General features: G+C 45.0%; 1 protein-coding gene across 1 annotated transcript; it reads left to right on the top strand.

The window, feature by feature from the left end:
* Positions 1 to 27120: 27120 nt before the first annotated feature.
* Positions 27121 to 90602, top strand: IWS1 (interacts with SUPT6H, CTD assembly factor 1). The gene is made up of 14 exons (XM_073625780.1): positions 27121 to 27304; positions 47524 to 47627; positions 57970 to 59569; positions 70852 to 71047; positions 75412 to 75469; positions 79467 to 79567; positions 81274 to 81424; positions 82938 to 83020; positions 83115 to 83244; positions 83366 to 83483; positions 84428 to 84539; positions 84694 to 84750; positions 87188 to 87299; positions 90171 to 90602. The coding sequence occupies exons 1-14, from the start codon at positions 27271 to 27273 to the stop codon at positions 90294 to 90296; spliced, it is 2982 nt and encodes a 993-aa protein (XP_073481881.1). The 5' UTR covers positions 27121 to 27270; the 3' UTR covers positions 90297 to 90602.
* The last annotated feature ends 39350 nt before the right edge of the window (positions 90603 to 129952 follow it).

The raw sequence follows: 129952 nt of genomic DNA, 5'->3' as shown, positions 1-129952 counted from the left end.
TTTACAATATTTCTAACACATAGCATGTACATGGCAAAAATTACACCCCAAAATAGATTCTCCTACTCTTCCCGAGTATAACAATACCACATGTGTGAGACTTTTACACAGCCTGGCCACATACAACATGCAGGGAGCACCAGCAAGCGTTGTAGGGGCATAAATTTCAAATCTAATTTAAATCTAATTTCTAACTACCTATTACACTTTGAGGCACTGTAGTGGCATGGTTGAGCCATGAATGTGGATGGCTGGTTATGGCTGAGTATGGATGGGATGGCTGAGTATGGCTGAGTGGGTATGACTGAGTATGGCTGGGTGGGTATGGATGGGACAGCTGGATATGGCTGAGTATGGCTGGGTGGGTATGGATGGGATGGCTGGGTATGGCTGAGTATGGCTGGGTCGGGTATGGCTGGGTGGGTATGGCTGAGTGTGGATGGGATGGCTGAGTATGGATGGGATGGCTGGGTCGGGTATGACTGAGTATGGCTGGGTCGGGTATTGCTGAGGCTGGGTATGGCTGAGTGTGGATGGGATGGCTGGGTATGGCTGAGTTTGGATGGATGGATGAGTATTGCTGAGTATGGATGGATGGATGAGTATTGCTGAGTATGGATGGATGGCTGAGTATTGCTGAGCATGGATGGATGAGTATTGCTGTGCATGGATGAGTAGATGTTTGGCTGAGCAAGGATGGATGGATGAGTATTGCTGAGCATGGATGAGTATGGATGGCTGAGCATGGATGGATGGATGAGTATTGCTGAGCATGGATGGATGGATTAGTATTACTGATTATGGATGGATGAGTATTGCTGTGTATGGATGGATGGATGAGTATTGCTGGGATGGATGGATGAGTATTGCTGGGATGGATGAGTATTGATGTGTATTGCTGGGATGGATGGATGAGTATTGCTGGGATGAATGAATGAGTATTGATGGGATGGATGAGTATTGCTGGGATGGATGAGTATTGCTGAGATGGATGAGTATTGATGGGATGGATGAGTATTGATTGGATGGATGAGTATTGCTGGGATGGGCATATATCAGCGCTGTGGGCAGTACACATCCAGCCCACATCACTGCATCACTTGATCTCTCCCCTCACACTGTACCGATTGGTACAGAGAGGGGAGAGAGGAACCGTGATGCCGGTTTGTTTACAAGTGATCGCTCGGTCATTTGAAGGAGTGATCACGTGGTAAAAGCCCGCTATCAGCAGCCATTTACCGTAATCCGTGATGTGCCGGGTCCAGTCATGGATATTCCCGGGTGCGCGCGGGAGCAAGATTCTGGGAGGACGTCCATGGACGCCCTGTCAGAATAAGCCGACCTTGCTGTAGCCGTCTTTCGGCTATGGCCCGGTCGGCATGTGTTTAAAGCGGTTGTATATTTAATTTTTAAACTTTTACCTACAGGTAAGCCTATAATAAGGCTTACCTGTAGGTAAAAAAAACTATCTCCTAAACCTGTACGGTTTAGGAGATATTACCCTCGCAATGAGTCACTGACTGCAGCAGCGCATGCGCGCAGGGGATTCTCGGCTGAAATCCCGGCAGATGCCGGACCTTGCCGGAAAGAAGTCTCCCACGCGCATGCGGGGAAGTGACAACATCGCGGCTCCGCCCACTCACAGCGCCGGAGCCGCGATACCCGGAAAACACGCCGAGGGGAAATGTCAGCTCCCTCGGCGTGGACCGGGTGAGATGCCGGCGCCTCGTTCTAAGGTAAGTAGCTCATAATGAGCTAGTATGCGGTGCATACTAGCTCATTATGCCTTTTCCCTTACAGGTGTAGGGGAAAAAAAAAAAAGTCAGCGGGTTTACTACCGCTTTAAATTGGCCTACCTCTTCGCAGGCTATCCCCTCTTCAGTCTATCATGAATGCCACTGCCAGACTCATGCACCTGGACAACCGTTCAGTGTCTGCTACCCCTCTCTGTCAATCATTCCACTGGCTTCCCATTGCCCAACGAATAAAATTCAAAACACTAACAATAACATACAAAGCCATTTACAACTCTGCCCCAAGCTACATCACCAATCTTGTCTCCAAATATCACCCAAACCGTCCTCTCCACTTCTCTCAAGACCTCCTAATCTCTAGCTCCCTTGTCTCCTCCTCCCATGCTTGTCTCCAGGACTTCTATAGAGCCTCTCCCATACTCTAAGTCTCACTACACTAATCTGTCCAGCTATCTCCCACTCTGTCCACTTTTAGGCGATCCCTGAAATCTCATCACTTCAGGGAAGACCACCCTGCCTTCTAGGCTTGCACCAATACCACTTTTTGTAAAACCGAGTACAAGTACTGATACTTTTTTCAAGTACTCACTGATACTTCTTTTTAATGTCATGTGACAGTGGCACTAATATACAGCACTGATGGGCACTGATAAGGCATGGACTGTGTCAGTAGTTTCTTTTTTTTTTTTTTTTTAACAATGGGTGGAGTGTACGGTATCAAAAATTCACTTTTTTGAATAAAAAAATTAGACAACGGTAAAGTTAGCCCAATTTTTTTTTATATTGTGAAATATAATGTTACACCAAGTAAATTGATACCCAACATGTCACGCTTCAAAATTGCGCCCGCTCGTGGAATGGTGTCAAACTTTTACCTTTAAAAATCTCCATAGGCGACGTTTAAAAAATTCTACAGGTTGCACGATCGCGGCGACACCTCACATGTGTGGTTTTACCACTGTTTTCATATGCGGGCGCTACTCACATATGCGTTCGCTTCTGCGCGCGAGCTCGTCGGGACACGGCGCTTTAAAATTTATTCATTTATTTTACTTTATTTTATTTCTTTTTTCACTGTTTTTAAAAAAAAAAAAAATTGGATCACTTTTATTTCTATTACAAGGAATGAAAAAAACATGACAGGTCCTCTTAAATATGAGAACTGGGGTCAAAAAGTCCTCAGATCTCATATTTGGATTTTAATGAAAAAAAAAAAAAAAGTCGTTTAAAAAAAATGAAAAAAAAAATGTGCCTTTAAGACAAATGGGCGGAGCTGACGTCATGACGTCGCTTCCGCCCTCCTATGGTATGGAGACAGGTGGGGGCCATCTTAGCCTCATTCGTCTCCATACCTAGGAAGTGAGAGGACCCGATCGCCTCCGCCGCTACCGACGGCTCCGGTAAGCGGCGGAGGGCGCGGGAGAGCGGCGGGAGGGGGGTGGGCACCTCTCCCACCGCCGATAACGATGATCTTGCGGCGAACCCACCGCAGAGACCACCATTATTGTGTACAGGACCACCGGCCCTAAAGATGGATACCTCGGTTGTGGCAGCAGTTGCTGCCGTTACCGAGATATCCATCTTCAAAGTAATGATGCATATATACAGTGGCCGGTCGGTAAATTTATTACAATCCTTTCTTTTTTTTTAATTATTATTTTGTTTTATCAGCCTTGTTTGGGGGGCTTTGGCGAGATATCAGGGGTCTAAACATCTCCCTTTTGAGACAGGGAAAAGGAGTGAGGACACAGATTCCCCAGTCCCTTTCTTTGCAGCCTCAGCTGCACTGAAGATGAATGGACAGGAGACAGCGGCTCCTGTTCATTCATAAATTGAAGCATCGTACACACAATTTACGATGCTCAGTTATGAATGGTCAGAGTCAGTTATCACTGACTCTGTTGGGCTTCTTCCTCCGCTCTCCATCCTGACAGATCTGGGACAGGGGGGCCGGAGGACACGGAGGACCCGGGGAGCCAGAGAAGGACAATTATAAGCACTGATCTCCCTGTATAGCTTGCAATAAAGCAGCTGAAAGTTGCCAGAGGGAGAGGAGGAGTAGCGTCTGTCAGCTGCTCTACTGAAAGCTATACAAGGAGATCAGTGATTGTAACTTCCCCCCACCGCCGCACCGATCACCTGTGAGGCTGTCCAGGTATCAGATTTAGCATCAGAGAATTTGCACGAGTACAAGTACTCGTACAAATGCTTGGTATCGGCATTGATACCAGTATTGATGCAACCCTACTGTCTTCAGCTGATAACCAAATCTATTTCTCCCATCAGTCCATCCCTCACAGTTATGACTTTTTGTTCCACCAGTCCCACCTATTAGATTGTAAGCTCAAAGGAGCAGAGGCCCTACTAACCCACTTGTATTAAATTGTATTGTTGCTGTATTGTCTCACTTCATATTGTAAAGCGCTGCACAAACTGTTGGTAGTAGTAAACTCTTTAAACAAATAAAATCGTTTCCTCCTGTATGTCAAAGGCATAATGGTATGTCAATACCATTTTCCATATCCCTGTTTATTATGTTTGCTAAGATGTCTAGCTAATTTTTTTTTTTTTTTAATATTATCAACACTTCCTGCTTACACCACCAATGGTGGAAGGGAGGTCCACATCCTTACCACTCTGACTGTAAAGAACCCCCTACGCAGTTTAAGGTTAAATCGCTTCACCTCCAACTTCATTGAATGGCCACGTGTCTTTTTAACCACTTAAGCCCCGGAAGGATTTACCCCCTTAATGACCATGCCATTTTTTCGCTTTAACAATTGTCGTCCGACGCTGTATCCAAACAAAATTGACGTCCCTTTTTTTCCCACAAATAGAGCTTTCTTTTGGTGGTATTTGATCACCTCTGCGGTTTTTATTTTTTGCACTATAAACAAAAAAAAGAGCAACAATTTTGAAAAAAGAAACAATATTTTTTACTTCCTCTTAGAATACATATCCAAAAAAATATATATAAAAAAACAAATTTATTCATCAGTTTAGGCCAATATATATTCTGCTACATATTTTTGGTAAAAAAAATTGCAATAGGCATATATTGATAGGTTTGCGCAAAAGTTATAGTGTTTACAAAACAGCGGAAAGGGACTTTTTTTGTTTTATTGTTTTTAATAGTAGTGGTGGCCATCTGCGATTTTTAGCAGGATTGGGGTGGACAAATTTGACCCTAAGTGACACATTTTGGTGACAAGTGACACCAATATAGTGATCGGTTATATAGTGGTGCTAAAAAAGAAATGCACGGATCACTGTATAAATGGCACTGGCAGGGAAGGGGTTAACACTGGGGGGTGATCAAGGGGTTAAGTGTTCCCTAGGGAGGTCTTGCTAACTGTATGGGGGATGGACTGACAGAGAAGAGAGATTGCTGTTCCTGATCACTAGGAACAGCTGATCTCTCTCTCCTCCCGCCAGAACGGGGATCCGCCTTGTTTACACTGGCAGATCCCCGTTCTGCCTCTTTCTCTCTCCCGCGATCACAGGTGGCCGGACATTGAGTATAACTGCGGCGGCTGGTCGGGAACTGGTTAAAGTGGAAGTAAACCCTCCTATCATTTTCAGCCAAGGCTACAGACCTCTTTCTACCCCAGCAGCCCGTGGATGCAGTTTGGAAGATGCCAGGAGAGACCAAAGTGACACTATACACCAGATGAGCACCTTTGAACTCCAATCCTACGGTCCACTCCTCCACAGTGGACCAGATTCCGGCGGCACCTGCATGACACAGGAGCCTCAGCTGATATCCTGAAAGATGTGAAAGGCGATTTACCCTGTTTTTATCCTGCGAGTGCTTTTATTCTTTTATATTAAAATCCCTCTGTGATACTGCACTTAGTGGCACTTCCCTTCCTTCTCCCTTCTTGTACTCAACAGAGCTGGCTATACTCTGAGGACAGCAGCCTGAAGTGTTTTTCACACACAGCCTTTTATTCCACCTCATTCCAAGGACTACCTAACTCCCAGTGCTGCAATTCCACCTGAATTAGCTCTTGTTGCTGGCATGCACTCCTTGCAACTGAATTTTTAAACTTTAATCAGTAACACCAGCCATTGGATGGTTTGACAGATTAGTGCACAACCAATGTGACGGTTACATTCATAGCATGTGTCGCAAATGTAACTGTTTTTTTAAACTGTTAAATCGATTGAGGTTTACTTACGCTTTACGCACTCTGCAACTGAATATTTTTTTCCTTATGCTAGAATCAGCATTGAGATATTTGTATATTGCTAACATATCATCCTCTTAAGCGTCTCTTATCCAGGGGGAATACGTTTAATAGTTGTAGTCATCCTTGTAAATTAAGTCCTCTAGTCCCCTTATTACCTCTGTTGTCCTTCTCTGGACTCTCTCCAGCTTCAGCACATCCGTCCTGATGTGGTAGTATGTGTAGGAGAGAAGTGCACAGGGTATGAAAGTAGAAGAGGAGTGTGGAGAGAAACAGTGGAGACATTGTTTGGGATGTGTGAGATATAGTAGGGCTTTGTTGGCAGGGAATGTTAAAACGAAACTGTAGGGATCAATATTCACCTTTCCAACAGTGGCTTGCTGATATATGTGTATCCGTTTTCGGCCATCTTTATTGGCCAGCATGGGATGACATCACTCCTGCGCATGCAAAGGAGCTAGTCACTGTGGCACACAGGAATCGGGATGGCTGCTGCAAGCTAAGCTGAGCACACACAGTGTCATGGTTATGCAATAGAGTTTACCTGTCTCCATGTGTTCATCTCTAAAGACCAGCTGCCTCTCACCTGACTGGTTTTATAACCTCTCCTCTAAGCATGGCCCTACCCCAGGCCCTATCAGGGAACCCTATATTAATCTGTGCACTGGAAGCCAGCAGTGCTGATCAACCATTGTGTGTTAGCCTCTGTGTGTACTTGCTGTGTTTCCTACATCTGATTCCTGTTACCGACTTTGGCCTGTTCTCGACTCTCGCTGTCTGCTTGTTACCCTGACCTTTGGCGTGTTATGTTTATCCTTGTCTGCTAGTTGCCCTGACCTTTGGCTAACCCCTTACTTCCCTGTCGTTCCAGCCTTCTGCCTCCTTCCTCTTCTCCTGTAGTCTACGGTGAGCGTGAGCTGTGAGACCCTGGGGGCTGCGACCTGGAGCCAGACTACAGCGCAGTCCATCCTCACCACTAGAGGCTCTGGTGAACACCCGCTGGCTCTTAGACTCCGCACCCTGGGGAACCTATGCTCTAGCTCCCACTAGGATCCATGTTAGTTATCCTGTAGACCTGCTTCCTGAACCTTCTAGGGTTCAATCCACAACAGTCAGTCCTAGGGTCCACTACCTTAGCGGTGCACTTCTCACTCCTACAGAGTGCATCTGTCACCTGGTCCCAGGTGACCTGACACACAGCTTAGTGTACATGCTGGGAATCACTGTGTGCAGGCAGGTTGGTGTAGTTTATTGCAAAAAAGACATTGCAGGTCACAATAAAAAGCCTGCCTGATCACAGCATGTAACAAAAGAACTTTGGTTCCGCTTTAATACAGGAAATGGGAGTGTCAGTGAAGCTAAGACAATTATTTTGATTAGTGCACCAATATAACCATGTATAAAATATCCATATCTAACATTTGTTTTCCAAACTGGTTGGAGATTAAATCCCAAATGAACCTCAGATTACTGTAATATCAATGTTGCCAATGCTCTTATAAACAAATTAAATGAAACTTAGTTAGACACTTTACCACAGCAGCCCATTCTGTGATAGCCAGGTGTTGGCGACAGGCCGAAGCGCCATGAATGGCTGAATGGGCTTGTGAAACGGTCAAGATTGACCAAGACATGGAATGTATGATCGCATGGGATGAGAACAAAGCTGACTCGTACAAATTTATGTGGATGGTGTGGTCTCATTTCGGATATTCTTCTGACTTTGACTCCTTTATCTCTACTAATGTCTGAAGTCCCTATAGTGTGCAGGCACCTCCCCTGGTCCCCTTTCCTTATCCCCCCTCTTTTTATTTTTTTTTTCTCTTCCTTCTTTCATATTTTGTATGCTTTCTTTGCTAGCATTACCGTGTAGATAGTTGAGCTTGAAGTTTCTGTTCGGTATACCAAATGATGCATACCTGTTTTCTTTCGTAGTACATCTGCGCTTCTTCAATATAATCCACTGGCTTCTGATATCCCAAAGGCTTTATTATTACACTTGTTATATATGTTTCATAACCGTTGTTTAACACAATTTTCTTTCATTATATCTTATATTTTCAACATCATACTTGGGTTTTACAAGTCTGGATGCGTTTATTTAGACACAACTTGTATTTATACTGCAAGTCTGTATTGTTTGTTTACCTAGTATGTGATCTGAAACTCCCAGGTCTGAGGCTTGCGCGTGCCACCAGCGACCCGCTCCTGCTGTGATTGGATTTTTTAATCACATTTATTTTAAAAAATGCTTTTGGAGAAAAAATCCATCTAGAGATAGTTTTCTATTTAAGATACATTAACTGCTTCAGCCCCAGAAAATTTTAACCCCTTCCTGACCAGAGCACTTTTTACAATTTGGAATAGAGCTTTCTTTTGGTGCTATTTGATCACCTCTGCGGTTTTTATTTTTTTGCGCTATAAACAAAAAAAGAGCGTCAATTTTGAAAAAAAACAAAATAATATTTTTTACTTTTTGCTATAATAAATATCCCCCAAATTGTTTTAAACAAAATTAGAGTTACTTACTGGTAACGTCTTTTCCAGGAGTCTTTCAGGACAGCCACCTATGAGAGGCCTAACTCCTCCCTTCTGCGGAAACACTGCCCAGCCTAGATTTAAAAGGCATGCTTCCTCACCGGGTCCTGAGTTCTTCAAGAGCAACTCCGGCCAGCTGGGGAGACACAAGAACACATCATACACCATAAATTACTTTTTGATGGTTCCTGAGACAGGAACCCAAAAGGAAACCAACAAGGGTGGGTACACGGCGCTGTGGGACTACGGCTTACAGGACTCTGTATCCAAAGAGCCTGATCCCTTTGCTGACAACAGGATCAGTCTCTAGTGGCAGGTAAAAGGTGGGAGAGCTGAATCACATTGCTGCTGCACAGATCTGGCGCGGAGTAGCATCAGCTTCTCTGAGATCTCCCTACATATAGGCTTGTCCGATTGTTAGCTAATGCCATCTTGCCCAGGTACTGCTAGAGATTTTAACCCTTACTTTAGTCCCTGCAAAGCAACAAGGAAGGAAAACCCTTATTGACACATGAACCAAAGTTCAAAGATCCCAGGAGGGCCTACAATAAGTAAAGTTTGGTCCTACTTGGGAGACTGCAGACCTAAAACTGGTCCAGCTGCCGTAACACCTCCAAATCTCAGGTAAGTGGAGCATAAAATATAATCCTGAGGGATCCCTCTTAGTAGCCAGACCACCAGGTTCCCAGAGCCCTCAGGACAGAGAACCGTGGTCCTTTATACCAGTGTGATACAATGAGAATGACCGTAGTATTTTATTCCCACCGGTAAGACTGCAGGTGGGCGAGATGGCATAGGACCTGTGGAAGCGCCAGCTATAAGCGACGGCATCTACCCAAGAGCGGCAACCCTATAGGGCAGCGGTTCTCAACCAGGGGGTCGCGACCCTCTGGGGGTCGATTGCCGATTTGCCAGGGGGTTGTGAATGCTGGCCGAGACGGACCCGAAGTTACTGTGTTATGCCGGAGTCTGTCCGTCTCGGCCAGCGAAATGTCACTTCCGGGAGAGGAGAGACTGCACAGAAGTGACGTTCCGTCGCCGTCATCTGGGTACTCTCGTCCGCAGTAAGGCTACACTTAGAAGTTGGCAAGCGGACATCTTTTTACACCCACCGAAGTCTGCTTGCTGCGGACGAGTGTACCAAGAGGGCGGCAACGAAACCTCACTTGCTGAATCTTATGGAACACCTGTATCTTTTGGTAAGTCAGAGACAGTGCTAAAAGCATTTTGTACTGTGTGTCACCAGGGCAATCAAGACATGGATTTTTTATAAATATATGCTGACGTGACAAAATTTTTTTTATTATGGAACAATACATATCATTTATATATAAACGTCCCAGTTGGTTCCTCAAAAGTGGTTAGATACATGTTTGAGTGCTATACACTTTGTATATCTAGCACTGGCATGGAATAACCACTTTTGAGGAACCAACCAGGACGTTTATATATAAAATCAGTGGCGGGGGCGCAAACAAACTGAAAAAATCTGAACAAAAACCCCATTAAAACGCAGCCACTGTGCCATCAAACGCAGCCACTGTGCCCATCAATTGCCACCACTGTGCCATCAAATGCAGCCACTGTGCCCATCAATTGTTGCCACTGTGCCAGCAAACGCCGCCACTGTGCCATCAAATGCACCCACTGTGCCCATCAATTGTCGCCACTGTGCCAGCAAACGCCGCCACTGTGCCATCAAATGCAGCCACTGTGCACATCAATTGCTGCCACTGTGCCATCAAACGCAGCCACTGTGCCCATCAATTGTTGCCACTGTGCCAAACGCAGCCACTGTGCCCATCAATTGTCACCACTGTGCCAGCAAACGCCACTACTGTACCATGAAACGCAGCCACTGTGCCCATCAATTGTCGCCACTTTGCCATCAACCAAATGCAGCCACTCTGCCCATCAATTGTCGCCACTGTGCCATCCAATGCCACCACTGTGCCCCCCGCCCGCCCGGCAGCCCAGTACCACTACTTCAGGCACTGCCAGCCCTCCTGGCTGCAGCTGCCCCTTTCTCCTGCCCACTCCACAGTCCTCCTGACTGACCTTCCATCCATCCCAGACTGCTCCCAGTTCCATCATGCATGCTCTTCAGGCCTCTGACTTTACTCCCCAGACCACATGGCTGCTTCCTCCGTGGAGACTCCCAGGCAGTGTTCTCCTGCTGTCCTCAGCCTTGCTCCCGATGCCTTCAGGTGGAACTCTAGGGAAGATAACACTGCCATCTATGATGTGATCTGTCACTAACATCACACTGCAATGTTTGGTATCTCCAAATCCCCTGTAGCAGTTTTATCACCTGTTGGCCCTGCCAGTACAGCTATTTTTCCTGTTCCTGTAGGATAGTGACAACGCTCCATGTTCTGCAGTGAAATCACACAGCGGCGGTAAGATGTTAAATTTGTATGAATGAAAATACATCCTGCATATCAGATATTTATATTTCGATTCATAACAGTTGCAAAATTACAGCAATGAAGGACAAACGAAAATAATTTTACTGTTAGGGGTCCCTACAACTTGGGAAATTTTATCAAGGGGTCACGGCACTAGATAGGTTGAGAACCACTGCTATAGGGGAAGATTTATGGGAGGAAACCAGAGTTCCCGGAGGAAACTCGAGATCCCAGGGTTAACCACCCTATAGACCCTATAGACCCTATAGACGGTCCAGATGGAAGTCTGGACCGGCCTGCAACTGTAAGATGAGGTCTCCACTGAGTTTTAGTCATAACTTCTGTCATTCCTACCTGGGTCACCCTTGTATTTCATAGGAAGGGCTCTCTTCCTGTCTGCTATGCGATTCAAGAATCTCCTCCGGCCCAGGACAAAGAACAGGTCCCCTATGGGAGGGATATTGCATAGTCTTAGACATGCTGTTTGTCACCCACCACTTGGGGGGCTGCCCGTCCCCTTACTGATCGTGCATCAATGTGTGTCTGCAATTGTGTCAGACAATATTCTGAGATGCGCGACACCAGTATGCCAGAGTAGTTAATTTTCCTACGATGAAAACAATCACAGGTCCCTTTCAGAAGAGAGTTCATTCTCCTGAGCATGGAATCCCAATATACCCCTCCGTCTCCCAAGACTAGGCCGGTAAGTCTGGATCTGTGGAAAAAACTGCGTCTGGTGGGAGCAGAGGATACTGAACCAAAGCCTTCTGAGAAGCTGGACCCTAGTCTTCCATCAGACCTAATGGACAGGAACACCCTTTCCCACTGCTCTGGCCTTGGTCATGGAGCAAGAGTGTTTTTCTTGTCCTACTGCAACCACTTCCTCCAGAGAAATTTTGTGTCCTACTGGATTCACCATCCAGGTCTTCTCTCACTTCTTAACAAGTGTTCTAGAAACCTTTGTATCTTACTAGGGTCTGGTCACCTGAAGGCCTTTAACCCTCCGTGATGTCATCCAGGGGGCCACCCCCTGATATCGGGCCCTGGTCACCAGAGATCCCCTGTTTAGTTTCCTATATCAGGTGCATACAGGTGATGTGGCCACCAGGCACCATCCTGCCGGCAACCCTGTAGCATCAAAACTAGTGAAACATGCAGGGTGCTAACTTGGTTGGGATTCGAACTCATGACCTCATTGTTTAAGGCACAGTTTAGGTGCAACACCTTCAATGTGAGCTCTTTTTCTACACTGTGTGGGTTGACCCAGAGAACCTGAAGACCCTTGTCTGAAGATTTTAGGTGAGCTGGTTTGCTGGTCCTACACAGGCAAAATTTTCACTGCAGTGCCTATAGTGCAGTCTCTGTGTGAGCTGACCCCTCTGGTCATAAATGCACGCTACCCAGCCAATTTGCCAATATCAAATGCCAGCCTGTGTTTGGGGCATGAACGATACCTCACACAAACACAGGGAGAACCCACAACTTGATGCAAGTACTGGAATGTTGGGGGATCTGAACTAATCACCTCAGTGTTGCCAGGCAGAAGTGTCAGCCACCCAGGCCTTTGCCCCTGGAGAGATACGCCAGTCATCAGGAGACCCCTCGGGGAACTGACTCAGCCCCATCAAATCAGTGACCCCAGAGCTGAAGCGTTAACCGCTAAGCCACTGCATAAAGTGACTTGTCAAAGGTCAGAAGGGGCTGACATGAGAATACATTCCTATGTCTCCAGGCAGACTCCCATGGCTGCACTGGTTGTGAGCCATGACTGCCTCACCATTGTTGCTTTTCGGCGGCCAGCCCGAAAAGCAACAAGTACAAACATTTCAGGCTTACCTGTGAGGTGCTGGGGCCTGCTTCCGCTGCCTGTGCAAGTGTCGCAGAGGAGTCCATCCCACCCCTATAGTGGTCCGCAGCCGCTGCTTGGTCTTCCCCTTTTGAACACCAGACCCGCAGGGATGCCAAGCAGAAGTCCTCACTTCTAAGCCACGGAGCTTCCACATGTCCAGCAGAAGGTGCAGGTGCTGTGCAGTACCTAGGACACGAACGGCTTTCCCTCATTGGGATTTGAACTCTGGTCCCCAGCAGACCAGTCAGAGCTCTTAGCCTCTGAGCTACCATCCACGCTCCCTGTTTGCAACGTATGGAGACTGTAACCAGTGTCTCCGTCGCCCACTGATGACGTCATATGCCCCGGAAGTGACCACACTGGATGCTTCCTGTGGGCCAGCTTGGAGCACAATAGCTCTGCCCCCTCACGCGCTGTGGCTTCCTCTTTTCCCTACATATACTAGCTATGCTGTCAGCGGGGAAAGCAGGCTGCCATGCCGCATTTGCGACCCGCGCTTATGGGGCCGACATCACCATGGTTCTGGCTTTCCCCAAGAGCTGAGGACGGAGAACAGCAGTACTCACCCACTCCCCCAGTGAAGGCTCTGGTACCTTTGTACCTTTAAACTAAACATGGAAACCTCTGGTCCCCCATTTCCCCGGAGGGGGTGACCGGCAGGAAAAGGTATGGTACCCTACTATCGCTGGTGAGGCACAGTCTGGGGCTGTGGGATTTACCACCCGCCCATCTGGCAGGCAACCCTGTTTGTGAGGTAGTCTGAGCCCTGGGACCCCCCCCCCCCCAACAGCCAGACCCGTAGGGACCCCTCCCCGGGAAAGCACATAGAACCACCAGCCCCCAGGTCCCACATCCCCTCCGACCACCAAGAGGAAATCCCACCTGTGGAGCTACAGGTGACAGAGAGGTAAGGAATGCAACCCGCCTGGGTCCCCCTTACCTTATAATGGCTGATGTCGGCAACGCCAGAAGCTGACAGGATGGCCCCTGCCTCTAACATGCTCCCGTCGTGAAAAGGATGGTCTTGCCTCTGGGACCTCCAGCCGCCTGTGCGACCTTTCCGGGACCCCGTCAGCCAAAGCCCGGCCCGCCTTCAGCATCCGCGGAACAAGAAGAGGTGCACCCTTACCCCGCCAGAAGTGACGTCACCTGCCACATGGCCCTGCTGTGAGCTCCACCGTGGCTCGCTACCAGAATGCAAGGGGGGGGGGAACAGCACCTCCTCCTGAGCCTTCACTGAGAACCTAAAAGTGGGCCCCTGGAGTGTCCCACGACACAACTTTCGGAGAGCTGGGGTGGCAACAGAAAAACAGTGTGGCTGCCAGGTAACCTCTCTCAGAGGCATAGCACCACTAGTCCCCAGACACCTCTGTCTCCTTCCCGGACATACAGGCTTCAGCCTCCCTGGCTGTCTTTAGCCACGGCTCCTCGCAGTGTCTGCTGCTGGAGGAAACACCAAAACCGAGGAGCCCGCGGGGAAGCGTGCCTTTTAAATCTAGGCTGGGCGGCGTTTCCTCAGAAGGGAGGAGCCGAGGTCTCTCATAGGTAGCTGTCCTAAAAGACGATATGGGAAAACACCTTTCTTCATCAGTTTAGGCCAATATACAGTGGGGACGATATATATCATACTGTAGAGTATAAGATTTCCTATCATTTGAGCCCAGTCTTGCCACACAAAGTTAATCCATCTCTGAGCAATCCTCTTTTATTGTTCAGTGAGATAAATCTTGACAAACTGAGAAAAACTTTGTCAAATCCTCCCCCTTGCTGTGAGTGACAGTCTAAGACACAGGCATTATTTTTTAATTCCCTCCCCCACTCCTTTCTTCAGCAGCTCTGCAAGGATTGGCTGTTCCACACCTCAGCATGATTTGGCATGTTGAAGTCATGTGGTTACTTTCCTGTCTTTTCACTGGATGTTAGACATCATAGCAGAAGTTCAGTGTTAGAAATACACAGGAGAAAATGCATATTGACAAGGGGAGTGTAGAGGTGGGCGGGGAGTATACTGACATCACGACTCCACCCACCGAGCTCCAGACAACAGACCCACCCACAGAATGTGCAGTTTTTCGGGTCTAATAACAGACAGAGGGGAGACATTTGACAGGTAAAGATACATGCAGGAGGCATGTATATCCTTATAGATAACCCCTATGGCAGTAGTTTAAAAAGGATGACACTGGGTTTACATCCACTTTAAATTTTTCACTCTTTGTTATATTGCAGCCATTTGCTAAAACCATTTAAGCTCATTTTTTTCCTCATTAATGTACACACAGCACCACATATTGACAGAAAAACACAGAATTGTTGACATTTTTGCAGATTTATTAAAAAAGAAAAACTGAAATATCACATGGTCCTAAGTATTCAGATCCTTTGCTCAGTATTTAGTAGAAGCACCCTTTTGATCTAATACAGCCATGCGTCCTTTTGGGAAAGATGCAACAAGTTTTTCACACCTGGATTTGGAGATCCTCTGCCATTCCTCCTTGCAGATCCTCTCCAGTTCTGTCAGGTTGGATGGTAAACGTTGGTGGACAGCCATTTTTAGGTCTCTCCAGAGATGCTCAATTGGGGTTAAGTCAGGGCTCTGGCTGGGCCATTCAAAAACAGTCACGGAGTTGTTGTGAAGCCACTCCTTCATTATTCTAGCTGTGTGCTTAGGGTCATTGTCTTGTTGCAAGGTAAATCTTCGGCCCAGTCTGAGGTCCTAAGCACTCTGGAAAAGGCTTTCGTCCAGGATATCCCTGTACTTGGCCGCATTCATCTTTCCCTCGATTGCAACCAGTCGTCCTGTCCCTGTAGCCGAAAAACACCCCCACAGCATGATGCTGCCACCACCATGCTTCACTGTTGGGACTGTATTGGACAGGTGATGAGCAGTGCCTGTTTTTTTCCCACACATACTGCTTAGAATTAAGGCCAAAAAGTACTATCATGGTCTCATCAGACCAAAGAATCTTATTTCTCACCATCTTGGAGTCCTTCAGGTGTTTTTTAGTTTTCCATGTGGGCTTTAATGTGTCTTGCACTGAGGAGAGGCTTCCGTCGGGCCACTCTGCCATAAAGCCCCGACTGGTGGAGAGATGCAGTGATGGTTGACTTTCTACAACTTTCTCCCATCTCCCAACTGCATCTCTGGAGCTCAGCCACAGTGATCTTTGGGTTCTTCTTTACCTCTCTCACCAAGGCTCTTCTCCCCCGATAGCTTAGTTTGGCCGGACGGCCACATCTAGGAAGGGTTCTGGTCGTCCCAAACGTCTTCCATTTAAGGATTATGGAGGCCACTGTGCTCTTAGGAACCTTAAGTGCAGCAGAATTTTTTTTTTAACCTTGGCCAGATCTGTGCCTTACCACAATTCTGTCTCTGAACTCTTCAGGCAGTTCCTTTGACCTCATGGTTCTCATTTGCTCTGACATGCACTGTGAGCTGTAAGGTCTTATATAGACAGGTGTGTGGCTTTCCTAATCAAGTTCAATCAGTATAATCAAACACAGCTGGACTCAAATGAAGGTGTAGAACCATCTCAAGGATGATCAGAAGAAATGGACAGCACCTGAGTTAAATATATGAGTGTCACAGCAAAGGGTCTGAATACTTAGGAGCATGTCATATTTCAGTTTTTCTTTTTTAATAAACCTACAAAAATGTCAACAATTCTGTGTTTTTCTGTCAATATGGGGTGCTGTGTGTACATTAATGAGAAAAAAAAAAAAACTTAAATGATTTTAGCAAATGGCTGCAATATAACAAAGAGTGAAAAATGTAAGGGGGTCTGAATACTTTCCGTTCCCACTGTATATTCCTCTACTTATTTTTGGTAAAAAAAAAAAAAAAAAAAAAAGGCAATAAGCGTATATTGATTGGTTTGCACAAAAGTTATTGCATCTACAAACTATGGGAAAGATTTATGGCATTTTTATAATTTTTTTTTTTTTTTTACTAGTAATGGCGGTGATCTGCGATTTTTAGCAGTACTGCGACATTGCAACGGACAGTTCGGACACTTTTTTGGGACAATTAACAATTATACAGCAATCAGTGCTATAAAAATACACTAATTACTGTGTAAACATCATTGGCAGGGAAGGGGTTAACACTAGGGGGCGATCAAGGGGTTAACTGTGTGTTCCCTCAGTGTGTTCTAACTGTGTGACTATGGGAGTGACTAGGAGAGGAGACGTATCATTTTTCCTACTTAGGAACAAACAATATGTTTCCACTTCCCTGACAGCACAGGGATGTGTGTGTTTACACACACAAATCCTCATGCTGGCGCTCATGCACGTCATTGGGTCCCCCGCCGTGCAGCGGCAGGCCCCCTCCGGTGGCCGAAGAGCGGAAGGACGTACCTGTATGGGTTTCACCCAGGGGAGCCATTCTGCCGCAGTATATCTGTGTGAGCCGGTCGGGAACTGTTTAATAATAAAGTTTATACAGCATGAAATGGAGCTTAGTTATATAGCATAAGGCTGTATATTCTGCAATATTTACATTTTTGGTAAACTCATTCAGTGAATCCAATCTGGCTCTGCAAACTGAGATAACATGCACTGCATTGATGCATTCACACAATGTCACAGTAACCATGAGATAAAACAAAGTCCTTACATTTAAAGAGCACCCGTCATTTCAGGTCCATCACGGCAGCGACCTGTTAGTGGGCATCCACTCACCTGCTGCCGCCACGTCCCTCCCTTTTTACCAAAAATATGAAGGAGAATAAATATTGGCCTAAATTGATGAATAAATTAGATTTTTTAATTTTTTTATTGGGTATGTTTTATAGCAGGAAGTAAAAAATATTGTTTTTTTTTTCAAAATAGTCTGTCTTTTTTTGTTTATAGCGCAACAAATAAAAACTGAAGAGGTGATCAAATAAAACCAAAAGAAAACTATTTGTGGGGAAAAAAAAGGACAAAAAAAAACTTATTTGGGTACAGCGTCGCACAATTGTCAAAGTAACGCAGTACCATATTGCAAAAAATTGGATTTTTATAACAGCTTACCTGGTAAATCCTTTTCTTGGAGTACATCACGGGACACAGAGCACCATAGTAATTACTATGTGGGTTATAGGCCACCTTCAGGTGATGGACACTGGCACACCCTAAACAGGAAGTTGCCTCCCTATATAACCCCTCCCATACCGAGAACACCTCCGTTTTTGTAGCAAAGCAATATACATATACCTATACCCCAGAAGAAGAGGGGCGTGACCTCTGTGTCCCGTGATGTACTCCAAGAAAAGGATTTTACAGGTAAACTGTTATAAAAATCCTATTTTCACGGGACACAGAGCACTATAGTAATTACTATGTGGGACGTCCCATAGCAATGCTATTTGAGAGGAGGGAGACACAACCCGTAGGGCGCCAACAGACTTGAGGACCTATACTGCTGCCTGCAGCACACTGCGCCCAAAGGCGATATCCTCATGCCCTTTTTTACATCCACTTGATAAAATCTGGTGAATGTATGGACTGCAGACCAAGTTGCGGCCTTGCAGATCTGAGCCATGGAGGCTTGCGATGCACTGCCCCAGAAGCACTAACTGCTCTAGTAGAGTGTACTTTGACATGAAAAGGTGAAATCTTACCTTTTAACCATTAGGCCTGAATTATAACTTGCTGAATCCACTTAGCAATAGTGGATTTTGACACTGCCTGTCCCTTCCTTGGACCCTCTGGCACCATAAGAAAACATCAGTCTTTCAGACCTGAGCAGTGCTCTTTAAATAGATCTTGACTGCTCTCACTACATCAAGACAATGTAGTGAGTTCTCTACCCTAGAACCTAGTTTTGGAAAAAATGATGGTAGAACAATATCTTGGTTTAGGTGAAAACCTAAAACCACCATAATTACATAGTTACATAACAGGTGAGGTTGAAAAAATACACAAGTCCAACCTATGTGTGATTATGTGTCAGTATTACATTGTATATCCCTGTATGTTGCGGTCATTCAGGTGCTTATCTAATAGTTTCTTGAAGCTATCGATGCTCCCCGCTGAGACCACCGCCTGTGGAAGGGAATTCCACATCCTTGCCACTCTTACAGTAAAGAACCCTCTATGTAGTTTAAGGTTAAACCTCTTTTCTTCTAATTTTAATGAGTGGTCACGAGTCTTGTTAAACTCTCTTCTGCGAAAAAGTTTTATTCCTAATGTGGGGTCACCAGTACGGTATTTGTATATTGAAATCATATCCCCTCTCAAGCGTCTCTTCTCCAGGGAGAATAAGTTCAGTGCTCGCAACCTTTCCTCATAACTAAGAACCTCCAGACCCTCTATTAGCTTTGTTGCCCTTCTTTGTACTCGCTCCATTTCCAGTAAATCCTTCCTGAGGACTGGTGCCCAGAACTGGACAGCATACTCTAGGTGCGGCTGGACCAGAGTCTTGTAGAATGGGAGAATTATCGTTTTATCCCTGGAGTTGATCCCCTTTTTAATGCATGCCAATATTCTGTTTGCTTTGTTAGTAGCAACTTGGCATTGCATGCCATTGCTGAGCCTATCATCTACTAGGACCCTCAGGTCCTTTTTCCATCCTAGATTCCCCCAGAGGTTCTCCCCTCAGTGTATAGATTGCATTCACATTTTTGCCACCCAAATGCATTATTTTACATTTTTCTACATTGAACCTCATTTGCCATGTAGTTGCCCACCCCATTAATTTGTTCAGATCTTTTTGCAAGGTTTCCACATCCTGCGGAGAAGTTATTACCTGCGGAGAAGTTATTAAATAGGACTTCTTTACAGGAAAGAGCGGCCAATTCGTATACCCTTTTGCAGAGGGTATAGCAACCCGAAACACTATTTCCCTTGTCAGAAGGACCAAGGGAGTATGCTGTAATGGTTCAAAGGGCTGTGTTTGCAATACCGACAAAAAACAAAGTTCAAGTCCCAAAGGTTTAAGGGTGGTCTAACTGGCGAAATAAACCGCATTACCCCTTGTATAAAAAAACCCAGACCAAAGAATGCGAAGCAAGCGGTCTTTGAAATAAGACCAATAAAGCCGAGACTTGGCCCTTCATAGTACTCAAGGCCAGCTTCATTTGTACTTGTTGAAAAAACAAGAATTCTACCAATGTTATATTTCCGAGGGTGGCAACCCTTGGATTCACACCAGGAAACATAAGCCCTCCAGAGTCTATAATATCTAACTCTGGAAGCTGCCTTCATTAATGTAGGTAGAAATCACTAACCCGGACAGACTACGTCTCTTCAGAATGTGGTCTTCAATAACCAAACCGTTAACTAATGCCGTGTACACACGGTCGGACTTTTCAGCAACAAAAGTCCGACAGCCTGTCCGACAGACTTCTGACGGACTTTCTAACGAACGGACTTGCCTACAAACGATCACACAAAAGTCTGACAGATTCGTACGTGATGACGTACACCAGACTAAAATAAGGAAGTTCATAGCCAGTAGCCAATAGCTGCCCTAGCGTCGGTTTTTGTCCGTCGGATTTCTGGGTCCGGCAGAGTTACGACGTAAAGATTTGAGGCATGTTCCAAATCTAAAGTCTGTCAGATTTGCGACTGGAAAAGTCCGCTTAAGGTCTGGTGAAGCCCACACACGATCGGATTGTTCGCCGGATTTGCCTCATCTAACCGACTAGGTCGCCTATGTGTCCCATCCCGGCATATCATAAAGAACAAGATTCCTCAAGGTTTGGGACTTTAAATGGAAGCAAGGGAGTAGCATTAAAAAATGTATTGGACAAACAATAAATAAATCAACAAATGTCATACAATGTAAGTATGAATATAAACAGATGACTGATGATAAAAAACATTTATATAAGGGGAAAAAAAAGCTTAAAAAGAGGGGGGAGCTCACAAAGGAATAGTCCGACGCATTTCAAATGCACTCTGAAGTGTGGATCTTCCTCAGGGAATTTAACAGTTTGCACCACTCCCAATGCTGTAGTTCCCAAATACACAGTTATTTCACCAGCAGCTGAAGAGACACACTCAAATAGTGAGCATGGAACATTCATCCGTGCCAGACCAAGAAGCGCCATCCACAGGACATTCTGAATTCACCCATACTCCAAGAAGTTGCTATTAGTCGCTTTTGGAGAGTTGTGTTTAAACAGTGTCAGGATAATGTCTAACTTAATATTAAGAGCTTAGTTCATATATGTATTTTTCTTGGAAGGTGTATCACATCCAGAAAGGATTTTCGTATCAAGCGGTGGAAAGATATACCACCTGCCACTATATACAATGAGATCCTGAAGTCCACATCCTTGAGGACAATTGCTTGTAGAGTGGCAATTGTTAGCACCTTAATGGATGGAGCAGAGGTGTGTGGTCCGTCAGCTGCAGGGTCAAAAGAGCAATTCCGGAGCAGCAAATATCCCCCCTTTTACCGCCCAGCCAGGTGTCCAGGTGAACACCGATGATTTTGTCATGCTTGATTTTTTTCATTTGATTTTCACTGAAGACTTACTATCGTCCATTGTGGCCCAGTGCAACCTCTATGCACAGTAGGACATAGTAAGCAACCCTGGCTCTAGTTATGCCCGTCCCTTTGAGTGGAGGGAACTTACCGTAGAGGAATTCAAAATTTTCTTAGGCCTAACTTTTACTATGGGAAAAAAAAAAGAATTGTACTCCTATTGGTCTACCAACTCCATCCACCACATCCCACTCTTCTCATCGATTATGCCAAGATCAAGATACCTTATGATTTTGCTGTTCCTCCACTATAATGACAGCACCCAGTGCCCTCCCCAAAATGACCCAGCTTTTGACAAATTAATTAAAATTTGGCCACTCCTAAATTATTTCTCTGAAAAATTCCCCCAGTTATAAACCCCCAAACAGAATATATCCGTAGATGAGTACCTTGTAAAATTCTCAGGCAGGCTGGACATCAAACAGTTTATTCCCAGCAAAAGGGCCCGATATGGGGTAAAAATGTACAAACTTTGTGACAGAGCCACGGGGTACATTTACGCCTTCCGGATGTACGAAGGGAAGGACTCCAAACTGCATCCCCCTGAAAGTCCAGAGTATATTGGAGCCAGTGGCAAAGTTGTCTGGGAGCTTGTCTATCCACTCCTTGGAAAGGGATACCATCTTTATGTGGATAACTTTTATACAAGCTTGCCCCTCTTCCGCAATCTTCACCAGAGAGACACTCTAGCATGTGGTACAGTAAGAGCCAATAGAAAGGGCTTCCCGTAAAAACTCGCCAATAAAAGGCTACGACGAGGGGAGACTGCGTCTGTGCAGAACCAGGGCTATTGGCTGTCAAGTGGAGGGACAGACGAAACGTTCACATGCTCATGACAATCCATAATGACACCTACGTGGAAGTCTCCAGAAGAGACGGCCCAATCCAGAAACCAGCTTGTATCTATGACTATAATTTGTTTATGGGGGGAGTGGACTTCAATGATCAGATGATTGAACCTTACTTTCCCACAAGAAAATCCCGTCATTGGTATAAAAAAAGTGTCAATTTATTTTTTCAGTTTGGCCATGTATAACACTTATGTTATTTACCAAAAATCTACTGAGACCCCCGTATCCTATCTGCACTACCAGGAACAAGTAATCTCAACCCTTCTGTACCCTGAAAGCCCACCAGAAAATATTCGCTCTGATTCCATGAGCAGACTCCACGAACGCCACTTTCCTGAGAAAATCCCCCTGTGAAACTGAGCAACAGATGTCAGAAGAAATGCCGGGTGTGCTCCAGAGGAGGAGTTAGACGAGACACCACGTATTTTTGTCCCCAATGTCCTTCCCAGCCAGGCCTCTGTATAGGTGAATGTTTCTGGCTTTACCATACTGCTCTACATTATTAGGGAAGTATGGTAAACATAATTCTCATTTCCTGTCATTTTCCTCCACACCCCTTATGCCACTGCACTGAACTGTATACATACCTCTGCCTTCTCTGGAACCGACCCTGGCCTGTTATACGACCAAGCTTCTGCCTAACGATAAACATACCTCTGCCTTCTCTGGAACTGATGGCCTGTTATACGACCAAGCTTCTGCCTAACGCTAAACTGTACCTACCCCTGCCTGCTCTGGAACTGACCCTGGACTGTTTGACGTTTTTTTGTCTACCTCTTGGACTGATCATTTACCCTGCTATGCTAGTGGGAACACAGGGGTCTCACATGTGTGAGGGGCTCCAGAAATGTTTTTCTGGATGAAGAAAACTAATTTTTTAGTTTTCTCATTCCCAGATTAGGGTCTGGAGACTCGGAGGCTTCAAAGAGATTTGGGTGGGAGAAGCCTCTACCCCTGTCCCCATTCTTTCCTGGCCTGCTACTTGGACCATGTTCCTGCTTAATACCAGGACCAGTATTTTGGCACTGCTGGCAATGTCTCTACTTGCACTGACCCTGGACTGTATGTAGACAGTATCCCTGCCTGTACTGACTATGGACAATATTTCTCCCTGCTGCCTGGACAATTCCATTCACTGTTGCTGACCACGTCCCTGTCTGCTTCCTGGATCAGGGCTCTCCTCCTGTGGACAACTGCACTACTAAAACCACAGGTAATCTTTTGTTTACCCTTTGCTCAGCAGAATGTATTTTAGGGTGCAGTTCTTGGTATGTTCATGCTATGTGTTAGAAATATGGAGGGCCTTCAAAAATGTGATAGATTGTAAGGAAATTAGATGTGTAATTTATGCTCCTAGAACGCCTGAATGTGCTACTTCAATGTTGGGCCTCTCTATGTGGCCGGGTTGTGTAAAAGTCTCACACATGTGGTATCGCCATACTCAGGAGTAGCAGAATATATTTTGGGGTGTAATTTTTGCTATGTGTTGTAAATATCTTAGAAATGGACAACTTTGTGTAAAAAAAAGCGTTTTCATATTTTTTCCCACATTTTCCAAAAACTTCTGGAAAAAAATGAACCATTCAAAACACTCATTAGGCCTCATAGATTATACGTTGGGGTGTTTGCTTTCCAAAATGGGGTTACTTTGTGGGAGTTTCCATTGTCCTGGTGCTCCAGGGCCTTCAAAAGTGTAATAGGTGGTTGAGAGATTAGATGTGTAATTTCCAAAAAGGGGTCATTTTGTGGGTATTTGTACTTTCCTGGCTTGTTAGGGTCTCAAGAAATGAGTTAGGGCTCTTTCACACAACAATCCGTTCAGTTCCGCCTGTCAGTTTTTTTGGGCGGACCTGAACGGACCCTCCATAGACCTCTATAGAGCGTCGGATGTCAGCGGTGACATGTCCGCTGCCATCCGACCCGCTCCCATTCGAAAAAGTATAACGGAGGAAAAACCTACTTTTCCATCTGTTTGCAGATCGGATCGGTTGATGACGGACTCTACTGTCCATCATCATCCGATCCCCCATAGGGGAGGGCGGCTCTCTGACAAGTCCGTCGCTGCACACTGTGTCATCTGCCTGCTCAGCGGGGATCGACGGAGTGATCCCCCGCTGAGCAGAGCGGGCTCTGTACACTGACACGTCCATGTGAAAGAGCCCATAGGCCTCAGTACATCAGGTGTGATCAGATGTGATCAATTTTCAGTGATTGGCACCATAGCTTGTAAATAATAAAAAAGTTGCGCTAATAATGTGATGAAGGCAACAAATATATGCCTCATGAAGGAATAAAATAAATGTATAAACAAGTAATATTCAATGTGCAAAATGAATTATAAACAAGTGATGTTCAATGTACACAAACCAATCTTAAAGGGCGCAAAAAATGTCCATATGATCTGTGCGCAATGTACAGTGAATAATAAAAACGTAATAGTCCCAAAAAAGGAAGTCCATATATTAAAAAAGTGTTAAGCAAAAAACAAAAAAAAAACAAAAAACAATATCCCCAAGTGACAGGTGAAAAAAAATTCTTGCTGCAGTGAATGGGGTGCGTAGATGAAACCTCCACCTTCAAAAATGCTGCCGCTTACCAGAGGATGTTGGTCCCTTAATTATAGGAGACCTCACTAGGCAGACGGCTGTAACCCCAGCCCGGGATCTCAGAGACTGGCACTGGATATCATCATGTCCATAGGAACCCTCTCCACAGACCGCAACAGGTTGGGGCGTCAGCGTGAAAAACATAAATTGCTCCACATAGCATAAAATCTTCACATTTATTAAATAAAACAAAGCCAAAGGTAAACTTACAAACAGCAGTTGTAAATCAGCATAAGAAAAAAGCCGGCCAGCTCCAGAACAGCCCGTAACTTCCGGGACTCGAATAGCGGTGTCGTCAGGACGTAGCTCCTCCTCCCTATGTCGTTTCGTCGCTACAGGACGTGGTCACGGGATGCGAGCAACGTCCTTTCCCACCGCTTATATACAGAGAAAAAACACCGCCTCATTGCGGCAGGAAAAATAAAGCGCCATCCCATCTAAGGGAAACACTAAGGGCAAATGCATATAGTTATGTCGCTGATAGACATACCAAGACATAGTGACAATATGTGATTCAGCACAGCCAAAACTGACAAACAGACGGCAAAAACCTACGGGCTAAGAAGGTACCAGCCCGTAGGTTTGAAGATGGGATGGCGCTTTATTTTTCCTGCCGCAATGAGGCGGTGTTTTTTCTCTGTATATAAGCGGTGGGTCAGGACGTTGCTCGCATCCCGTGACCACGTCCTGTAGCGACGAAACGACATAGGGAGGAGGAACTACATCCTGAAGACACCGCTATTCGAGTCCCGGAAGTTACGGGCTGTTCTGAGCCGGCCGGCATTTTTTCTTATGCTGATTTACAACTGCTGTTTGTAAGTTTACCTTTGGCTTTGTTTTATTCAATAAATGTGAAGATTTTATGCTATGTGGAGCAATTTATGTTTTTCACGCTGACACACCAATCCTGTTGCGGTCTGTGGAGAGAGTTCCTATGGACATGATGATATTCAGTGCCTGTCTCTGAGATCCCGGGCTGGGGTTTCAGCCGTCTGCCTAGTGAGGTCTCCTATAATTAAGGGACCAACGTCCTCTGGTAAGCGGCAGCATTTTTGAAGGTGGAGGTTTCATCTACGCACCCCATTCACTGCAAGAATTTTTTTCACCTGTCACTTGGGGATATTGTTTTTTCTGGTTTTTGTTTTTTGCTTAACACTTTTTTAATATATGGACTTCCTTTTTTGGGACTATTACGTTTTTATTATTCACTGTACATTGCACACAGATCATATGGACATTTTTTGCGCCCTTTAAGATTGGTTTGTGTACATTGAACATCACTTGTTTATAATTCATTTTGCACATTGAATATTACTTGTTTATACATTTATTTTATTCCTTCATGCGGTCTTGAGGCATATATTTGTTGCCTTCATCACATTATTAGCGCAACTTTTTTATTATTTATCTGATTGTGCTGTATAACACTCTAGTCGCTGCTTACACATTTTTGATTGTTAGCGCAGTATTATATTTTTTCCATTTACCATAGCTTGTAGACTCTATAACTTTCACACAGACTAAATAATATCCACTAATTTGGGTTATTTTTACCAAAGATATGTAGCAGTATACATTTTGGCCCAAATTTATGAAGAAAAATTACTTATTTGCAAAATTTTATAATAGAAATGAAGAAAAATTAATTTTTTAATCAAAATTTTCGGTATTTTTTTCATTTATAGCACAGAAAATAAAAAAAAACGCAGAGGTGATCAAATACCACCAAAAGAAAGCTCTATTTGTGTGAAAAAAAGGACGAAAATTTCATATGGGTACAGTGTTGCATGACTGAATAATTGTCATTTAAAACGTGAGCGCGCTAAAAGCTGAAAATTGGTCTGGTTAGGAAGGGGGCTTAAGTGCCCAGTGGGTAAATGGTTAAAGTGTATTTTTTAAAAAAAAATAGCATTTGAAAGACCGCTGCGCAAATACAGTGTGACATAACATATTGCAACGACTGCTATTTTATTCTCTAAGGTCTCTACTGATTTTAACATTTAAGCAACAAAGTGTCTGAAATAGGCCTGGTCTTGAAGTGGTTAATACTATAAATGGAAATGTTACTAATTCCAATGCAATCTTCTCTCATGAAAACCCAGTGCTGAGAAAAACCAGGAGGCCGCCATGTCCTTCCTTCTGAAAAACTTGGTAGCTTGTCGGTATCGGATTTGTGTAACCAGAGCCCAATGACACCGAACAAGTGCCTGTGTTTTACGTTACACAACCACTGGAGGTGTTTTAGCCTTCTATACCTACCGTAGGAACTAACATTACAAAAGAAAACAATGAATGGCGGCCCACGTCTCTACTTTCTGCTGCGACCAAAGAAGAACGTCTGCTCACAATCTCCACACACTGTACACACGACGCCTCTCCCATTCCCGCCACCATGTAAGGGGTCACGTGACAGCCGTGTTACGCAGCGAGTCGGCTTCTTCCTCTCTGGTGACCCTGGCGTTGTGGATTCTAGTGCGCATGCGTAACCCGGTGAGTTGCGGCCTGGTGGTTTGTCTGCGGGGCCGCGCTGCCGGTAAGGGGGGGAAGTGCGGAGGCCCATTGTAAGTGGCGTTTGGAATTGTGAGAAGCCGAGCCATGGAAGCGGACTATTACAGCCCCGAACACTCAGGTAAGGGGGAGGCGGGACCATGAAGCACCATAGTGCAGCGTGTTGTCTGCTCTGGGTCCCATATGTAACCAGGCCTGTGAGGCTGATACCGGCTCTCCCCCTATAGAGGTGAAAGCTGTGCTCCTCTGTTTATCCCCCGCACAGTGCTGGGGCCAGGTGTAGTCAGTACACAGGTAGGTGAGTATGTGATCTCTACACTCATTGTGTTAAATGGCAGAGCTGACCATTACATGGGACTTGGCTGGACCTTTAAGGGCCCATTTACATCAGATGTATTTAAATCAAACACGTATGCAAGGGAAAAAAAAATTCTGCATTGCACATGAACACGCACAAAAACAACCTAAAGAAAAAGAAAATGTTCTGAAAACGTGTGAATGCAGAGATTGTGTTGTAAAGGAGTCCCATTGTACAAGCCTGGAGTGTGGAATCCCCCCTTATCTCAGACCGTCCTTATCTCAGAGGAGCCCTGTGCTTCATCTGGGGAATGATTGGCCAGTTGTGTGTGTGCTACCTTTTTTTTTTTTTTTTTTTTTTTTTACCCAGCTATGATTTCTGTGATTGTGTGTTTTTTTTTTTTTTTTTTTTTTTTTTTTTTTTTTTTTGTTCTTTAGAATTGTAGATTGTGGCTTTATCTGCCTGCCTCTCCTCCCCAGCCAATCAGAGGAAGCCTTGTGTTCATAAAAATACAAGGCTTCATGTGAACGGCTGAGCAGCACTCGGCCTGACTCCGTTTTGTTCCAGGAATGGAATGGGAAGTTCCCCTACCGCTGCCTGAACACAGCACTGTATATAGCAGATGCTATATCTAGTTTATACAGCGCTGACAGCAGCCGCATCATTCAGTAAAAGTAATAGTTTGTTTTGGGTCAGCTTGGTCTAAACTTATAGAAGTGGAGTTTGGCCTTAAAGCAGTAGTAAGCCACTAGGTGTGTCGTGTTTTTTTTTTTTTTTTTTTTTTGGGGGGGGGGGGTGGGTCCTGAAAGGTAATGTCATAATGCGCTAGTATGCATCACTTACTAGCACATTATGTGAAACTTACCTGAACACACTTACCTGTCACTGCTTCAGGCGGCTTCTATCTTCACCCGGTCTTGCTTCTGGGTCCGCGGACTCCGGCTGTGTGAAAGGCCAGAGCCGCGATGACGTCACTCCCGCACGTGCGGGCAACCATTCCTTCAGAGCGACAGTGATGTCAGCTGCTTATACAGTAAATGTCTCCTAAATGGTGCACGTTTAGGAGATATTTACAGTACCTATAGGTAAGCCTTGTTAGAGACTTACCTATAGGTACAAGTCAGAGATGGGAGTTTACTCCCACTTTACAGGGTTAGCTCACCTTTACAGAATAAATGTAAAGGTGAACGAACACGGGATACCCTCAGCACCACTCCCGGTCTCCGCTGTACTTCCATGGTTGCCGAGCAGTCAGCAGTTATGTCATCTCTCGCTGCCCGCCCACATGTGGAAGTTTACCCGCTTGGACGCAGCTGGGGAGAGGCTGCCAGAAGTAGTTTAAGTAGTGACAAGCTGCATATGGGTAACAGTGGCAAGTGACGTGCTGAATCTGGTGGAATGGTGGCATGCTGCACCTGGTGGCAGTTGATGGTGATGTACAGAATTTTGGCACCCAATATTAGCTATCAGATTTAAAGGCGGCCGAAAAATCAGTATTAGTCCTGAAAAAATGTATATTGATCGACCCCCTAATTGATATGTTTATATATTGTGCTCTAAAAGCATATAAATGCAGGGTTGACATCCCCCCCCCCCCCAATTACTTACCCAAACCTGATCACGAGCCAGCGATGTGCACAAGAGCAGCTGCTCTCCCTGGTTTCTGCCTCCTCATTGGCTCTCGCTGCTGTCAATCACAGCCAGGATGCAAGACTGAGCCATGCACTGTGTCCCAAGCAGCCTGCTATGGGGGCACTCAGCAGGGGGGAGGTGCCCAGGGTGCCAGCGAGGGATCAGAGAAAAGGAAAAACCATTACACAGAGCAGGTAAGTATAACATGTTTTTTATTTTTAAAGTATAAAAATTGTAGGTTTAATATCACTTTGCACACCTTTTTGTGTTTGTGGACATGGAATATATTCATCTTATTTAACCTCTTGCTGACCAGTCGCTGCCGATATACGGCAACAGGGTGGCTCTATTGCGTGAATCGCCGTACCGGTGCGGTGGTTCGTTTAAGAGATATATAACAGGCGCGCGATCAGGAACAGCGATCTCTCTGTACCGACTGTCAGTTCCCCACAGTTAGAAACGCCTCCTTAGGAAACACTTAACCCCTTGAATGCCCCCTAGTGTTAACCCTTTCCCTGCCAGTGTCATTTATACAGTAATCAGCGCATTTTAATGGCACTGATCGCTGTATAAATGTCACTGGTCCCAAAAAAGTGTCTGAACTGTGCCGCAATCCCGCTAAAAAATCGATGCTCACCGCTATTACTAGTAAAAAAATAATAATAAAAATGCCATAAATCTTTCCCCTATTTTGTAGACGTTATAACTTTTGCGCAAACCAATCAATATACACTTATTGCAATTTATTTATTTTTCTACCAAAAATATGTAGTAGAATACATATTAGCCTAAACTGATGAAGACTTTTTTTCTTTTATAAATATATATATATTATAGCAAAAAGTAAAACATTATTTTTTTTCACAATTGTCGGTTTTTTTTTTTTTTTGTTTATAGCGCAAAAATAAAAACCGCAGAGGTGATACCCCCAAAAGAAAGCTCTATTTGTGGGGGAAAAAAGGACATTTTGTTTGGGTACAGCGTCGCACAACTGCACAATTGTCAGTTAAAGTGACGCAGTGCCGTATTGCAAAAAATGGCCTGGTCATTAAGGGGGTAAATCCACCTTTTGCAAAAGATAAATGCACCCATATTTGCAGAAAAAAAAGATCATTTCAGAACTTTTTTCACCTTCAATGTGCATACAAAAACACACACTGGTCAGAGGTTCAGTACATAACTGTAGGTGCTTGCCACCACTAATAGCACATGTATGAAGAAAGGGAATGGCCGCACACTGCAATAAGATGAATGCTTGTCAAATTCTTTATTGTCACCGTGTGTCAGACAGATATAACAGGAACAGAGTTGAAGTGTTTCACACGAAAATACCGTGTGAACAAGCACAGTATGTTTGTGTGAAACGCGTCAACTCTGTTCCTTTTTATATTTGTCTGGCATGGTGACAATAAGGAATTTTCGACAAGCATTCATCTTATTGTGGTGTGCGGCCGTTCCCTTTCCCTGTACAACTCAGTTGAAAACTGAAATCTTTTAGGGGAGGGAGTAAAAATAAAAAACTAAAATAATGTGGCTAAATAAAGTGTGCACACCCTCTTATAACTGGGGATGTAGCTGTGTTCAGAATTAAGCAATCACACTCAAACTCATGTTAAATAGGAGTCAGTACACACCTGCCATCATTTAAAGTGCCTCTGATTAACCCCAAATAAAGTTCAACTGTTCTAGTAGGTCTTTCCTGACATTTTCTTAGTCACATCCTACAGCAAAAGCCATGGTCCACAGAGAGCTTCCAAAGCATCAGAGGTATCTTATTGTTAAAAAGTATCAGTCAAGAGAAGGGTACAAAACAATTTCCAAGGCCATGGAACACAGTGAAGACAGTCATCATCAAGTGGAGAAAATACGGCACAACAGTGACATTACCAAGAACTAGACGTCCCTCTAAAATTAATGAATAGACGAGAAGAAAACTGGTCAGGGAGGCTGCCAAGAGGCCTACAGCAACATTAAAGGAGCTTCAGGAATATCTGGCAAGTTCTGGCTTAGTGGTACATGTGACAACATTCTCCTGTATTTTTCATATGTCTGAGCTATGGGGTAGAGTGGCAAGACGGAAGCCTTTTCTTACAAAGAAAAACATCCAAGCCTGGCAAAGTTTAGCAAAAACGCATCTGAAGTCTCCCAAAAGCATGTGTTATGGTCTGATGAAACCAAGGTTGAACTTTTTGGCCATAATTCCAAAAGATATGTTTGGCGCAAAAACACTGCACATCACCAAAAGAATACCATAGTGAAGCATGGTGGTGGTAGCATCATACTTCGGGACTGTTTTTCTTCAGCTGGAACAGGGGCCTTAGTCAAGGTAGAGGGAATTATGAACAGTTCCAAACACCAGTCAATACTGGCACAAAACCTTCTGGCTTCTACTAGAAAGCTGACAATGAAGAGGAACTTCATCTTTTCAGCATGATGACCCAAAGCATATATCCAAATCAACAAAGGAATGGCTTCACCAGAAGAACATTAAAGTTTTGAAATGGACCAGCCCGACCCCAGACCTGAATCCGATTGAAAATCTCAGGTGATCTGAAGAGGGCTGTGCACAAAAGATGCCCTCGCAATCTGACTGATTTGACGTGTTTTTTTTTTTTTGTAAAGAGTGAGCAAATATTGGCAAGTCGAGATAGTTTTAAGGGTGTGCACGCTTATGCAACCATATTATTTTAGTGTTTTTTTTTTTTTTTTTTTTTACTTCCCTTCACCTAAGACCCCTTTCACACTGGGGCAGTTTTCAGACGCTTTTGCGCTGAAAAAAAGCTTTCGCTCAGCACCTGAAAACAGCTTCCCATTCATTCCAGTGCGACTTTTCACACTCGGGCTGTGCGCTTGCGGGACGTCCTGCAAGCAGCATTTTTGAGTCGGGATGGGAGCGCTATATTTAGCGCTCCCAAAACGTCCTGCCCATTGGAATGAATGGGCAGCGGCAGAAAATCGTTTTGAAAGCGCAGCAAAATGGGAGTTTTTAACCCTTTTTTTGGGGTTAAAACCGCCCTGCTAGCAGCTGAAAAGCCGACCAGATCAACGTGGCCTTGTGTTTTGGATCGTTGTCATGTTGGAATGTCCAAGTACGTCTCGTGTAGCTTCCTGGCTGATGAATGCAAATGTTTCTCCAGTATTTTTTGATAACGTACTGCATTCATCTTGCCATCAATTTTGACAATTTCCTGTGCCCTTTGTAGCTCACACATCCCCAGAACATCAGCGATCCACCTCCGTGTTTCACAGTAGGAATGGTTTACCTTTCATCATAGGCCTTGTTGACTTCTCTCCAAATGTAGCGTTTATGGTTGTGGGCTGCAGGCTGTGGTCACAATTGGGATCTATACCAATATCGTTATGGCCTATGTGGGGAACGTGTGCCAATATGAGAGGAAAGTTGGGGAGGCACTCTCCCGGGGGGGTTACCTTGTGGGCGCGCTCCCGAGTCCGGCATTCGGCGTCCAGGCCGAGTCATTGGATTTGATTGACAGCAGTGGGAGCCAATGGCTGCTCTATCAATCTATCCCATCAGTAGCCGAGAACCCCCTAGCAGAAAGACGACGCATCCCCGTGGGACAAGATTTACAACATCCCTACCCGCCTATAATCATATGACGTCCACAGATGGGATCTCCCATCCTGGGTGGACGTCATGACGACCTCGGGTTCCCGGCCGCCGTGTTGCTCGGGACACGGTGCGTGTGCTCGGCGGCCGCGATTGCCCGTTGGCCGGACCGTGTATCTGTGTGTGTAAACACACAGATCCACGTCCTGTCAGTTCAGAGGAGAGCGATCTGTGTTCCCAGAACAGCGGAACACTGATCGGTCTCCTCCCCTTGTGCGTCCTCTCCCACTACAGTTAGAAGCATTCCCTAGGAAACACATTTAACCCCTCCCCGCCCCCTAGTGGTTAACCCCTTCACTGCCTGTCACATTTACACAGTAATCAATGCAATTTTATAGCATTGATCACTGTATAATTGTGAATGGTCCCAAAAATGTTTTATAGACGCTATAACTTTTGCGCAAACCAATCAATATACGCTTATTGCGATTTTTTTTTTTTTTTTTTTTTTTTTTTACCAAAAATATGTAGAAGAATACGTATCGGCCTAAACTGAGGAAAAAATTAGTTTTTTTTTTTTTTTTTTAAATTGGGATATTTATTATAGCAAAAAGTAAAAAATATTGTGTGGTTTTTTTTTTTTTTTTTTTTTTTTTCAAAATTGTCGCTCTTCTTTTATTTATAGCGCAAAAAATAAAAACCGCAGAAAAGAAAGCTCTATTTCTGGGGAAAAAAAGGATGTCAATTTTGTTTGGGTACAACGCCGCACGACTGCGCAATTGTCGTTTAAAGTGCGACAGCGCTGAAAACTAAAAATTGGTCTGGGAAGGAAGGGGGTGAAAATGCCCGGTATTGAACCGGTTAAGGGTTCAGATAAGTGAAACGGGGGGGGGGCTGGTCACTGACAGGTGTTTTTTCACCTTAATGCATAGGATGCATTAAGGTGAAAAAACACAAACCTTTACAACCCCCCTTAAAGCAACACCAACAGGAAATAGTCAGATTATGTTCTGCCTGCCATGCGTAGCCGTGAGCTCCATCAGGAGTAGTCCCAGCCACGCACAGCATGCATGAGTCCAGCTGTGACCCCAATCAAGGGGACGAAGCAGGGATTCAAAGTCATCTCTTAACGAAGAGAGGGGGCTGCAAGAGTGTATCCTGCCAGTCTCTTGGGGTAGGTGGGCATGGAGACGAACCAGAAGGAGAACGTTCACATTTTCTTTTGCGTCTAGCGGGCAACCAGGGTTGGGGGAGCTGAATGATGGGGGATTCCGGAGATCCTCGCCAGTCCAAGAAAGTCAACTGGATCCAGCCCAAGAGTAGACAAAAATTGCAGAAGGTCATCTTTAGTGCGTAGCGTAACCTGTCTGCCATCTTTGGTCACCTGAAGATAACAGGTAAAACCCCTATGGAAGGTCAGGCCTGCCTCTTGGACGGTGGCCAGCAGGGGGCGAAGTGCCCTGCGCTGCATAAGAGTGTGCCTGGATATATCCTGGTAAAAGACAAGGCGTGCCCCATCAAAATCAAAGTGAGGATTTCCACGCATTTTCTGCATAATGCGATCTTTAAGCGTATATTTGTATAGCTTATAGATGACATCTCTAGGATTATCCACATCTTGAGAAGAAGGTCTGAGTGCCCTGTGGGCATGATCTATCTCAATGGAAGCTGTTGCAGGTAACTTGAACATTTCTCAGAATAGGCCCACTAGCGTAGGGATGATATCTCTAGGAGCCGTGGCTTCTGGCAGGCCATGAATGCAAATATTCACCAGCCGGTTGCGGTTCTCAAAATCATTTAGCTAAAGCAGTAAAGCCTCAATTTTCTGATCCTGGGTAATGCATCTAGTCTGAAGCATAGAAATGGCAAGCAATACCTCATCAAATCATTGTTCAAGTGTTTCCAGCCTAGTCCCCAATCGAGTGGTGAGCTGTGCTAAGTCCTCCTTAAAAGCTTTTTCCACCCTGGTATTAAACCTCTCAAGGTCCTCCTGGGTGGGGAGAGACCAGATGTGGCGCTTACTGTCTCCAACCTGCAAGAGGTCTGCTATGTCGGGGCCCCTGTTATGTGGAGCCAGGGGTGGCTGGGGGGACAGTCACTCGCCGACCTTGGGGATGGTATTGGGGATGCCGCAATCCTCTGGAGCTGGGCCACGGTGTGTTGTGGGGCCTTCGCTGCCTTTGAGACCTCCGGCGCCATCTTGGAGGCCTCATGTCCCGACCTGTGGGACCTGGGGAAGAAAGTCTCCAGCTGTCCCTGCCGAGATCGGTCAGCCTTCAGTGGCTGGGAGGATGTCTGCTGCCTCTAGGACATGGTAGGTGCTGTTTGGGAGTGAAATCTCCCCTGGATGCTGAAAGTTAAGCAGTGGTGGACACGGAGCTGAGGAGATGCACATCCTCACGCCTCCGTAGCCAGGACACACCCTTCCCACACTACTCTTCGTCAAACAGAAGCCATGTGTACAAGGCTTAAAGCGGAGTTCCACACAAAAATGGAACTTCCGCTTTTCGGAACCCTCCCCCCCTCCGGTGTCACATTTGGCACCTTTCAGGGGGGAGGGGGGGTGCAGATACCTGTCTAAGACAGGTATTTGCACCCACTTCCGGCATAGACTTCCATGGGAGTCTACGCCTCTTCCCGTCCCCACCGCGCTGTCTCCTGGGAACACACAGCTCCCAGGAGAGAGCGGGGACCATTTGGGACGCTCAGCGCGACTCGCGCATGCGCAGTAGGGAAGTGAAGCCGCAACGCTTCACTTCCTGATTCCCTCACCTAGGATGACGGCGGCAGCTGCCGAGAACCGAGCGGGTTCTCGGCGTCCCCTGCTGACATCGCTGGACCCTGGGACAGAAAAGTGACCATGTATTAAAAGTCAGCAGCTGCAGTATTTGTAGCTGCTGGCTTTTAATATTTTTTTTTTTTGGCGGTGTGGGTGGACCCCCGCTTTAAGAGCAAAACCTAACATTATATATTTTCATTTGAATATATTTTTGAAGATTTGGGAGAGATTACTTCTGCATATGCATTTTTCCTTTTAATATGCTTGGTTTGAGTTGTGAAACGTTTATTTTTAACAGCAGTTGCTAATTCTTGAACTAATTGTATAGCAGCTTTACTTATTTGGGTGTTGGCTTAGTGGGATTTGCTTCTTGGGTCTACCACTTAATATCAGTGTGAGCATATATGCCATTTGGGGTGCACTCTTGTTTTGTTTAAATGTCACACTGAAGTGTGATGTAGCACAGCTTTATCTGAGGGAGGTTTGGTGATAGTGGATTTCTCTGACTCAGGGTGGATAAAAATCAACAAATACTGCAGCTGCTGACTTTTAACCACCTCAATACAGTGCACTTACACCCCCTTCCTGCCCAGACCAATTTTCAGCTTTCAGCGCTCTCACATTTTGAATGACAATTACTCAGTCGTGCAACACTGTACCCATATGAAATTTGCGTCCTTTTTTTCACACAAATAGAGCTTTCTTTTGGTGGTATTTAATCACTAGTGGGTTTTTTATTTTTTGTGCTATAAATTAAAAAAGACCGTAAATTTTGTGAAAAAAATGCCTTTTTCTTTGTTTCTGTCATAAAATTTTGCAAATTAGTAATTTTTCTTCATAAATTTTGGCCAAAATTTATACTGCTACATAGCTTTGGTAAAAATAACCCAAATTAGTGTAAATTATTTGATCTTTGTGAAAGTTATAGAGTCTACAAACTATGGTGCCAATCACTGAAAATTGATCACATCTGATCACACAGATGTAGTGATGGTCTATCTCAGGGGTGTCCAATCTTTTTTCCAAGAGGGCCAGATTTGATGAATAGAACATGCTTGAGGGCCGACCATTTTGCCTGACATTCTTAAACCATTAAAATTTGGTCTAAGTGTGTCCATCCGAGCACTAATACACGGCCCAACAAGAATTCTCTTGCCTTTGTGCTGTGTGTGGTGAATAGATGAGCTTGGGCGTGTTATTTGGATATACCGGATTTAATCTGCTTATAACATGCACCTTCACTTTAAAAATGAAGTTTCAGGAAAAAAAATCTTAAATTTTAAATAAAGAACTGTGAAGCAAAATAAGGGTCAGTGCCCATCAATGCAGCCTAATCAGTGCCCATCTGCGGCCCCCACTCCATTGCCATGAATGTGGCCCCCACTGTATTGACATGAATGCAGCCCCCACCGTATTGACATGAATGCAGCCCCCACCGTATTGACATGAATGCAGCCCCCACCGTATTGACATGAATGCAGCCCCCACCACATTCACATGAATGCAGCCCCCACCGTATTGACATGAATGCAGCCCCCACCGTATTGACATGAATGCAGCCCCCACCACATTCACATGAATGCAGCCCCCACCGTATTGACATGAATGCAGCCCCCACCGTATTGACATGAATGCAGCCCCCACCGTATTGACATGAATGCAGCCCCCACCGTATTGACATGAATGCAGCCCCCACCGTATTGACATGAATGCAGCCCCCACCACATTCACATGAATGCAGCCCCCACCGTATTGACATGAATGCAGCCCCCACCGTATTGACATGAATGCAGCCCCCACCGTATTGACATGAATGCAGCCCCCACCGTATTGACATGAATGCAGCCCCCACCACATTCACATGAATGCAGCCCCCACCACATTCACATGAATGCAGCCCCCACATTGACATGAATGCAGCCCCCACCACATTCACATGAATGCAGCCCCCACCGTATTGACATGAATGCAGCCCCCACCGTATTGACATGAATGCAGCCCCCACCGTATTGACATGAATGCAGCCCCCACCGTATTGACATGAATGCAGCCCCCACCACATTCACATGAATGCAGCCCCCACCACATTGACATAAATACGGCAGCCCCCACCACATTGACATGAATGCAGACTCACCATTGCTGTCAGTGCAGCCTGATTCATGTCCATCTGCAGCCTTGAAGGAGACAGGGAGGGGGCGGGACGAGCGCCAACAGATATACAGGAGAAATTCCTGTTTACACGGCGGCCTCTTTAATTGAAAGTCCCGCCTCCTATGATGGACAAAACAATTGTCCAATGGCAGCGCAGGAGACGGGACTTCCTTTTACACAGGACGCCGTGTAAACAGGAAATTCTCCTGTATCCTGTACGGCGCTTGTCCCGCCCCCTCCAAGGCAGCCAGCATATCTATCTTTTATGGCCCCCGGCGCTCGGGGATTCGTTGGGGGCCACAAAAGATATATATGTCAAAATTACCAGGCGGGCCGTCCGAAACCGGTCCGCGGGCCGCGATTGGCCCGCGGGCCGGACTTTGGACATGCCTGGTCTATCTCATTTCTTGGTACACTAACAAGTCAGAAAAGTACAAATACCCCCTAAATGACCCCTTTTTAGAAAGTAGACATTCCAAGGTATTAAGTAAGTAGCATGGTGAATTTTTTTAAGTTGTAATTTTTTCCCACAATTCTTTGCAAAATGAAGATTTTTTTATTTTTTTATTTTTTTTAATTGTTTTACAAAATTGTCATATTAACAGGTTATTTCTCTCTCAGAGCATATGCATACAACAAATTACACCCCAAAATACATTCTGCTACTCTTCCTGAGTATGGCGATACCACATGTGTGAGACTTTTACACAGCCTGGCCACATACAAAGGCCGAACATTGAAGTAGCATCTTCATGCGTTCTACGAGCCTAAATGACACATCTCATTTCTCAACCACCATTTACACTTTTGAAGGCCCTGGAGCACCAGGACAATAGAATTGCCCCCAAACTGACCCCATTTTGGAAAGCAAACACCCCAACGTATAATCTATGAGGCATAATGAGTCTTTTGAACGGTTCATTTTTTTCCAGAAGTTTTTGGAAAATGTGGAAAAAAATGAAAACACATTTTTTTTTTTTTACACAAAGTTGTCCATTTATCAGATATTTCCAACACATAGCATGTACGTAGCAAAGATGACACCCCAAAATACATTCTGCTGCTACTCCTGAGTATGGCAATACCACATGTGTGAGACTTTTACACAGCCTGGCCACATACAGAGGCCCAACATCAAAGTAGCACCATCAGGCGTTCTAGGAGCATAAATGACATATATAATTTCCTGGCAACCTATCATTTTTGAAAACCCTTCATATTTCTAACACATAGCATGCACATACCAAGAATTACAATCCAAAATAAATTCTATTGCAGAAAGGGTAAAAAAAAAAGCATTACCTGTGCTTTTAGTAGTATCCACAGAGGAGAGCACTGGTCCAGGCAGCAGGCAGGGAGGTGCTTAGCGGCAGCAATATTAACTATCCAGGCAGCAGGCAGGAATATTGTCTATAGTCGGCACAGCACAGTCCATAGAAATTGTCCAGGCAGAGACAGCCAGCACAGCCATAATATTGGTCCTGGTACACTATTAACTGCAGACACTCATTATTGTACCGCGACAGGCATGGGCATGGTGGCAGTAAGTCAGCAGCAGGCTGAGGGCCACAATCAGGTAAGACCTGGGCACAGGGGCACAGGGGTAGAGGCTTCGACCCACCCAAATCTCTATGAAGACTCCAGACCCTAATTCCGAAACCCGGAGAAAACAAAAATAATTGTTTTCTCCAACCGGAAAAACAATTCTGGAGCCCCTCACATATGTGAGACCCCTGTGTACTACAGTAGCAGGTCAACAGATCAGTCCAAGCGGTAGGCAAAAGCATAGTCCATAAAACAGGCCAGGGTCGGTTCACATGTAAGCAGTCCAAGCGGTAGGCAGTAGAGTAGTTGATAAAACAGGCCAGGGTCAGTTCACGTGGAGGCAGTCCAAACGGTAGGCAGAGGCATAGTCACAAAACAGGCCAGGGTCAGTTCACATGGAAGGCAGTGGCATGGTTATTTGGGAAAGAATGGAAAATGGTCAGCACAGATGATGAAAATGGGGAAATGGTTAAAAATATGGGCTAATATTTTATGGATGTGTGATAAATTTGGAAGCATTCACCAATGCAAAGGCCAGGTTGGGAGGGACACTGGGGACAATGGTAGCTGGTATCTCTTCTAAATCCTCTTTTGGTGCACATGCGACATTTTTTTTGCCGTCTTCGGCCTGAAGATGGTGGAATGCTGAAGAGGAAGTGGCGCTCATGGAGTCGGCAAACAGCCTCAGAGCGAAGGTCTTCTTGGGGGGGTCTTTGGTGATAGATGAGGGACGTGACAACTTCTATGAATTTTAGGAAGGGGGCGGGGCTTTCAATGGATTTGGTGTAGACTACGTAGGAATTGTAAATGGCCAAATGGATGAGATAAATTGCTACCTTCTTATACCAGAATCGGGACCTCCTGATTGACAAATAGGGCTGAATCATTTGATCGTTAAAATCTACCCCCCCCCCCCCATGTAGAGATTATAATCTTGGACACATGTTGGCTTTTCAATGGGACCTTGTCTTCTTTGTACCACAATTGCAGTGTCTTCATGGATGGTGGACATCATGTGCACGTCCCTCTTATCCTTCCACCTCAAGGCCAGCACTTCGTTGCATCTCAATGATGCTCTTTCCCCCCTTCGCAGCTTTTTGTTCACTAAAGATTGTGGGAAGCCCTTTCTATTTTTTCTGGAGGTTCCACAGGCCAGGGTTTTTGCGATGTATAAGTGTTTGAAAAGGGGCAGGCTGGTGTAAAAGTTGTCAACGTAAATGTGATATCCTTTGTTTAGAAGTGGGTATGCCAGGTCCCATACAATCTTTCCAGTTGTGCCCATGTAGGCCGGGGGGGCTGGAGCTGGGAATCTTTTCCTTCATATATGCGGAATGCATACAAATATCCCGTGGCTCTCTCACATAGCTTGTATAACTTTACTCCGTATCTGGCCCTTTTGCTAGGAATATACCACTTTATTCCTAGCCGGCCTGAAAAGGGTACCAGGGACTCATCGACACAAATTTTCTGATCGGGGACATAGAGTTCTGCAAATTGTTGAGAAAAGAAATTTATCAGTGGGCGAATCTTGTATAACTTGTCGTAATTTGGATGATTGTGGGGAGGGCACTGGGTGTTGTCGCTGAAGTGAAGAAAGCGCATTATCATCTTGTATCGGGACCTGGACAATTAGGGCAGAATAAATGGGCATATTGTGGATGGGGTGGGTGGACCAATAGGCATGTCCTTCATTTTTTTTTGTAATCCCCATGTTTAGGGTGAGGCCCATAAACATTTTGAACTCCTCCAAATTCAGATCTCTCCACTCAAAAGGACGGGCATAGGATGATTGGGGGTTGTTGGGAATATATTGCTGGGCATACAAATTTGTCTGGTCCACAATAAATTGCAGCATAGTGTCTGGCAAATACATATGAAAGAAATCAATCTCTGAGAAATTTTGGGTGTTGGTCTGCACACCTGGCAGTGCTGTGAACGGGAGAATAATTGGCGATGCCGAGTTGGAAGGCAGCCATATTGGGTTGGCAAGACCATCTGGCATGTATGTAGAGGCCCTGGCTCTTGGGGGGTGTGACACTCCAGTAGTTGGATTGGAATTTCCTGTGCTGGTACTCAGGCGTGATGTGGCTGGACTGGTACTGGGTCTGGGCATTTGTTCCTGGGGCCTATCGCCGGCGGCAGCGCTGGTACTGGGCAATTGTTCCCGGGGCCTAACGCTGGTGGCAGCGCTGGTACTGGGCCTGGGAATTTGTTCCTGGGGCCTATTGGTGTTGGCAGCGCTGGTACTGGGCATTTGTTTCTGGGGCCTAACGCTTGCGGCAGCGCTGGTACTGGGCCTGGGAATTTGTTCCTGGGGCCTATTGGTGGTGGCAGCGCTGGTACTGGGCCTGGGAATATAATCCTGGTTTCCAGAGTGCCGTGCCCTTTTGGGAGGGACCCATTCTTCCTCCGAATCATTTGTCGATTCACTATTTGGTTCAAATGCCGAACTTGAATCAGGATCCAAATTGGAATCTGATGAGAACTCCCCGTTGCTCTCATCGGTCATGGAGAGGATCTGGAACGCCTCCTCACTGCTGAATACTCTTTTGGACATGACGCGGTGTGACAGGTGGCAGGTGACGGTCACTGATGGGCTGTGCGATAGGTGGCAGCTGACGTTCACTGATCGGTGATGACAGTGTGACAGGCGATGGTCACTGATGGGTGACAGGCCACGGACACTTTCTGGTGATGGGTGACGGTCACTAAAAGGTGACAGGTGATGGCTGACGGTCACTGATGGGTGACAGGTGATGGGTAACGGGTGATGGCTGGCGGTCACTGATGGGTGACGGCTGGCGGTCACTGATGGGTGACGGGTGATGGCTGGCGGTCACTGACGGGTGACAGGTGCACCGCTGATGGTCACTGATTTGTGACGGGTGACAGGAGCACCGCTGGCGGTCGCTGACAGGTGACGGCTGGCGGTCGCTGACGGGTGACGGCTGGCGGTCGCTGACGGCTGGCGGTCGCTGACGGGTGACGGCTGGCGGTCGCTGACGGGTGACGGCTGGCGGTCGCTGTCGGGTGACGGCTGGCGGTCGCTGTCGGGTGACGGCTGGCGGTCGCTGTCGGGTGACGGCTGGCGGTCGCTGACGGGTGACGGCTGACGGGTGACGGCTGGCGGTCGCTGACGGGTGACGGCTGCACCGCTGATGGTCACTGATTTGTGACGGGTGACAGGAGCACCGCTGGCGGTCACTGATGGGTGACGGGTGATGGCTGGCGGTCACTGATGGGTGGCGGCTGGCGGTCACTGATGGGTGGCGGCTGGCGGTCACTGATGGGTGGCGGCTGGCGGTCACTGATGGGTGGCGGCTGGCGGTCACTGATGGGTGGCGGCTGGCGGTCACTGATGGGTGGCGGCTGGCGGTCACTGATGGGTGGCGGCTGGCGGTCGGTGACGGCTGGCGGTCACTGATGGGTGATGGCTGACGGGTGACAGGTGCCCCGCTGATGGTCACTGATTTGTGACGGGTGACAGGTGCACTGCTGACGGTCACTGATGGCAGTCCCTTATGTGACAGGTGCACTTTATTGGGTGACACTGGTGACTGTTGGGTGACAGATGACAATTGGGGGGGCGATGGGACAGGTGTGGTGTTGGTGCAGACACTACAGAACACAGATTGGTAACTCACTGCTTCTGGCTCTTCTCTCCTCACACTGGAAACGGTGTGTGAGGAGAGAAGAGCTGGTAACAGCTAGTTACCGCTCTGTGTTTACATTTATGATCGGCTGTGAATGGATCACAGCCGATCACGTGGGTAAACAGCCAGCCAACGGCTGTTTACCGGCGTCGGTGACGAGTAGTGTTTCCGGGAACACTCCGTCACCGACGTGCACAATGGGATGGACCTATCTGTGATGAAGTCACGGCCGATCACGTGGTAAACAGCCATGTCCAATGGCTGTTCACCCCCCTCGGTGGCGAGCGGTGTCTCCGTGACACGCCGCCACCGAAGGAACAGGGATGCGCGCGCACGATCGCGCGCATTCCCTGTTTAAATAGGAGGACGTCATATGACGCCCACCCGCAACGAGAGCCGCGACGCCTGGCCAACAATTGACGGCCGGCAGGCGGTTAATATATGGACACTTACCTGTCCAGGGAGCCCGCAATGTCGGTAGCCGAAGCCAATCTGTTCGTCGGCTCTCTTCTGCCGCCGTCGCCATCCTCTGTAAGGGAACCAGGAGGTGAAGCCGCCTGGTTCCCTACTGCGCATGTGCGAGTCACGCTGCGCGTCCTCACTGGTCCCTGCTGTCTTCTGGGACCTGTGTGTCTCCCAGAAGACAGCGGTATTAGACAGGTATCTGCTCCCTCCTCCCCCCTGAAAGGTGCCAAATGTGACACTGGAGGAGGGGGAGGATTCCAAAAAGTGGAAGTTCCATTTTTGGGTGGAACTCTACTTTAAGGACCGAGCCTCTTTCTGAGTTTTGTTGTTTACAAGTTAAAAACAGTTTTTTTTTTTTTTTACAATGTTTATACTTAAGTTCCACTGCTAAAGAATGTTGTGATTCTTGGCAGACTGGCTCTTTTTTTTTTCCTTTCTTTTGATAGCTGTCAGCTTCAGCAGAGCAGAGAGAACTCTATGCATAGAAAGAATCAGGAAATACTTTGTCAAGATCGCAAGGGGGGGAAAAAAATTGCGATAACGATTCATCGTGCAGCTCTACTCAGAACCCCCAAACATATATATATATATATATATATATATATATATATATATATATATATATATATATATATATATATATATATATATATATATAATTTTTTTTTTTTTTTTTTTTTTTTTTTTTTTTCTAACAACCTAGAGAATAAAATGGCAGTTGTTGCAATACTTTCACACCATATTTGCACAGCGGTCTTACAAGAGCACTTTTTTGGAAAAAATACTTTTTTTTAATTAAAAAATAAGACCACAGTAAAGTTAGCCCATTTTTTTTTATATTGTGAGAGATGTTATGCCGAGCAAATTGATACCCAACATGTCGCACTTCAAAATTGCGCCTGCTCGTGGAATGGCAACAAGCTTTTACCCTTAATCTCCATAGGTGACATTTAAAAAAATTCTACAGGTTGCATGTTTTGAGTTACAGAGGAGGTCTAGGGCTAGAATTATTGCTCTCACTCTACCGATCATGCCAATACCTCACATGTGTGGTTTGAACACAGTTTTCATATGCGGGTGCTACTCACGTATGCGTTTGCTTCTGCACGCAAGGAAAATATTTGCCAGCACACCATGGAACGGCGTAGATAGCGTCCAAACGTGTAATTTATTGCATGATCACAACACAAGGAGAGTGCAACGTTTCGGAGTCACGCAGGACCCCTTCGTCAGGCATGTGAGTCACATGCCTGACGAAGGGGTCCTGCGTGACTCCGAAACGTTGCACTATCCTTGTGTTGTGATCATGCAATAAATTACATTTGGACGCTATCTAGGCCGTTCCATGGTGTGCTGGCAAATATTTTCATTGTGACTTGAACCAGTATCCAGCTGGTTGTTGCTGCAGCACCCATATCCGTGAGCTCATCCAGGAATGTGTGCGATGGGAATATGAAGTATTGCTTCTGCACGCAAGCTCGGCGGGACGGGGCGTGTTTAAAAAATATTTTTTTTTATTTTTACTTGTGTAAACATCCCTTGTAATAGAAAAAAAAGCATACCAGGACCTCTTAAATATAAGATCTGGGGTCAAAAAGACCTCAGATCTCATTTTTACACTGTAATGCAAAAAAAAACAAAAAAAACAAACAAAAAAAAGCCCTTTTAAGAGCTATGGGCGAAAGGGACGTTTTGACGTCTCTTCCGCCCTGCAATGATATGGAGACAGGTGGGGGCCATCTTCCCCTCACTCGTTTCTAGGGGTGCAACGGATCAAAAAACTCATGGATCGGATCGTTCCTCGGATCAGAGTCACGGATCGGATCATTTTTCGGATCAGCAAATAATAATTGAATTTGCAAAAACCTGTGAAAATTCCACCACCATTTAGGCCCCACTGTAATATCCACGTCATCTCCCCCACTGTAATGTCCACGTCATCTCCCCCACTGTAATATTGGCCGATTATGGCTGGGTATCGCCAGGGTATTGCAGTGTATGGCGGGATGGCTGAGCATGGATGTGACTGCAATTGTCACAGAGCAGCTCTGTGAGCACTACAGATCCAGCCCACAGCGCTGCTGCCATCCGATCTCTCCCCTCCACTGTACAGATCAGTACACAGAGGGGAGAGAGGAACCGGCGTCATGACATGATGCCGGTTTGTTTACAAGTGATCACGTGATAAACGGCCGCCGGGTGTACCAATAGGACCGCTGCTCCGGAGCTAGGCCAAAGCCGCGGCCTTTCCTAAGGCCGAGGCCTTTCCTAAGACCGAGGCAGCAGATCACTCCGCGCATTGCGTGGTGTGCCGATCTGAATAGGTTGACCCGTTCAGATCACAGATCAGTGACGATCCGTTGCACCCCTACTCGTCTCCATGTCAAGCCAGGAGAAGGATCCGATAGCCTCTGCCGTTGCTGACGGCTCCGGTAAGCAGCGGAGGCCACCGTAGCACAGCGGCGGGGGGCCCTCTCCTGCCGCTGATTAAGTGATCTCGTGGCGAATCTGCCGCAGAGACCACTTTTATCTGAGAGCGGACCGCCCACTGAAGAAGATATGGGGGTTATGGCAGCTAGCTGCTGCCATAACAATATTCCTCTTCAAAGTACCAACATAAAACTGCGGCGTGCGGTCCGTAAGTGGTTAACCACTTCAGCCCCGAAAGGGTTTGCCCCCTTAATGACCAGGCCATTCTTTGCGATATGGCACTGCGTCGCTTTAAATGACAATTGCATGGTCCTCCAACTCTGTACCCAAACAAAATTTACGTCCCTTTTTTTCCCCCCCCACAAATGAAGCTTTCTTTTGGTGGTATTTGATCACCTCTGTGTTGTTTATTTTTTATAAAAAAAAAAAAAAAAAACAGCGACAATTTTGAAAAAAATTTTTTTTTTTTTTTTTTTTTTTACTTTTTGCTGTAATAAATCTCTTAAAAAATAAACACATTTATTGATCAGTTTAGGCCAATATATATTTTTCTACATATTTTTGGTAAAAAAAAGAATCCCAATAGGCGTATATTGATTGGTTTGTGCAAAAGTTTATCGCGTCTACAAACTGTGGGATAGATTTAGGGACTTTTATTTTATTTTTTAGTTGTTTTGTTAGTAATGGCGGTGATCTGCGAGTTTTGGCGGGATTACGGCGGACCAATCTGACCCCAAATGATACTTTTTGGGCACCAGAGACATTATTACATTGATCAGTGCTACAAAAATGCACTGATCAATGTAAAAATGGTACTGACAGGGAAGTGGTTAACACAAGGGGGTGATCAAGGGGTTAGGTGTGTTCTAACTGTAGGGGGATGGGCTGCCAGGGACATGACAGAGATCACTGTTCCTAATGACTGGGAACAGTAGATCTGTCATGTCCCCTGTTAGAACGGGGATTCGCCGCCTTTACAAAGGCAGATCCCCGTTCTGCCTCTGTACTAGACGATCGTGGGTCGCTGGAGAACATTGAGTCCGCTTGACCTGTGGGCACCCTCCCGCAGTTGCCCCTGTGTGAGCCGACATACAGCTACGGCGATTCACACAGGAGAGACCACTTGCCGCCCTGGTATGAAGGCGGCTGGTCTGCAAGCAGTTAAATCCTATGTTTTTTTATTTTAATAAAATGCTTTTTGGAGTAAAAATCTATTTAAAGATAGTTTTCTATTTAAGATACATTAATAATTTAGTTTATTCAGCATGTAATGGAGCTTAGTTATGTAGCATGAGGCTTTATATTCTGCAATATTAAAATTTTTGGTAACCTCGTTCAATGAATGCAAGCTGAGATAACATGCACTGCATTGATGCATTCACACAATTTCACAGTAACCATGAGATAATACAAAGTTCAGGAATATCCCTTTATCCTGTTGTTTTGCAAATCTAAGTACACTACAAACTGTATGATTGAATCGGTACCTACCAGCAAGAAAAAGTCCTTACATTTAAAGAGCACCTGTCATTTAAGATCCATTATGGCAGCGCCGGTGAGCTTTAGGCATCCACTCGCCTTGTTGTGTCACTGCCGCATCACCAGATGTCCCATTAAAGTGACTGAGACTGTCAGTAAATCAACAGCGGGTCAGAGGAGGAGCCACTGCGGGACAGAGATGACAGTTGCTCTTGCAATATTATGATTTAAATCAAGCCTTTTTTACTAGTGATTTAAATCGACTTGATTTAAATCAAAGCCACCCTGCTTCTAATTATTTCTTGTATTATCTAGTAACTTCTGTATCTTGTTGCAGATGATGGTGGTGCAACCCCAGTTCAAGATGAGCGTGACTCTGATGATGAGGGAAATAACAGACAACATGGATCAGATGTTGAAAGTCCAGTGCATCGATATGAGGTAGTGAAGCACAAGTAATTTTTAGTATGAACCTAAAGTGATTGTAAAGCTGTTGGTTTTTAGCTTTTTTTTTTTTTTTTAATAAAATAACATTTTATACTTACTTGCTCTGTTGTGCAGAGCGGTCGCTTATCTTCACTTCTGGGGTCCCCCACTGGCAATCTTGGCTCATCTGTGTCTGCCCCCATTGCAAGCTGCTTGCTTGACCGCATTGACACAGCCCAGCTTGACCGCACCCCTGCTTATGGCTCCTGCTGCTCTCAGACAAGCCCATGAATGCAGGTAGAGAACAGAGCGGGGCTGCCTGTGACGACAGTGCTGGATCGAGGGGGTTGTCAGATAAGTATTTAGAGATTTGGGGGAGGGTGTGGAGACAAACGGTGGAAGGGTTTTTTGTTTTTTTTTTACCTTAAGAGGATAATCAACCCCAGATTGAACTAGTATAGTGTGAATGCTAGACAAAGGAGTCAAAGAAAACTTCTAAAGAAACAAGCTGAAGGTACATCAGTTTATGGGGAGTGAGTTTATTTACAGTGCCCAGGTGTTATGGAAATGATTAAGAGCTCCAATCGAGCCCAAGGTTATCTGCTGCTGTCTCTAATTGGAAAGTGTGGATATGCATGCATATAAAAGTAAACACTCTGAGACACGCTCAGCTCCGTTTACTTTTTACACTTCTGATTTATTCAAGGCGGTGCTAATGTTTTATACACAAAAATACGTCATTGCTATGTTAGTCTAATAGGTACATCTCATTGGTTAAGATAGAAAAGAAGATGGAGAATCTTCATAACGAGGTTTGGCTGTCCTTGGTTTTATCTTCAGTTCCGCGTTCTTCTGATGTGTGGGATGTAGGGGGTACCCGCCATTTTGAGAAAAATATAGGAACAGAGCTAATCTGTATACTTATATAATGAGTAAGGAGAAAAATATGTATGCACATAAGAAAATAGACATTTTCAGATTATTATTATTATTATTATTATTTACATCACATTCCTTCACAATCCCCCCTAAAATGACTATTTTCTCTTTTCTGTCCCTAATACTAAAGGTCCCACTTTGGCCTGGCCCTTCTCCTCAGCAACTCTTTTAGGCTGTATATAGAATTGGGCAGCAACTGTTCACTTCCCTCCTTGATACAGCTGGAGAGATGCAGTCAGGCGCTATCTATCCCTAAAACCCTATAGGATTGTGAGGTTATGGACAGGGAGTGACTGTAGAGGAGTGAAGGGTTTGTCATCTTCCATCATAAGGAGGTCCTCTTCTTCTTGGTGGAGAAATGTAGGTGTGCTATTGTCTACAGCTTTGCTCATTAACTTTTTTTTCAAAAGGTAGAATACAGCATACAATCAGGGCTAAAAGGACCAGGATTATTAATACCCTTACCCCTATCTGGGCGAGCACCTTCTGCCACCCACTCATCCAGCTAAAATATTGGTCCCATGGGTCTGTGATACCTGAGTTCTTCTTCAACTCCAATGACAGATCTTCTAATTTCTTTATAGCTAAAGTAACCTTACCATTTGGGCCAGTATTATCAGAAATGTATGGACATCAGGTTCCCGTTCTTTCCTATGATTTTACAAAACCTCCTTTCCCAGCTAGCACCATGTCTAAGGCCATCCGGTCCTGGAATGTCATGTAGGAAGTGGGGGCTAACTGGTCAGCAATTCCCTGGAGGGCATCTTTAGAGTAATTTACAAATCTCTGTTGGTTATAATATGTGTAGTGTCAGGTCACCTAGAGGCTGGGTGACAAATGCACACCGTTGGGATCAGGAGTGCACCGCAAGGTAGTGGACCCTACGGGTGACTGCTGCGGATTGATCCCTGGGAGGTTCAGGAAGCAGGTCTACTGGATCACTGACACAGATCCCACTGGGAGCTAGAGCATAGATTCCCCAGGACGCGGAGTCTAAGAGCCAGCAGGTGTTCACCAGAGCCTTTAATGGTAAGGATGGACTGCGCTGCAGTCTGGCTCCAGGTCGCGGCCCCCAGGGTCTCACAGCTCACGCTCACGGTAGACTACAGGAGAAGAGGAAGGAGGCAGCAGGCTAGAACAACAAGGAAAGTAAGGGACAAGCCAAGGTTCAGGGTCACAGGCAAACAGGGATGGTCGGGAACACGCCAAAGTCGGTAAGAGGAATCAGATGTATGAAACACAGCAAGTACACACAGAGGCTAACACACAATGGTTGATCAGCACTGCTGGCTTGCGGTGCACAGGTTAATATAGGGTTCCCTGATAGGGCCTGGGGTGGGGCCATGCTTAGAGGAGAGGTTACAAAAGCATTCAGGTGAGGGTCAGCTGGTCTCTAGAGATGAACACATGGAGACAGGTATGCTGATCGACAAACTCTATTGCATAACCATGACATGTAATTAATCCAATCTACATTCTTGCTGACAGTTGTTATGGGGATCAAAGACTCAAAACCAGCTTTTACCTGATCCCTGGCTTTAAACTCATCAGGGACCCCCCTTGTAACCCTTATGACATGTATGTATACATGAGGATCAAAGCTTCCGGAGAGAGCTGCTCGCTTCCTCCTCTGACTGTGTGCTGGGTCAGTGTATGTATCAGGGGTATCTTCGGTTAGAATATGGGGCTTTCTATTTCCATCTTTCTTGTCTAATGCACTCTGTGGTCGCCCAGTCTGGCCCTGTGTTCCAACCCATTGGCCCCCACAGGAACCGCAACTCTGTGCCCAGTAGCTGTCTGTGTGGCATACATATATATCCTTACCGTCAGGGATATCACTGTAACAATCGCATCACCATGAAGGGTCAAACGGACAAGGTACTATGTCACAGTAATCTAAAGTAAAGGTGGTCACATGTGTACCTGAAGAGTTACACCAAAACGTAATTATGTTATCATTTTTGTGATGGCCACCTCCTGGGCCCCTCCCCCCTAGATCAAACAGAAAAAGGATATGCAGCACCCGAAAACACGCTCTCCTGCAGTGATAAGCGTGCATTCAGGTGTTCTTCCTGGCCAACTTGACAGAGGTGGCTGTGGTCAGCAAAACTTGGAATGGACCATCATAACTTGGCTCAAGGATCTCCAGACAGTAGTTGGTGTGTTCCTGTATCTAATTCAGGATCTGGAATGGAAGAAAACACCTGGACATGCATTCAGGTTAATTCTCATGATAATGTGGTTACATAATTAGTCAACACATCAGACTGCAACTGTAACTGTTGTGGAAAGTAACAACCAAGTCTGGGAGCTGAACCAAACAAAATTTCATTAGGGGATAGGGCATGTTTCCCCTGGGGGTATGTCTGACACTGAACAGGGCAATGGGCTAACTGTCTGGTCAACTCATGTTAGTCTCTTGGACCATCTTTAACATCCTGTTTTTTTTAGTGTCCCATTCATCCTTTCTACCTTCCCGCTACTTTGAGGGTGGTATGGGATGTGTAGTGCCACCTGAACCCCCAGTGCTGCCCAAATCTCTTTTGTAAGGGTTGCTGTTAAGGCTGGTCCCTGATCTCTCAATATCACCTCTGGGACCCCAAATCTACATACTATCTCACTCAGTAATTTCTTAGCTGTGGTCCTGGCAGTCATGACCACTTCCACTAGGGCGTTTTTGAATCTGCCACTTCTTGGCACTTGAGAATGACCAATTTGCATCCTCTGGAATGGGGTATAGGGCTTTTGCCAGGTGCTTCTTCTGTGTTTTTTTTCTGTGCGTCCTGGGTTACATTTGGTGCAGATAATACATTATCTGCAGAAGTTGTCGGTCAGTGGAGTAACTCTTGGTGCAACACTTGTTGATAAGAGAGTTCATAAAAGTCTTTGTCAAGTGGGCAGCTCCATGTGCCCATTGCACCACGGCTGGGTACATACTCCTGGGTAGACAAGGCTTCTTGTTGCACTCGAATAGTCCATTTCTGAGAGTTGCTCCTCTCCGTTTCCAGCCTTCCTTCTTATCCGGACTTGTTGTTTCCTGTAGTTCTTTTAGATAAACTCTGTCCACTGGGAGAGTTTGTAAAGTAAGCACAGGGTGGTCTTCTTCTACCACCCTGCTGTCCACTTCCCGTGGACTACCAGCTGTCTGTTTGGCAGCTGAATTGGCTAGATGATTGCCTCGAGCTTCCTTTGAGTTCATTTTGTCGTGTGCTTTTACTCAGAATAGTCACTTGGGTTGGGAGAAGCAAGGCATCAATTTTTCACAGGTGTTCCTGCAGCCGTCAGGAATCCTCTGTCCTAGATAACACCATAATCATGGGCAATGCTGAAAGCATATCTTGAGTCCATATGAATGTTGGCTCTTTTTCCCTCTGCCCATTTACATGCTGTAGTAAGTGGTTACAGCTCTGCCTCCTGTGCAGACATCATCGGTGGTAAGGCTTCAGCTTGTAGAACAGTGTTTTCAGTGGTGACCGCGTGTCCTGTGTGGTCATGGGGTGACAAGTCAAGACTCTACTCCTCCTCCCTTTCCCCCTCGAGAAGTGGAAGAAGGGTGGTAGGGTTCAGTGTTTGACAACTTAATAGAGTAATGCTGTCCAGTAGGAGGGAACACAGGAGTCTCAAGTGTCTGGTAGTGGACAAGTGTTTCGGCTGGATCTTGGTTGAATATGGCAACAATGTCATGGGGAGTAAGCAGAACGAGGCAGTGTCCGAGGACCAAGTTCAAAGTTTTGTCAAGCAAGGCTTGTATAGCAAAGCCAGCTCGCAGACACAATAGGCCTCCTCTTGCTACCGCATCCAGCCGACAGGAATAATATCCTACGGGGCATAGGCTGATGCCATGTGATTGGGTGAGTACACCTGCAGCATGTCCCAGACGTTTGGATACAAAGAGCTTGAGCGTTTTGTCGTAGTCTGGGAGCCCTAGCGCCTGAGATGGCACACTTGAGGGCCTCAAACTTAGATATTTCTTCAGGAGACATCTGGAAGGGTCTGATTGCAGAGCATCAGTAGGAAGGCTTCTGGAATCCATGCTCCACACTAGGAAATTAGTCCAAGGAAGGCATGAAGGGATTTCTGGCCTTGTGGCAGTGAGATATCAGAGATTACTTGCACCCTGTCTTCAGTGGGATGTCTTGTCCCATGGGACAAACAGTGTCCAAGGAAAATGACAGGTGTTGAGCACCACTGCAATTTGGGCTTTGAGACTTTGCACCCCTGGTTGGCAAGATAGCACAACAGGCTTTCTGAGGTGACTTCAACAGGGGGTAAGTCAGCTGCACAAAGGAGAAGGTCATCAACATGTTGGAAGAGAATCACTTCCGGGTGTTCCTCTTGTCATGTGTCAAGGATGATAGCCATAGCTTTTGCAAACTGGCTTGGAAAGTTCTGTGCCCCTTGTGGCACAACTGTTTAGGTATGTTGCCGTTTCTTTCCGTGGATGAATGCGAAAAGGTACCAGCAGGAGGGGTGAGGGTGGACACTGAAGAAAACAGTTGTAAGGTCCACCTCTGTGTGGTATTTTGCAGTCAAAGGCATCCACAGCAGGTACCTGGTTCTTCTTTAGGGGTACTCTTCTTGGGGTTATTGTGGTTTCCGGGGCAATGAAGCGCCCTCTTTTAGCTTGACTGAAACTGGTGGCACCTTTAAGTGACCGTTGTCTTCCGGTCCTGTGGACCATAGGCACGCAGGGATTCTGTCAAGTACTTCCTGCAGTATTGAACTTGAAGTTTTTGCTTCATTAAGTGTCATCAGGAGAGGCAGAGAACACAAAGCAGATTAGTCTTCTAAAGATAGGGGAGTATGTAACTTCATCCCCCCTTCAGGCGTGTCCTGATTGAGGCCTGTAGTCCGGACAACACATCAGCTCCTAGTAGATTCAAGGGACATGTAGAGGACGCCACAAATCTGGCAAGCAAATCAGGAAATGTCCCCACTTGGAGTGGCTCTACAAATGGACTGGAGCGGGGCAACCCATCCACTCCCACGCAGGAAACATGTGTGTCTCTTTTCATAGTGGGAGAAACTCAGATCATCAAAGGCCTGTACGAGTCTAGCATGATACTTCTTCACAGACTCCACTTTATCTTGGGTAATATCTTGGATTGTGGTGATCTGATCCGTCAACTTCTCCTTTGCCCAGTCGTGGAGTTGTGCACAGAACTCCACGCCTGAGGTGTAGGAAGTGGCACTTGTCAGGCAGGCATCATTGAAGGCTGTCTGCATAACTGGCCAAAAGACATATCCTGCTTTGATTTGGCATAGGCTGATCAAGTCTCTCCAGGCAGCTTCTAAGTTTCTTGTATCTGCAGTATCCTGTGGTAGAAGGGAATTGGCTGCTTCTCTGGGTCAGGCAGACTTGTCACTAAGGCCGCTGCTTGTGATGGAGTAAAAGCGACATACATCACTGGTGCCCCTTCTGGTAACCGAGACTGTTGTTGGGGCGGGGGCTGGCAAGGGGCACTGTTCTTTACGGTTGCCAGCACGTGTTTGAGATCCTCTCGGAACTGTGAGTCCGGAGCCGGATTGGGGGTTAAATCAGTGGGTGGCCTTGCTGCCTGCTGTTGGGCTTCCCACTCAGACGCTTCTTCATTATTAACATATCCGGCCTGGGAATGTGATGCTTCCGTATTGGGGAAGACAGGTGTGTGGTATGAACCATCCTGGTTTAAAACAGGGAGGGCTGGGTACAGGCTGTTTAAGCTCACTGGGTGTACCAAGATGGCCGCTGGCAGGAAGTGCACTGGGCTGGGTAGAAAGTGAAGGCATGGGTGCACTAAGATGGCCGCCGGGCTGAGTTGTCACAGTGGGTTGTGCTTGGGTGGTAAGAAAGGAGTGGTTGTTAGACGGAGGGCAGTGCCGTCCCTCCCCTCCTTTTGTTTCAAGTTCCAACATAGCGTGGTAATTTCACATACTGTATCCTCAACTCTGTGATACACATACAGAATACAATCGCCATCTTTCTTAACTTCCTTTTATCCAATTTTCTTTATCACACAGGATTTTTCTCCCTGTTTCTTTAGCAGCATAACTTTCGCCACTTCTTTCAACTTTGTTAACTATTTCAACATCTTCTTCTCTTCACAATATCACTTTCTTTACAATATCACATTCTTTTCTCTCTCTGTTTCTCGGCTAACGGCTTGAGAGGAGAATACGTACAACCAAGGCGTTGATATTCTTTCTCACTGCTCTTTATCAACAAATTCCTTGGGTGGGGGCACATAAGACTGCGCTCCTAGCTGCTACTGTCTGCTATAACCCTGTAATGTACGGTTAATCTCAGAACAAGAACAAACACGTCAGGGGTAGTGAGGAGCAACGGCCCGCGACCCAACAGATCCCCCGGGCAGCCCCCCCCTCCGACCTTAACCATTCCCCAACCCCTCTCGTGTATAGCAAACAGTAAACCACAAATACACTCACAACAGGACATTACACCTGCCACTCTTCGAACTGCAAAATTTCAGCAGGCTAAGATAACCTCAGGGGCAGACAACTCCCCTTAAACCCAGTTAAAGGCCGTCATTACAGTTACTCCCAGAGGCCGACAGCTCATCTGGGGGTGAGACATCTGTAACACTTTCAGACTGCGGGGGGCTCCAGCAGCTGAGATTTCCCTCAAAGGTCCGACAAACCCATGAGTAACCCGTCCTATAACCGACTGCCACAATAACCCATCTCACTCCAGAGGCCGACAGCTCATCTGGAGATGAGAACACACATGTAGCACTTTTAGACTGCTGAGTTTCGTAGCCCAAAGAATGGCAGACAGTGAACAACTACAGACAGCAGAAACCCATTGGCAGGTTAGTTAAAACAACCTCAGGCGAGGAAATACCTTCCTCTAAGACAGTCTCAGCATACCGACAGAATCCAGCCGTCAACCGAAAGATAAGAAAGTCGTACAGTGGTAAGAATATAAAGAAGACTTACCGGTACTGTTAGGGCTGCGCAAACCCCCGTCTCATCTTTCAATTAACGCTCGAATGCTTATCGCGGTATGGCTTCGACTGTAGCCTGAGGTCCCGGGTTTCGGCACCATCTGTTATGGAAATGATTAAGAGCTCCAATCGAGCCCAAGGTTATCTGCTGCTGTCTCTAATTGGAAAGTGTGGATATGCATGCATATAAAAGTAAACACTCTGAGACACGCTCAGCTCCGTTACTTTTTACACTTCTGATTTATTCAAGGCGGTGCTAATGTTTTATACACAAAAATACGTCATTGCTATGTTAGTCTAATAGGTACATCTCATTGGTTAAGATAGAAAAGAAGATGGAGAATCTTCATAACGAGGTTTGGCTGTCCTTGGTTTTATCTTCAGTTCCGCGTTCTTCTGATGTGTGGGATGTAGGGGGTACCCGCCATTTTGAGAAAAATATAGGAACAGAGCTAATCTGTATACTTATATAATGAGTAAGGAGAAAAATATGTATGCACATAAGAAAATAGACATTTTCAGATTATTATTATTATTATTATTATTATTATTATTATTATTTACATCACATTCCTTCACACAGGTTCCACTAATTCCCCTGATTATATTGTTTGAGCACTTACCCTAATGTTAAGGGATAAGAACATTTCTTTGTCTATGGAACCCATTTTTTTAATTTTTTTTTTATTATTGTATACACCCACACATCTATAAGTACTGTATACAAACAAGGTATATCAGTGTCTGATCGTACCATTCGTTGCTTCTTAAGCGATAGTGGGATCAAAGGAAGAAGACCTAGGAAGACTCCACTATTGACAGAACAACATTTAAAAAAATAAAAAGGAAACTGGAATTTGTTAAAATGCATTTTGACAAGCTACAATGCTTCTAAGAGAATGCCCTTTGAACAGATGACAACTGGTTGACAACTCATATCAGCTTTATGTTCACAGACAAAAAATGGAGCTTTCAAAGAAAAGGACGTTTTAAGACCTCTTTGCTACGTTTTGCAGTGCCTTGAATTTGTGCAGGGCACAATGAAATCTCACGACTATATAGGAATTTTGGAGTAAAATTTAGTGCCAGATGCTGTCTGTTGTAGGTCTTGGGTCCTAACAGGATAATGACCCAAAATACAGTTGAAAGCACCCAAGAATGCATAAGAACAAAACATTGGACCATTATGAAGTGGCCTTCTATGAGCTGCAGTCTGATAGCCTTTTCTCAAGAGGAATGGCCCAAACTACATGTTGGTATGTGCATAAGTCTCATTGAGAGCTACAGAAATCACTTGTTTGCACAGATTGCCTCCAAAGTTTGTGCTACAGAATATTAGGTTAAGAGACCCATCGTTTTTGTCCATGCCATTTTCATTTGTTTAATTTATAATAATCTGCTAGTTCAAGAAAAAAAGCCTATCATTTTTTTAAATACAGAATTAACAATGATGGATGACAATTACTTATGTCTATTTCAACTTTCAGAGAAATTTGTGGCTTCTTTTTCCTTGGAAGCCAACAGATTTGTCCATGTCTGTAAACCCTCACATTTGTAGGGTTTGCATATACTTTAACCACTTCCACACCAGGCCTATTCTGGCACTCTACTCCTACATGAGAAATTATAGTTGTTTTGCTAGAAAATTGTTTATTTTAACTTTTTTTATTTATTTATTTTTTTACACTTTCTCTTTACAGGTCCTCCTTTATGAAGAGATGTGGGGTATATAAAACCCCACATCTCTCCTCCAAAGTGGAAAGATTGAGATAAAAAAAAAATGATGGTCATAGAGATGACTGGTGACCATCTGGTCACCAGTCATCTCTATGATCAACTTCCGGCAGTGGCGGATTCCTTCACCGGCTTGCCGATCATGTGGGAGAGCCTGGAGAAGCACCGGAGGAAGGGGGATGTCCCCTCCCGCCGCCTTTAAGAGCGATCAAGCGGCTGAACTGTGCGGTGCACAGAATCGCCGGCCGAAAAAGATGATATATGAATGATGCCTGTAGCTGCAAGCATCATTCAGTTATCCCCACTCAAAGTCCAGGACGTCATATGATCAGCCAGGTATTTCAGCTGATACAGGGGTCCAAATGACCCAGCACAAGCACTGTGCTGTATAACATGCTTTAAGGGAGGCAGTGGGTAGGTTTATATCAGCATTAAATGGGGATGGTCCTAGCTAGTTTTTGCCAGCATTCAATCATGTGACGACAGCCTGCATAAAACCATGGTCTATGAATACAAACCTTGTGTCTTGTACTGTACTCCAATATGAGGAAGTTATATTTCCGGCACATCAACGGGTATTTTTCTGTATTTGGAGCATGTTTAAATGGTAAAACATGGGGGGAAATGTGCATGTGTTGCAAATATGTATATATATTTTTTTTCTTTTTTCTTTCTTTACCTTGATATTTGATTTAATAATTGCAAGTTTAAATACTTATGACACTTTTTTTTTATTTTAGAATGACAACAGCGATGAAGACATGAAAGGAGGCAGCGGATCTGAGAATGAAGCAAATGATTCAGAAGATGATGAACCTAGGGAGCGAACCTCCAGCGATGTAGAGAATGGTAGCAATAATCGTAATGCTAGTGACTCTGAAAATGAAGATGCTCAAAATCACGTTGCCAGTGATTCGGATGATGAGCCAACCAGACAAAAAAACAGTGGTGATGATGATACTCCTGTAAAAGGAGGAGCCAGTGACTCAGAGGAGGAAGTAAGATCTAGACATTCTGGAAGTGATTCTGATGAGGACACACCCAGTAAAATGCGCATTAATGATTCTGATGATGAAGGGCAAGGTAAAACTGCAGCTAGTGATTCTGAAGGTGACTCTCAAGCCAAGCATGAGGATAGCGACTCGGAAGATGAGGCTCCTGTCAAGCGGGCAGCTAGTGACTCAGAAGATGAGACTCCTGCCAAGCAGGCAGCTAGCGACTCGGAAGATGAGGCTCCTGCCAGGCGGGCAGCTAGCGACTCGGAAGATGAGGCTCCTGCCAGGCGGGGAGCTAGCGACTCGGAAGATGAGGCTCCTGCCATGAGGGCAGCTAGCGACTCGGAAGATGAGGCTCCTGGCAAGCGGCCTGCTAGCGACTCGGAAGATGAGGCTCCTGCCAATCGGCCTGCTAGCGACTCAGAAGATGAGGCTCCTGCCAATCGGCCTGCTAGCGACTCGGAAGATGAGGCTCCTGCCAAGCGAGCAGCTAGCGATTCGGAAGATGAGGCTCCTGCCAAGCGAGCAGCTAGCGATTCGGAAGATGAGGCTCCTGCCAAGCGAGAAGCTAGCGATTCGGAAGATGAGGCTCCTGCCAAGCGAGCAGCTAGCGATTCGGAAGATGAGGCTCCTGCCAAGCGAGCAGCTAGCGATTCGGAAGATGAGGCTCCTGCCAAGCGAGCAGCTAGCGATTCGGAAGATGAGGCTCCTGCCAAGAGGGCAGCTAGCGACTCGGAAGATGAGGCTACTGCCAAGCAAGCAACTAGTGATTTAGAAGATGAGGCTCCTTCAAAACAAACAGCTAGCGACACGGAAGATGAAGCTCCTGCAAAGCGAGTTATTAGTGACTCTGAAGACGAGGCTCCTGTTAAACGTGTAGCTAAACGTCGCAAGAAGCCAGCACGTGGTTCTAAGAGTAAAACTTCCAAAAAAGCAGGAAGTGGCTCAGAGGATGAGCCGCCATCTCAACGAGCAGCTGTTGACTCAGATGATGAAGCACCTGTGAAACGTGTAAATAGTGATTCTGAAGACGGACGCCGTTCCAAACCAGCACATAGTGACTCAGAAGATGATACACCTGCTAAGCAAGCTGACAATAATTCAGAAGATGAGTTTCCAAGGATGAAAAGAAAAATAGTTTCATCGGATGACAGTGATGAAGAAGAGGAAAGAAAACGAACAAAGAACAGAAAGAAAAGGTCACCACGCCGCAGTTCTGGAAGTGATGATAGCGAGAGTGAAAAAGCAAAGAAAAAGAAGATATCTGACAGTGAAGAAGAAAAGGTTTCAAAAAGAAAAAACATTATTTCTGACAGTGAAGATGATGAGGCTGCAGATAAGCCAGGTATTATATATTATTTATATAGTGTGTGTGTGTAATATACACTATATTACCAAAATTATTGGTACGTCTGCCTTTACACGCACATGAATTTTAATGGCATCCCAGTCTTAGTCCGTAGGGTTCAATATTGAGTTGACCCATCCTTTACAGCTATAACAGCTTCAACTCTTTCCCGGGAAGGCTGTCCACAATGTTTAGGAGTGTGTCTGTGGGAATATTTGACCATTCTTCCAGAAGCACATTCATAAGTTCAGGCACTGATGCTGAACAAAAAGGCCTGGCTTGCAGTCTCCGTTCTAATTCATCCCAAAGGTGTTCTATCAGGTTGAGGTCAGGATTCTCTGCAGGGCAGTCAAATTCCTTTACCCCAAACTCTCTCATCTATGTCTTTATGGACCTTGCTTTGTGCACTGGTGCGCAGTCATATTGGAACAGGAAAGGGCCATCCCCAAACTGTTCCCACAAAGTTGGGAGCATGAAATTGTACAAAATGTCTTGGTATGCTTACGCCTTAAGAGTTCCCTTCACTGGAACTAAGGGGCCAAGCCCGATCCCTGAAAAACAACCCCACACCATAATCCCCACTTCCCCATCCACCAAATGATGGGCCAGTGCATGAAAGCAAGGTCCTTAAAGACATGGATGAGCGAGTTTGGGGTGGAGGGGACTGGCTTGCACAGAGTCCTGACCTCAACCAGATTGCACATCTTTGGGATGAGTTAGACCGGAGACTGCGAGCCAGGCCTTCTCATCCACATCAGTGCCTGACCTCACAAATTTGCTTCTGGAAGAATGGGCAAACATTCCCATAGACATACTCCTAAACCTTGTGGACAGCCTTCCTAGAAGAGTTGAAGCTGTTATAGCTGCAAAGGGTGGACCAACTCAATATTGAACCCTACAGATTTAGATTGGGATGCCATTAAAGTGTGTGTGTGTGTGTGTGTGTGTGTGTATGTGTATATATATATATATATATATATATATATATATATTAGTCCCAATACTTTTGGTAATATAGTGTGTGTGTATACTAAGCGGCCACTTTATTTGGTACACCTTGCCAACATCGGGTCGGACCCCTTTTGCCTTAATTCTTCGTGGCATAGATTTAACAAGGTGTTGGAAAACATTCCTCAGATTTTGGTTCATGTTGACCTGATCGCATCACGCAGTTGCTGCAGATTTGAATCTCCCGGTGCTCTATTGGATTGAGATCTGGTGACTGTGAAGACCATTGGAGTACAGTGAACTCATTGTAATGTTCAAGAAACCAGTTTAAGATATGAACTTTGTGACTTGGTGCATTATCCTGCTGGAAGTTGCCATGAGAAGATGGATACACTATAGTCATAAAGGGATTGATATGGTCAGCAACAGTACCTAGGTAGGGCGTAGTGTTTAAACGTTGCTCAGTTGGTACTAAGGGGCCCAAAGTGTGCCAAGAAAATATCCCCCACACCATTACACCACCACCAGCCTGAACTGTTAAAATAAAAAAACAATGTGTCTGCGCTAGAAAAAATCGCTGCACTCAAAGTGCAGTACCCCTAGGTGCTAAAGTATAAAGTGCACAGTGCTATGTGAAACACAGCAAGTGAGTGATCAAACAAAACAACATATCCATTAAAATATCAAAATAAAATACAAGAGGATATAACAAACAGTGAATAAATGAAGTCCAAAAACGTGTATATCCAATGATATAAAAGTGCCCAAATAAATTAGTCCAAAAATTTGGTGAATTTCACATATCCTATCTTCCAAACTGTGCCACCAAAAAACATGCTGTGGTGTCTTCCAGCCGCCCCCACAGGTGTATATGCTCACCTTCCTGTGTGTGACACAGCGATTAGACTATGTCAAACAAAGCCTTGGAGCCACTCCTGTGCTCATTAGGAACCAGCTGTGCAGACTTCCAATGTTCTCAAGTGGAGATGGTTTATGCAAGAGAAAAAAACTCCATAGCGCAATATGTAGGTATAAAGGATTTTAAAATAATCAGCTCCCCTCACATATATGTGCATGCGTAAAACTACCCCTAAGTGCTAAAGTATAAAGTGCACAGTGCTATGTGAAACACAGCAAGTGAGTGATCAAACAAAACAACATATCAATTAAAATATCAAAATAAAATACAAGAGGATATAACAAACAGTGAATAAATGAAGTCCAAAAACGTGTATATCCAATGATATAAAAGTGCCCAAATAAATTAGTCCAAAAATTTGGTGAATTTCACATATCCTATCTTCCAAACTGTGCCACCAAAAAACATGCTGTGGTGTCTTCCAGCCGCCCCCACAGGTGTATATGCTCACCTTCCTGTGTGTGACACAGCGATTAGACTATGTCAAACAAAGCCTTGGAGCCACTCCTGTGCTCATTAGGAACCAGCTGTGCAGACTTCCAATGTTCTCAAGTGGAGATGGTTTATGCAAGAGAAAAAAACTCCATAGCGCAATATGTAGGTATAAAGGATTTTAATCAAATAATCAGCTCCCCTCACTGGGGTACTCACATATTGTGGGTGCGTGAGTGCACCATCCTTAACAAGCATAAAACGGTCAATCTCTCGGTGTGGTGTGCGGTGCGGCGTGTGTAACGAAAATCTCCTGCTCTCTCTCTGCTGACAGCTCCGTTCAGGCCCCTCCCCTACGCGTGAACGGAGCTGTCAGCAGAGAGAGAGCAGGAGATTTTCGTTACACACGCCGCACCGCACACCACACCGAGAGATTGACCGTTTTATGCTTGTTAAGGATGGTGCACTCACGCACCCACAATATGTGAGTACCCCAGTGAGGGGAGCTGATTATTTGATTAAAATCCTTTATACCTACATATTGCGCTATGGAGTTTTTTTCTCTTGCATAAACCATCTCCACTTGAGAACATTGGAAGTCTGCACAGCTGGTTCCTAATGAGCACAGGAGTGGCTCCAAGGCTTTGTTTGACATAGTCTAATCGCTGTGTCACACACAGGAAGGTGAGCATATACACCTGTGGGGGCGGCTGGAAGACACCACAGCATGTTTTTTGGTGGCACAGTTTGGAAGATAGGATATGTGAAATTCACCAAATTTTTGGACTAATTTATTTGGGCACTTTTATATCATTGGATATACACGTTTTTGGACTTCATTTATTCACTGTTTGTTATATCCTCTTGTATTTTATTTTGATATTTTAATTGATATGTTGTTTTGTTTGATCACTCACTTGCTGTGTTTCACATAGCACTGTGCACTTTATACTTTAGCACTTAGGGGTAGTTTTACGCATGCACATATATGTGAGGGGAGCTGATTATTTTAAAATCCTTTATACCTACATATTGCGCTATGGAGTTTTTTTCTCTTGCATAAACCATCTCCACTTGAGAACATTGGAAGTCTGCACAGCTGGTTCCTAATGAGCACAGGAGTGGCTCCAAGGCTTTGTTTGACATAGTCTAATCGCTGTGTCACACACAGGAAGGTGAGCATATACACCTGTGGGGGCGGCTGGAAGACACCACAGCATGTTTTTTGGTGGCACAGTTTGGAAGATAGGATATGTGAAATTCACCAAATTTTTGGACTAATTTATTTGGGCACTTTTATATCATTGGATATACACGTTTTTGGACTTCATTTATTCACTGTTTGTTATATCCTCTTGTATTTTATTTTGATATTTTAATGGATATGTTGTTTTGTTTGATCACTCACTTGCTGTGTTTCACATAGCACTGTGCACTTTATACTTTAGCACCTAGGGGTACTGCACTTTGAGTGCAGCGATTTTTTCTAGCGCAGACACATTGTTTTTTTATTTTAATACTTTGCACGAATATGGAACGTGACTGAGTGTTTGCAGCTGGTCTCCACTGTTCACTTATTATTTTGTAGGCATTTATCCGTAAGTGGCTCGCAGGGTTTCATATATATTTTGTTTACCAGCCTGAACTGTTGATACAAAGCAGGATGGATCCATGCTTTGATGATGTTCACGCAAATTCTGACCCTACCATCTGAATGTTGCAGCTGAAATCAAGACTCTTCAGCCAGGCAAGGTTTTTCTGATCTTCTATTGTCCAATTTTGGTGAGCCTGTGTGCATTGTAGCCTCTGTGTTTCTGTTCTTAACTGACAGGAGTGGCACCTGGTGTGGTCTTCTGCTGCTGTAGCCCATCTTCAAGGTTCGATGTGCTGTGCGTTCAGAGATGGTATTCTGCATACCTTGGTTGTAACAAATGGTTATTTTGAGGTATTGTTGCCTTTCTATCATCTCAAACCAGGATGCCCATTCTCCTCTGACAGTTAGACATTTTCATCCGCACAACTGCCGCTCGCTGGATTTTTTTTCTTTTTCAGACCATTCCCTGTTAAACCCTAGAGATGGTTGTACATGAAAATCCCAGTAGATCAGCAGATTTTGAAATACTCAGACCAGCCCATCCAGCACCAACAACCATCTCACATTCAAAGTCGCTTAAATCCCCTTTCCTTTATTTCCCCATTCTGATGCTCAGTTTGAACCTCAGCAAGTCGTATTCACCACGTCTAAATGCATTGAGGTGCTGCCATGTGATTGGCTGATTAGCAATTTGTGTTACTAAGCGATTGAGCAGGTGTATCTAAAGTGGCTGGTGAGTGTGTGTATATACAGCGTGTGGAAAAAAAAAAAAAAAAAAAAAAAAAAAAAAAATATATATATATATATATATATATATATATATATATATATATATCCTTAGGAATGGGCTCAAAACAAAGGAGTTTTAATTATCTTATGCCTGTAATTCCTTATACTTGGCTATCCCTGTTCTGCTGAGACCTTCTCCAGTTGAGTACAAACTGTGTGGCAGCATTCACTTTTTATGACTAAACAACATTTCTTTATCGTACATCATGGGACACAGAGCCTTAAGTAATTAATGGGTTATAATTGGGTAAACCCAATCAAATTACTCCCTATATAACCCCTCCTTCTTCCAGGAGCACATCATTTTTTTTGCCAGTGTCTAAGGTGTCTGTCACGGGTGAAGAAGTGCTCTGAGGAGCTCCAGGAGGGATCAATGCTGGATTTAAATTCCTCCATAAAAAGAAGCCATAAAAAGAAGCCAGATCCGTCCAGGAGTGCCACTGAGGCCTAAAGTGGATGGTACCTGGGACCTCGTATCCGAAGCACAAGGTTTTGCCTGTAATGCCTCTCTTTGTAGGGCTGGACCCCAGGAACCCAGGGCTTAGGTCTTGTTACATTGCCTCAAGCTTCCTGATGGGGTGCTTATACAAGCCCCAAGGCAGTTGGACCCTGTTCTTACGGACCGAGTCCTTGAAGGTTTACTAAACGTAACCCGCCGTGATGGGTGAAAGTTGGATTTTCTGTTAATTCAGCAAAATGCTGCGGCGAGGACAAGGTAAGGGAAGAAAGCTTGGATATTAAAAACATCTATGCATTTTCTTTCATTATAAAGGAAAAGATGTTGTCATGCCTTAAAATCTCTACTAGATGGAGCCTATGCACATACCTTACTCTGTTTTCACTCTTTGCTCAGTTCTGTGTCTGGCCGCTCAGCGCATGCAAGAAGATTTTTTTGCAAGGTAAAAAATGTATAAAAAAGTATTTTTTCTTCCCCCTGATGGAGCCAGAGGGTTAGGGGGACAGCAGCGCTGCACCCCCCTTACATTATTTCACATGTCTGTGCCTCACTGCCTCACCTCACATGTCTGAGGCTCTGCTGCCTCCCCCCCCCCCCCCCCCCCATCATTTTGGGTCTGGGACCCGAAAAATGCCGCGCTTAGGCGCTGGAAACATTTTAAATAAAAACGGGGGCGGAATTTTTTCTGAGGGGCGGGGGCCTAACACAGGTGCCATGAAACGTCCATGAGGACGCACGGCAGGCTAAATAGCGGATAAATACAGCTGTGTCAGTCTCTCCTCTGCCGATGAGGAAACAAGCCGCCTGCACACAGGGACACACAAGCTGTGGGACACGTATGGGTTGCAAAACTGGAATTCTTAATTCAGGAAGGACACTTTCCAGCACTAGGCTGAACTTTTATAGCAGCTTTAAAAAAGTCATGACTATTTTCAGCGATTTAGTGCAATGTGTATAGCGCCTCTGTTTTTGTACTTAGGAATATGCCTGCCAAAAAAGACACCACAAAAACCAAAAGAGTAAAGGTTTCACCCCCAGGCATTGGGATTTCAAGCTGTATTTCCACGCTGTCTTCCTCGCCTGAATTACCAATTATGGCAACTCAGGGTGAGCCATTGGAGCAAATTGATGGTGCATTTGCCTCTCATCTCAGCACATGTATACGTGACTGAAGATGCCCTTTCCTCCTCCCTCCAGGGTCTGGAAGAAAGATTAGCAAACGATGAGATTTTACCTTCAATCGATCAGGAAGAAAAACAAACCGATGATTCTTGAATAAACAACGGTAGATGAACCTTTTTCAGCTTCTCGATCTGAAAGATTGCTGATACAAACTCTTGCAGAGATGGTTCGTTCCACTTTCATGCTGCCTCCAACAGAGTCCCCTGAAAACTTGGCCTCTTCCTTAGGTTCTTTAAAACCTTCCCATCCTTTGCATGCGTTTCCTGCACATGCATTACTTGAACAGCTTATCTTTTCGGAATGGGATAAATCGGATAAACATTTTCTCCCTCCTAAGAGGTTTTCAATTCTCTATCCTCTGGAGGAGAAATTCTCCAAAAAATGGAAAGTGCCAGCAATTGACGCTGCGATTTCCAATGTGAACAATAACTTAACTTGTCCTGTAGACAATGCACAGATGCTTAAGGATCCAACAGATAAAAAGTTGGCATCCCTGCTAAAATTTTGCTTTTTCCATAGCAGGTGCCGTCACTCAGCCCGCAGCCACCGCGATAGGTGTCTGCCAATCCCTAAAGGGCCAATTTAAACAGGCCCTTAGAGAGCTTCCTACACAACAAGCTTGGGATTTGGCTTAACTACCTAAGGCATTATGTTTTGCCATAGATGCCATTAAAGACTCTATTCACCAGGCATCCCGCCTTACGCTTATACATATGCGCAGAATCCTGTGGTTGAAAAATTGGTCAGTTGAAACACCATGTAAAAACCTCCTAACTGGGTTCCCCTTTCATGGGGAGTCATTATTTGGAGAAGACTTTGATAAATATATCAAGACAATTTCTGCTGGGAAAAGTACCTTTTTACCAGTCAAATAAAAATATAAATGCCCTGCATTTAAACTAACTCTTTCCCCTGTGCCAGGGGCTTCCGACTCTAGGCAGTGGCGACGGCGTCTGCCGTCAGACCCAGGCTGAAAAGAAGCCCTGGGGTAGGAAATCTGCAAAACAGAATCCTAAAGCCTCATCATGAAGAGGCAACCCCTCTCACCAAGGTGGGGGGAAGACTTCTGCAATTTTCAGAAGTCTGGAAAAAGAAAATTCAGGACAGATGGGTCATTTCCACGGTAACGCTGTGGTACAAGCTGGAATTTCGGGACTTTCCACCGTCTCGCTTCCTGAGGTCAAGCGTTCCCAAAGATCCAGAGAAAAAACTGTCTGTTTCAGGCACTAGACCGATTAGATTAATATCTCAAGGGGTGATTATACAGATACCCACAAAAGAGCAAGGTCTGGGATTTTATTCAAACCTTTTTATGGTACCAAAACCTAATGGAAATGTCAGTCCCATTCTAGATCTAAGAAAGCTAAATCAATTCCTGAAGATCTGCTCCTTTCGTATGGAGACAATCAGGTTGGTAGTTTCTATCCTTTTAAGAGAACTTCTGGCGTCAATCGACATCAGGGATGCATATCTGCATGTCCCTATATTTCCTGCTCATCAAAAGTTTCTGCGGTTCGAGTTAGAACAGCAGCATTTTCAATTTGTAGCCTTGCCCTTCAGGCTAGCCACAGCACACTGGGTGTTCACCAAAGTGCTGGCCCCACCTCTAGCCAGGTTAAGGGCACAGGGCTTAACAATCGTAGCGTACCTAGACCTATTACTTCTAGATCGATCAGTGATTCGTTTGGAGCAAAGCGTACGCACTACAACCAACTATCTGAAAAGTTTGGGTTGGACTCTCAACCTAGAGAAATCTTCTTTAATACCGCTAAGTCTGGAGTACTTGGGTCTGATCATAGATACAGCCCAGGAAAGGGTGTTCTTGCCTCAAGCAAAAATCAACTCCATAGGAGAGCTGGTGCGGAGGGTCAGGTCAAATGGCAATCCCTCCATTCGCCTCTGCATGAGGTTGCTAGGAACCATGGTAGCTTCATTTGAAGCAGTTCCTTATGCCCAGTTCCATTCAAGACTGTTGAAAAACAGTATCATGTCTGCTTGGAACAAAACAATTCAAGCTTTAGACTTGCCAATGCGGCTGTCCCCAAGAGTGGCCCAAAGCCTTACTTGGGTTCTTCTGGGCCTCACAGAATCTGCTGAAAGGAAAATCCTTCAGACCAGTCATCTGGAAAGTGGTAACAACGGATGCCAGCCTCTCAGGCTGGGGAGCAGTATTAGAAAAGACAACTGTCCAGGGACAGTGGTCAAGAACCGAAAGAGTCTTGCCCATCAATATCCTAGAGATTCGGGCAGTACGCTTGGCTCTAAAGGCCTGGACTTTCAGGTTACGGGATTGTCCTGTCAGGATTCAATCCGACAATGCCACAGCTGTGACCTATATCAGTCACCAAGGGGGCACCAAAAGTCTCCCAGGGCAGAGCGAGGTGAATCATGTTCTAACTTGGGCAGAAAGGAATATTCCATGCCTTTCTGCGATCTTCATTCCGGGAGTAGAGAATTGGCAGGCGGACTACTAAGTCGCCAGCAGTTATTCCCAGGGGAATGGTCTCTTCACCCCGACATATTTCGGGGTGTTTGTCAAAGATGGGGGACTCCGGACGTGGATCTTCTAGCATCCAGGTTTAACACGAAGTTGGTCAGCTTTGTGGTCAGAACTAGGGATCCATTTGCATGCGGAACGGATGCGTTAGTGACCCCATGGAATCAGTTCTCACTGATCAATGCATTCCCCTCTATTCAGTTGCTGCCTCAACTTCTGTGCAGGATCAAGCTGGAAAGCCGATTAATTCTGGTGGCACCAGCATGGCCCAGAAGGTCATGGTACGCAGAAATCGTAAAGCTGGCAGTGGAGGGCCCATGGTCCCTCCCACTACGGCCAGATCTGCTCTCTCAGGGACCGATATTCCATCCTTCCTTACGGTCTCTTAATTTAACCGCATGGCTATTGAAACCCACATTCTAAAGAAACGTGGGCTTTCCGGGTTAGTTATCTCTACCCTGATTAATGCTAGGAAGCCATCTTCCAGAACTATATATTTTAGAGTCTGGAAGGCTGTTTTCCTGGTGTGAATCCAAGGGTTGGCACCCTCGGAGATGTATCCATAGGCAGAATTCTTGCCTTTCTACAATTGGGGGTAGAAATGAAACTGGCCTTATGTACTATTAAAGGCCAAGTCTTAGCTTTATCGGTCTTATTTCAAAGACCATTTGCTACTCATTCTCTAGTCCAGGGCTTTATACAAGGGGTGACGCGGCTTAATCTGCCCGTCAAACCTGCCTTGAACCCTTGGGACCTAAACTTAGTTTTGTCTGTGTTACAAAAACAGCCATTTGAACCAATACAAGAGATTCCCCTAGTCCAGTGATGGTGAACCTTTGCACCCCAGATGTTTTGGAACTACATTTCCCATGATGCTCATGCACTCTTCAGTGTGAATGAGCATCATGGGAAATGTACAGTGGGGCAAAAAGTATTTAGTCAGCCACCAATTGTGCAAGTTCTCCCACTTAAAAAGATGAGAGGCCTGTAATTGTCATCATAGGTATACCTCAACTATGAGAGACAAAATGTAGAAACAAATCCAGACAATCACATGTGATTTGTCTGGATTTGTTTCCACATTTTGACTCTCGTAGTTGAGGTATACCTATGATGACAATTACAGGTCTCTCTCATCTTTTTAAGTGGGAGAACTTGCACAATTGGTGGCTGACTAAATACTTTTTTGCCCCACTGTAGTTCCAAAACATCTGGGGTGCCAAGGTTCGCCACCACTGCCCTAGTCCTTCTGACAGGGAAGTTGGTATTTTTGGATGCTATATCCTCAGCAAGGAGGGTTTCAGAATTGGCTGATCTTTCTTGTAAAGAGCCATATTTGATTTTTCATGAGGACAGAGTGGTGGTACGCCCTCGTCCAGGCTTTTTGCCAAAGGTAATTTCAGGTTTTCACCTGAACCAAGATATTGTCCTGCCATTGTTTTTTCCAAAACCATGTTCCAGGGAAGAAAAGTCACTACATCGTCTTGATGGGATGAGAGCAGTGAAAATCTATTTAAAGAAAACTGCTCAGATTCGTAAGACTGATGTCTTATTTATTCTGCCGGAGGGTCCTAAAAGGACAGGCAGCGTTGAAATCCACTGTCGCTAAGTGATAATTCAAACTTATGACATAAGGGGTAAGATTCCCCTGTTTCAAATTAAGGTGCATTCCACCTGGTCGGTTAGTGCTTCTTAGGCAGTGCGTCATCAGGCCTCCATGGCTCAGATCTGTAAGGCCGCAACTTGGTCTTCAGTGAATACATTCACAAAATTTTATCAGGTGGATGTAAGGAGGTATGAGGATATCTCCTTCAGGCGCAGTGTGCTGCAAGCAACAGTATAAGATCCTCAAGTCTGGGTGTTTTCTCCCACCCCTCATGTGGCATTGCTATGGGACATCCCATTAAGTAATTAAGGCCCTGTGTCCCATGATGTACGATAAAGAAAATAGGATTTTTATTACAGCTTACCTGTAAAATCCTTTACTTGGAGTACATCATGGGACACGGAGGTCCCTCCCCTCTTTTTTGAGATACAAGTATATTGCTTTGCTACAAAAACTGATGTCCTGGAAGGATGGAGGGTTATATAGGGAGTGAACTTCCTTTGATTGGGTTTACCAGTGTCAACACCTGAAGGTGGCCTATAACCCATTAAGTAATTACTTAAGGCTATGTGTCCCATGATGTACTCCAAGAAAAGAATTTTACGGGTAAGCTGTAATAAAAATTCTATTTTTACACGATCTGCTAGTGTATGTAGTCAGCTCCAAACCACTTTACTATGACAGTAGATGCCAACAACAAAATGGTCACAGTAAGTATACATTTTCAAAAGAACAAATTTGGTCCTAGTTGTGCATATGATTGTATGACTTTGTTAGACGTGTTATGTTTATTTTATATAGAATGTGTAGTAACTGAGCATTAACAGCCTGCACTCATTCTCATGTCTAATACAGCCAGTAAAAAGAGCCGTATTCTCTCCGATGGGGAAGATTCTGACAGCGAATCGGACTCCAAGAAAACTCCTCAGAAGAAGAAGGCAATGTCTTCTGACAGCGAGGATGAAGACCGGGATAAATCTAAGGAGGAGCCAAAGGGTGCAGACAAGAAACTGTTTGGCAGTGACAGTGAATCTGGGAATGAGAAGGAAGAGTAAGTACTACCTGTTTATAAAAGTGTTTTTTGGTTTGTTTGTTTTTTTTTTCTTAGACCCAGTCCAACATAGATCTGCATCATTTGTACGTGGTTCGAGGGCAATATTAGCATTATTATAATAGCGCATCATTTTTCTTTCTTTAAATTGCTTGTTATCTGTTATATTTTAGATCTGCGATTTAATATTGCAAACATTGAAATCGGTGAAAACTGTGTCGTGTAAAGAATTATGTCAGGATTACTTTGTCACAAGTCTTACATATAGTTACATAATAGGTGAGGTTGAAAAAAGACACAAGTCCATCAAGTCCAACCTATGTATGTTATTATATCTCAGTATTACATTGTATATCCCTCTGTGTTGTGGTCGTTCGGGTGCTTATCTAATAGTTTTTTGAAGCTATCAATGCTCCCCGCAGAGACCACTGCCATGTGGAGGGGAATTCCACATCTTTACCGCTCTTACAGTAAAGAACCCTCTATGTAGTTTAAGGTTATGTGGGATAAATGTGTAGCGCCAGTGGAGTGTATTAATTACAGAAGCCTGACCAAAGTGTAAGTCTGGGGGCTATATGTTCTGAAAATACAGTAATATGTCGCTCAGGAGAAGGAGTGCATACAGTAAAACAAAACTGGACAAGTGAATGTATAAATACATATAAAAAAACATAAGCGATCAAGTAATCGCAAAATATTGCATTGACTTTGTGTATGTGTGTATAGATGGATAGATAGATATATCAAAGAAATGTGAAGAATAAAAGAACAAACTTCTATGCTAAATATAGACCACGTGAGTATAATCTAAAGTATAAAGTTGTAAGGCGCTACGTAAACTGTTGGCGCTATATAAATACTGTATAATAATAATAATAATAAAGTTCATATTACAAACATAATTAGTGCATATAATCAGGAATGACTGAAGGTTGTTAATCAACAGTACCAGTACACCACACACAGGTAAAAGCAACTAAGTGAGTCCATGATGTTAAAACGCCATAGCAGACATGCAAAATGATATAAGAAAGTGGTGTTTTCTATTTCGAACAAATGTCTGATGATCTCTACAATATTCACACACGATCAATGGTTGTAGTAACACCCGGGATAGTGCCTCCTTCTGGGGATAATGGGGATGGTGTACTCTTACCCTAAATGGTGGACCCACACGTCAGCGGCGGTGAATCAATCAGGCATAGACAGGAATAGAGTAAGTGTGGATAGGCTCCAAGGGCGAGGTGTTCAATCTTCCCCTTTGTTGGCCAATGGGAAATCCAAGATACAACTCACAACTCACCACCGGGATGTAATGAGCATGAATCCGACTCCAAGAAACAAAGTGCTCAGTCTTCTCCTTTGTTGACCAATAGGCAATTCAAGACACAGATCATCAGCCACGATCCTCCAGATAATGATGGTAGTTTAAGGTATAGAAACAGAAAAAACCTCCACATAGTGTAAATCCGAAATGGTGGAATTTATTGTAGTAAAAGGTCCAACATCCAGACAGATTAGTACTATAAACAAATGGTTCAATTGAACAGATAAAAATGCGCAGTAAAAGGTGGCTTAGCAAGCATAATAACCCCACGCATTACGTCTACAAAGACTTCAACTGGTAGTTTAAGGTTAAACCTCTTTTCTTCTAATTTTAATGAGTGGCCACATATCTTGTTAACCACTTCAATACCAGGCCAATTCTGACACTTTGCTCCTACATGTAAAAATCATCATTTTTTTGCTAGAAAATTACATAGAACCCCCAAACATTATATATGTTTTTTTTAGCAAAGACCCTAGAGAATACAATGGTGGTTGTTGCAACTTTTTATCTCACACAGTATTTGCGCAGGAATTTTTCGAACGCGTTTTTTTGGGGAAAAAAACTGTTTTGTGTTTAAAAAAAAAAAAAAACAAAACAGTAAAGTTAGCCCAATGTTTTTGCATTTTGTGAAAGATGAAGTTACGCCGAGCAAATAGATACCTAACATGTCACGCTTCAAAATTGCACACCCTCGTGGAATGGCGCCAATGTTCGGTACTTAAAAATCCCCATAGGCGACGCTTGAAATTTTTTTACTGGTTACATGTTTTGAGTTACAGAGGAGGTCTAGGGCCAAAATTATTGCTCTCACTCCAACGTTCGCGGCGATACCTCACATGTATGGTTTGAACACCGTTTTCATATGTGGGCGGGACTTACGTATGCGTTCGCTTCTGCGTGCGAGCACACGGGGACAGCGGCGCTTTAAAATTTTTTTTTTTTTATTGTTAGTTATATTTTATTTTTTTTATTTTGACACTTTTTTGAAAAAAAAAATTGATCACTTTTATTCCTATTACAAGGAATGTAAACATCCTTTGTAATAGCAATATGACATGTCAGGTGCTCTTAATAGTGAGATATGGGGTCAATAAGACCCCATATCTCACCACTAGGCTGGGAAGCCTGAAATAAAAAAAATAAAACGATCGCCGCTTCCCAGACGAAGCGGCGCCGTTTTTTTGAATGGAGAGGACGGGCGTGATGTCATAACATCGCGCCTGGCCTCCGACGATCATAGAGACTCCGGGGACCATCTGGTCCGCCGGTAATCTCTATGATCTACATCCGTCGCCGGCGGATCCACTCTCCACCTCACCGATCGTAACGGTGAGTCGGAGCAGGCACCGGCGGGAGGGGGGAGGGACGTCCCCTCTCGCCTCCCATAGGAACGATCAAGCGGCGGAACAGCCGCTATGATCGTTCCTATGGTGTAGAGATTCGCCGGCTGAAACCGGCAATATCTGAATGATGTCTAACTACAGGCATCATTCAGATATACCCGCTCAAAGCCCAGGACGTCATATGACGTCCGTGGGCTGGAAGTGGTTAAACTCCCTTCCGCGAAAACGTTTTATACCTATTGTGGGGTCACCAGTACGGTATTTATAAATTGAAATCATATCCCCTCTCAAGTGTCTCTTCTCCAGAAAGAATAAGTTCAGTGCTCGCAACCTTTCCTCATAACTAATATCCTCCAGACCCTTTATTAGCTTGCCCTTTTTTGTACTCGCTCCATTTCCAGTACATACTTACTGAGGACTGGTGCCCAGAACTGGACAGCATACCCTAGGTGCGGCCGGACCAGAGTCTTGTAGAGCAGGAGAATTATTGTTTTATCTCTGGAGTTGATCCCCTTTTTAATGCATGCCAATATTCTGCTTGCTTTGTTAGCAGCAGCTAGGCATTGCATGCCATTGCCTATCATCTATTAGGACCCCAAGGTCCTTTTCCATCCTAGGTTCCCCCAGAGGTTCTTGCCCCCATGTCCTCCCCTCAGTGTATAGATTGCATTCATATGTTTGCCTCCCAAATGCATTATTTTACATTTCTCTACATTAAACCTCATTTGCCATGTAATTGCCCACCCCATCACAAAGGATGGTTAGAACTGTACTAGGCTGTAATGTAGGTTTAACCACTTATGGACCGCCTGCTGTCATTATACTTCGCTACTTTGAAGAGGAATACCGTTGTTATGGCAACAGCTAGCTGCCATAACCCCGGTATCTTCTTCTTCAGTGGGCAGTCCGCTTTCAGATAAAAGTGGTCTCTGCGGCGGTAAAAGTGATCTTGCGGCGGGAGGGAGGGCCCTCCTGCCACGCTCCAGTGCCCTTTTACTGGAGGTGGCGGTGGAGGTGATCGGATCCTTCTCAATGATATGGAGACGGCCCCCACCCGTCTCCATATCATTGCAGGGCAGAATCAACGTCAAAACGTCACTTCCGCCCCTAGGCTCTTAAAGGGACATTTTTTTTTTTTTTTTTTTTTTTTTTTCAAATGACAATTTTTTTTATTTTATTTTTTTTTTAATTGCATTTTAGTGTAAATATGAGATCTGAGGTCTTTTTTAAGAGGTCCTGTCATGCTTTTTTTTTCTATTACAAGGGATGTTTACATTCCTTGTAATAAGAATTAAAGTGAAAAAAAAAAAAAGTGTAAAAATAAAAACAAGGTGAAATAAATAATAAAAAAAAAAATACATTTTTAAACACGCCCCGTCCCACTAAGCTCCCGTGCAGAAGCGAACGCATATGTGAGTAGCGCCCACATATGAAAACGGTGTTCAAATCACATGTGAGGTATCGCTGTGATCAGTAGAGCGAGAGCAATAATTCCCTAGACCTCCTCTGTAACTCAAACCATGCAACCTATACAATTTTCTAAACGTCGCCTATGGAGATTTTTAAGGGCAAAAGTTTGTTGCCATTCCACGAGCGGGCGCAATTTTGAAGCGTGACATGGGTATTTTTTTCCAAGAAAAAGTGCGCTTGTAAAACCGCTGACTTACTCGGGTTTATATCTTATTCTGCAGGAACCTAATTGCAGATATTTTTGGAGAATCTGGAGATGAAGAGGAAGAAGAGTTTACAGTAAGTCTCATTTATTTTATTGTAGAAATCAACAGGGTCTAGACCAGTGATGGCGAACCTTGGCACCCCAGATGTTTTGGAACTACATATCCCATGATGCTCATGCACTCTTCAGTGTAGTTGAGCATCATGGGAAATGTAGTTCCAAAACATCTGGGGTGCCAAGGTTCGCCATCACTGGTCTAGACTTAGCCATGTTGTCCAAGTGATTTGAATTTGATTTTGGGTCGCTTGTTTTTATTTATTTTTCTAACTGATATATGTATTACATCTTTGTCGGTCATGAAGGCCCAGCTTTAGCTTTTAATTTTCAGACTGGTATTGTAATCTGTTCTGTGATTTATCAGCTGGCAGGTCACACTGCAGGTGCAAGTTGCATTTTGCAGTGTAAAGACTTCTCAAACCGTGTATTACTTGCTGCATCATGAATTTTATTATAAAACCGTATGGCAAGAATTTTTAGGGCATTGCCTGCCATTATATAGTCCATTCTTGTACTATTTGGGGGAAAAAAGAAAAGGTGTTGCATAAGTACAGAACACACACGAAAATTCTACAATACAATGATGTATAGCACTTTGTTCGAATGGGGAGAGCTGGTCGTAAGTCCGAGTGGTCATTAAACAGGTAAGTGATTAAACGAGTCGTATCTGTATAGGATTTAAACTAGAATCCATGTGAAAAAACATGTGTGCAACACAATCCAGTCCAGTGCCCAAAATCAATAATTCACCACTTGCAAAGATGTGCTGCTTTTTTTCTTTTTCAGTGTTGCTCCACGCTACCCTGAAAAAGCCCTCACCAGATCTAGCGACCCCTTAAATTTTGGTCTTAAAGGCTAGTTCACCCTTTTTCACCTTTTTTCACCCTTTTTTTTTTTTTTTTCCTAAATTCTAGCTTCCCTATGTACCAATATAGCATCAATGTGTCTGTGTCATGGCTTAAAGTCTGTCCAGGAAGTAAGGCAGAAGTAATGGATAAGTGTTTTTAAACCGCCATTAAGAGAGTGAGGTAAGCGTGTGTAGAATAAATAGAAAGCTGTTTTATTTTTGCAAACGTACATTAATGCTATATTGGGTACATAGGGAATCTGGAATTTAGAATAAAAAATGTGCACAAATGTAACTTAGCCTTTAATGCACTTAAAATAAGGTCTTAATGCACTTTAGCTCCTCCTCCTCCTCTCCACCTTCTCAGATTATCTCCTCCTTCCTCCCGGTAACATTGGTACTGTACTGAAGCTAAGAAAGCAACAAAAAGTACATTGGGACCTTCCTCATAATTTTACAGCATAGCTACACACTCCCCGATGCTCCATCCCTGTGCTCCCTGTCTGGCCGCTAACCTCTTTGTTTGTTTTTTCTGTTTTTTTGAGAATTGTCTGTTTTTTTAGTTTTATAGTGCAAAAAAATAATGCAGAGGTGATCAAATACCACCAAAGCAAATCTCTATTTGTGTGGCAAAAAAGGGACATAAATTTACAGTGTCGCACAATTGTTAAAGTAATGCAGTGTTATATCACAAAAAATGGCCTGGTCATGTGGGGAGGGGTTAAACTTTCCGGAGCTGAAGTGGTTAAGGGGTCCCGATGGATTATTTGTTTTGGGCACTAGATTGAATTGTTTTGCGCAAATGTTTTTTTTTTTCAACATGGATTCCTGTTTAACGACTTATAGCAGAATGACGGCAGTGCAGTGGTTCAGTTATCCTGACTGGGCGTCGTATGATGCCCTGCAGGATAACGGCCGCTGCACGCCCGTGCGGGCACGCATAACGGCGATCGGTGGTGCGGTGTGTCAGTCTGACACACCGCTACACCGATCTCGGTAAAGAGCCTCCGGCGGAGGCTCTTTACCACGTGATCAGCCGTGTCCAGACGCAAGTAGATCAGACGCAAGTAGACGAGAGCCGATCGGCGGCTCTCCTGATGGGGGGGGGGGGGGGGTCTGCGCTGATTGTTTCAGTGCAACCCCCCCTCAGATATCCACACTAGACCACCAGGGAAGCCCCCAGGACCACCAGGGAAGCCCCCAGCATGTGGATGGCCAGGTACATCCCCCATGGCCATCCACATGTAAAAAATATGCCCAAAATATGCCAATCAGTGCCCACAAATGGGCACTGACTGGCACCTCTGTGGCAAGTTACAAAACAGGGATACCCAGCAATGCCACCCATCAGTGCCGCCTATGAGTGCCCATCTGTGCCGCCTATCAATGCCCATCATCAGTGCCACCTTGTCAGTGCAGCCATATCAATGCCTGTCATTGAAGAAAACGTACTTATTTACAAAAAAATGTAACAGAAACAAAGAAAAACTTGGGGTTTTTTTCCAAAATTTTCGGTCTTTTTTTCTTTGCGCAAAAAATAAAAATTGCAGAGGTGAACAAATACCACCAAAAGAAAGCTCTATTTGTGGGAACAAAATGGAAAAAATTTGTTTGGGTACAGTGTAGCATGACTGCGCAATTGTCGTTCAAATTGCGAAAGCGCTGAAAGCTGAAAATTGGCCTGGGCAGGAAGGTGCATAAGTGCCTGGTATTGAAGTGGTTAAAATATGTTTTCTCAACACTTTCTAAGCACTTTATTAACCACTTCCGGACCGCCGCACGCCGATGTATGTCCAGACTTTGGAGGGAGATATCGTTGTTATGGCAGCAGCTAGCTGCCATAACCCCGGTATCCCCTTTTTCGTGCGGCGGTCCACATTCTGATAAAAGTGGTCCCTGCGGCGGATTCACTTTTATCGGTGGCGGGAGAGGGCCCACCTCCGGTGCCCTCCACCGCTTACCAGAGCTGTCGGTAGCGGCAGAGGCGATCGCGTCCGTCTCCCTCCTGTGCCTGGAGACGAGTGAGGCTAAGATGGCGCCCACTCGTCTCCATGACACTGCTGGGCGGAAGCGACGTCAAAACGTCACTTCCGCCCACGCCTCTTAAAGGCATATTTTTTTCAATGTCATTGTTTTAAATGACTTTTTTTTTTTTATATTGCATTTTAGTGTAAATATGAGATCTGAGGTTTTTTTGACCCCAGATCTCATATTTAAGAGGTCCTGTCATGCTTTTTTCTATTACAAGGGATGTTTTTTTTTTTTTTTTTTCTAAACAGTGTAAAAATAAATAAAATAATGTCACCCACACCCCCCCCCCGTCCCGACAAGCTCGCGCACAGAAGCGAACGCATACGCGAGTAGCGCCCGCATATGAAAACGGTGGTCAAACCACACATGTTAGGTATCGCAGCGACCGGTAGAGCAAGAGCAATAATTCTAGCCCTAGACCTCATTTGTAACGCAAAACATGCAACCTGTAGAATTTTTTAAACGTCACCTATGGAGATTTTTGAGGGTAAAAGTTTGACGCCATTCCACTAACGGGTGCAATTTAGAAGCGTGACATGTTGGGTATCAATTTACTTGGCGTAACATTACATTTCACAATATAAAAAAAATTGGGCTAACTTTACTGTTGTCTTATTTTTTTTATTCAAAAAAGTGAATTTTTTCCAAAAAAAAGTGCGCAAATACGGTGCAAAAAAAAAGTATTGCAACGACCGCCATTTTATTCTCTAGGGTGTTAGAAAAAAAAACATATATAATATTTGGGGGTTCTAAGTAATTTTCTAGCAAAAAAAAAAACTGTTTTAAACATGTAAACACCTAAAATCCAAAACGAGGCTGGTCCTTAAGTGGTTAATTAGAACGGCATAAGAATTGGTATATATTACGTATGTTACACTTTATGGTATAAATTTTTAGTCACTTTTATGTTACCAAAGCGCTGCACATCTCTTCTTTTTTCACTGTTCTCTGTACGGATTATAGTTAGGTGTTCATCAGCCGATTTAAGCAATTGAAAAGGTTCCCCCTTCTTTTTTTCTTTTCTTTTTTTTTTTTTTTCTTCCTATAAGCGCAGAGAAGAAAACTGTGATCATTTAGTTAGGAGTTTCTTGTACATTTTTATGCAGCACTCAACGGTTTTCTCAATAATTTCGTAGGGATTTAACCTAGAGGATCTGGATGGGGAGAAGCCAGTGGCTCCAAAACAACAAGCAGAAGAAGATTCGGACTCTGATGTTGATATGAAATCTGGTAAAATGTAAGCAGTGAATATAGACCAATGCATCTCATGATGTATTTGATTAAAAGATGTCTGTGGGGCAGGATATGTTAAGCAGGGCTGGATAAACCCCCTGTAAATGTTTGTGGGCTGTATATGGAGGCTTGTGGGAGCAGGGGAGAAGATAGCACTTTTATATAGGGTCACTGTAAAATGGAGGACGACAGGTGGTTTGTTATATGCTCTAAGGGCTTTTTCGCATCTGCTTTGCTCTCTGAAAAGTAATCCTTTGAACAGCTGGTGAAGATGCGGCATATCACCTCTTCACACCTGCTTTAACTCTCTAAATACTGCATAACCGTGCACGTTGTGTGCTTTTGCAGCATGGCCCCATTCTCAGGGGTATAATTCTAGCCATGGCCGTGGCATGTGTACACCCCTGCCATCTGCCTCTGCGGCAAAAGGGGAGCAGTTGGGGGTTTTTATCATGCTGCCCCCCCCCCAAGTGTAAACTAAGCCCTAACTTCATATTGACATGTTAGTTTTAATGCAGACATCATGAGTGGCTTAGCCTTATTTACTGAGACTTTCAGATGCTTTTCCTGGAAAAAGATTGAAAGGGGGAATACTTTGTACTTGTTTTTAAGTTTTTTTTTTTTTTTTTTTTTTTTTTTTTTTTTTTTTATATAAAGTCGATAAATGCAGCCATCACTGATAATGTACCACGACTTTCTCCTTTATTGGAAGACTTAATAGATGCTTGAGATATATGCCACATCTACAGAAAGCGGCAACCTACCTTTCTCCAACCGTCTTCCAGGACAGCCCAGGAGACCTAGGGCTCCTCCTACCAGGACAGGAAACACGTTAACCCCCACCGGATTAAAGGGCGGTCCTCCAGGCCCCATGTCAGTATTGGCGTTTCCTCCGGACAGGGAGGTTTCCTGGAACCCAGGTCTCCCTAAGGTCTCATGAGCGTGGCTTCTGTGGCGATTGGGGTAGTATTCCTACCTTCTCTTCTGACCCAGAGCGACACCTCCACCGGGGGAGTAGGTCTGGTTGCTGCTGTCCCTGGTTCTCAGTGTTCTGGGGAAGGCCCCCCCACCCACCCCTAATACTTAGCTGAGCCCCATCTCAATCCAGCAATGTGCACGAGAGCCTTGGCTCTCCTGGGACTCTCCCTCCTCCTCATTGGCTGTGAGCAAGTTAGAGGTGGGGGCGCCAAGCCGGGGCTCTGTGTGTGAATGGGGACACAGATCCGCAGCTTGGAAACAAGCCTGCTTAGGTGCCCCATTGCAAGCTGCTTGCTCTGGAGGCTCTTGGCAGGAGGGAGGCGTCCTGAGAAGGAGGATCGGGGCTGCTCTGTGCAAAACAATTACAAAGAGCAGGTGAGTGTGACATGTTTGTTATTTTAAAAACAAAAAATGAAAGCCTTTAATATCCCTTTAACACTAACTCTGTTGTTTGAGGTCCTTTGTTGAGTTTTACTTTTAATAGCTGTGTTTTCAGAATAGTTTTTGCATTTCTTTCTGACTCTTCACTTGATTTCTTACCGCATTCCCACAGAGAGGAACATAGGAGAACTATTTGTTGGGGAGGAATATGTTGCTGTCTAACCTCCATGTAGACAGAATATTGATGCCAAGTGTTTACTGTGTCCGCTGATAAAGTCAATACAAATAGGATTTTTACACTGTGTATTTGTGAATCTTGTTAATTATAGCCATGTCTTCTATTTTCCACAGAGGTGATTTCAAATCTGACTTTGAAATGATGTTAGAGAGGAAGAAGAGCATGAGTGGTAAGCGTCGGAGAAACCGTGATGGCGGCACTTTTATAAGCGATGCGGACGATGTAGTGAATGCTATGATTATGAAAATGAATGAGGCAGCAGAGGTGAGTTACCTTTTTAGAAACTAAACTCTCAAGGCATAGTAATAATACTACAGGGTATACTGCACATGTCCTATGTCCACAATTTTAAGAGCGACTCAATTTTGTAAATTTCCCTCATTAAATAGTTAACACTATGCTCTCGCTCTCTCTGATTTTCATTGCTCACTTTTGTCTAGTAAATGAAACGTGCAGTAACATTACCTGTTGTAATTCCAGCATGAAGAGCCAACCCCCATGCATTTCTGATTGCAGAGCTGTACAAAGCTGATCTATTAGACCCTGATTCCTTAGTGGGCTGGAAGGTTTTACCCCCTTAATGACCAGGCCATTTACAGCACTGCGTTACTTTAACTGACAATTGCACGGTCGTGGTATGCTGTATCCAAATAAAATCTTTTTTTTTTCCCCCCACAAATAGGGCTTTTTTTTTTTTTTTTTTTTTTTTTTTTTGGTATTTGATCACCTCTGCGGTTTTTATTTTTTTCGCTATAAACAAAAAAGAGCAACAATTTTTTTACTTTCTGCTATAAAACGCATCCAATAAAAAAATCTAATTTCTTCATCAATTTAGGCAAGTATGTATTTTCCCACATATTTTTGGTAAAAAATCCCAACAAGCGTATATTGGGTTGCGCAAAAGTTATTGCGTCTACAAACCATGGGATATTTTTATTTCTTTATTTTTTTTTTTTTTACTAGTAATGGCGGCAATCCATCGATTTTTAGTGGGATTGCGACATTGCATCAGACACCTGACATTTTTGACACTTTTTTTGGGAACCAGTGACATTATTACAGTGATCAGTGCTAAAAATATGCACTGTTACTGTACTAATGACACTGGCAGGGAAGGGATTAACATCAGGGGAGATCAAATGATTGAGTCTGTCCCTAGGGGGTGCTTTCTAACTGTGTAGGGCAGGGATATGCAATTAGCGGACCTCCAGCTGTTCCAGAACTACAACTCCCATAAGGCATGCAAGCAAGACTCTGACAGCCAAAAGCATGACACCCAGAGGCAGAGGCATGATGGGACTTGTAGTTTTACAACAGCTGGAGGTCCACTAATTGCATATCCCTGGTGTAGGGGATAGTCTGACTGGATGAAGACAGAGATCGGTGTTCCTGCTTAGCAGGAACACAAGATCTCTCTCATCTTCCCTGTCAGAACGGCAATCGCGGGTAACCGTCGGACATCGGGTTCGCCGGACCCGCTGATTGTCTCCCCTTCTGTCCAATCGGCGCACGTGCCTCCAGTGTCTATTGCACGAAATGACGTACAGGTACGTCATTTCGCACATTATAGCCAACCTGCTGCAGTAGGTAGGAAGTGGTCAATAACTAATATTTCTGTTATTGGATGCTACACTATTATAGCTGCATTAGAGTATTGCACAGAAAACGGCAAGGAATATGAAATGTGTGCAAGTATTGTTGTCTGTTTTTTCTTTTTTTTTTTTTTTTTCGTTTGTGATCATAATGTGTGATTTGCTTTAATTATTGTGTTTTGCAGGAGGACAGAAACCTGAACACCAACAAGAAGCCAGCACTAAAGAAGCTAACCTTGCTTCCCACAGTAGTAATGCACCTTAAAAAGTAAGAATACCATTTTATATACCTGTTCTGCAAATGCTATAACTTTTTAATGTTTGTGTTCTTCCACATATATTGTTTATCTATTTTCCTTTAGACAAGACTTGAAAGAAACCTTTATTGACAGTGGTGTTATGTCTGCAATTAAAGAGTGGCTCACACCCCTTCCTGATCGAAGCTTGCCGGCTCTAAAGATCCGGGAGGAACTGCTGAAGATCTTGCAAGAGGTGAGGTTACTGTCTGTTTTTATGTTGTCACCTGCATTCATTTCACTCTTGTGGCTACAGCCAAGCTCTGATTTTGTTTTCCTTTTAATATCCCTCATCCTTCTTTTTTTTTTCTCCCCAGCTCCCTAGTGTAAGCCAGGAAACTTTAAAACACAGTGGCATTGGAAGATCTGTTATGTATTTGTACAAGCATCCAAAAGAGTCGAGACCGAACAAGGATATTGCTGGAAAGCTGATAAGTATGTAGGATAAATCTTTAGCACGTGTACTGCTATAATTGATTTAATTGGAGTATGCGTTTCTCTTAGAATTAGAGAACCATGGGCTTGTTAGCTCATAGTTCATTTAAATATATTGTAATGTCCTGGAATAGTACATCAGCTATAGGATAATATGAGTATTTGAAGTTTTATTATTCACAGTAAAGGAATATTGTGTGAAATGTAACAGGATTACAAATGCTTTCAAATATTAAAACCTTTTATGTTTTTTATTTATTTTTGTTTTTTATTAAAATAAAGCAGTTATACTTACCTGCTCTGTGCAGTGGTATTGAACAGAGCAGTCCCTTACCTCCTCTTCTGGAGTCCCCCGCCCACGTTGTCTGCCCTTCCTTTCTGCTTCCAGGCCGGACTGTGTGCATCCATGGCCACACCCCTGCTCCCTCCTCGCAGGATTTTACTGACCACAGCAGGATCCTATGTCTTTTGCTGCTGCCTGTGTCTCCTGTGAAACAGAGAAGTGAAGGGGGGAGGACTGCAGCTGTGACAGCACTAGATTGGTGAGAGGACAAGGGAGGGTAAAGGAACAGTGGGGAGTTTAAACCTTAATGCAGAGAATGCATTGAGGTAAAACAAAAAAGAAAACTTTAGAACCACTTTAAGAAAATGACAGTTGCAAATTTAGATAGATGGAATGTAAAATGGATAGAATGTGCTTTTTTTTTTTTTTTTTTTTTTTTAACTTTTCTGTACAGCAGTACAGTGGTAGACATCTGGTTATTATGTCCAGTTACAGCATCTGAATATGTTTTTACAAACCTAATTGCTGGCTTTGAATGACCTGCTGCAAAAATGTGTGTTGCCAAGTTTTCCTGAAGGCACCATATGAGTATACCAGCAGTAACAGATCTGTGCAATATTTTAATATGAATAGCTGTTTTATATATTCCTGATATGTTCAGATGAATGGTCACGGCCTATCTTCGGGCTGAGTTCCAACTATAAAGGGATGACTAGAGAGGAGAGAGAGCAGAGAGACCTGGAGCAAATGCCACAGCGCAGAAGAATGAGTAGGTAAATTGCCTTTTTGACTGTGTGTGTATATGTGTGTGTTTTTTATATATATACACACACACTCTTCTAACTACAGATCTTGTTGGGTAACATATTGGCAGTGTTTGAATCAATGTTCATTTTTTTTTTTTTTTTTTTTTACTTTTCTCTGCAGTTCAGGTGGCCAGACACCTCGGAGAGACCTGGAAAAGGTGTTAACAGGAGAAGAAAAGTGAGTGTTTGTTTTTTACTGAATTCATTGTTCTTTCAACTCTTTAAATGTGTATTCTGTGTAACATGTGATGTTGGCAATTTAGATGTAAAGTTCTTGATTAAAACATATAAAAATGTTATGTGATAATTTACTGTGGAGTAATTCACAGTTTTGCTGCTTGGCAATGGAAGTTGTAGTCAGCTTCTTCAAAGCACAATGGTCTAATAAAAGCAGAATGTTTTAGAATTTGTTTAAATGCTTTTGAATTGCTATATATACCAAGTTTAAGTAAATGTGTGACTAGCTAATAGAAGCAATCTATGTGCCTTCTAATATGTCTGTGGCTTCTTAGTTTTTTGTTTTTTTTTTCTGCTTTTATTGGACTGATCAAGCCAAGTATGCAGATTTCATCTTGAGCTTCATTCTAGAGCTTTAAGCATACACGTACACACGCTTAGATTTTCGGATGACCGAACGTCTATTTTTTGTGGCATGCTAGTCTCATGTCGAAAGTGAAGAGGTTACTCACAATGCGAAAATTTTCGTACGACAGTGTACAACGTCAGAAGTGATGTAATGTGTTGAACAGTTTTGTATGTATTCTTTCGTTTTTGAGCATGCGTAGTCTTGCTCTTACGATTTTGTTTTCGTACTAATGAAGCGAAAATCGAATGTTGAGTTCACATCCGACAAAAATTTTATAGTCTGCGCATCCAGCTTTTGTCTGCCGAAAAAGCGAAATCGGCTGTCGAAAGCACCGTACTAACGATCCGAAAATCGTCGGACAGCTCTTCGTACTCATTTTTCCATCCGATTTTCTATCCTGTGTGTGTGTACGGGCCTTTAGCTTACCACTCTAGCCTATGCTGGTTGACCACTTTATAGGAGCTGAGTTTTTCTTTCCCTAGTTTAAATCTCTGGAAGGTTGCTGGGCAGGTCCAGCCCTTTGGGCATTCCCACTGTGATGGGTGAAAAATGGGCTTTGGAGAAGCCAGCCTAGATTGATGAGTTCCTCTATGTGGGGTAAGCATCTTCTTGTGTGGCAGTGCCCCTTTTGGCTGTGTTTAGCCACTTCAGCCCCGAAGATTTGGCTGCTCAATGACCAGGCCATTTTTTGCGATTCAGCACTGCGTCGCTTTAACTGACAATTGCGCGGTCGTGCAACACTGTACACAAACTAAATTGACATCTTTTTTCCCACAAATAGAGCTTTCATTTGGTGGTATTTGATCATCTCTGCGGTTTTTATTTTTTGTGCTATAAACAAAAAAAGACACAAAAACACAATATTTTGTACTTTTTTGCTATAATAAATATCCCCAATTTTTTTTTTTTTTTTAAAAAGCAAATTTTTTTCCTCAGTTTAGGCTGATATGTATTTTTCTACATATTTTTGATAATAAAAATCACAATAAGCATAAATTGATTGATTTGCCTAAAAGTTATAGCGTCTACAAAATAGGGGATAGATTTATGGCGTTTTTATTTTTTTTTTACTAGTAATGGCGGCGATCTGCGATTTTTATCGAGACTGCGACATTATGGCGGACACATCGGAGACTTTTGACACATTTTTGAAATCATTAACAATTATACAGTGATCAGTGCTACAAAAATGCACTGATTACTGTGTAAATGTCACTGGCAGGGAAGGGGTTAACACTAGGGGGTGATCAAGGGGTTAACTGGGGGGAGGGGCCTGATCGTGGTTCCTAGCTATTGTCCTCACAGAACAGGGATTTGTGTTTTTACACACACACACACGTTCAAACATGAAGGCTTCCATTGCTTACTACTTGTTGAGAGTAAAAGGGCTGTGTTTCTTTTTACTGCATTTTGATGACTCGCTGTGGCATGCAGCACACTGGTGCATGTCAGGTGTGTAGACGAACATGCGCATTCTTTCTCCAGCCTGGTCACTGGCCATCAATTAGAAATGAGAAGTAAAAGGATGGTGTCAGCAAAGGAAGTTACCATAGTCCTATTTGGGATCCTTCGCTTTCTCAGGATCTCGACGGACGAAAGGTAAATTTCATTGAATTGTACATTTCTTCTTCCTTTTTTTTTTTTTTTTTTTTTTTACATGGCAGGAAGGGTCTGAAGTATAAGTGACCTTGCCAATAAGGAAAAGCCTAATGGGGACACATTCCCATGGCAACTGCCTAAGAGAGGATTTCCTTCACATTGGAAAGATCTTTTTAACATGTTGAGTCAACAGGATAGGGAGTAACGGAAAATCTTCCTAATGAGACAGAGATGGCAAAGAAAAAAAAAACCCTACTCTATCCAAAATAGGAACAATAGTATATAGTGATTTTTATTTTACTATGGTTGGTTTGTTGCAATTTCAAGGTGTAATATAAAGCAGTTTAACTACAGAAATAAATTTTATTTTATAGGGGGTTTGTATAACAGGGAGAGCTTGTCTAACATTGGCCTTTTCAATTTTGTTCAGAGCGTTACGACCCGGTGACCCAGGTTTCTGTGCTCGTGCCCGTGTTCCAATGCCTTCCAACAAGGATTATGTAGTCCGACCAAAGTGGAATGTGGAAATGGAAGGTTCTCGGGTAAGTTAGTAGCCCATGTTTAACGACCATAAACTTGAAAAAAGAACTTGAACCACTTTTCTCTTTACTGTTCTTACTTTGAGTGGCCTTTTAATAGAACTTCTCTCTAAGGAAGTGTCTTACTACTGAACTTTTTCCGCTACTCCCCTGTGCCCTTCCTTTTCCTCCTTTTCTTTGTTCTTTCACTTATGATGGAATCCTGAGTCAGTTTGGAGGGGCTCGGAAAGGTATTAGTCGTCTGGAGAAGCACAAAAGGCGTTTTGCTGAACAGAAAAGGCTCACTAAAACCACTCGTGCCATCAAATTCAGCATAGAGGGGAACAGGATGCCCCTGTGATACTGGGCCAAGAACCTCCTTGAGACTCCATTAGAGGTAGCATCACTTACCACCTCCTCCGGTGTAAGAAGATAAGGGTGTGCTGTGCATGCACCTTTTAAACTGCTGCTGAGACATTCCCACTAACATCACTTGGCTGATTTGTGAAAACTAAAGCAATCAAAAACTAGGGTTCTTGCCCATAGCAACTGTTCAGCTTTCATTTTATGTTAGAGAAAAAAGATTATTTCTGGTAGCTGCTCCACTTTTCTTTGCTCTAGTTAATATTAATGTGCCCCACTAAGTCAGATCATCAGCATTGCTTAATAGGCATGGGTTCCCTTTTAGGAGAAAAATATTGCGGTAATTTAGTTTGTCTTGACGTATGCGTGTGTCATCAGTTTGGCCATATCTCGATTTACTAGTTGTTCTAAACAATCTTTGAACTTTCTACATTACAGTAGATTACTTGTCGGTTAACCTTTTAGCCTGTATAGATACCTAGCATTTTATAGCGCTTTCCTTTTTTTATTTATATATTTTAGCAGTTTGTATTATATCATCAAGTGTTCAGATAGTTGTGCACAGCGCCAAGACCATAACACCATTATAACAAAGACAATTTAGACTTATAATAGCAAAAAGCGCCAAAGCATTAGTGTATCCATAAACATTTGAGGTCATTTGCAAGAAAACAAATAATTTGGAACTGAAATATTCTTATAATGAACTTTTATGCGCATTAATGTGTTAAATATTGAGCTGTACAGGATGTTTCTTAGAATCTTGGAACTGGTTTTAAAATGTGTGCAACTTGCCTGATATTTCAGTATAAGGCTTTTAATAAAACATTTAATATTACATTTAATAACACAAAATGATCACTGCACAACACCATTAAATTGATTAACACAACTTCAGGATAGATGATAAAATGGGAATGTCTTGATTTTATTTTGAATTTTTTTTACTAAAATTCCTTGATAGTCATATATACTTGCGTGTATCATTTGCTTTCATGCAACATGCATGCACTGCAGGCTGTTGTGATAAGCCGGTTACTTGCATGTGTGTGCTCATACTAAGAAATGGTATATGCCATAGGCATCAGTGTTGGAAATAACTCCTTAACCACTTCAGCCCCAGAAGATTTGGCTGCTCAATGACCATGCCTTTTTTTGCGCTACGGCACTGAGTCGCTTTAACTGACAATTGCGCGGTCATGCGACGTTGTACCCTAACAAATTTGACGTCCTTTTTTTCCCACAAATAGAGCTTTCTTTTGGGGATATTTGATCATCTCTGCGTTTTTTATTTTTTGCGCTATAAACAAAAAAGAGCGACAGTTTTGAAAAAAAACACTACTTTTTGCTATAATAAATATCCCCAATTTCCTCAGTTTAGGCCAATATGTATTCTTCTACATATTTTTGGTAGTAAAAATCGCAATAAGCGTATATTTGGTTTGCGCAAAAGTTATAGCGTCTACTAAATAGGGGATAGATTTATGGCATTTTTATTATATATTTTTTTTTTTACTAGCAATGGCAGTGATCTGCGATTTTTATCGGGACTGTGATATTGCGGCGGACAAATTGGACACTTCTATCACATTTTTGGGACCATTGACAATTATACAGCAATCAGTGCTATAAAAATGCACTGATTACTGTATAAATGTCACTGGCAATGAAGGGGCTAACACTAGGGGGCGATCAAGGGGTTAACTGTGTTCCCTAGGTGTGTTCTAACTGTAGGGAGGTGGGACTGTCTAGGAGGAGAGAGAGATCGGTGTTCATACTTAGTATTAACACATGATCTGTCTCTACTCCCCTGAAAGAACCGGGATTTGTGTGTTTACACAGATCCCAGTTCTCGCTCTGTCACGAGCGATCGTGGCTGCCCCGGCAGTCATGAGTTGTGGGTGCACTCGCCCCTACTGGCCAAAAGGCGAAGTGACGTAAGGTAATGTCGTTTCGCCCAGCCTTGCCATTCTGCCGCGCTAAAACTGCGGCGGTTGGTCGGCAAGCAGTTCAAGTAAACTTTTCCATGTAAAAATGTAAACCTGCATCGTCCGTGAAGGCTGATGCCATCTAGTGCCTATATAGACTCTCAGCCATTGGTCTGAGCTGGTCAGCTGCTTGTTTTCCAGCATGCTCATCCGACAGAAGCCAGCCGAACAGCCATCTTCTTTCGGACCAGCTGCCGTACACACGGCTGGCTTTATTGAACAGACCGATATTACCTGGCATTAGGCCCATGTGTATGGGACTTTACTGTCGGTTTTAAGAGGATTAGACTTAATAGCCAGTAATCTGGTAAGGGAGGAGTAGATCACACCTCAAGGTTGCTTCTCAAAGATGCCTATCCAAATGCATTGGGGTTTCAGATCCTGGGGGGTTTTTTTTATTAGATATTAAAAGGCATATGGAGGCAGCAGTGAGTGCCTGATTTTCAGTCATGTTGCAGGCCTACATTGCTTTAGGGGAAGGTTTAATTTGACACCCTTTGTTTTATGAATCTGATGTGTACAAAAATTTTTATTTTTTTATCAGGGAGGTCCAAAGAAAGGAGTGAGTCGATTGGACAAACAGATGAGGAAGTTCACAGACATCCGTAAGAAGAGCCAATCTGCCCATGCTGTGAAGATCAGTGTAGAGGGGAACAAGATGCCATTGTGACACCTGCTGTTCTCTTGTGTGTCAAGGATAGTGATGGGCCTCTGTATGAACTTTGTTGGTCCCATTATACTATCGCTAAACTGGACTCTGTGGAGCCTTTTGCAATATTTTTAATGCATTTTCCCTCCTCTATGTAAATGTGTTCTATGCCTTTCAGGAGACCTGGCTTCTTCTGTGCTTTCCCAGTCATGGCGAGAACTAGGCCCCTGTTTTTGGGCCATATTTAATGCTGTTTGTACAGATTAATTTCTCTTCGTACCTCAGTGTCTGGATTTCGGACAATAAAATTCTATCTTGTTTTTCTAACGCTTGCTTGTTCTTTCTAAAACTATCGTAAGACTAAGTTCTAGAGAATGTGTGGTTCTAGTGCAAATAGAAAATGATTTCTTCATAGGTTTATTTTTGGGGGGGGGTTCTTTTTTACATGTAAGATTAAAACCTTTTTGAATGAGGGGACATTTTTTAAATTAAGATTTTGGGTCTGTATATTCCCAGTTCACTTAGATGGACAGAAATTAACATGGCAGATTCTGTAGAAAATAATGTGCATGCTTTTATTGCAGAGAATGAGAGATGTTGGTACTAAAGGACCACAAAAAATGGAAAAAAAAGGGACTATAATTCTCACGCATTTAAAACTTTTTTTTTTCTTTATACAAAAACCTCTGTGTAATTACCCCAGCCTTTAGGAGGATTGATAGTAAATATATTAATATATACAGTATCTCACAAAAGTGAATACACCCCTCACGTTTTTGTAAATATTTTGTTATATCTTTTCATGTGATAACACTGAAGAAATGACACTTTGCTACCATGTAAAGTAGTGAGTGTACAGCTTTTATTACAGTGTAAATTTGCTGTCCCCTCAAAATAACTCAACACACAGCCATTGATGTCTAAACCGCTGACAACAAAAGTGAGTACACCCCTAAGTGAAAAGTTTAACAGGACAGGTTCCACTCAGAACAGGCCTCGCCATGTTCGACCAAAGAAGTTGAGTGCACGTGCTCAGCGTCATATCCAGAGGTTGTCTTTGGGAAATAGACATATGAGTGCTGCCAGCATTGCTGCAAAGGTTGAAGGGCTGGTGGGGTCAGCCTGTCAGTGCTCAGACCATACGCCGCACGCTGCATCAAATTGGTCTGCATGGCTGTCATCCCAGAAGGAAGCCTCTTCTAAAGATGATGCACAAGAAAGCCTGCAAACAGTTTGCTGAAGACAAAGGACATGATCTACTGGAACCTGTGGTCTGATGAGACCAAGATAAACAAATTTGGTTCAGATGGTGTCAAGCATGTGTGGCGGCAAACCAGGTGAGGAGAAAACACATAGCCAAGTATTATTCTACACAATTTTTTTATTGTGCATTAAAAAAAGAAAACAAAAGTAGACATGCTATCTGCCAATAGAATTTAACCAAAAAGTGCATTCTATGTGTCCAAAAATATAGAAAATATACCAAATCAAATCATTATTCAACCAAAAAAATGTCAAAGCAATAACTCCAAGGCCAATAAAATAACACCACGTTATCTCCTCCAATTCTGCAACATGTCTGGTTGACGACCGGCCGTTCAGAAACTGAAAAGCGCTAAAAGAAAAGCATGAATCAACACTCGCCAAACTTCTACTAATATGAAATTAGCAGAAGGAGCCCAAAGGGTGGCGCTAAAGACCTGAAAAAAATCAAGTAGTACGTCACTACGTTCGTAATTTTTTCCCTTTTCGTCATTCAGGACAGCCACTATTGAGAGATTAGTCTCCTCCTCTTCCTTTAGGAAACACTGTGCCAGCCCATAAATTCTCACCTCTCCTGCCAGACCTCAGTTATTAGTGTTTCCTCTGGTGGGGAGACACTGTGCATGGAACCAGGCTGTTGCAGTCGGGGAGATTGTGGCCTCATGTAAACATCCCTAAGGAAGCAGGGGCTTCCAGGATAGAATGGCGGTACATACCCGCAACAGAAGCCACCCCTTCCTTGTTGAGCGCGGCATTGGGTTGCGGGGGACCCCTATCGCGTCCATAGGGCCACAGCAAGGAGACAGTCCGCTCTCCCTGTACGCTGTACAGGCCGCAATTTTTTTTTAAACCAGCGGGCGACGGGTGACGGAGCTGATAGGGGGCCGGGCACAGGCTGGAGAGAGTTGGAAACGCGCGCAGGCAGCGTGAGACTCAACACAGGCAACCACCTGCAGTCATGTCGGAAGCAGATGCTGCGACTCATGCGGACACTATCTCCAGCCTTCCGAAGGTAAGAGTTCCCTGGGGAGGGGTCCTCTCTATCTAGGATTGTCCCCCCTCATGTATGGTTCCTTGCTTAGAGAGGGGCAGACCCCCTGGGTGTTCAGGGGGTGGGGGTGGGCTCAGATCCCTAAGAGGTTGGTCTGGTGAAGTCTCAGGGTTGTTTCTGTTAAAGATGCTGAATGTAATATGTTTTCTGTATGTAATTTCAGAAATCTACAGAAAAGACAAAGTCCACTCATGTCTCGAAAAGGAAGTGTGCCTCTTGTAGAGACAGTTTAGGGGAAGCATGGACCAAGGTTTTGTGTAAACAGTGCATAGACTCCCTGGTTAAGGAAAGGGAATTTGAGCAGCAGTCCGGATTGGCAGCTTCTGTGAAAGAGCTGTCATCCACCTTTTCATCTTTTAAAATGCTTTTTGAAACATTTCAGCTTCCCTCCAAACCCATTCAGCAGGACACAACCCCGCCTCATGCTCAGGGCTCTGCACCTGCCAGATCTACTAATATAGTTATGGCAGAGGAAATTTCAGGCCCTTCCGGGGTGGACAAAAGGCAACCGGACAGTGGCACTTCTGACTCCCACGAGGAATCGGAGGGGGAGGACCAGGACGGGGAGTCCAGGAAAATCTTTAGGTATAAATTGTCCTTGGATGAGGTGGAAGAGCTCCTGGGGGCAATATATACAACCCTCGGTATACACGAGGATAAAAAACCCCTATCACTCCATGACCTTATGTACAAGGGCTTGGGAGATCAAAAGAGAAAAGTTTTCCCAGTACATGAAGTTCTGGTGGAAACGATTAAAAAAAAGTGGCAGGATCCTGAAAGGAAGCCCTTTTTCTCTAGCTCTCTTAAGAGAAGGTTCCCGTTTTCAGAGGATCCAGCATCCATTTGGAATAAAAATCCTAAGTTGGACACCGCCTTCTCTCAGGTCTCTAGGCACACAGACCTGGCATTCGAGGATATGGGGGCCTTATCGGATGTCATGAACAAAAGGATAGACTCACTACTAAAAAAGACGTGGGACTCAACAGTAGGTAACTTAAAGCCAGAAATGGCTGTAACTGTTGTAGCTCGCAATTTAGAACACTGGCTTTTCCAGATTCAGGAGCACATTGAAGCTGGCACGGCCAAGGAAACTATCCTAGCTTCTTTCCCCGCGATTCTGCGAGGAATCGCATACATTGCAGACGCCTCGGCAGAGTCAGTCCGTATGTCGGCCAGATCAGCATCTCTGGCTAACTCAGCTAGAAGAGCCCTCTGGCTGAAGACTTGGCCGGGCGACACCGCCTCTAAGGTCAAATTGTGCGGGATACCCCTGACAGGTGATCTACTCTTTGGCCTAGGGTTAGATACAGTCTTAGACCGTACAGCGGACAAAAAGAAGTCCTTCCCACTCAAACGGAAAACCCCAGCACAAAGAAGGGGTTTTGTCCACAAAAGCGCAGGGAAGCTCCAAAGCAAGGGGGGCAGAAGAAAACTTGGGGCCAAAGAGGCACTGAAAAAGCCCGTAAAGATCAATGACTCTTTAAGTACGGTGGGAGGAAGACTGGGGGCCTTCCTTCCACAGTGGGAGACCATCTCCCCCAATCGATTCATCCTAGGGATCATAAGAAAGGGGGTATCTCCTGGAATTCACAAGGCCCCCCCCGCAAAGGTTTCCTGTCACGCAGCTTTCCAGCTGCACGGCAAAGGCCATGGCTTTGTTAGACGCCCTGAAGGATATAGAGATTCAGAACGTAGTTCGCAGGGTACCAAAGGGGCAGGAAGGAGAGGGGGTTTATTCCCACGTATTTATGGTAAAAAAACCCTCCGGGAAATTCAGATTGATTCTGAATTTAAAGCCCTTAAACAGGTCAATCTGCTACAAAAAATTCCGCATGGAGTCAATCTTTACGGTCAGGGCCCTGTTACCACACAATTGTTTCATGGTGTCTCTGGACCTCAGAGACGCGTATTTACACGTCCCTATCGCAGAAACCTCTCAAAAGTTTCTCCGTTTAGCAATAGACCTGGATGGTGCAATACTGCATCTACAGTTTCAAGCACTGCCTTTCGGGCTATCCTCCTCGCCCCGCATATTTACCAAGGTCCTGGCAAAGGCTATGGCCTTCCTGCGACTCCAGGGAGTGTCAGTTATAGCCTATCTGGACGACCTGCTCCTATTTGCAGTATCCCCAGAACAATTAATCAAGGATCTCGATCTAACAAAGAAGGTACTAACAGGATTGGGGTGGCTGCTGAACTTAGAAAAGGCCAGTCTCATTCCTTCACAGCGCATTATGTACCTGGGATACCTGCTGGACACTACGCTTTTGAGAGTTTTTCTTCCAGGGGAAAAAATTTGAAAGCTGGACAGAGCAGTTTTCTCCCTCCAGTGCAACCATCTGGTTTCCAAAAGGTCCATAATGTGAACGCTAGGCCTTCTAACCATTACTCTCCCAGCATTGCAGTGGGCAGGATTACATTTTCGTCCCCTGCAATCATATGTACTAAGGGTATGGGACCACAGTCAGAGGGATCTAGACACCTTAGTACAGGTTTCCCATCAGATAAAGATCTCTTTGGTGGTGGAGGAAGAAAGCGAACTTGTCGCAAGGACGTCTGTGGCTTATCCCAGTTCCGCAGATAGTAACCACGGATGCAAGCGGCAAAGGCTGTGGGGCACATCTGGGATCCCTTCTCGTGCAGGGCATATGGAAGGGCGACGAACTAAAAAGATCGTCCAATTGGAAAGAGCTGAGGGCAGTTGGCCTAGCCCTCAGTTTTTTCAAAAAAGAAATTCAGGGCCACCATATACAGGTACAGTCAGACAACTCATCTACCGTGGCCTATATAAACAGACAAGGAGGCACCAGAAGCGGAAGTCTGCTGGCCCTAGCAACAGACATTGCAACAGCCGAGACCAACACTCTCTCACTCTCAGCGGTTTTTCTGAGAGGGGAGAGGAATGTAATCGCAGACTTTCTCAGCCGGAGGAGACTTAGAGAAGGAGATTGGGCCCTCAACCAGGAGGTTTTCGATCTCATATCCAAAAAATGGGGACCCCCGGAAGTGGATCTTTTCTCTTCAAGAGACAACGCAAAAACACCCTGTTTTTTCTCCCTAAACGCAGGAGAAGGGGCACTGGGGGTGGATGCATTAACCCAGAATTGGCATTTCAAGACATGCTATGCCTTCCCTCCTCCGGTGCTATTACCGGCGGTTCTGAGTAAGTTTCAACTAGAGAGCACCTCTTTCATTCTAGTAGCTCCACATTGGCCGAAAAGGGCACGGTTTTCAATTCTCAGTCAGTTAGCAGCGGAGCCACCCCTATTCCTTCCACCTCAGGAGGATCTTCTCTCACAAGGTCCAGTCCTCTGTCCACAAGTGCATCAGTGGAAATTAGCGGCCTGGCTACTGAGGAGGGTATATTAAAATCTAAGGGATTTTCACAGAGATTAATCTCCACCCTCCTCAACAGTAGAAGAAAGGAGACGCGTCAGATTTATAAAAAAGGTCTGGCTCCTTTTCAACTAATGGTGCATAGAAAACTCCTTCTCGGCGCAGAGCCCCATAGCTGTTTTGGAGTTTCTGCAGTTTGGAGCAGACGGGGTTATCCGTAGGTACCCTTAAAAGTCAGGTTTCAGCACTCAGTGCTTATTTGGAGAAATCTCTGGCCACCAATCCATGGGTAGTCAGATTCTTTAGGGTACTGTCCAGACAGAGACCTACCCGAGGTCCACCCTTTCCCGGGTGGGACCTTTCTGTAGTATTACAGAGCCTAACAGGAATACCCTTTGAGCCTTTGGACAAATGCTTGTTAAAGGAACTAATTTTAAAAACAGTATTTTTAGTAGCAGTGACAACTGCCAGGAGAGTCGGCGAAATTGAGGCGTTATCAATTAGACCTCCTTTTTGCATTATTTTGCCAGACAGGATAGTTCTTAAGACTGATCCAGCATTTTTGCCTAAAGTGGCGTCAGGCTTTCACAGAAGCCAGGAAATAGTCCTACCTTCATTTTGTCCCAACCCTTCAGGAGAAAGGGAACTGAAATTTAATTTTTTAGATGTAAGGAGGTGTATCCTACAATAACTGGAGATGACTAAAACAATAAGAGTCTGATTCTCTATTTATTTTGTTTTCCGGGACCAGAAAAGGACTCAGAGCGTCTCGACGCACGATTGCCAGATGGCTTAGATTAGCTATTGGGCAGGCATATTCTTTAGCAGGGAAGGAGATCCCTATAGGTACAAAGGCACACTCTACCAGAGCCGTGGCAACTTCCCAGGCAGAGAAGGCTGGAGCAACGCCAGAGCAAATATGCAAGGCAGCGACATGGTCCAGCTACTCCACTTTCGTTAAGCATTAGAGTGGACCTGGTGGCGGCAGGTGAGCAGGCTTTTGGGCGAAAAGTTCTGCAAGCTGTAGTCCCACCCTAATTGGTAAGTGCTCGATTATCCTCTCAATAGTGGCTGTCCTGAATGACGAAAAGGGAAAATTAAAGTTACATACCGGTAACGTCTTTTCCTGTAGTTTTTCAGGACAGCCCTAGTTACCCACCCTAAACTTTGGGGGGTCTTATAAAAGTCCAGAACGCAGCATGATAATGATATTAGATGGTATGTTATTAATGTGTTCTTGTGTCTCCCAAGCTGGCCGGAGGTGATCTTGAAAAAACTGACGTCCGGCAGGGGAGGTGAGGATTTGGCGCAGTGTTTCCTACAGGAAGAGGAGGAGACTATCTCTCAATAGTGGCTGTCCTGAAAGACTACAGGAAAAGACGTTACCGGTATGTAACTTTAATTTTTGTCCAACATTTGTGTGACCGTGTGTATGCAAGACAAGTTTGAGCCAACACCCTTCGGACAAAATTCCACGGTTTTGTTGGCGGAAAGTCCGATCGTGTGTACGAGGCAAAAGCGTTCAGGGGTCAGTAGTGAGTAAGTAAGAGTGTTCAGGGGTCAGAATTGGGTAACAGAGATTTCAAGGGTCACAAGTCCTCACAATGGAGAGTGTCCCGGGTAAAGGGAACAAATGGCAACCTTAAGTTAGATCTTTCTGGATGCAGGTTAGAAAATGGTAGTTAAATTGTTCTCTGTAATGCAGATAGTTGAGCTGTCAGGAATAGGTAACCCACGGAGTTCAGGGATCAGGTCAGCAGCAAGTTATTCACAGATTTCAGCCTGAGTCAGTCATTCCCAGGGTCTAGCATTGTTCCTGGGAACCGGGTAGTGTAAACTTTGAATGCACAGGCTGTAATTCATCACACTGTGCAAACATCAATCTAAAACGGCACAATTGGAGCAGTCAGCAAGTATGCAGCAGCTTGAATCTCCATAAATGCACATAGTTTTCTAGCCATGCAATCTTTGAATTGACACTTTCACTGTGTAACAAGTTAGAGCCTATGCACCTAAAATTTTACAATACCCAGCTCCCAGGGATGCTTGTTTCCTGGAGATAGACATCTCACAATAGAGATTGTCCCTGGAAAATGGGGAAGAATATCAACCTTAACCACATGCTGACCGCCCGCTGTCGTTTGACAGCGGCAGAATGGCTCCCCTGAGCGTGAATCGGTGTAGCTGTACGGCGGCTGCTTTAAGGGGTATAAGGGGTGCGCCCTCCCCATCACTGAAGAGCCAATGCATGTGCCCAGCAGCCATGATGTCCACCGGGCACCCGCGATCGCTCGTGACAGAGCAGGAACGTGGACCTGTGTGTGTGTGTAAACACAAATCCACTTCCTGTCAGGAGAGGAGACAGATTGTGTGTTCTAGTATATAGGAACAACGATTGGTCTCCTCCCCCAGTCAGTCCCATCCCCTCCACAGTTAGAACACACAGTGAGGGAACACATTTAACCCCTTGATCTCCCCCTAGTGTTAACCCCTTCCCTGCCAGGGACATTTATACGGTAATCAGTGGCTATTTATAGCAGTGATCGCTGTATAAATGTCAATGGTTTCCAAAAAGTGTCCGATCTGTCCGCTGCAATGTTGCAGTCCTGATAAAAATCACAGATCGCCGCCATTACTAGTAAAGAATAAAAATGTCATAAAGCAATAATCTATTTTGTAGGCGCTATAACTTTGCGCAAACCAATCGGTATATGCTTATTGCGATTTTAATTTTTTTTTATTACCAAAAATATGTAGAAGATTACATATCTGCCTAAACTGAAGAAAAAAAAATGTTTTTAAAAAAAATTTAAATTTTTATTATAGAAAAAAGTTTTAAAAAAATCCGCAGAGGTGATCAGATACCACCAAAAAGTTCTATTTGTGGGGAAAAAAAAGGACCATCAATTTTGTTTGAGTACAACGTCGCACGACCGCGCAAATGTCAGTTAAAGCGACGCAGTGCCGTATCGCAAAAAATGGCCCTGTCAGGAAGGGGGTAAATTCTTCCAGGGCTGAAGTGGTTAAAGTAGTATTAAGGGAAAAAAAGAAACATTTATTTTATTGCTGCTCACCAATTCTTGGATGTGAAGACTTCATTTAGTTTTCTTTTTTAGGCTTTATTTTTTGCACCTGGTGTTCTGGACAATAAGTCAAAAGAACAGGTTCTCCTGCAGATGTAACAGTTACAGGGATTAGACAAACCGTTCAACACTGACAGTGGTGTCTACAATGATCAGCTTTTGTTTAATACTGTAAAACCTTTATCCCACAAGGAAAAAAAACTGCTATTCCTGCTTATAAACTGTTAGCTGAAGTTCAGCTTCAGTTTGTTAGTCTATCCAAATTTGCTAGCACATATAACACTACCCACCCTGAGACTGACAATACTGCTTGCCAAATGTGTACCCTGTGCTACTTCATCAGGGGGGGGGGGGCACTCAAATACAGGAGGTATGTTACTGGCTAGATCACCAGGTGAAAACAGGTAAAAACAAAAAAAAAAAGCCTAAAAGAAAACAAATGCAGCCACCACATCTAATGATTGGTAAGCTGCAATATATTAAATATTTTTGTTTTGGGTTTAATACTGCTTTAAGCTAGATCTTTTTCTGGATGTAGGCTAGAAGATGGTAGTGAAATTGTTCTTATAGTGGTGTGTGCTTGTGTTGCATAATTTGCAGTGCCTTGAAAGTGTTCATACCCTTCAAAACTTTCCACATTTTGTCATGTTACAACCAAAAACGTAAATGTATTGGGATTTTATGTGATAGACCAACACAAAGTGACATATACAATATGTTACCAAAAGTATTGGGATGTCTGCCTTTACATGAGCTTTAATGGCTTTCCAGTCTTGTCCATAGGGTACAATATTGAGTTGGCCCATTCTTTGCAGCTATAACAGCTTAAAAACTTCTGGGAAGGCTGTCCACAAGGTTTAGGAGTCTATGGGAATGTTTGACCATTCTTTCAGAAGTGCATTTGTGTGGTCAGGCACTGATGTGGACAAGAAGGCCTGGCTCGCAGTCGCTGCTCTAATTCATCCCAAAGGCGTTCTATTGGGTTGAGGTCAGGACTCGAGTTGCTCCACCCCAAATTCACTCATCCATGTCTTTATGGACCTTGCTTTGTGCACGGGATTATGGTTTAGGTTTGTTTATCAGGGGTTTGGGCTTGGCACCTTAGTTCCTGTGGCGGGATGGCCCCTTCCTGTTCCACCATAACTGTGCACCAGTGTACAAAGCAAGGTCCATAAAGACATGGATGAGTGAGTTTTGAGGTCAGGACTCGAGTTGCTCCACCCCAAATTCACTCATCCATGTCTTTATGGACCTTGCTTTGTGCACGGGATTATGGTTTAGGTTTGTTTATCAGGGGTTTGGGCTTGGCACCTTAGTTCCTGTGGCGGGATGGCCCCTTCCTGTTACACCATAACTGTGCACCAGTGTACAAAGCAAGGTCCATAAAGACATGGATGAGTGAGTTTGGAGTGGAGGAACTCAACTGGTCTACACAGAATCCTGGCACATAATTGAAAAGTGGAAGGAAAATGATAAATGGTTTTCATTTTTTTTTCCAAATATCTGAAAAGTGTGGTGTGCATTTTGTATTCAGTCCCCTTAAGACTGGATTCACACCTATGCATTTTTAATGCTTTTTGCATTTTGCAGATTTGCACTACAGAACATGTTCCATGGGAAACCATGTTAAATGGACTGTAGTGCAAATCTGCAAAATGTAAAAAGCAACAAAACTGCATAGGCGTGAATCCAGCCTTACTCTGATACCCCTAACTAAAATCTAGCGGAACCAATTGCCTTCAGAAGTCACCTAATTAGTAAATAGAGTCCACCCGTGTGTAACTTAATCTCAGTATAAATACAGCTGTTCTGTGAAGCCTGCAGTGGTTTGTTAGAGAACCTAAGTGAACAAACAGCATCATGAAGGCCAAGGAACACACCAGACAGGTCAGGGATAAAGTTGTGGAAAAGTTTAACCACTTACAGACCGCCCACCATGGATATATGTTGCTACTTCGAGGTTAAATATGGGCTATACCTTTGGAGACGTTGCATCTTATAGGAGTATTCTGCTCCTATGCACACACACAAGACCCTTTTGATAGTCCTCATTTCCGCTCATCACTTCTGATACACCGTGGGGATTGGCAATCTGTGTTCTGGGGACACTACATATGCGCCTTGTTGGTATGGGTCTCTAGACTACCTCATCTCCCGGGACAGACGACCTCTCTGGCCCTGGCCCCACAAATACTACATACCATCGTACTCCATTTTATATATCCTTGAGCATCTGCCCCTGAGGAAGTGTTTTCACACGAAACACATCAGACATTTAGGATGTAGCTATAAGCATTCAATGGGATCCAATTCAGATTTACTATCTCCAATCAATTATAATTTTATACAATACTGCGATGTGCTGTCAAGATGACATGGGTGTGTGTGTGTATATATATATATATATATATATATATATATATATATTTTTTTTTTTTTTTTTTTTTTTTCAAACTTTGTGTGGGTTACTGCCTTTTCTTTATCCTGGTTGTTAAGCTGGAACAGTATCAAGGTGGACTCCCTATCCTCCACCAATATCCATCAAAACATAACAAAAGGACACGTTCTCCAATGCAAATATACTTTACTGAATCTTCAGGTCATCAAAATCGTCAGATCATATACATCAATAGCAGCTACTGTATACAGTTGTGAGCATCCCTGCTCTTTCTCAGGCTGTATGACTTTGTGTGAACATTCTACAAACACCTCCCTCTTTTATTCAAGATCTCAACACAGGTGGATGTTACCCCACAGGTGTATCCCGTGCTTCCAAAATGGAAAGCACATGGAGAAAATTAACCCCATATCATTCACACTTGTTTCCTACCTATTACCGCAAAAGTGGTTCTGACACAAAAAAAATCAAAGTAATCATTGTTAAACGGCAACATTGTGTCAAGAAAATATATATAGGCAACAAATGCCTACACAAGCCAAATGGATGAGAAAGAGATAAGTACAATATTTTAACTCATAATGAGCTCAGCGAAGCTGGCCCCCCTACAATCCGCACAAATAAAAACTCAAGTGTGTTTCTTTAGTGCTACGTTTGTGCTGTTTTGTGCTGTAAAAATTTACATTTGTGCTGCTTTTATTTTTAAGATATTAGCAATTGTTTTTTCCAGACTATGACATCACCTAGCCCCCCTACAATGCCCAAATGGCACGGAACTGGTCTTGTTGGTTAGTGCTACGTTTGTGCTGTTTTGTGCTGCTAAAATTTCTGTTCTATCTTTTATCGTTTTTGCATTATTAAGGATTTATTAAAGGTCACCAAAGGTCACTTAGCCCCCCCCTACAATGCCCAAATGACACAAAACTGGTTTCGTTGGTTAGTGCTAAGTTTGTGCTGCTAACATTTTTATTTGTGCTGTTGTGGTTTTTAAGTTATAACAGTTTTTTTTGTTTTTATTCAAACCCCACTCACTTTGCCCCCTCTACAATCAACACAAATAAAAACTCAAGTGTGTTTCTTTAGTGCTACATTTGTGCTGTTTTGTGCTGCTAAAATTTCCGTTCTATCTTTTATCGTTTTTGCATTATTAAGGATTTATTAAAGGTCACCAAAGGTCACTTAGCCCCCCCTACAATGCCCAAATGACACAAAACTGGTCTCGTTGGTTAGTGCTAAGTTTGTGCTGCTAACATTTTTATTTGTGCTGTTGTGGTTTTTAAGTTATAACAGTTTTTTTTGTTTTTATTCAAACCCCACTCACTTTGCCCCCTCTACAATCAACACAAATAAAAACTCAAGTGTGTTTCTTTAGTGCTACATTTGTGCTGTTTTGTGCTGCTAAAATTTCCATTTTATCTTCGTTTTTGCGTTATTAATGATTTATTAAAGGTCACTGAGCCCCCCCTACAACATCCAAAAGACACGAAATCTGGCTGGTTGGTTAGTGCTTCATTTGTGCTGTTTTGTGCTGCTAACATTTTTATTTGTGCTGTTATGTTTTTTTAAGTTATAAAAGCTGGTTTATATATGATAACACCCCTCCGATTTTGCACCCCGTGTTATTAAATCTTAAAAACAAACATACTATTTTTTAGTGCTGCCTTTGTGCTTTTTTTATGTCATAAAAATTAAAATTTGTGCTGTTTTTATTTTTAAGATAATAGCAATTTGTTTTTTCCAGACGATGACATCACCCCGCCCTCCTGCCACGTACCTGGTTAGTGAGCTCCTGGTTAGACAGCAGCCATGGGAGCACAGCGAGGTATGAGTGCCTGTGATCAGTCCAGTAGACTGCGTGGTGGCAGCAGTCAGCAGGTGGATGTGGCAGCAGAACCGGCTGGTGGCAGATGAGCTGGCACTAGCTGTGTGAAGTTGGCCCCCCATGTTTGTAAAACCTGAATAAAAATATACTATTCGTTTGTGCCGCGTTTATGCTGATTTGTGCCGCAAAAATGAGCATTTTGTGGCGGTTCAGTTTCTGAGATATTAGATATTCAATTTAATGTAAGCCCCGCCCACTTAGCACCCCATGTTACTGAATTTTAAAAACAAACACTCCATTCATTTGTGCTGGTTTGTGCCGCAAAAATAAACTTTTGTGCCGCTGTCATGAGAGGGTTTACCCGTTGGTGGCGCTATCGGTCTCTTGGATCGCAGTACCAGTGTCCACCAGCGGGTGTCTTCCAACGCCTGGGACCTGTAGTAAGAGGTCTCTCCTGCTGGTGGCACTGCTGCATCCTTGGGCCATAGTACCGGTGTCCACCAGCGGGTGCACTCCGGCAGTGTGGAGCAAACAGCACCCTCTGCGCTCAGCTGTAACATGAGGTCAATTACTACAGCCTTATAAATACCCGGCAAGCCCTCACAGGCTTGCCTTGGTATCTTTCTCCCTGTGCCCTGACCTTGCTGCCTGTATCCTGACCGGGAACCTGTTTCTGTCCTGTCCTGTCCTGTCCTGATCCGATCCCTATCCCATCCTGTTCTTGTCCCTCCTGATTCCCTTAGATCCCTGCCCTGCAGCCTAACCATCCATCCTCTCCTTGTCCTGCTGGTTTCCCATCCTTGCCCATCTGCTGACCTCCCTGTGTATAACCTTAGCCTGGCTTTGTTTACGATTCTGGTATCTCCATTTACTTGTATATACTATTTGTTGTTTGTGGGTCTGTGGTTGGTTTTGCACTGTTTATATTCCTCTTACTTGTCACTTATTTAATAAACACCATTATTTTTTCACTTACATGCGTTTCTGGTTTCCTCTGTGCAGTCCACGGGGTCTGGTCAATTAAATCCTGTCAGCCGCTTTGGTTTCAGAGATATTGTGCGTTACATGTTGCCAAACCACACTGACTTTACACCTCGTTATTAAATCTTACATACAGAACTTACAGAACCTATACTCAGCTTGGGTTTCCTTAATGTAATGCTCCTCCCACTGTAACGGGCACTGCACTTCATACTGTACCCTGGAAAAGGCATGACCATTGTAAAACAGATGTTCCATCCTTAGCCAATAACTGCCAGACCAACCCCATACTTCATCCCACCCATACCATTAAATCCCATTAATGGAGACCACACCATAAATGGAGTAAAAAATTGGCTGTAGGAGCCTCTTTATTAACAAATAAACTTAAATGAACATAAAACATTTATTAAACCAAAAACCCATCAGTCACTAATCGCGTTGGTCTTTGCAGGAACCCCAAACTATCGTATATGTTCAAGAATGCACTGCGGTACCTTTTACTATACCAGGCCTCCAGCTGACATACTGGATAACCCACTAACTGCAGTGCACCCATTAACCAATTCCAGCTAAACCACATTACCCGGAATACACCAGAGCGACCTATACCACCAATGGGTCCAGAATCCTTCCTTATCTGAGGTTTCTTCATTCGCCAGCAAAGACCAACCTCCGCCAGACCGCCACAGTGCATAAGGGGAAGACCTTACCCTTGAGTGCCCCTCCACACCCTCAAAGCTCTCTGAATACCATCCTGCAACCCCCAGGGCCCACAAATCATTTACCACCACATTGAGGTGTACCCCATCACCCCAAAGGTATCCCCAAGTATCCGTTTCCAGTTCCAAATGCCAGATAATCAGGCCCCCATTACTACAAATCTGCCTACCTCGCTGTTGACCTTCCTGTGGGCCTTATTGAGCCGCTCCACCGAATGCCAAATGCCAAGTTGTCTGAGCAATGATGTCGGACCACACGACAAGCATATCTGGGAAGGCCATGCGGTGCCGCAGGAAATCAAACTTGACATCACAAATGATGTCCAACGTGGACCTCAGTCCTAAATCATTGCCGCCGACACGTAGCACCAGAACGTTCGGTGGTCTATCCAGTAGTGCAAAGCGATGCACTTCGGTCACCATTCTGCCCAAACCCCAACCAGCGGACACAAGCTTCCTGCCTAGAAATGCCTAGTTGCCTACCATTGGGTCTAACGTCTGCTCGCCCGGCCCCCCAAAACACATAGGCGTGGCCCAGTATCCAGACAAGGCCCATCACACCACCTGAAAGAGAAGAAACAACACCACAAATAACACCAAACAAGCACGCAAACACAGGCTTACCAACACAGAACACTCACAAAATGACCTACCCAAATCAGACACCCCCCCCAATCAGACAACAGATGAGGATGAACAAATAGCTGGAACCTTTTCCATTCCTACCTACCAATACGCTTGGCCGCTTCGTCATCCAACCCACACCTGGCGGCTTCCGTGGCCACCCCAATTCGGAATGAGTGCAAGATGAATTCTTTCTCCTCCAAACCCAATGCCCTTAAACATTTACGGAAAATGGATATGAATTGAAATCTGAACAAGGGAGACCCATCTGCATGTAACAAAAACGACCCAGCCAAATCCGGGCGCACTGTGAGAAACTCTCTGACAGCACCCACCGGACACAAGGGCAAAGCCGGAACAGCAAAAATCTGAACCCTTCTGCCCCTGCCAGCCTGATCCGTTTTGGACCATCGCAAAAGCAGGGATACCCTGTCCTCCCCACAGGTGACCTCCTGATCCAACATACCCCCATGGACCCTCTTGGAAGGGCTGACGATCTCGCAGGACAGATGAGAGCTGCTCCTGCAGCCACTCCGCTCCTCTGGATGCTGCCTCCGCCCTGAGCTGGGAAAGCAGCCTGTCCACGTCTGGCATCTCGTCCAGCAACCGCAGGGGATCCAAGTTGCTACCCATGCTGTGAGATCAACTATAACGCACAATATCTCCGAAACCAAAGCGGCACTAAAGTTTATTTTGCGGCACAAACCAGCAGAAACACGACACAAACGAATGGCGTGTTTGTTTTTCAAATTCAGCAACATGGGGTGCAAAGTGGGCAGGATTTCAACAACTATAACGCACAATATCTCTGAAACCAAAGCAGCACAAACGTATATGTTTGCGGCACAAACCAGCACAAATGCGGCACAAACGAATGGCGTGTGTTTTTAAAATTCAGCAACATGGGGTGCAAAGTGGGCGGAGCTTACATTAAATTGAATGTTTAATATCTCAGAAACCGAACCTGCACAAACGCTCATTTTTGCGGCACAAATCAGCATAAGCGCGGCACAAATGAATGGTATATTATTATTCAGGTTTTACAAACATGGCAACTTCACACAGCTATAACACACAATATCTCTGAAACCAAAGCAGCACAAAAGTTTATTTTTGCAGCACAAACCAGCAGAAACGTGGCACAAACGAATGGCGTGTTTGTTTGTAAAATTCAGCAACATGGGGTGCAAAGTGGGCAGGGTTTCAGCAAATATAACGCACAATATCTCTGAAAACAAAGCGGCACAAATGCTCATTTTTGCGGTACAAATCAGCACAAACGAATAGTACATTTTTATTCAGGTTTTACAAACATGGAGTGCCAACTTCACACAGCTAGTGCCAGCTCATCTGCCACCAGTCGGTTCTGCTGCCACATCCACTTGCTGACTGCTGCCACTACACAGTCTACTGGACTGATCACAGGCACTCATACTGCGCTGTGCTCCCATGGCTGCTTTCTAACCAGGAGCTCATTAACCAGGTACGTGACAGGAGGAGGGGGGGGGGGGGGGGTGATGTCATCGTCTGGAAAAAACAAATTGCTGTTATCTTAAAAATAAAAGCAGCACAACTTTTTATTTTTATGACACAAAAAAGCACAAAGGTAGCACTAAAAAATAGTATGTTTGTTTTAAAGATTTAATAACATGGGGTGCAAAGTGGGTGGGGTGTTATCAAATATAAACAAGTTGTTATAACTAAAAAACCATAACAGCACAAATACAAATTTTAGCAGCACAAATGAGGCACTAACCAACCAGCCCAATTTTGTGTCTTTTGGGTGTTGTAGGGGGGCTCAGTGACCTTTAATAAATTATTAATAACGCAAAAACGATAAAAGATAGAACGAAAATTTAAACAGCACAAACGTAGCACTAAAGAAACACACTTGAGTTTTCATTTATGCTGATTGTAGGGGCGGGGCAAAGTGGGTGGGGTTAAAAAAACAGTTATAACTTAAAAACCATAACAGCACAAATAAAAATTTAAGCAGCACAAACGTAGCACTAACCAACAAGACCAGTTTTGTGTCATTTGGGCGTTGTAGGGGGGCTGAGTGACCTTTAGTGACCTTTAATAAATCATTAATAACGCAAAAACGATAAAAGATAGAACGGAAAATTTTAGCAGCACAAAACAGCACAAATGTAGCACTAAAGAAAGACACTTGAGTTTTTATTTGTGCTGATTGTAGAGGAGGCAGAGTAAGTGGGGTTTGAAAAAAATAAACTGTTATAACTTAAAAACCACAACAGCACAAATAAAAATTTTAGCAGCACAAACGTAGCACTAACCAACGAGACCAGTTTTGTGTCATTTGGGCATTGTAGGGGGGCTAAGTGACCTTTGGTGACCTTTAATAAATCATTAATAACGCAAAAACGATAATAGATAGAACGGAAATGTTAGCAGCACAAAACAGCACAAACGTAGCACTAACCAACGAGACCAGTTTTGTATCATTTGGGCGTTGTAGGGGGGCTGAGTGACCTTTGGTGACCTTTAATAAATCATTAATAACGCAAAAACGATAAAAGATAGAATGGAATTTTTAGCAGCACAAAACAGCACAAACGTAGCACTAACCAACTAGACCAGTTTTGTGTCATTTGGGCGTTGTAGGGGGACTAGGTGATGTCATGGTCTGGAAAAAACAATTGCTAATATCTTAAAAATAAAAGCAGCACAAATGTAATTTTTTACGGCACAAAACAGCACAAACGTAGCACTAAAGAAACACACTTGAGTTTTTATTTGTGCTGATTGTAGGGGGGCCAGCTTCGCTGATCTCTCATAATGTCATAATCATGATGAATAATATATACAACAAATTTTCATTATTCACCCAGATAAACGTATCTTATGCATGAAGATGCAATCAACATATAGTCCACAAATTCTAATTGTGACTCCATGACATTTTTATCCTTCTTTTGATGATCAAATCCCACGTTTCCCATGTGTCAAGATGCGACTCTATCTGAAAATAGAAAATGCAATAAAATCGCTAACCAAATCATCATAAAAATAGGTACAAATCATAGTCCCTATTATTTACATCTGGATACAGGGATCGTAACCTATTGATCCACCAAACCTCTCGCTGTTTAAGTCTCAGTATTCTATCACCCCCTCTTTTATCTCGTGGAACCTCCTCAAGCACCATAAATCTTAGGTCTGAGTCCTGGTGTCCTTTCTCTAAAAAATGCCTTGATGCTGGCAACCCTGGTTGTTTCAATCTTATGGTGCTGCGATGCTGTGCGATTCGATCTTTTATCCTTTGAGTGGTTTCACCGACATACAGCATTTTACATGGGCAGGTCAGAATATAGATCACGTAGGAGGATTGGCATGTAAAAAATCCCTTAATCGCAACCTTATCCCCATTTTCAGAATGGACATAATGGTAATCTTTTAGTATGAATTTACACTAAATGCAATTCAAGCAGGGAAAGCACCCTTTCCATTTCTTACCAAGAAATGTCAATATCTCAATGTTCAATGAGATATTCTGATCTCATCAGTGCGTCTCGCAGCGTTTTATTCCTTCTAAAGGCTTTAAATGGTGTTTGTTGGAAGACCTCAATCTGTGGATAAGAACGTTTTAAAAGGGGCCAATGCTTCTTGATGACTCTAAAAACCTGCTCGCTGTAACTATGAAATTGCATCAGAAAGGGTAATCGTCTCGTCTGTGGTCTATGTCTCACTGGAGATATACCCATCTCCTCCCGTTCTATCTTCTTTATTTCTTGTGAGATAATATAGCTGGGATATCCTCGTTCCTGAAACTTAGAACACATTTCCTTCATTCTTTTATTCCTCACTATTTCATTACCGAGTATTCTGCTGACCCGTAACAGTTGACTTCTTATAATAGAGCTAAAGACATGAGGGGGATGAAAACTATCATACATTAGTGGAGCAATAATTCTAGAACTTGACCTCCTCTAACTCAAAACTGGTAACCTATAGACATTTTTAAACATTTGATTATGGAGATTTTTAAGTGCGAAAGTTTGTCACCATTTCACGATCGGGCGCAATTTTGAAGCATGACATGTTGGGTATCAATTTACTCGGCGTAAAGTTATCTTTCACAATATAGAAAAAAATGGGCTAACTTTACTGTTTTCTTATTTTTTAATTCAAAAAAGCATATTTTTCCCCCAAAAATTTAGTTTGAAGACCACTGCGCAAATACAGTGTGACATAAAGTATTGCAAGGGCAGCCAATTTATTCTCTAGGGTGTCTGAAAAAAATTATATAATGTTTGGGGGTTCTAAGTAATTTTCTAGCAAAAAAAAAAGATTAACTTGTAAACATCAAGTGTGAAAAATAGGCTTGGTCCTAAAGCAGGGTTAGTTTATAAAAAAAATATCCCAAGCTTTGAACATCTCAAGGAGCACAGTTCAATCCATCATCCAAAAATGGAAATAGTATCGCACAACTGCAAACCTACCAAGACATGGCCGTCCACCTAAACTGACAGGCCGGGCAAGAAGAGAATTAATCAGAGAAGCAGCCAAGTGGCTCATAGTAACTCTGGAGGAGCTGTAGAGATCCACAGCTCAGGTGGGAGAATGTCCTCAGGACAACTATTAGTCATGAACCCCACAAATCTGGCTTTTATGGAAGAGTGGCAAGAAGAAAGCCATAAGAAGTTGCATTTGCAGTTTGTAAGAAGCCATGTGGAGGACACAGCAAACATTTGGAAGAAGGTGTTCTGGTCAGATGAGATGAAAATTGAACCTTTTGGTCTAAAAGCAAAACGCTATGTGTGATGGAAAACTAACACTGCACATCACCCTGAATACACCATCCCCACTGTGAACATGTTGGCAGCATCATGTTGTGGGGATGCTTTTCTTTAGCAGGGACAGGGAAGCTGGTCGGAGTTGATGGGAAGATGGATGGAGCCAAATACAGGGCAATCTTAGAAGAAAACCTGTTAGTCTGCAAAAGACTTGAGACTGGAGGCTCACCTTTCAGCAGGACAACAACCCTAAACATACAACCAGAGCTCCAATGGAATGGTTTAAATGAAAGCATATTCATGTGATAGAATGGCCCAGTCAAAATTCTGACCTAAATCCAATTGAGAATCTAGGGCAAGATATGAAAATTGCTGTTTACAGACGCTCTCTATCCAATCTGACAGAGCTTGAGCTATTTTGCAAAGAATGGGAAAAAATGTTACCATCTAGTTGTGCAAAGCTGGTAGAGACCTACATACCCAAAAAGACTTGTGGCTGTAATTGCAGCAAAAGGTGATTCTACAAAGTATTGACTCAGGGAGGCTGAATACACACGCCACACTTTCCACATATCTATTTGTAAAAAATTTTGAAAACCATTTATAATGTTCCTTCCACTTCACAATTATGTGCCACTTTGTGTTGGTCTATTGCATAAAACCCCAATGAAATACACTTACGTTTTTGGTTGTAACATGGCAAAATGTGGAAAATTTCAAGGGGTATGAACACTTTTTCAAGGCACTGTACACATCAGTTTGAGATCAGTTAGCCAAACTATGTTCAAAAGCTGCCCTTACATCTTGAAGTGCCTAAAGACAAATATCACAAGTATAGGAAAACATAAAATAAATGAAAAGCTAAAACAGTTATACACAATCAATATTAATGCATTAAAATGTATGTGTCTGGATTATTTAAAGTGAGAGTAAAGACTAATAAACGTCTTGTTAAAAACTTTGCTTCTCCCCTCCTCATACCCATTCTGCAGGAGCTTTGATGCTGTCACATGATCACTAAGCTGCAGTTTAGTGTTATGCTTCAGTATAAAGCATTAACCAACCTCTATATTACTGCATTTCTTATTTTAGAAAAATGGAGGTTAAAAAAAGCACTTGTGTGGCTTAACCAATCATTTTCTGCAAATTATAATTTTGTGGGCCATGTAACTGGAGCCGTGGCAAAGATGTGTCCTACATACTGCGGGGTTTATTTACTAAAGGTAAATCCACTTTGCACAACAAGTGCATTGAAAGTGCAGTCGCTGTAAATCTGAGGGGGACCGTCAGGTCACCTTGAGGATGGGTGACAGATGCACACTGTTGGGATCAGGAGTGCACCGCAAGGTAGTGGACCCTACGGCTGACTGCTGCGGATTGAACCCTGGGAGGTTCAGGAAGCAGGTCTACTGGATCACTGACACAGATCCCATTGGGAGCTAGAGCATAGATTCCCCAGGGCGTGGAGTCTAAGAGCCAGCAGGTGTTCACCAGAGCCTTTAATGGTAAGGATGGACTGCGCTGCATGCTGGCTCCAGGTCGCGGCCCCCAGGGTCTCACAGCTCACGCTCACGGTAGACTACAGGAGAAGAGGAAGGAGGCATGCAGGCTGGAACAACAAGGAAAGTAAGGGACAAGCCAAGGTCGGGGCCACAAGCAGACAAGGACAACAGAGTACACGCCAAGGTTCAGGGTCACAGGCAAACAGGGATGGTCGGGAACACGCCAAAGGTCAGGGTCACGAGCAGACAGGAATAGTTAAGAACAGGCCAAAGTCGGTAACAGGAATCAGATGTAGGCAACACAGCAAGTACACACAGAGGCTAACACACAATGGTTGATCAGCACTGCTGGCTTGCAGTGCACAGGTTAATATAGGGTTCCCTGATAGGGCCTGGGGTGAGGCCATGCTTAGAGGAGAGGTTACAAAAGCAGTCAGGTGAGGGTCAGCTGGTCTCTAGAGATGAACACATGGAGACAGGTATGCTGATCGACATTGCATAACCATGACAGGGACGTGCAAGGAAAATAAAAAACAACATTTTTGCTTGCACATGATTGGATGATGGAAATCAGCAGAGCTTCCCCTCATTTTGATCTTCCCCTCAGATCTACAGCGACTGCACTTTCAAGTGCACTTGTAGTGCAAAGTGGATTTGCCTTTAGTAAATCAACCCGTGTTTCCATCTTTATCATTTTAGAAAGTTTGGAGGTATAAAAACCGAATCAGCCCAAAATGTGGAGAAGCTAGCACCAAAGAAGTGCTCTTACACCAAAAACCTCTTCTGTAGCTCTAAAATGTTTAGCGATACAATGTAATAGTAATAGTAAAAAATTGCAGTATGACTAGCATAGCTGGGAACGTCCCAGAAATTACCCAGCATACCCAAATTTAGCTCCGGGGGTTTTTACCAGATGTAAACAAAGGGCAGCAAGTGTGGCATTTCTCTGAGTCACGCATGTTGCACCTTGCAAGTACAGGCTGTCAGTGAAGGATCACGAGGAGAGAGGGAGAGGACTGGAAGAAGGAGCTGTGCCTGCTATAAGAGATGGGAGTAAGAGGAGGAGGAGCTGTGCCTGTTACAAAAGGAGGAGGGAGGAAGAGGCGAAAGAGCTATGCCTGCTACAAGGGCAGAAGGGTAGAGTAGCTGTGCCCAGGGCCTGCCCTACCATGGGACCCAGTAGGACCATGGGTCCCGGGCGGCACATACAGGTGGGCGGCAAACTCCCGCCTGCTAGCCAGCCCATTTAGTCGGCACCGCTGCTTATTTCACGGGGACCGATCGGGCTTGTGTACTCCGACCTCCTGGTGACTGGAACGCACGATAGGGCAGACGTGATGTCATCAGCTGGAAATGATGGCCGCGTTGCCTCCTATGTCTTGCATCATTTCCGGCTGATGACATCACGTCCGCCCTATCGTGCGTTCCACCGCTATCAGGAAGTAGGAGCACACAAGCCCAATCAGTCCCCTTGAAATAAGCAGTGGAGCAGGCACAGTGTATCTCTCTCTCTCCTCCCCTGTCCACAGAGTCCCTTCTTGGTCCAGACGTGACAGCCACTACAGTGGGCATCAGGGCCACTGTTAGAAATCATGGGGCTCCGTACATCCTACCTGTTGGGATCAGGAGTGCACCGCAAGGTAGTGGACCCTACGGCTGACTGCTGCTGATGGGGCCCCCTTCGACCCGGTGGCAGGCGACATGGGAAGTGACAAGCTGCATCTGCTGACAAGTGACGTGGCAAGTGACAAGCTGCATCCGCTGAAAAGTGATGTGGCAAGTGACTCACTGCATCCGCTGACAAGTGACAAAGCAAGTGACACCCTGCATCTGATGACAAGTGAAGTGGCAAGTGACAAGCTGCATCTGCTGACAAGTAACGTGGCAAGTGACACTGCACCTGCTGGGAAAAGTGACAAGCTGTATCTGCTGACAAGTGACACCCTGCATCTGCTGACAAATGACAAGGCAAGTGACAAGCTGCATCTGCTGACAAGTGACGTGGCAAGTGATAAGCTGCATCTGCTGACAAGTGACATGGCAAGTGACAGTCTACATCTGCTGACAAGTGACGTGGCAAGTGACAAGCTGCATCTGCTGACAAGTGATGTGGCAAGTGACACACTGCACCTGATGACAAGTGACAAGGCAAGTGACAAGCTGCATCTGCTGACAAGTGGCGTGGCAAGTGACACACTGCATCTGCTGACAAGTGACGTGGAAAGTGACACTGCACCTGATGACAAGTGACATGGCAAGTGACAAGCTGCATCCGCTGACAAGTGACATGGCAAGTGACAAGCTGCATCTGCTGACAAGTGACGTGGCAAGTGAAACACTGCATCTGCTGGCAAGTGACAAGCTGCATTCGCTGACAAGTGACGTGGCAAGTGACACACTGCATCTGCTGACAAGTGACGTGGCAAGTGACAAGCTCCATTCGCTGACAAGTGATGTGGCAAGTGACACACTGCACCTGCTGAAAAGTGACAAGGCAAGTGACAAGCTGCATCTGCTGACAAGTGATGTGGCAAGTGACACAATGCATCTGCTGACAAGTGACGTAGCAAGTGACAAACTGCATCCACTGACAAGTGACATGGCAAGTGACAAGCTGCATCTGCTGACAAGTGACATGGCAAGTGACAAGCTGCATCTGCTGACAAGAGACGTGGCAAGCGACACACTGCATCTGCTGACAAGTGACTGGCAAGTGACACACTGCAGCTGCTGACAAGTGACGTGGCAAGTGAGAAGCTGCATCTGCTAACAAGTGACGTGGCAAGTGAGAAGCTGCATCTGCTGGCAAGTGACACCCTGCATCTACTCACAAGTGACATGGCAAGTGACACACTGCACCTGCTGACAAGTGACAAGCTGCATCTGCTGACAAGTGACGTGGCAAGTGACACACTGCATCTGCTGACAAGTGACATGGCAAGTGACACACTGCACCTGATGACAAGTGATGTGGCAAGTGACAAGCTGCATCCACTGACAAGTGACCTGGCAAGTGACACACTGCACCTGCTGACAAGTGACAAGGCAAGCAACAAGCCCGCATCTGCTGACAAGTGATGTGGCAAGTGACACACTGCATCTGCTGACAAGTGACGTGGCAAGTGACACACTGCACCTGCTGACAAGTGACGTGGCAAGTGACGCACTGCATCTGCTGACAAGTGACGTGGCAAGTGACACAGTGCACCTGCTGACAAGTGACAAGCTGCATCTGCTGACAAGTGACGTGGCAAGTGACAAGCTGCATCTGCTGACAAGTGACATGGCAAGTGACAAGCTGCATCCGCTGACAAGTGACTTGGCAAGTGATAAGCTGCATCTGCTGACAAGTGACTTGGCAAGTGATAAGCTGCATCTGCTGACAAGTGACTTGGCAAGTGACAAGCTGCATCTGCTGACAAGTGACGTGGCAAGTGACAAGCTGCATCTGCTGACAAGTGACGTGGAAAGTGACACGCTGCACCTGCTGACAAGTGACAAGGCAAGTGACAAGCTGCATCTGCTGAAAAGTGACATGGCAAGTGACAAGCTGCATTTGCTGACAAGTGACTTGGCAAGTGATAAGCTGCATCTGCTGACAAGTGACGTGGCAAGTGACAAGCTGCATCTGCTGACAAGTGACGTGGAAAGTGACACGCTGCACCTGCTGACAAGTGACAAGGCAAGTGACAAGCTGCATCCGCTGACAAGTGACGTGGAAAGTGATAAGCTGCATCTGCTGACAAGTGACGTGGCAAGTGACAAGCTGCATCTGCTGACAAGTGACATGGCAAGTGACAAGCTGCATCCACTGACAAGTGACTTGGCAAGTGATAAGCTGCATCTGCTGACAAGTGACGTGGCAAGTGACAAGCTGCATCTGCTGACAAGTGACGCGGCAAGTGACAAGCTGCATCTGCTGACAAGTGACGTGGAAAGTGACACGCACCTGCTGACAAGTGACAAGGCAAGTGACAAGCTGCATCCGCTGACAAGTGACGTGGCAAGTGACACCCTGCATATGCTGAAAAGTGACATGGCAAGTGACAAGCTGCATCCGCTGACAAGTGATGTGGCAAGTGACACCCTGCATCTGCTGACAAGTGACATGGCAAGTGACAAGCTGCGTCTGCTGACAAGTGACGTGGCAAGTGACACGCTGCAGCTGCTGACAAGTGACATGGCAAGTGACAAGCTGCATCTGGTGGTAGAAGACGGTGGCAAGTGACACGCTAAGGGCTGCCACTGATTCTGCATTATGGTGAGTTGAACAATTAAATTTTATTTTACAATGTAATAATAGAAATAATGCGCTTCAATCATCCTGACACCATAACAACCATGGTGCCGGGATGATTGTAGCGCCAACACCAGGTGTTTGGAATAAAGTGGGCCGGTCTAGATGAAGTCCAGAGCCACATTTTTGTCCCAGTCCAGCCCTGGGCAGAGCACTTGCTGCCAAACCCACACAGTGGACTGCCCGCCTATCCTCTCCGCAGCTCCCCCCCCATTGCTGCAAACAAATGCCATGTCCGGACAAGAGGCAGAAACTGCAGGAGAAAGTCAGCTGTCGGGCTGACAGCCAACAGTGTGAAGGGGGAGGAGCTTTCTGCTGTGAGCAGAGACCCCATGTTGGAAAAGGCATCGCTGGAGGCACGACCGACACTGTAAGCAAGTAAGTGCCAGCACCCATTGATCCCATCCCCACCACCACATCTGCCTCTGTCTGAACCCCACCACATCTGCCTCTGACTGACCCCCCATCACCACCACTGCCTCTGAAACTGAACCCCCCCACACCACCATCACTGCTGCCTCTGTCTGAACCCCCCACCACTGCCTCCTCTGTCTGAACCCCCCTTACCACCGCAGCTGCATTGGACAGAACCCCCCACCACTGTTGCATGTAAATCTGACTTACTGATACATTTAATCATAGCTTTAATTGTCATGATATAAAATAATAAATATGGGGGCCTTTTGGTGGGCGTGATTTTTTTTTGGGGGGGGCAGCATTTCATTCTTGGTCCCAGGCAGCACAATGTCTTGTCTACAAGAGGAGAAGCCAGTGAGAGGAGGAGGAGCTATGCCTGCTACAAGGGCAGAAGGGAGTGAGAGAAGGGGCTGTGCCTGCCACAAGAGAAGGGAGTGAGAGGAGGAGCAGCTGTGCCTACTACAAGAGGAGAAGCCAGTGAGAGGAGGAGGAGCTGTGCCTGTTATAAGAGGAGAAGTGAGTGAGAGGAGGAAAAGATGTGCCTGCTATAAGGAGAAGGGAGTGAGAGAAGGAGGAGCTTTGCCTGCTACAAAAGGAGGAGGGAGGAAGAGGAGAAAGAGCTATGCCTGCTACAAGGGCAGAAGGGAGTAAGAGGAGGAGCAGTGGCGTCACTAGGGTTGGTGTCACCCCCCTCCCCACACCAACTATAGTCGCCCATCAGTACAGACCCCCCTCGCTCAGTACAGACCCCCCCACTAAGTATAGACCCCTCTCCATCAGTGAAGACCCTCCACTAAGTATAAACCCCCCACGAAAAATCATCCCCCTCCTCTAATAGTACAGACCCTCTCAGAACAAACCACCCACCTAGAACAAACCACCCCCCTCCATTAGTACAGACCCCCCCCTCAGCACAAACTACCCCAACTCCATTAGTACAGACTCCCCTCAGGACAAACAACCCCTTACATATAATATGGCTGTGTCCAGCAGCAAAAACCAACCTCATCAGCAAGCCCCCCCCATCTCCCCTCGGGTGACGGAGGACATCCCCGGCCCAATCGCAAGCCAACACCCCCCCACGCCCATTAATGCAGCAGCTCGGGCGGCTCAGGTACACAGAACACCCGGGGCGGCAGCTGGAGAGGAGAGGACAGTGTGCAGCCGCACCACCCAGGTGGAGAGCAGATAGTGACAGGCTTGGGCAGCAGCACAGGAGTGAGACAGAGAGCAGGAGGAGAACACATGGCAGACAAGCCCCGGGGCTGGAGGTGGGTTTCCAGCTGAAGAAAAAAAACTGCCAAAGGTAGTTTCCTCACCCTTGGGATGTTGTCACCACTGAGGAGGAGGAGCTGTGCCTACTACAAGAGAAGAAGAGGTGAGAGGAGAAGGCCAGAGGAACAGAAGAACAATATCTTGGCTAGAGTGAAAAGCAGAAACTACCATAAGCAAGAGGGATGTCCTGAACCTCAACATCACCTTGTCCCTATGCAAAACCAGAAAGAACTTTTCCAGGATATGGGAGAAGGGAGTAAGAGGAGGAGGAACTGTGCCTGTTGCAAGAGAAGAAGGGAGTGAGAGGAGGAGGAGCTGTGCCTGGTACAAGAGGAGAAGTGAGTGAGAGGAGGAGTAGCTATGCCTGTTACAAGAGAAGGGAGTGAGAGGAGGAGCTGTGCCTGCTACAACTGAAGAAGGGAGTCGGAGGAGAAGTAGCTGTGCCGGTTACAAGAGGAGAAGGGAGTGAGAGAAGGAGGTGCTGTGCCTGCTATAAGGAGAAGGGAGTGAGAGAAGGAGGAGCTTTCCCTGCTACAAAAGGAGGAGGGAGGAATAGGAAAAAGAGCTATACCTGCTACAAGGGCAGAAGGGAGTGAGAGAAGGAGGAGCTGTGTCTGCTACAAGAGAAGAAGAGAGTGAGAGGAGGAGGAGCTGTGTCTGCTACAAGAGAAGAAGAGAGTGAGAGGAGGAGAAGCTGTGCCTGCTACAAGAGGAGAAGTGAGAGGAGGAGGAGCTGTGTCTGCTACAAGAGAAGAAGAGAGTGAGAGGAGGAGAAGCTGTGCCTGCTACAAGAGGAGAAGGAAGTGAGAGGAGGAGGAGCTGTGTCTGCTACAAGAAAAGAAGAGAGTGAGAGGATGAGCTGTGCCTGCTACTAAAGGGAGAAGGGAGTGAGAGGAGGAGGAGCTGTGCCTGCTACAAGAGGAGAAGGGAGTGAGAGGAGGAGGAGCTGTGGCTGCTACAAGAGGAGAAGAAGCTGTGCCTGCTATAAGGAGAAGGGAGTGAGAGGAGGAGGAACTTTGCCTGCTACAAAAGGAGGAGGGAGGAAGAGGAGAAACAGCTATGCCTGCTACATGGGCAGAAGGGAGTGAGAGGAGGAGAAGCTGTGCCTGCTACAAGAGGAGAAGGAAGTGAGGGGGGAGAAGCTGTGCCTTCTACAAATGGAGAAGGGAGTGAGAGGAGGAGGAGCTGTGCCTGCTACAAAAGAAGAAGAGCGTGAGAGGAGGAGCTGTGCCTGCTACAAGAGAAGAAGAGGTGAGAGGAGGAGCTGTGCCTGCTACAAGAGAAGAAGAGGTGAGAGAAGGAGCTGTGCCTGCTACAAGAGAAGAAGAGGTGAGAGGAGGAGCTGTGCCTGCTACAAGAGGAGAAGGGAGCAAGAGAAGGAGGTGCTGTGCCTGCTACAAGAGGAGACGGGAGTGAGAGAAGGAGGTGCTGTGCCTGCTACAAGAGGAGAAGGAGCTGTGCCTGCTATAATGAGAAGGGAGTGAGAGAAGGAGGAGCTTTCCCTGCTACAAGAGGAGGAGGGAGGAAGAGGAGAAACAGCTATGCCTGCTACAGGGGCAGAAGGGAGTGAGAGGAGGAGCTGTGCCTGCCACAAGAGAAGAAGAGAGTGAAAGCAGGGGGAGCTGTGCCTGTTATAAGAGATGAAGGGAATGAGAGGAGGAGTAGATGTGTCGGCTATTAGGAGAAGGGAGTGAGAGAAGGAGGAGCTGTGTCTGCTACAAGAGAAGAAGAGAGTGAGAGGATGAGCTGTGCCTGCTACTAAAGGGAGAAGGGAGTGAGAGGAGGAGGAGCTGTGCCTTCTATAAGAGGAGAAGGGAGTGAGAGGAGGAGGAGCTGTGCCTTCTATAAGAGGAGAAGGGAGTGAGAGGAGGAGGAGCTGTGGCTGCTACAAGAGAAGAAGAAGCTGTGCCTGCTATAAGGAGAAGGGAGTGAGAGGAGGAGGAGCTGTGCCTGCTACAAGAGCAGAAGAGAGTGAGAGGAGGAGGAGCTGTGGCTGCTACAAGAGGAGAAGAAGCTGTGCCTGCTATAAGGAGAAGGGAGTGAGAGGAGGAGGAACTTTGCCTGCTACAAAAGGAGGAGGGAGGAAGAGGAGAAACAGCTATGCCTGCTACAAGGACAGAAGGGAGTGAGAGGAGGAGAAGCTGTGCCTGCTTCAAGAGGAGAAGGAAGTGAGAGGGGGAGAAGCTGTGCCTGCTACAAATGGAGAAGGGAGTGAGAGGAGGAGGAGCTGTGCCTGCTACAAGAGAAGAGAGTGAGAGGAGGAGCTGTGCCTACTACAAGAGGAGAAGGGAGCAAGAGAAGGAGGTGCTGTGCCTGCTACAAGACGAGAAGGAGCTGTGCCTGCTATAATGAGAAGGGAGTGAGAGAAGGAGGAGCTTTCCCTGCTACAAGAGGAGGAGGGGGAAAGAGGAGAAACAGCTATACCTGCTACAGGGGCAGAAGGGAGTGAGAGAAGGAGGAACTGTGCCTGCCACAAGAGAAGAAGAGAGAGAAAGGAGGGGGAGCTGTGCCTGTTATAAGAGATGAAGGGAATGAGAGGAGGGGGAGATGTGTTGGCTATAAGGAGAAGGGAGTCAGAGAAGGAGGAGCTTTGCCTGCTACAAAAGGAGGAGAGAGAAAAAGGAGAAAAAGCTATGCCTGCTACAAGGGCAGAAGGGAGTGAGAGGAGGAGCTGTGCCTGCTGCAAGAGAAGAAGAGAGTGAGAGGAGCTTTGCCTGCTGCAAGAGAAGAAGAGAGTGAGAGGAGAAGCTGTGCCTGCTACAAGAGAAGAAGAGAGTGAGAGGAGGAGTAGCTGTGCCTGCTACAAGAGGAGAAGGGAGTGAGAGGAGGAGTAGCTGTGCCTGTTACAAGAGAAGAAGGAAGTGAGTGGAGGAGGAGCTGTGCCTGCTACAAGAAGAGGGGTGAGAGGAGGAGGAGCTGTGCCTGTTACAAGAGAAGAAGGAAGTGAGAGGAGGAGGAGCTGTGCCTGCTACAAGAAGAGGAGTGAGAGGAGGAGGAGCTGTGCCTGTTACAAGAGAAGAAGGGAGTGGGAGGAGGAGGAGCTGTATCTGCTAAAAGAGGAGAAGGGAGTAAGAGAAGGAGGAGCTGTGTTTGCTACAAGAAGAAAAAGGAGTGAGAGGAGGAGGAGCTGTGCCTGCTACAAGATGAAAAGGAAGTCAGAGGAGGAGGAGCTGCGCCTGCTACAAGGGGAGAAAGGATGGAAAGGGGGAGGAGCTGTGCCTACTACAAGAGAATAAGGGAGTGAGAGGAGGAGGAGGAGCTGTGCCTGCTACAAAAAGAGAAGGGAGTGAGAGGAGGAGTAGCTGTGCCTGCTACAAGAGGAGAAGGGAGTGAGAGGGGGAGGAGCTGTGCCTACTACAAGAGAAGGAGCACATGAGAGAAAGAAGTGCTGTGTCTGCTACAAGAGTAGAAGGAGCTGTGCCTGCTATAAGGAGAAGGGCGTGAGAGAAGGAGGAGCTTTGCCTGCTACAAGAGGAGAAGGAGCTGTGCCTGCTATAAGGAGAAGGGAGTGAGAGAAGGAGGAGCTTTGCCTGCTACAAGAGCAGGAGGAGGGAGAAAGAGCAGAAAGAGCTATGCCTGCTACAAGAGGAGAAGTGAGTGAGAGGTGGAGGAGCTGTGCCTGCTACAAGAGGAGAAGGGAGTCAGAGGAGGAGGAGCTGCGCCTGCTACAAGGGGAGAAAGGATGGAAAGGAGGGGGAGCTGTGCCTACTACAAGAGAATAAGGGAGTGAGAGGAGGAGGAGCTGTGCCTACTACAAGAGAAGAAAAGGAGAGGAGAAGGCCAGACAGAGGAACAGAAGAACAATATCTTGGCTAGAGTGAAAAGCAGAAACTACCATAAGCAAGAGGGATGTCCTGAACCTCAACATCACCTTGTCCCTATGCAAAACCAGAAAGAACTCTTCCAGGATATGGGAGAAGGGAGTAAGAGGAGGAGGAACTGTGCCTGTTGCAAGAGAAGAAGGGAGTGAGAGGAGGAGGAGCTGTGCCTGGTACAAGAGGAGAAGTGAGTGAGAGAAGGGGTAGCCATGCCTGTTACAAGAGAAGGGAGTGAGAGTAGGAGGAGGAGCTGTGCCTGCTACAAGTGAAGAAGGGAGTCGGAGGAGAAGTAGCTGTGCCGGTTACAAGAGGAGAAGGGAGTGAGAGAAGGAGAGGCTATGCCTGCTATAAGGAGAAGGGAGTGAGAGAAGGAGGAGCTTTGCCTACTACAAAAGGAAGAGGGAGGAATAGGAAAAAGAGCTATACCTGTTACAAGGGCAGAAGGGAGTGAGAGAAGGAGAAGCTGTGTCTGCTACAAGAGAAGAAGAGAGTGAGAGGAGGGGAAGCTGTGCCTGTTACAAGAGGAGAAGGAAGTGAGAGGAGGAGGAGCTGTGTCTGCTACAAGAGAAGAAGAGAGTGAGAGGAGGAGAAGCTGTGCCTGCTACAAGAGGAGAAGTAAGTGAGAGGAGGAGGAGCTGTGTCTGCTACAAGAGAAGAAAGTGAGAGGAGGAGAAGCTGTGCCTGCTACAAGAGGAGAAGGAAGTGAGAGGAGGAGGAGCTGTGTCTGCTACAAGAAAAGAAGAGAGTGAGAGGATGAGCTGTGCCTGCTACTAAAGGGAGAAGGGAGTGAGAGGAGGAGGAGCTGTGCCTGCTACAAGAGGAGAAGGGAGTGAGAGGAAGAGGAGCTGTGGCTGCTACAAGAGGAGAAGAAGCTGTGCCTGCTATAAGGAGAAGGGAGTGAGAGGAGGAGGAACTTTGCCTGCTACAAGAGGAGGAGGGAGGAAGAGGAGAAACAGCTATGCCTGCTACATGGGCAGAAGGGAGTGAGAGGAGGAGAAGCTGTACCTGCTACAAATGGAGAAGGGAGTGAGAGGAGGAGAAGCTGTGCCTGCTACAAAAGAAGAAGAGAGTGAGAGGAGGAGCTGTGCCTGCTACAAGAGAAGAACGGGTGAGAGGAGGAGCTGTGCCTGCTAAAAGAGAAGAAGAGGTGAGAGGAGGAGCTGTGCCTATTACAAGAGAAGAAGAGGTGAGAGGAGGAGCTGTGCCTACTACAAGAGGAGAAGGGAACAAGAGAAGGAGGTGCTGTGCCTGCTACAAGAGGAGAAGGGAGTGAGAGGAGGAGGAGCTGTGCCTACTACAAGAGGAGAAGGGAGCAAGAGAAGGAGGTGCTGTGCCTGCTACAAGAGGAGAAGGAGCTGTGCCTGCTATAATGAGAAGGGAGTGAGAGAAGGAGGAGCTTTCCCTGCTACAAGAGGAGAAGGGAGGAAGAGGAGAAACAGCTATGCCTGCTACAGGGGCAGAAGGGAGTGAGAGAAGGAGGAGCTGTGCCTGCCACAAGAGAAGAGAGTGAAAGCAGGGGGAGCTGTGCCTGTTATAAGAGATGAAGGGAATGAGAGGAGGAGGAGATGTGTCGGCTATAAGGAGAAGGGAGTGAGAGAAGGAGGAGCTGTGTCTGCTACAAGAGAAGAAGAGAGTGAGAGGATGAGCTGTGCCTGCTACTAAAGGGAGAAGTTAGTGAGAGGAGGAGGAGCTGTGCCTGCTACAAGAGGAGAAGGGAGTGAGAGGAGGAGGAGCTGTGGCTGCTACAAGAGGAGAAGGGAGTGAGAGGAGGAGGAGCTGTGGCTGCTACAAGTGGAGAAGAAGCTGTGCCTGCTATAAGGAGAAGGGAGTGAGAGGAGGAGGAACTTTGCCTGCTACAAAAGGAGGAGGGAGGAAGAGGAGAAACAGCTATGCCTGCTACAAGGGCAGAACGGAGTGAGAGGAGGAGAAGCTGTGCCTGCTACAAGAGGAGAAGGAAGTGAGAGGGGGAGAAGCTGTGCCTGCTACAAATGGAGAAGGGAGTGAGAGGAGGAGGAGCTGTGCCTGCTACAAGAGAAGAGAGTGAGAGGAGGAGCTGTGCCTACTACAAGAGGAGAAGAGAGTGAGAGGAGGAGCTGTGCCTACTACAAGAGGAGAAGGGAGCAAGAGAAGGAGGTGCTGTGCCTGCTACAAGAGGAGAAGGGAGTGAGAGGAGGAGGAGCTGTGCCTACTACAAGAGGAGAAGGGAGCAAGAGAAGGAGGTGCTGTGCCTGCTACAAGAGGAGAAAGGAGTGAGAGGAGGAGGAGCTGTGCCTACTAAAAGAGGAGAAGGGAGTGAGAGAAGGAGGAGCTTTCCCTGCTACAAGAGGAGGGAGGAAGAGGAGAAACAGCTATACCTGCTACAGGGGCAGAAGGGAGTGAGAGAAGGAGGAGCTGTGCCTGCCACAAGAGAAGAAGAGAGAGAAAGGAGGGGGAGCTGTGCCTGTTATAAGAGATGAAGGGAATGAGAGGAGGAGGAGGAGATGTGTTGGCTATAAGGAGAAGGGAGTGAGAGAAGGAGGAGCTTTGCCTGCTACAAAAGGAGGAGAGAGAAAAAGGAGAAAAAGCTATGCCTGCTACAAGGGCAGAAGGGAGTGAGAGGAGCTGTGCCTGCAAGAGAAGAAGAGAGTGAGAGGAGGAGCTGTGCCTGCTGCAAGAGAAGAAGAGAGTGAGAGGAGGAGCTGTGCCTGCTGCAAGAGAAGAAGAGAGTGAGAGGAGGAGGAGCTGTGCCTGCTACAAGAAGAGGAGTGAGAGGAGGAGGAGCTGTGCCTGTTACAAGAGAAGAAGGGAGTGGGAGGAGGAGGAGCTGTATTTGCTAAAAGAGAAGGGAGTAAGAGAAGGAGGAGCTGTGTTTGCTACAAGAGGAAAAAGGAGTGAGAGGAGGAGGTGCTGTGCCTGCTACAAGATGAAAAGAAAGTCAGAGGAGGAGGAGCTGCGCCTGCTACAAGGGGAGAAAGAATGGAAAGGAGGAGGAGCTGTGCCTACTACAAGAGAATAAGGGAGTGAGAGGAGGAGGAGGAACTGTGCCTGCTACAAGAAGAGAAGGGAGTGAGAGGGGGAGGAGCTGTGCCTACTACAAGAGAAGGAGCACATGAGAGAAAGAAGTGCTGTGCCTGCTACAAGAGTAGAAGGAGCTGTGCCTGCTATAAGGAGAAGGGCGTGAGAGAAGGAGGAGCTTTGCCTGCTACAAGAGGAGAAGGAGCTGTGCCTGCTATAGGGAGAAGGGAGTGAGAGAAGGAGGAGCTTTGCCTGCTACAAGAGGAGGAGGAGAGAGGAAGAGCAGAGAGAGCTATGCCTGCTACAAGAGGAGAAGTGAGTGAGAGGTGGAGGAGCTGTGCCTGCTACAAGATGAAAAGGAAGTCAGAGGAGGAGGAGCTGCGCCTGCTACAAGGGGAGAAAGGATGGAAAGGAGGAGGAGCTGTGCCTACTACAAGAGAATAAGGGAGTGAGAGGAGGAGGAGGAGAGTCAGTTAGAGAGGATTTGTACTATAGAGTATCTTCAAGGGAAACTTCTAGGGCGGAGCCCTACTAGCTGTTAGAATCATAGGAAATACAAATTCAGATATGTCTCTGTCTCTCAGAACCTGGGCTTTTAACAGCAATAGCATTAAAGTCAGCAACCATGAAGAAGGATTGCAAAATGGTCCTTGGAACAGAAAATCCTGACAATTTGACACTGCCCATGGGGTCTTCCTAAAATCTTACCAGGAAGATGTGCCACATCCACTTGGGCTAATCTGCAGCAATGAGAATCACTTCAATAACGAAGGGGTTTTCAAGGCAGCAAAGAACTAATACAAAAGTATGCAATGTTAATGGTTTTATTTAAAACATAAGACAGTAGAGTAAAAAACATGAACTGTGTACAAAAGTTGTAAGAGGCACAGAAGCATGTACAGGGCTATAGGCCTAATAGCCTAAAAAACTCTATAAAATTAGGAGTATCATTATTATTTGATTTATATAAGCTCATACAAATAACCTATATACATTCCTTATATGCACTGACTGATGCTACTGCTTGATGTCCAGATCACAGGTGCCGCTGACCCACACACGCCCTTTGCCATATGCGGGGCATCCCAAATGTGTAATTCACCGTAAGTTGCGCAGTTGCTGCTTGACTCCCCCCTTTCGGGGTGGTGGCTGGCCGGGGGACTCCAAGCTGGGACCGAATGGTGGAGGCTTTTTGAAAGTCTTAGGCTCAGAAGACTTGGCTACACGCACACTTTTGGTAACTATGCTGAAGACTTATACAATTACTACATATAACTGTGCATTATTGTACTGATATTATTTTTATGCATACAACTTTCCAACAGCGCATGCATTTCCTCTGAAGATGACCCGATGGGGTCGAAACGTGTCAGGACTATCCAAGCGCTTGTTCATCGCATTATTTTTGTGTAGCCCTGTACATGCTTCTGTGCCTCTTACAACTTTTGTACACAGTTCATGTTTTTTACTCTACTGTCTTATGTTTTGAATAAAACCATTAACATTGCATACTTTTGTATTAGTTCTTTGCCGCCTTGAAAACCCCTTCGTTTTTGGGGGACAAAAACTCTTTTTTGCAATTTCCTTTTCATTGAGAATCACTTCAACCCCCCGTCATCTTCCTGTGAAGCAGAGGAGATGTTTTAGGGGAAGAAAAATATAGATCAGGGTGTACTGGTCCCAGAAATTGACTAGAGCATCTGTTGTTTTTGCTTTAGGATCCCTGTACCTAGAAACAACCTGTCCAGTATTTTGTTCAACCTGGAGGCCATATAGTCCACAGTTGGCATTCCCCACCTGCAATACAGGTCCTGGAACACCTCTGGGTGTAGAGACCACTTCCCCGGTTCCAGGAATTAGCAGTTGATAAAGTCCACCTGCTCATTGCCTAAGCAAAAAAAATAAATTGAGAATGTAAAGTTCTGCCCAGGCCAGGATTATTATTATTATACAGGATTTATAGAGCGCCGTCAGTTTACGCAGCGCTTTACAACATAAGGGCAGGCAGTAAAATTACAATACAATTTAATAAAGTAGGAATCAGAGAGCCCTGCTCATTAGAGCTTACAATCTAAGAGGGAGGGTAAAGAGATACAAAAACGTAATAACTGTGGGGGATGGGCTGATGGAGAAAATAAATGTACAGTTGTTAGGTGGGGACCGGATAGGCTTCTCTGAAGAGATGAGTTTTCAGGGATTGTCAAAAAGTGGACAGAGTAGGGGATAGCTAGACTGATTGGAGTAGAGAGTTCCAGAGGATGGGAGAGGCTCTGGAGAAGTTGAACATGGGATGAGGTGACAAGGGAGCTAGAGAGCAGGAGGGCTTGGGAGGAACGAAGAGAATTATTTGGTTGGTATTTTGAGACAAGGCTAGTGATGTAGCTGGGGACAGAGTTGATGGTATTGTAAGTTATTGTTAGCATATTGAATTTAATTTGTTGGGTGAGCTGAAGTCAGTGGAGGGATTGGCATAGAGGGATAGCAGAGACTGAGCCGTTTGTAAGGTGGATGAGCCTGGAAGCAGCATTCATGATAGACTGAAGGGGGGATAGCCTATGTGAGGGTAAGTCAATGAGGAGGGAGTTGCAGTAGCTGAGGTGAGAGATCACCAGGGGGTGAATTAGAAGCTTTGTGGTGTCATTGGTTAGGAAGGAGCATATCTTGGAGATGTCACAGAGGTTGAGGTGACAAGCTTTGGACGGTGATTTGATGTGGGGCTGAAAGGATAGTTAAGAGTCCAGGATTACACCTAGGACCTTGGCATGGGGGGACAGGTTGATAATAGAGCCGTTAATTTTGACAGAGAAATCAGGGGAAGAGGCATATGGGGGAGGAAATATTATAAGCTCAGCTTTGGATAGATTGAGTTTGAGGAAGTGGTGTGACATCCAGGCTGATATATCTGTTAGTAAATTGGTGATGCCGGAGGAGACTGATGGAGTGAGCTAAGGGGTAGAGAGATAGATTTGGATGTTATCGGTGTAGAAATGGTATTGAAAGCCATAGCAGCCAATCAACTGACCCAGGGAGGAAGTGTAGATTGGGAATCGGAGAAGTCCGAGAACAGAACCTTGGGAGACCCCGACAGAGAAAGGAAGAGGAGGGGAGGAAGTAGAATTGTAAGTGACACTGAGGCTGGGTTCACACCTCTGAAAGATGCGGCTTGCAGCAGGAGGTCCAGTGAGTCCCTGATCTCCATTTCAGGGACAAATCATGGCCAAAATTTTGCCTGATTTCAGCCCTGAAATGGATCCAAAGACACACAGCACTCCTGTGCAAGCCGCTCCGAAGCCGCAGCAGCGATATGTGAACCGGCTCCATAGAGAGCCGGTCACAATCTCCTATCATGCGAATTGGATGCGGAGAAACCCACATCCAATTCACATAGGTGTGAACCCAGCCTGAAGGTGCGGTGGAATAGGTAGGATGAGAGCCAGCGAAGAGTACAGTCATGGAGACCAAAGGAGTGGCATTTTATGAGAAGGAAGGGGTGGTCCACTGTGTGAAAGGCAGCAGAGAGGACCAGGAGGAGTAGTACAGAATAGTGTCCATTGGTTTTAGCTGTTAGTAGGTCGTTTTTGAGTTTAAGGAGAGCAGTTTCCGTGGAGTGTTGAGTGCAAAATCTGGACTGAAGGGGATCAAGAAGTTTGTTCTCAGTTAGATGGACTCTCAGTCGGTTGTACAGTAGACCAGACGTTCAAGGAGTTTGGAGGAAAAGGGAAGTAAGCAGATGGAGTGTAGGTTGTTGGGGTCCAGTGAGGGTTTTTTAAGGATGGGGGTGACTAGTGCATGTTTTAGAGAGTTGGGGAAGATGCCAAAAGAGGGAGAGATTGAAGATGTGAGGTAAAGAATGTACAATAGAGCCAGATTGTGATTGCCTTGCAGAGGCGAGACTATTGATTTCTCTCTGAAGATTGATGCCACCTCTTTGGTGTTGTCCAAATTATTCTAGATAGGATGGCTTTTTACCAGAATGGTCTAGCAATGCAGAAACAGCCAAATCACTCACAGTTTCAGTATATTGATCAGGAGATCAATGACAACCAGGTGCCCTACGTTGACAAAGTGCTCAAGACTCTTCCCCAGCCCAACAGGCTGGCATTCCAGAATATAGGAAGGAAAGAGTACACTAATTTTAGAGCTAATGTAAATTGTTCATTTCCAAGCTGTGGTTAAAAAGCAGGTGTGGCTGTTAATGTAAATTGTTCATTTCCAAGCTGTGGTTAAAAAGCAAGTGTGGCTGTTGCCTACCCCCAAAGACTCCACTAGGTGGAGTTAGTGAAATAAATATATATATAGGAAGGGGGGTAAATTGGCGCTGCCAGACTCTAGTAAGTGATCGTGTTAGCAAAATGTGTGTTGTCTCTTTAAATAACAAACCACATAAACATTAATAGTGTTAAATCCTATACATGTTCAGTATAAATGATCCTCCATATAAACTCCTTAAATAAAGATTCCAAAAACCAAAATATACACCGATCATATGTAACCTTATTTAGATAAGTGCAATGTCCTTATTGTACAAAATATTTCCATATAGATGTAACCTGTGCCCCATACAGCGTAACCTGTGCCCAATACAGCCTGGTCTGCCTGTACCCCATACAGCCCCACCTATGCAGAGGAAGAGGCAAGCCACCTGGATCAGCACAGAGCGGGATTGCCCGCTGTAATAGCTTTCATTTGAATTTCCCGTCTTTCCGGGGCTCATCGTCGCATAGCCCCACCTTTTGGCCTGACGCCTTTGATGACGTCACATGTCCCGCATTGGATCGGCGTTCTGTCTATCAAAGGCACCGGGCCAAAAGGTGGAGCTATGTGACGTGAGCCCCGGGAACACTGGAAGTTCTAATGAAAGCTATTACATCGGGCAATTCAGCTCTCTGCTGATACGGACAGCTCGCCTCTTCCTTTCCTCTCTCTTCCCCTGGCTGGGAGACTGTGCCGGCGGTGCTCTTATCCTCACTGGGCCCCACTCGGCTGCGGGCCCCATTCGGCTGCGGGCCCCATAGCGCCCGCATGGGTCGCTATGGTGGTAGTTACGCCCCTGCTCATAGTGTAAGTCCATTAAAAATAATATTATGTGTATTCAATTCAAAAGATGTTTTTAAAAAACGCACTTTCAATAGTGCTGTGGGGTCAAAGTAAAAGATACAGCTGTAGATCTGGGACGCCTTGCGTTCCACAGACCGAGTACTCAAAACCACCAAGCTCCGCCTAGGCAGAAAAAATAAATCAAACATTCACAAAAAATGAATGTTGCACCCCTTCTATAAAGTGCATAAAACCTATACCCAGCTTTACTAACTAGATTTAATTTTCAAATTTATAGCA

Source organism: Aquarana catesbeiana, linkage group LG04, assembly GCF_042186555.1.
Source record: "Aquarana catesbeiana isolate 2022-GZ linkage group LG04, ASM4218655v1, whole genome shotgun sequence".
NCBI classification, from domain to species: domain Eukaryota; kingdom Metazoa; phylum Chordata; class Amphibia; order Anura; family Ranidae; genus Aquarana; species Aquarana catesbeiana.
Note: the sequence above shows the minus strand (reverse complement) of the source record. Positions and strands in the feature narration are given on the sequence as shown.

Excerpts from the sequence above, each read along its gene's own strand:
- IWS1 (XM_073625780.1), top strand. The coding sequence starts at position 27,271 with ATGGAAGCGGACTATTACAGCCCCGAACACTCAG. Across the intron at positions 81,425-82,937 it reads AAATGAATGAGGCAGCAGAG|GAGGACAGAAACCTGAACAC; the intron begins GTGAGTTACCTT and ends TGTGTTTTGCAG. Across the intron at positions 83,484-84,427 it reads TATTGCTGGAAAGCTGATAA|ATGAATGGTCACGGCCTATC; the intron begins GTATGTAGGATA and ends TGATATGTTCAG.